Here is a 108958-nt window from a genome sequence, read left to right on the forward strand (position 1 = left end):
CGGGCTGAAAGCCGCCTCCCGCCCAGGTGAAGCCCAGCCCACACGGAGACGGAGACGCAGCCTCTGGGAAAGGGCAGAGGACTGGCCCCAGCTGTGCCGGACCCCAGGCCTCACCTGTCAGGGGGGCAGGGGGAGCGAGGGCCCATGAGCAGGGCGCGCAGGGGTGAGGTGGGCAGGGGGAGCGAGGGCCCGTGAGCAGGGCGCGCAGGGGTGAGGTGGGCAGGGGGAGCGAGGGCCCGTGAGCAGGGCGCGCAGGGGTGAGGAGGGACCTGCCAGTCTGGGGGTGACCACGGACCAGCCCACCCTGAGATCCCACTGTGCTGGCCTCTGCTGACTCCAGGATAGTGAGAGTCCCTGGTGAGGTGCCCTCCCCCTGAACAGGGGGGCAGGGGGGACACCCCAGCGCCCTCCACAGGCCCCACAGGGGCGAGGGGGAGGCCTCCCACGGCAGGGCGTGGGGGGGGCACCCCAGACTTAGGTGACATGAGGCACCAAAACCTCAGGTGAGTGGACCCACACATGGAACATTCCCGTCCATAGAAGGACACACTCCAGACACAAGGGTACCCACACAGGGTTCCACGGACGTGAGGGTCCGGGGCCATTTGAACCCCCACACGGAAAGTAGCCGGTCCCCCAGGGAGGGGCACGGGGCCTCTGTGGGGTGAGGAGTCAGAGGCTGTGGTTGTAAACAAATTCTGAAAGCAGCCATTTGCCCGGCTGGAGCGCTCAGTGGTTAGAGCACGGGCAGGTTGCCGATTGGATTCCTGGTCAGGGCGTGAATGGGAGGCAACGATGGGTGTTTCTCTCTCACATCAACGTTTCTCTCTCTTCCTGCCCCTCCCCCAAGCGTGGCCTTGGGTGAAGGTTAATAAATAAAAATGCAATTCTAACCACCACCACCGAGGGCCCCCCTAGAACGTGAGCTTTACGGTGTGAGCTACACCCCAGGAAGCTGCCACAGGCCATCTGGGGGCCAAGGCCCTTTCCATACCACGAGTTCCACTTCAGTGCAGCACCTTCGGCCTGAGTTCCTGGGGAGCAGCCTTTGTGGGAGCAGTGGCACCCGGCTCCTCGGGGCCTCTGTGGGGGACCAGCCGTCGGCTTTAGGGCCGCCGTCACGCAATCCGGTTTGGCCTCATTTTAACTTGGTCCCGTCAGCAAAGCAAGGCCCATCCCAGGACGGCGGGAACAGGGACACGGACATACATGACTTTTGGGGTCACCAGTCACCCCACTCCAACGGTGACGGACACAGGGGCAGGCCGTGGGGAGGGGAGCAGCACCATCTGAAACCTCCTATAACCCCAGGTCCAGCCCACACACCCACATACCGGGCACCCCAGTGGGCGTCATGGGGCCCAGGGTCACCCCTGCTGGCCAGGACTCGCCCCCCAGGTGCCCTGTGAGGCACACTGCCCCCCCATGTGTGTGGGGGGTGGGGTGCTGGAAGGGGAAGGCAGCCCCTCCCGGACAAGCCGGCCACTGCAGCTGTGCCCCGCAGGGTGGGGGTCAGGGGGCCACCCACACTTGCCAAGGAGACCTCAGAAGGCCGGGTAGAGCCACCCCAGGAGAGGGAAGGTGTTGGGGTGCCAAGCTGGCCTGGCCAGGGCCCCCTATTCCCCAGGGGACACGCATCACCTGGGGGGGGGGTGGAGGGTGGCCTGGAAGAGCTTCGTCCTTGAGTGGAAATGGCTGTGGGAAGAGAAAAGCAAGTTTCGTCCGTGTCTGTCTCGGGCCGGGCACGACTGGGCTGCCCCTACAGGGGTGCCGGCTGAACCGGGGTGGGGGAGGGGGCCAGGAGAGCCACCCCCTGCCGTCTGCCGTCCGCCCAGTGCCCTATCCTGAGGGCCACACCTGAGCCTCCTGGACAGAGGACAGCAGGTCCCCGGGCTCTGGGTGGTCCATGGCCCCCAGGCCGGCTCAGCCCAGCGCAGGGGCCAGTGGCCGGGGCCAGGGCTGCGGGCGAGGAGGGGCTGCCCGACTGTGGACAGAGATGAAACGCAAGGAGCAGCCCAGGGACCGGCCATCTGTCATCTCGGGGCAGGTGCTGCTCCAGGCGCCTGCGCGCTCGCCCCTCCCCCCGTCCCTGGGCTGGAGGCCAGGACAGCCTCCCTCCCTCCCTCCCCCTGCAGACCCTCCGTGCCGCTGCCTCATTATGATCGTGTTTAATTCACACTTTATTAAAAGCACCATTTCTCACTCTGCCCATTTATATTTTTGTAACGTCACGTGAGAAACCACGGTTCGCGGAGAGCCCGGTGGCATTTCACGCGTTCGGTGCAGCCGCGCGGCCGTCTCCTCCGGTGTCTCTGTCGCCCCAGATCAAGCCTGCTCCGCGCCCTCAAAACCCAGCGCCCCGTGGCCCCTGCTCCCGCCCCGGCGGCACCAGCCGTCGCCTCTCCTGGACGCCGATGCGGAGGAGCGGGGCACGCGGTGCGGAGGGGCCTTTGTAACTGGTGTCCTCCACGCGGCACGAGGGCGGCACGCACACGCCGAGAACAGCACCCCCCCCCCCCCGGGCACACACGTGGGCGTCCGTGCTGCCAGGACGAGGCCGCAGTGTGAGGGCTGGGGCACGGCTGGGCTGGGAGCTTTGGGGTGACCCTCCGGGAGAAGGTGCAGGCACGTGGACTCTTCTGATGCTCAGCCTGGTCACCCCACTCTTGGGAGACATGGTGCCCTGGACAGAGACACCAGAACGCCCTCTGCAGTGACAGAAACACAGGACCTGCTGGGGGAGAGAGGCCGGCCCTGCGGGTCACAGCCCTGCTCCCCGTGCCCGCGGAGCCCTCCTGGCCCGGCCCCCCGGCCCCCCGCCCCCCAGTGACCCTGGTGGGCCCAGCCACCACCTCGGGGACCACGAGCCCCTCACCCTGTGAGGCCACAGGCAGGTGGACCTCTTGTGACAGCAGAAACCCTGTCTGCTCTCTCCACCCCCACCCTGGGCTCCGGGAGGCCAGGCACTGCCAATGCCCAGCCTGCCCAGCCGGTTGGGTGTGCAAGTGCCAGCGAGCCCCTGGGGGGCACCCAGTGCCAGGCTGGAGTGCCAGGGAGGGCTGGGGGACAGCTGCAGCCCCAAGCTGTCAACAGGCCGGGCGGCCGCAGGTATAAAGGCCCCCAGCCTGACACGCCTCCCAGAGCCTCGAGGGAAGCAGGCGGAGGTGAGCCCTGCGGGAAGGGGTGGCTGGGCCCCACGCGGCTCACCCTGATCTTGGGGTGCCGTCCTCACCCACAGGACAAGGGGAGGCCCTGGGGTCTGCGGGGGCCCCAGGGAGTCCAGAGAAGGCGGGAAAAGGAGGAGGGGGGCAGCCCCGCGGGAACCAGCCTGGAGGCAGCTGCGTGGCCGACCCGCGAGGGGTGGGCACGAGGCCTGTGCGGGAGGGAGCGTGGCTGAGTCGGGGTCAGAGGGGGACCCCAGGTGCTGAGTGCAGGGCGAGGACCAGCCAAGCCCAGGCCCCTCCGACCCGCAGGCCACAGGGCTGCCGCGGGGCGGGAGCATGTTCCAGAAGGCTCCACACCCGTGAACTTTCCAGAGGGCCAAGGAGCCTCTGAAATAGCTGCTTTCCACGAGCCCAGAACCCAACCCCCCCCCCTGGGGACAGCAACCCGAGAGCCCAGCAGCGCATGAGGCTCCGCCGTGAGGGGCACAGGACAGCCTGGTCCCGGCTGCTGGCCCTGCCTGTGCCCAGACCCCCACCCGCCCGGCTGGGATTCCTGCCAGTCTCGGGGCCTGCCTGGGGGGCTGCTTGGGGGGAGGGCCTGCCTCGGTGACCCCGCATGAAGTGGGACAGGGACACGCACACCTCGCCAGAGGCTGTGGGCAGATGCACCTCAGCCGGCCCTTCTGAGGCCGGGACAGGGGGTGGGTCACCCTGCTAGATGGGGTCTCTGGGCCTCCCTCAGTCCAGCTCCAGATGGGCCCGGGCCCAGCACACCCCAGAGTCAGCATCCAGCCAGGACGACCGGGACCCCCTGGCCTGGGGTCCGGGAGTGTGAGGCCAAGCCTGGGCCTGAGCTTGGCCGGAGGAGGTGGGGCTTCAGGTCACCAGGGAGGCTTCCCGGAGGAGGCAGCTTGATGGGCCTTGAAGGACAGCCCGGGAGCACGGAGGGAGCAGATGCTGCCACGGCCACCCCTGCTGAGCGGAGAGGACTGTGTGCGTCACCTGCCACTCGGACACTCGTCTCCTCTGTGACATGGGGGAGCCCCTCACTGGCCAGCAGGAGGCGGGACTCAGACTTGTCCTCCTCGGGGCCTGGCACAGGGCCTCTGCAAGGCCAGGGCCCCGAGGGCAGCTGGGGGTCTGGTCAGGGGGCAGGGTCCCCGCGGAGCGCCCTCCGGCTGTGCCCGCGCTGAGCTGGCTCCTCCCCGCAGGGCCAGCATGGACGACGATTTCTCCTCGCAGATGAAGAAGGTGGCCTTGGCCATGGGCACGTCCCTGTCGGACAAGGACATAGGCCTGCTCCCCACGGACGTGAGGCACCACGGTACAGCCCGCCCCACGCACCCCGCCCCCCCGCCAGGTCTCCCTTGGCCCGGCCAGGGCGGTGACCCCTGACCTCGCCTGCTCCCCCAGGCGCCTTCAACTACCTCAAGTTCTTTGAGCACATGCAGAAGTTCCAGGCCTCGGGGCAGCTGGAGGGCGCCATCCGCAAGGCCTTCCAGACGCTGGACAAGGACAAGAGCGGCTTCATCGAGTGGAACGAGATCAAGTAACAGCTGCACGCGGGGGGGGGGGGGGTGCCGAGGGCCCCACACCCGCCCAGCAGACCCCGCACCCTCCGTGGGCGCCACTGACCTCTCGGGAGGCGGGGCCCCAGGGACAGCATCAGACCCGGCTGGCTGGGCCGTTTCCCCTGTAAAATGGGCCCTTTGTACACTGTCGGGCATGGCGGACGCCCCGGCTCTGACCGGAGCCCGCCCGGCCCAGGTACGTCCTGTCCACCATCCCCAGCAGTGGGCCCGCCGCCCCGCTGACGGACGAGGAGGCCGAGGCCATGATCCAGGCAGCCGACACCGACGGCGACGGGAGGATTGACTTCGAAGGTGGGCGGCGCGGGCGGGTGTCTCAGGTCCCTCGGTCCACCGTCCCCGAGGCAGAGCGGAGTGGCTCCCCGCTGCCAGGCGCTGACCCGTCCCCCCAAGCGCACAGCCATCTGTGATGGGCACCCCCCCACCTGTCAGCCGCCTCTTGCTGGTCTAAGCCCCCAAGTCACAGACAGGGAAACTGAGTCTCAGAGATGCTGGATGTGAGGGGCCCACGGGGCTGGCTCTGGGGAAGGTCACCTGGGCAGCCTCAGGCCGAGGGTCAGGGGAGATTATGGGGGTGGGGGTGGGGGGGACACCAGAGGTGGACGCAGGTGGGAGGTGGGCTGGGGAGGGCTGCGGCCTAGGCAATGGGCGTGGGTGGGGGCTGCCGTGGGAGAAGTGGCATTCGTGGGGCAGCAGGCCTTCCTGGAGACTCGGGTCACCCAGCTGCCGGCCGCGGGCCTGGAGGGCAGGCAGCCAAGTGGCCCTGGGAAGGGGGAGCACAGCCCAGAGCCCAGACACCCTGCCAGCTGTGGGCCCCCCTCACCCCCAGGCCTCCACATCCCCAAACCCTGACCTGTGGGGTGACTGCAAGGCTCCACAGGCTGAGAGGTTTGCTCAGGACTTAGCCCCCAGCCCCTCCCTGCCTCAGTTTCCCCACTGAAGCGGATGGAGGCTCTCAGGGAATGTGCAGGGTCCCCACAGAGACCCTCCATCGTGAGTCCCGGGCGGGTGGGCGCAGGCCCCCAGGACTGTGGGGTCCCTACTCAGAAAGGGGGCACACCTCCTATCGGTCGGGCCTGCAGGGCTCTGGGGAGCACAAGGCAGGGGTCACCTATGGAAACCTGTCTCCTGCTCCAGAATTCTCTGAGCTGGTCAAGAAGGAGAAAATCCCGAAGAAGAAGTAGCCCCACGCCCACCCGGCCAGCGAGGGGCCGCCGAGGCCGAGGGTGGAATAAACCAGCATGAGATGAACGACCGGGCGTGGCCTGTGTGTGGGGAGCTGCGTGCTGGGGGCAGGCGGTGAGCGGGCCCAGCCCTTCGTCTGCCTCCTGGTCCCCACGTCCCTGCAGCGGCCACAGAGGGTGCCCGCCCCCCTCCCTGCCCCCGGCTCCACCACAGCTGGGCTCTGCTCAGGATTCGTGCCAGGCCGGTCCCTGGGCCACCACGGGCCACAGAGCAGCCGCGTGAGCACCACTCGGGACCCTGCAGCCCCAGGGGTGGCCGAGGGGGACCCCGGCGTGTGCTGGACACGTCGAGGGTCGGTTCCCTGCACCTCCGCCTGCTCCCCCTTCTCCCCAAGCTCTTCCTCAGGAAGAGCCCCCGCCCCCGCCTGCCTCGGCCTCTGCCCGCCCCACTCCCACCTGTCAGCCGCCTCTCCTGGCCTAAGCCCCTGAGGCCACAGCCCTCCCGGCCCCTCCTGTGCTGGGGGCCCTTCGGCCTTCTGTCTCCCTGACCCCTGAACGGCTGAGCCCAAGGCCCAGCCCGGCCTCCCCGAGCCCCACAGCCCCGCCTGCCCATCACTGGACCCGTCCGGCCAGGAGGACAAGCCCTCTGTGCAGAGGAAACGGAGGCCCCGGGACCCCGGGGGCGGCCCCCAAGGAGCCCGCCTCTGCCCCATGTCCCGGCGGCAGCAGGCCTGAGGGCGACGTCTTACAGACGTTCTTACTGGTTTCAGAGATGAAGGGAGAGAGACAGAAACATCACGGCCCCACAGGGGACGCCCGCAATCCGGGCGTGTGCCCTGACCGGGGCTGAACTGTGACTTACAGGTTCACAGTTCAATACTCAGCCACTGAGCCCGCCGGCCGGGCCTGAGGGTGACTGTTACTGGGACTCACACCAGCAAGAGCCGAGACCCCAGGGCCCTGGACAGTGAGGGAGCGGCTCCGCCTCCATGGCAGCTGCAGCAACCCCACAGCAGTGGGCCCCCCACCGTGCGAACAGGAGCGAGCTCCTGGCCAGCGGCCGAGGCCCCACACCTGCGGCCGGGGCAGCGCGTCCAGACGGCCAGCAGGAGGGATGCGGGAGCCTCCGGGAGCCCCGTCGGCTGTCGCCCCCCCCCCCGGCTCCCCCTCCTCGTGGCTGGGCACCTGGCGGGTGGGGAGGAGGCTCGGGGCTCCTTCCAGGGGGTGGGGGTGGGTGCCGGTGCCGAGCCAGAGCCAGGCTGAGACGGCGGATCTGAGCCAGGGTGGCAGGGCAGGCAGGGAACTTGGGGTCCCCCTCCTCGCCAGACCGCTCTGCGGAGGGGCCTTGGGGGGCCTGCAGCCCCAGGACCCAGGAGAGAGGAGGCAGGGAACACGGAGAATTAAGAAACAGCTCTTTACTGTCACACGCGGCCACAGCGCTCTCGCCGCAGGGCCCCGGGGCAGAGGGAAGGAGGGCAGGTCCACCTCCCGCCGGACCCCGCCAGCTGCTGCCCGTCCTGTCCCGGTCTCGGGAGGTGGTGTCACTTGGCACTGGGCAGTGGCCGCCTGCGCTGCTCCAGCAGCTCCTCCAGGTGGTCGGCCCGCTTCACCGCGGCCTGCGACATGCACGGGGTCAGGCTGGGCTGACCCCCGTTTCCCAGCCCCCCCTGCCCCCCCGCCTGCCGTGGACCCACCTGGTGCTGCTTCCGGAGGCTGCTCACAGCCTCCTCCTTCTTGGCCAGGGCCGCCTTCACCCTGTGGACGCACAGCAGGTTCTGGGGGCTGCAGCCGAGTGCAGCTAGGGGGCTGGTGGGGGCCTCCCCCCCGCCCCCCGACAGCAGGAGGGCAGCTGTCCTGCCCAACGCCCGCCCCCCGGGCCTGCTGACTGCGGGCACTGGCTGTCCGTAGGGGTTGGGACAGGAGCTGTGACCCCCGAGAACCAGCCCCTGCGGGTCAGAACCCACAGCAGGGGCCTGGCTGTGCCATGTCGCCTCTCGGGGCCCGTGGTGGGCAGACAGGTGGGCAGGTGAGCCGGGGGGATGCTGGGCCCGGGCGGTGGGGGCCTCCAGACCTCCCGCACAGCCCCCACTTCACCCAGGCGGGGCCGGAGATCCCCCCTGGAGACACACGGGGGCGCCTGCCCAGCCCGGCCCCCACGGGCACCTAGCTTCTTCCCCCTGAAGAAGCTGCGCCCCCCCTGCCGCCCCGCCCCCCATCCCCGGCCCTCAGGCCAGCACCCACCTGGCATGCACGTCCTCCAGCTCCGCCTGCTTCTCCCGCCGGAGCTGCTCCAGCTCCAGCCGCTGCTGCGCCCGCAGCTCGGCCAGCTCGGCCCTGACCTGCCGGTTTTCCTCCTCGGAGGCAGCCAGCCGGTCGGCGAACTCCTGGCGGAGCACCTGGGCCAGGCCGCTCCGCTCGCCCACCAGCTGCTCGTTCACCTGGTGGCGGGGACGGCGGGTGCGTGTGAGCCCGTGGCCGTGCCCGTGCCCGTGGACAGAGCCTGAGGTGGACAGGAGTCTGCCGCCCGCCCACCCGCCCGGCCGCTCACCGCCTTCGCTTCGGCCAGGGCCCTGTCCTTCTGGCGCACCAGGCCCTGCAGGCGCACGCCCTCGCCCTCGGCCTCCGCCAGCCGCCCCCTCAGCTCGGCGCACTGGTCCTGCAGCCTCCGTTCCGCCTGCTCCAGCTCCGCCAGCTCCGCTTCGTGCTGGTCTCGGAGGCGCTTGACGCTGCAGGAGGCGTGGGTCAGTCAGGCCCCCACAGCCCCGGCGGCCGGCACGGTGCCCGTCTCCGCCGGGCCAGGCTCACCGGCTCTCGGCGGCCCTCTCGCTCTCCTCCCTGGCCTGTGTCATGTCGGCCTCCAGCCGGCGGATGACCAGCTCGATGTCCTTGTCGCGGCCTCTCCGGATCTCCTCCTTCAGCTCCCGCTCCCGGTTCAGCAGCCACGCTTCCTGGGGGCGGGGGGAGGCTCAGGGCCGGATTCGTAGGGGCAGAGGGGGCCTCCCCCCACCCCAGGCCCCATCCGTCCACAGGGGAGGGGCCAGGTCCTGTCACTGGGACCCAATGGGGACCGAGGGGTGCGGTGGGCGCCGGCAGAGGGCCGGACACATAACAGGGCTTCATCTGGGGCTGAGGGTGGCCGGGCGCCCCATGACTGGGGTGAGGGCATCAGGGGGGCGGCCTCTCAGACGAGGGCGGGCACTGGACATCTGGGCACTCCGTCAAGTTTCACACGTGCCCTTTGACCCTGCTAGCTCACAGGCTCGAGCCCGCAGTGCGGCTGTGGGAGCAGGATCGTGCTTGGCCACGTTGAGGGCGTCACCAGGGCTGTGGGCAGTTGCACCCGCAGGTGTCTGAGTGGCAGTTAACCTGGAGAGGAGGGCGAGGGACGCTCCCCTCGGGGTCACCTGGACCTGCCCCAGCCCCGCTGGTGCCCCGGGCACTTGGGGGAAGGGCTGGGGCAGCGCTGGGCATCGCTCAGAGTGAACCGCCAGGCGAGAACCCAGGAGCGGGCCCAGGGGAGGCCCCAGAGGCAGACCCACCCTGACGCCGGGTGCTGGGGGGAAGGGGCCGGCCAGCCGCCACCTCCACCACCGCCTGCAGTGCCCACCTCCTTCTTGGCACAGTTGGCCTCCCACAGCTGCCGCTCCACCTCCAGCTGGTCCTTCAGGGCCTGCAGCTCCATCTGCGGGCGGGCGACCATGAGAGCAGCCCCCAGCTGCTGCGCCCCCGTGCCCGGCAGGGTCTCCCCTTCGCCCCCGAGCAGGGCTCCCCCACGGGGCTGGCATGACCGGGGCGACAGACCTGGTGCCGTTGCTCCAGCTCCTCCCGCCCCTTGTCCAGCTCAGCCCGCAGGGCTCGGGCCCTGGACGCGCTGCTCTCCTCCAGCTGCTGCCGCAGGTCCTCCAGCTCCGCCCGCTGCCTGCAGGCCCGCGGAGGTCAGTGTGCGGGCGGGGTGGGGGGCTACCGGGGGGCGGGGGGCAGGTGGACAGCGGGGACCCCCCAGCACCTGGCAGCCTGCTGGCCCAGCCGCTCCTTCTCCTCGGCCACCTCGCTGTAGAGCCGCCGGCGCAGCTGCTGCAGGTCCCGCTGCTCCTGCTCCAGTTGCTGCTCGAAGCTGCAGAGGAAGGAACTGCTGGGCCCGCGGCCGGGACAGGGGAACCCTGCCCGGCACCCACTGGTCCCGGCCACCCAGCCGCCGCCCAGGGCACGGTCCCTCAGCACCGGCTGGTGTGGCTGCCGCCCTCCTGGCACGCGTGCGGGGCTGCAGCTCGGCTCTGGGTCCCCGTTTTCATTCTGGGGGTCCCAAACTCCCTCTGGGCTCCAGGCACACCCCAGCTCTGCTCGGACCGTGGCCCCTCTGTCCTGTGGGGTGCCGGGAGGGGGACACCCACCGCTGCTGGGTGCGCGCGCGCTCCTGCTGCGCCAGCGCCTCCTTCTCCTGCTCCAGCTGCTCCCGCAGTGCCTCCGCCTGGCGCCCGTAGCGCTGGGCCGCCCGCTCGTCCGCCTGCAGCAGCTCGGCCGCGTGCAGGCTGCGCAGCTTCTTCACCTCCTGCTTGTGCTTGGCGATCAGCTTCTGGATCTCGGGCTCCAGGCCTGGGGGCAGGAGCCCAGCGCTGCAGGGACCCCGTCCTCACCCTGGCAGCGGGGGGCCCTGGCAGTATCCCGGCTCCTGGGAGGAGGGAGCCCAGGGGACAGGGTGCACCGGTGCAGGAGGGCCAGGCCCCATCCATCTGGGACCCGCTCTCTGAGGGGAGGAGCCACGGGATAAGTGGCAGGAGCCCTGACCCCACCTGAGCGCCCGCAGCGCCTCCTGGGCCGGCACCGCCCGAGCCCGTGGCCCCCAGCCGTGAGCTGACCCCACGCCCTCACCTCTGACCGTGATCTCCTTGATCTTCCGGGTCTTCTCGTTCATCCACTTCTCCCTGCGCACCTTCTCCGTCGCGCTCATCAGCTCTTTGAGCTTCTTGATCTCCTACCGGCAAGAAGACGGGCGTCGGCAGGAGCTGCGGGAGCGGGACAGCTGGCACCCGCCCCGCCCAGGCTGTGGCGCCGGCACCGCACCCAGCACAGCCCCGTGACGGGCTCTGAGGCCGGGCAGAGGCTCGGCGGCCTGGTCTGCAGGCGGGCGCCGCGGCCGCTCACCAGCGCGTGCTGCTCCCGCATCTGGGCCTCCCTCTCCTGGCGCCTCTGCTCGCCCTGCTTCAGCTCGGCCACCACGGCCGCGCACTTCTCCCCCAGGGCCTTCTTGTCCTCGATCAGCTGCATCGGGTGGGAGGGGCGCCCCGGTGAGGCCCCGCCCGTGTGACCGCCGACACCTGCACGGTGCCTCCCCCCGCCTGGGGGCCAGCACGTCAGCTGGGGCTGGGCCACCCCCCACCCCCCGAGCCCATGTGGGCAAGGGGCCACGGCTGTCACCCCCTCCACGCCCCCGCACCATGGCCCCTGGCAGAGCTGAGTGGAGTGTCCCTCTGGGCTCCCTCCTCTCCTCACAGACCTGGCATTTTGCCCGGAACAGGACCCGGCAGGGGCGGGCTGAGCGGGTGAGCTCGAGCTCGCAGCCCTCACCGAGGCCTCCAGCTTCCACTGGGGCAGCCACCCAGGACTCAACGGCCAGAACGCAACGGAGCAGCTCAGGGGGTGGGTCCTGGACACCTCCCATTCGTGGGTCCTGAGCCGCCAGCCAGGTGTGCCCTGCCCGCCTGACCCTGCTGCCGCCCGCCATGCTGGGCCCGGAGGCAGGGCTATGAGCCTTGGACTAGCCCAGTGGTCGGCAAACTCATCAGTCAACAGAGCTAAATATCAACAGTACTTCAAAATAGACTCGCCCAGGCCGAAAACCGACTTCTGCACATGGGCCACGAAGTTTCAATCGCACCGTACGCGCGCCTGCACGTGGAATTTTGTGGAAGAGTCATACTCAAGGGGCCAAAGAGCCACAAGTGGCTCGCAAGCTGCAGTTTGCCAACCACGGGACTAGCCCATCGAGCAGTGGACACCTTCCCCCCACAGGGGACACACTGCCCGCTTCCAGAGAGGGCGACACACCCGCCGGAAGGCCGTGGGCCTAGAAGCTCCCCGAGGCCCTGTCTTTGACCCTGACCCTGTCCCTAACCCTGTCCCTGTCCCTAACCCTGTCCCTGTCCCTGACCATGTCCCTGACCCTGTCCCTGTCCCTAACCCTGTCCCTGACCCTGTTGCTGACCCTGTCCCTAACCCTGTCCCTGTCCCTAACCCTGTCCCTGTCCCTGACCATGTCCCTGACCCTGTCCCTGTCCCTAACCCTGTCCCTGACCCTGTCGCTGACCCTGTCCCTAACCCTGTCCCTAACCCTGTCCCTGACCCTGTCCCTAACTCTGTCCCTGTCCCTGTCCCTAACCCTGTCCCTGTCCCTGACCCTGTCCTTGTCCCTGACCCTAACCCTGTCCCTGACCCTGTCCCTAACTCTGTCCCTATCCCTGACCATGTCCCTGACCCTGTCCCTGTCCCTGACCCTGTCCCTGTCCCTGACCCTGTCCCTAACCCTTACCCTGTCCCTGACCCTGTCCCTGACCCTGTCCCTAATCCTTACCCTGTCCCTGACCCTGTCCCTAACTCTGTCCCTATCCCTGACCATGTCCCTGTCCCTGACCCTAACCCTGTCCCTGACCCTGTCCCTAACTCTGTCCCTATCCCTGACCATGTCCCTGTCCCTGACCCTGTCCCTGTCCCTGACCCTGTCCCTAACCCTTACCCTGTCCCTGACCCTGACCCTGTCCCTGACCCTTACCCTGTCCCTGACCCAAACACTGACCCTGACCCTGTCCTTAACCCTTACCCTGTCCCTGACCCTGACCCTGTCCCTGACCCTGACCCTGTCCCTAACCCTTACCCTGTCCCTGTCCCTAACCCTGACCCTGTCCCTGACCCTTACCCTGTCCCTGACCCTGTCCCTGACCCTGTCCCTAACCCTGACCCTGTCCCTGACCCTGACCCTGTCCCTGACCCTTACCCTGTCCCTGTCCCTGACCCTGTCCCTGACCCTGACCCTGTCCCTAACCCTTACCCTGTCCCTGACCCTGTCCCTGTCCCTGACCCTGTCCCTGACCCTGACCCTGTCCCTGACCCTGTCCCTGACCCTGTCCTTGTCCCTGACCCTGACCCTGTCCCTTACCCTGTCCCTGACCCTTACCCTGTCCCTGACCCTTACCCTGTCCCTGACCCTGACCCTGTCCCTGACCCCAGGGGCCCTGACCACCCCCTGCGCCCAGCTCCCGGGCGGCCTCACCTGGTCGATGAAGGACAGGTGCCGCTGGATGGTGGCCTCGTAGTGCTCCCTCTGCTGCCGCAGCTGCCGGCCCAGCTCCTTCTCCGTCTCCTTGACCCGCCGGATGGTGAGGTCCCGCTGCTGCGCCTGGGGGTGTGGGGAGGGGGACGCAGAAGATAAGGGCCACTCAGGGGGCGGCACTCAGACCACACGCAGAGGGCAGCCTGGGACAGAGGCGGTGACGGCCCATGGCAGGACGCGCCAGCGGGGACTGGTGGTGACAAGTAAGGGACGGTCAGTGAGTGAGGGCGGTGGGGGCGTGAGGGCGCTGGGGGCATGGAGGGGTGATGAGGTGCTCACCAGCGCCCGCTGTAGCAGCGCCATCGCCTGCTTCTTCTCCTCCACCTCCAGCTTCAGCCGCATCACAGACACGCTCACCTCGGATGCAGACTCCAGGCGCCGCGGCCCCCCCTCCTCCATTGCGAGCCCCTGAGGACGGCTGTGTCAGGAGGTGCGGTCCCGGGGGGAGACCTGCCGCCCCTCCTGCCTGGGGACCCGCGCACCTGGGGGGACCCACACACCTGGGGGGACCCGCGCACCTGGGGGGACCCAGACATCTGGAGGGACCCGCGGACCTGGGGGGACCCGGACACCTGGGGGGACCCGGACACCTGGGGGGACCCGGACATCTGGGGGGACACAGACACCTGGGGGGACCCGCGTGCCTGGGGGGACCCGGACACCTGGGGGGACCTGTGGACCTGGGGGGACCCAGACACCTGGGGGGACCCGGACACCTGGGGGGACCCGTGCGCATGGGGGGACCCGTGCGCATGGGGGGACCCGTGCGCATGGGGGGACCCGCGCACCTGGGGGGCCGCGGCCGGCCGCTCCCGCCCCGACTGCTCCATCTCGTCCAGGAAGCACATGATGCTCTGCAGCTTGGCCTCCGACAGCAGCGTCCCGTCCTCGGGGGGCCCGGCGGGCGCACTCAGCTTCCCGAACTTCTCCAGGTTGTCGGCCGTCAGGGAGCTGGCGTCGTCCTCCTGCGGAGGGACTCGGGCTGCCTTCCAGGAGCTCCTGGGGCCCCGGGGCAGGAGCGGGGAGGCAGCGCAGGGGAGGCGGGGAGCGGGTGGGGTAAAGGAAGGGGAGAGCAGGGGGAAGGGGGCAGCTGGGCCTGGGTGGGAAGGAAGGGCCCTCGGGCGGCTCGGACCCTCGCGGGGCACGGCTGGCGGAGACAGCGCCCCCCTCCCCGGGGCCCTACGCCTCAGCTGCCCTCGGTGCCGGGGGTCGCCAAGGCCCCGCCTGGTCCTCATTAGGGACCAGGGAGAGCAGGAGGGCCCAGTGGGCTTCCCTGCTTCCAGGGGGGCGGGCGCCAGGGGCAGGGCCCGGTCACCTCGTCGCTCCAGGCGTATCTGTCCTTGTGGTAGGCCCCGGGGCGGGGCAACGGCTCGGGCGCCTCCTCCAGCAGCCTCAGCGTGTCCAGCAGCTCGTCCAGGGTCGCCCTGCACTGGGCCCTGCTCCCAGGGCCGCCCGTCTCCAGGGCCTCACCAGCCGCGTCCTGGGCGCTGGTGTCCTGAGGCAGACGGGTGGGCGGGAGAAGCTGGCACGGCCCTAAGAGGCCGACACCACTCGAGAACCGTGGGGGTGAGGCCAGGCACCCACTCAACCAAGGACCCGGCGTGCCCAGACCCATCGCCAGGGAGACAGACGGGCGGCCGAGTGAGGTGTGTGGGGGCCTGGCCACCACCTGACCTCTGAGCTTCCAGCTGAGAGGGGCAGGGGAGGGGCAGGGGAGGGGCAGGGGCAGGGGAGGGGCAGGGGCAGGGGAGGGCAGGGCAGGCTGGGTGGGAAGGGCTGTGACCACACCTGTGGCTTGTCATCCGGGAGCCGCTGGGCCTCTGGGGCGGCGTCGGGGAGAGGCTGGCAGGGGTCCTCGGGGCCCGGGGTCCGGGAGCTGGCCCCTGTGAAGCAGAACAGGGCGTCGTCACCTCGCCCGGGGGAGCCCTGGGAGGAGGCCTCGCGGAGCAGAGGGGGGCGCAGGCCGGGTGCCGTCCAGCGAGGCCTCCTCCACGGGGGTGGGCGCCCACAGCTCACTCCAGCGACCAGAGCCCCAGAGACAGAGCGCGAGGCGGGGGCAGGGGCAGGGCTGCGGGCTCTCCCGCTCACCCGTGTTGTTGGCCTTGGGGGGCTGCTGAGCGCTGTCTCCTGGCCGCAGGGGCGGCTCCTGGGCCGGCTGGGGCTTCCCCGGCTCCTGGGTCCCGTGGCCAGACTTCTGGGCTCGCTTCTGCTGCAGCTCCTGCGGGGCGGCCATGAGCAGGCTCGCCCACCAGACAGCGGCCCTCGCCCTCCGCGGCCGGCTGCCCGAGGCGTGTCCCAGGCCCCCCCGCCCCGGGTGCGGCCGCTCTCTGGCCCTCGGTCCCACCCTCGCACCGGGCTCGTGAGGCCCAGCCCCTCGCCCCGCACCTGGATGGCCGCCCGTCTGGCCTGGCGCGCCTTCTCCTCGCGGGCCTTCTTCCGGGCTGCCTCCCTCTGCCGGTGCAGGTCCAGCAGGTCGCCCTCTGCCTGCCGCTTCTGCTGGCCCTGGGAAAGGGGTGGCTGGCCTGGGTGTGGGCTCCCACGGCACCCCAGACCCCCGCAGACCCCCACCTGGATCTCTGCACCCACAGAAGACAAGCTACCCTCTCGGTGGCTCTTCCGGGCGAGGGGACGGCTCTGCATCACAGAGCAGGGGCCCCAAAACCAGAAACAGATTTGGACCCCTCAGCCGGGATGGACCCGGCCGGCATTTCCCGACACCCAGGCCCCGCCGACGGAGGGAGCGAGGCAGCGGCTCAGGGCAAGGAGGAGGCTGGGCCCCCGACAGGTGTGGGCCAACAGGTGGGGGCCACGGCCCGTCTAGTTCCAATCCCGCAGCCCCAGGTTCCCGCCCGCCCCCGGCGCGGCTCACACCCACACCGACCTCAAGCTTGGATGCTAGCAGGTGCCCCAGGCTGGCGGCTTGGGCTCGGTGCCGCCGGGCCTGGTACCGGTACCAGCGCTGGATGGTGATGGCGGCCTGGTTCACCTGGTGGATAAACCTGGCAGAGAGCGGACTCAGGAGTGGGGCAGACGCGGGGCCTGTGCACAGTGGCCGAGGGCCCCGCCCGCACAGACTCCACCAGTCGCCAGGTCTACACGGTGTAGGAATCACACTCAATGGTGCTGCTTAAACAAGAAGCCTCAGCCTCGGCCAGGGTGCAAACGAAGCGCCCAGGATGTGACGGCCACCTGCTGGGGACATGCACACAGGGCCCCCCGCTCAGGGGCCTCACCGAGGGGCAGGCAGGTGGGGGGTGCAGAGCTCCGACCTCCCCCAGTGCCTCTCCTGCCCCTGCTTCCAGGGCCCGGTCCCCACGCTCTAAGGTGGGGGGAGGGGGAGGGACCCTCTTTCTGCCCAGGGCCGTTTGGGTGTTTGTAACACGTGAGTCACTCGGGTAGGTTTATGCTGTGAGAACAGCTCCAGGACTGAGTTTCGACTCCCGCCTGGGGCTGCCTTGGCAGGGCCAGACCGAGGGGACAGCAGGCGGTGACCGCCCGGCCAGGGAGGTCCTGTCACTGAGCGGCTCCTCACCCAGAGGGACACACGGCCGGGCCCCAGCGGGAGCCCCCCCCCCAGCCCAGCACTCGCCACACGGCCCTGGGCCGCCCACGGCTCTCTCTGGGTTTAGTTCTACGTCTTATTCCCACTCGACGTTTAACTGCCTTCCCGAAGTTCCTTCACAAGCTACAAAGGCGGTGCATTCTGAGCACGTGACTCGATGGTTTTCATTAAAGCCGCAGAGGGGGCTGCGGGCGGGGGGGGGGATTGCTGCTAGAATGTCTCCGCCCCCAGAGCCCCTCCGCTGCCTACAGTTCTGCCTTTTCCAGATGTTCCCAAGAACAGGATCGGACAGAGTGTGTATTTTAAACAACCGTGACATGGGAAGTCCCATCACTGGAGCCTGAGCCCCCCGCCCCGGCCCCAGCCCGGGTCACCTCTCGGCCTCCTCTTCCGTCACCTCCCGCCGCCTGAGCAGGCCCCCGGCGGCCCCTGCGTTGTTCCGGGCCCCGTGGTTGCTGCTGGCCGAGTTCTTCTGTGGCTTCCCGCCGCCGCTGCCCTCGCCCTCGCGGGTGGCCGCCTTGACGAGGTTGCTGACAGGAGGCAGAGAGAGAGGCTCACGGCGCTGACCCGGCCCTCCCACCGCCGGGGCCTCTGTCCGCCTCGGCCTGGGGCCTGCAAGGAGGCGCCACCGCCCAAGAGGAGCCGGCTGCTCCGTCCCACAGCCACCTGCCCTCCCGAGTGCCCGGCTGGCGGCACACAGATCACCGTGGCCGTCCCTGACGGAGCACACGGGGCCACGCACTCCGGCCGCTCCGCCGAGACCCGCCTGGGCTCTGTTCTCGGCCAGGGGGCCCGGGACACGGGGTGGCTGTGGCTTCCTCAGAGGGACCCCACCCAGAGCCGTGAGCCCATCAGTCCCAGCCCGTGCCCCCGCCCCCTCCCAGCGCTCTGGGGTGACGGTGGCAGCAGGGCCCACGCAGCCCGGGGCCAGGCCTCACTTGAGGGAGGGCGCCGCGCGGTTGGAGCTCTTGGGCGCCGCGTCTGCGGGGCCGTGGTTGTTGTGCACCATGGTGGTGACAAAGTTGCCCACGGCCGCCTTGTTGCTCCTGCAGGAGACAGAGGTGGGTCAGGTCCCCGAGTCCCTACGCCCGCGTGTGCCCTCTCCCTCCCCAGGCCTGGCCTCCCCAGGAGGAAAGCCCCCCAGCCGCGTGTCCGTCTGGGCTCGGGGCCAGCGCAGAGCCTGCCTGTGTGAGACACGCCCTTGCAGCCCCTCCTGGGGGCCCTCGGGGAGAGAGCCAATCACTCCCTCACTGACTCATTCATTCACTGCCCCCTTCCCTCACTCCTGCGCTCACTCCCTCCTTCACGCGCTTGGCCGTGAACAAGACGAAGCACCTGCCCCACATGGGCACCTGCGGAGGGCGCACCTGTTGTTGGCAGTGAAGTTGGGCGCCAGGGAGACGGTGCCCTCTCTCCTCCGTGGGCCCGCCGGTGTGTCCAGGGCACAGGGACTCCGGGCGGCGGGCGGCGAGGGGAGGGCCCTGGGCTGGTCGTCCTGGTGGTGAACGCAGACGCCTTCAGCCCCAGCCCTTCCCTGCCCCCGCGGCCTCACTCAAACCCGGCCAGGGTGGCCGGGAGGAAGCTCCTGCCCCTCTCCAGATGGGAAGCTGTGCTCAGGGATGCACACCCCCGCCCCCCGCAGGGGCAGCAGAACAAGGCGGGAGCCAGGCGCGCTCCCGGCCCCTCAGCTGCCCGGCTCTCACCAGGACGTTCCACGTGGCCCCCTTCTCGCTGGAGGCCCTGCTCACACCGGCCGGCCTCTGGTTCCCACCGGAGCTGCTCTCAAACAGCGTCAGGAAGTCGGGGGGCTCCGCCGGCCTGGGTCAGAGGGCAGCAAGCAGGGCAGTCAGAAACGCAGCGGGGACGGCCAGTCACCAGCAGGGACTTCTGTCCCCGAGCCTGGGGCTCAGGCGGCATGTCTGGGTCCTGATCTGACGGCCGAGCCTGGAAGTGGCGAGGCTCTGCCCGTGGCCACGACCCCCGGGAAAAGCGCCGCCAGGAAGCGGGGCGTGGAAGGCAGGGCACGGCGGCCCCGAGTCCACACTCCACACGCAGGGACGACAGGTCCGGACACGACCTGCCTGCCCCCAGGACTGGCCCCGAGTGAAGGGCACCTCCGGCCCCACTGTCCGGCCAGTGCCCACACTGGTGAGGCCGGAAGAAGGGCTGACAGAGGCCGGACAGGAACAAGTGGGGGTTACCAGAGGGGGTCAGAGGTTACCTGAGGGGGCTGGCCCACGCCTGCTTGGCTTGAGGCTGGTGGACCTGCGTGGTGCTGCTGGACCTGCGAAGGTTGTTGATGGCCCTGGAGCTCCCGGGCCCCGTGGCCTCCTGCAACAAGGGGAAACCACCAACCTCGTGGCCATGGTGTCGCCTGTTCACGCCATGCGGGCCGTGCAGAACAGGTTTAGAGGGAGAGGTGAGGGGGGCGAGGGGGCGGCAGGAGCCGCGGGGCCTCCATCAGGCTCCCTCTGGATAGAAGGGGGAGCCCCCCCGCCACCCCCCCACCTGGCGGAGGCCCCGGAGCAGGTGCGTGAGGCCTGGAGCATGCCCACCGGCTCCCCCGAGGCCTCCAGGAGCCTGTCCCCTGCCCCGCAGGCCAGCCCGCTGCTGGCGGATTTAAACAAACCCGTGTCGATGCAGGGAGAGAACTTGGCACGAGCTTGGCCCCGGCAGACCTAGGGCCTGGCCTCGCCCCCTGGTCCTCCCTGCTCCCCAGGAGGCCACAGGGCTGGATGGGCAACGGGCTGGGGTGTGGGGCTCACCCGGAGTCAGATGCCACCCCAACGGCCACTCCCCGGGACCCGACGCCCCAGCTCCAACACTCACCAGCGCCTTCCTCTTCGGCTCGCTGCCTGTGGCCACGGAGATGGAGCGGGCGACAGGCTTGGCGGCAGAGGCGCTGTTGGGGCGTCGGGACATGGGTGGAGGGAGCCCTGTCAGACTCAGGTCCAAGCCTTCCAGGCTGCCCTCGGGGGGTCCGGGGGGGCTGCTGGTGGCCTGGGAGCCTTTCATGGTGGACGAGAGGGCCCTGGGCGGGTGAGGAGAAGTGCAATGAAGCCCCCGCAGAACCGGTCCGTGCACGCGGCCGCTGGCCAGGCCTCGGGGGGACCGGGGCACCAAGCTCCCTGGGAAGGCGGGGGTCCCCTCCTCCCCAAAACCAGGCACAGAGCAGGACTGCGAGCGATGAGCAGCACAGACAAGGCCTCCGGGACACGGCAGCCTCTGGGTGCGGCCGGCTCTCCGAGCCCACCCTTCCCAGGCTCACCCTGTCTGAGCCTCACTGTCTTCGTCTGTGAAATGGACATTTAAGAGCCTCTTCACGGGGTCAGACAAGACAGCTGGAGACTGGCGCACGGTGTGACCCACCGGGATCTGGACCGACTCCCAGCCTCATGTGGCCACGGGACCCCTACGTCTCCTCGGAACCCGCAGGACAGCCATGAGCTCCCAGGTCCGGCGTCCGCTCTCCCCTCCCCGCGAGGCCGCCCTGCGGGGTTTCCCTTCTGGCCCTCCCTTCTCTGGACCCTGAAGTCTGGGTTCCCCCCACCCCGACTCTGCCCCGGCCTCTCCTCCACCCACCCTCTCACCTGGGAGACAGCCTCTGCCTCAAGGGCTGGCGGGTCCCACACGCCCCTGTCCCCAACTCCCCACGCAGACGACCGCCCCGTCCCTCCCACACAGCGGCCAGAGCTGGCCTTTCTGAACGGCGTCTCGGGTCACCTTCTATCCCAGCTTAAACCCGCTGGGCCTGGCCGGTGTGGCTCCGTGGTTGAGTGTCAGCCTAGGAACCAGGAGGTCGCCGTTCGATTTCCTGGTCAGGGCACAGGCCTGGGTTGCGGGCTCCATCCCCAGTGCGGGGCGGGCAGGAGGCAGCCGGTCCATGATTCTCTCTCATCATGGATGTTTCTCTCTCTCGCTCCCTCTCCCTTCCTCACTGAAATCAATAAAAAAACATTTTTGGCTCAGTGGATAGAGCGTCGGCTTGCGGACTGAAAGGTCCCGGGTTCGATTCCGGTCAAGGGCATGTACCTGGGTTGCGGGCACATCCCCAGTAGGAGATGTGCAGGAGGCAGCTGATTGATGTTTCTCTCTCATCGATGTTTCTAACTCTCTATCTCTCTCCCTTCCTCTCTGTAAAAAATCAATAAAATATATTAAAAAAAAAAAAAAAAGCCTCTGCTGGCCCCAGGCACAGAGACCAGAGTCCAGACGCCTCCCCCATCAGATCTGATGCCAATGATCGTGGCCCCTCACGGCCCCTCTGCCCCTCCCTCTGCTTCAGCCACCAGCCTCCCTGCCGCCGAGGACGGGGACCCAGGGACCTCGGCCAGCGGCCCTCTGCCCGGCCCCTCCCTGGGGTGTCACAGGCCCCACTCTCCGCTCCCTCTCCGGCTCTAGCTTGCTCCACCTGGCCACGGCCACAGCCACCTGGCCACGGCCACAGTCGCTTGGTCACAGCCATAGCCACCTGGCCGCGGCCACAGCCACCTGGCCACAGTCGCCTGGCCACAGCCACCTGGCCACAGTCGCCTAGTCACAGCCATAGCCACCTGGCCGCGGCCACAGCCACATGGCCACAGTCGCCTGGCCACAGCCACAGCCCCGTGGCCGCGGCCACAGCCACCTGGCCGCGCCACAGCCACCTGGCCGCGGCCACCTGGCCACCCAGGCTGGTCTGTGCGCTGTCTGAGCCCTCGGAAGAGCAGAAGCCCCGTGAGGACAGGCCTGTGGCCCCGGCTGCTGGCACGGACCGGCCCTGGGTAAGGAGCGGGCAGCGGGGAGGCCGCAGGGGAGTGAGCCCAGCCGTCGGGGCCACCGAGGGCTCTGGCGGGCACACAGCCACGGTCCCCGCGGCCTCCGAGCTGAGCGCAGAGGCCGGCCCCGCCATCACCAGGCCCGCGGCCCCAGGCCTGCGTGTCCGGTTGTGCGGGTGAAGCACCCCCTCTCCCCGAGGCCGGACCCGCCTCGCCCGCTGGACGCAGGCTGCCCCTGCCCGGCCACGGCGGTGGCGGGCGGGCTCCGGACGGAACCGCAGCCTCCCCGCGGGGACCCCGGGCCGAACCTCACCTGCTCCCGAGGCGGCCCTCGCCTGGGCCGGGGGCCGGGGTCGGGGACCCGGGCCTCCGCCTGCCGCGGGCCGAGCTGACCGAGGGCCCCGCCAGCCTCTCACTCCGCAGCTCCCGGCTCCCGGGGTCGGGCTCACGGGGCGGGAGCCGAGCCTGTGGACCGGGAAGCCGAGAGCGGCCCCGGTGCGCCCCTCGCTGTGCAGGGGCCTCTCACCTGCACATTCCTCACCTGCGCGAGCCGGCCGGGCGCGGGGCCTGCGGGGCCCGAGGCGAGGGGTGCGCGGGTCCGCCTGGCTGGGACCCGGGACCCGCGCTTTGGACCGACGACCTCGCGCCCCCGCCCCGGCGCCGGCACCGGCACCGAGGCCCGAGGTGACAATGAAGCAGCCGAGCGGCGGCAGCTAGCAACCAGCAAACAGCCCGGCTCCTCCTCCTGGGCCTCACCAAGTCCCGCCTTTCCTGCCCGCGCCGCTTCCGGATTGGCTCCCCAGTCGGCCGCTCCGGCCGTCGTGAGAGTTCATTGGGCCGCTCGGCTGTCTTTCGGGAAGTTCAAGCCTGGGAGGAGCCGCAGAGACCTGGGGGGGGAACTCCACCGTGGCAGCGGGCTGCCGATTGGACGCGGCTGGCGTGGGCGGGGCCTCGAGTGGCGTGGGCGGGGCCTGGGCAGGAACGAGGGGCGGGCGTGGAGTCAGGTCCCGCCAGCCCGCGGGACCCACGCGGTCTCCGGGCTCCCCCGGCTCCCCCGCAACCCCGGCAAGCTCTGTATTTCTAGTTTTGCGGAGTTTCTGCTCATGAATGGATGTGGATTTTGTCTCCTGCTCTCTGCGTATTTTTCATTCGTGTGTGAATATGGCGAATGACACTGATTTTCAGGTGTTAAGCCAGCCTTCCACACCCCCAATAAATCCCACTTACCGTGATGGATTACCCACTTACACTCTTTTTACATATTGCTGCGTTCTTTTTGCTAATTTTTTTTTGCTTTTTCATAGTATCTTGTTAAGGGTTTTTTCATCTATGTTCTAGATCAGGGGTCCTCAAACTGTTTAAACAGGGGGCCAGTTCACTGTCCCTCAGACCGTCGGAGGGCCGGACTATAGTTTAAAAAAAAACTATGAACAAATTCCTATGCACACTGCACATATCTTATTTTGAAGTAAAAAAACAAAACGGGAACAAATACAATATTTGTATTTGCATGTGGCCCGCGGGCCATAGTTCAAGGACCCCTGTTCTAGATCAAGTGCACGTGGACCATTCCCCAACACAGACCATAGTCTGGGCCATAAAACACACTTTAGCAAAAATCTTAAATTTTTGACAATAAAATTTAAGTCATAGAAAATGCTAAATTACTGTATTGATTAATAGCAGGAAAGCATACCTTTAAATAACCCTTTGGACAAAAAGGAGATCTCCAGGTGAGCTAGAAATTATTCTGAACTGAATAAAAATAAGTCAGAGCTCCTGGGATGCAGGCAAAGCAGCAGAGAAGAAAGTTACACATTAAAGTGCTCTTTATTAGGACACAAAATCATCTAAACTTCCACCTGGAGCTGGAAAAACATAAACACCACTGAGGTAGTACGAGCAGAAATCAATGAAGCAGAAACACAAAAGCTGCAGAAGAATAAAAGCCGAAGTTAGTCCCTTGAAAAGTTCAGTATTAATAAACTTCTAATCAGACTAAGAGAGGAACACATTGTCAATATCAGAAATGAAGGATGGAACATAAATTAAAAGGACAATTTGACAACTTTCATGAAACTGATTCCTTAAAAGACACAACTGGAATTCACAAAGAAATATATGCCCCCAATAGTGCTATACCTACTTAAGAAACTGAATTTCAAAGTTAAAAACCTTGCAATTACGAAAATTACAGGATCAGACAGTTCTGGGGAGTTCTTCAGAACATTTAAGGAAGAAATAACGCCAGTCCCTAACTTGGGAAGTCCTCCGAGCGCACCCCTTAGTAAGGCTATTCCATTAGAACACACGCGTGCACAAACACACATACACACGCATACACACACACGTGCGCACACACGCACGAGCGAGCACACACACACAAGAAAGAAAAGCACTTGGTAAGGTGACCGGTTTATTTAGGAAGGTCCTGGAGTTGCCCGAGAAGCCGCCCCGCAGCCTGCAGGAAGCAGCCCCTGCAGAGGGTGCCCACAGGGGTCACACAGGGAGCCGGTCCGGGCAGGGCCGGTGTGTGGCTGCCCGTGGCCTCCTGCAGAGGGAGGGCTCTGAGCCCAAATACAGAGATCCAAGCAGGTTCCAAATCCACACAACCCGTTTCCGAGAGCGAGGCAGGTGGGGTTCCCTGCGGCCACAGGAGTTCAAGGCCAGAGAGCCAGTCTCTGGGAGGAGGGGGAGAACCGAGGCAGCCCAGGTCCCCCTCTCCTAGTCGGGCTGTCTGCACCTGGCCCCCTCCTGACACGTGCCCCCATGAGACAGCTCGAGGGGGCTCTGAGCTCAATCACCAGCGTCCCCTCCTTCCCCGCCCTCCAGGGAGACTGCGGGACCCTCTGCCCCGAGGGGCCCCACGGCATCTGCAGATGGGACCGCGCAGCCGGACAGTGTGCTCAGGGGGCGCCGAGGCAGGAGGCCCAGCAGCCCAGGGCCCGCCGGCTGCCAACCTTCACCAGAGCTCAGCCCCTGGGCCTGCAGACATCGAGGGGCTCTGTGCGCCCGCCACCCTGCAAGTCCTGCCAGCTGCTTCCCCCGCCTCCACGCGGTTCTGGCTAGCTCGTGGCTCCTGCTCTCATTCCTGGAGGCTCGTCCATGCTGCGCTCACCTGGCTGGGCTGCTCCCCGCACCAAGGCCTCAGGGTGAGAGGGAGAGGCCGACACAGACACCAGGGCTGAGGGCGGAGGGGACCGTGTGCAGTCACTGTCCAGGTCATGAGTTCAAGAAGGCAAAAGCTGATGGCTCTGAGCCAGGAGGCTCTGGGGCTGCCACGCTGTGTGACAACGTCCAAGGGGGCTGCGGGGGTTCCTGGGTACCAGTCCCAGCCTCCACCAGGCGGGGGCAGGCCACCAGCTGCATGCCAGCAAACAAGGACTTGTGGCCGCTGCTGGCCCCCGGGCCCCTCAGGCAGCCGCTGGGGTATGGGCCCGATTCAGGTCCTCCATTGGGAGCGTTCGAGCCCAACTGGCCCTGCTCGGGTCTGGGCTCCTGATCTCTGGAACCTGCCAGTCTGGGCTCGGCCTTCCTGGCGTCCCCGAGGCCTGGGAGGGGGCACCCACCCAGGGCGGGAGGGGCTGCAGGGCCCCTGGGGGAGAGCAGGGTGGAACTCAGAGGCTGGAGAGACGCAGGGCCCCCGGCGAAAGGCACAGCGTCTGTCAGCAGGTCAGACGCGCCCACACGCGTGGCTGCAGGGTTGGGCTCGGCCTGTGGCCTCCGGGCAGCGGCGTGCTGTCGGCAGGAGGCTTCTAAATGCCTCAGGATCTGGACGGCGGGAGAAAGGGAACTGGTGAGGGCCCAGTCGTCCTGGGGTCCCTGGAGGGCACATGGCCCTGCCCGGGGCCTTCCCCAGGCCGCTCCAGGGCAGGGCCCGCTGGGGCAGAGTGGTCTACGGGCCGGTCCTCTACGAGCCGTCTCCACGCTGCCCTCTCACCCCCGGAGGGCTCCGGGCCTCGAGCTGCTTACACACCGGGCACACCAGGTGCCCCCAGACGCCTGCAACCTCCCCTCTGCTGCCTCGTGAACGGCTTCCCTGCCATCGGACCCTCCGCGTGACCCGTGGCACAGGCAGAGGGGGCCCCTGGGGGAACAGTGTGCCTTCAGCCCCACAGCCTCGCCGATGCTTTGATGATGGACAATTCGGGGACTGGAGACAAAGGATCTGAACTTCCAATGGCCACAGAGAAAGCGAGAGGAGGCGAGGGGGATGCCAACAGGCAGGGGAGGTGCGGGCCGGCTGCGGGGTGCGGGGGGCCAGCGAGAGCCCAGGCGGCCTCCCACAATCCCGGCGCTAGCAGGGAGGGGCTCGATGGTCGAACAGTTTCTGCCCTCCAGGAGCTGCCCATCTGGGAGCTAAGCACAGACCTGAGAGCTGTGACACGAGGTGGAGAAAGTGGAATAGATCCACCCGAGCAATCAAGGAGGGCTCCCTACAGGAGGCGGCACATGAGCTGAACCACGGGGGAGAGGAAGCCACCCACCGGGGAGAGCTGCTGGGCAGTAAGGCGGCTGAGCACGGGCAGGGGAGGCCCTGAGCTGTTCTAGGGCACGGCCTGTCCAGGGCAGCAAGCGGCAGGGGAGCGAGGGGCCTGTCTGGAAAAGCCCGGAGAGATGGGGGGTCCCTGCACCCACTCCGCAGGGCCCAGCGCTGCCCACCTTGGTGGCCTTGCTGGTCACGGGCCCGGGGCTGCCGGTGCTGAGCTCCCGCAGGCACGGCCGGGCGAGGAGCAGCATGTGCTCCTGGGCGAGCAGGTCCGTGCACCCCAGGGCGGCGATGGCGCCCAGGGCTCTCTGCGGGGACGGCAGGGGGGTCAGCAGGCTCCACCCGGAAGGCCGAGTCCCCGGGGCCTCCTGGCAGCCCCGATGGCCCCCTGTGCTCACCCCCGACCCCTCCCGGGGCAGACCCAGGGAGGGGTCACCGTGCCCGCCCGCCACCTCCTCACCATCTGTGCGCACTCGCCAGGCCTGCCCAGGCGGCGGGTCAGCAGCTCCACCACCGCCTCGCAGTTGAGCAGCCCGCACCTGTGGGAAGGGCACCGGGCAGGACAGGTGGGCAGGGCAGGCGGCCAGGCCCTTCCCTCGGGGGGTGAGAGCGGGAAGGGGGGGTGGGGGTGGGGGCTTTGTCAGGGGCTCACTCTTTGACAAAGCGTTGAGCCTCCTCTTGGCTCAGGAAGGGACGTGGCCCCTGTGTCACCATCTGGACCAGGCTCAGCTCCTGCTGGCAGTCGCTCAGGGTCACGGCCTCCACCCTGCAGGGGGCACAGCGGGTGGGCGAAGGGCCAGGCTCTTCCAGATCACACCCCGCTGGGCGGGACCCTGATAGTGAACAGGTGGAGGGGCCGAGGGCTGGCTCACCTCTCAGCCAGGTCGCCGGGCACCCCGCTGGCCCCCGAGGGGCTGTCACTGCCCGACCAAGTGCCGGAGCCTGAGGCCCTGCTCTGGCCGTGGTCCTGGCAAGAACCCTGGGAGCCGGGGCTGCTGTCCTGCTCGTCCCAGCCCCCGCCCGCCTGCCCCGGCTGGTGTCTTGTAGCTGGAAGAAAGGTGATCACGGTGAGACCCAGGGGCCTCAGACAGCCTCACACCCACTCCTGGGGACCCCAAGACTGGGGGACCTAGAGGACCAGGGAGGGCGCCCCAAGATGTGGACAGGGTGTACCCTCACAGAAGTCGGGTGGACACACTGGCGTGGGGCTCATGTCCGGGAGATGCAGCAGCGCTGAGCACCACAGCTCTCGTCACTCGGGGACACCTGCCCCCCCTCCTGTCTCCCAGCACCTTGCTCTTCAGTCAACCTGTGCCACTGCCCCAGGCCCCCAGGGCGCATGAGTTAGAGGCCAGCCCTTGCTGAGGGCCGTCGGGCAGAGCCATGCAGACGGGCACAGGACAACCCGCCGCCCGGGTGCGGGGATGAAAGGGCTCCTGGCCCAGCCCATGTCTGGCCCTGCACTAGGAGCTGGGGCCTGGGCCTCAGCGAGCCCCGCCCACCCAGGGCCGATCCACACGGAGCTAACGCCGGGCAGCACCGCCTGCGTGAAGCCACCAGAGGCCACAGGGCACGCGGAGCCCCTGGCAGTGTGTCAGGCGGGGCAGGCTGCCCTCCTCTCGCCTGCCCTCAGCTGGAACCCGGCTCCGCTCAGCCCAGCAGGAGCAGGAAGGAGCCAGGGACGGGGAAAGTCAGACCCTGATACCTCGGGCCCCCGGCAGGGCTCCAGGGGGTGGGTTCGCCGGGGCGAGGTGGCCGTGGCTGGCAGGAGGCGTCACAGCAGGCTGGTAGGCGTCCCCCTGCAGCAGAGGCCCCTGGGAGCCGGGGCCCTCGGGCCCAGGGCACACGGCGCTGGCCACGACCTCTGCGGCCTTCTGGAGGGTGGCGAGGAAGGCTTCCCCCGTGGAGCCTGCACAGAGCGACAGGGAGATGGCGCGGCCCCAGCGGCCCCCCCACTCCAGGAGCCGAGCCTCAGAGGGCCGAGCCGCGACCAGCGGTCAGCACAGCGGCTGGACTCAGCCCAAGCCCACGCGCCCCTGTGGCCCGACTGCAGGCCTCCCGCCCGCTCCCGCGTCTACACTGGGCTGGCCGGGCCCTTTGTCAGCACCAGCCCTCCCTGCCCTAAGTCCCCGTCCCCACGCCCAGCGCCCAGGCAGCACTCACCCGTGGGACCGTGCTCCTTGCTGTAGCCGAAGCCCTGGAGGGCGCCCTGGGGCCGGGACTGGGAGCCCATGCCTGCGGGGGGACCAGAGTCACCCTGATCCTTGGGGAGGAGCCCCGGGCCCCATCCCAGGGGAACCCCGTGATGGGGCTGGACAAAACTGCGTACCTGCGGGAGGCAGGGCCCTGGGAGGCTGGGACGGGGGAGGAGGGGACAAGGTGTCCGAGAACAAGGTGCTCCCCAAGTCCTAGACAGGAGGTGAGGGCGCTCAGTGTGGCCACACATCCGACTGTGCCCCCACCCCCACCTTGAGGGCCACACGCAGCAGGAAGCCGCTGGGGTCCCCGGGGGAGCTGGTCCTGGGCTCACCTGGGCGGCCGCCCGCACTTGCTGGTACAAGCTGTTCCCGTGGAGAGGGTCCGGGGGCCCCGTGAACCCTGCAGGGCGGGGAGCGGGCTGAGCGGGCGCTGCCCCCGATGCTGGGCTGGACGCCCCTGTCCCCCCCTCCCCCCTGCGGGTGAGCTCGCCCCCCACCAGCGGAGTTTCTGAAACAACAGGTCTGACCTCCAGTCCCGTGTGACTTCACCTCCAGGTCAAAGTCCCTCCTGCACCCTCGAGCCTGGCGAAGGCCCACTGCCCACGCGGTTCACAGCCGCCACCGCAGCCCCTCGGCCCCTCACCACCCACAGCAGCGAGGCCTCGGTCACCCCGACGACTCTCTGCCCCCCGCCTCTCACCTGCCACCTAACCGCCTCCCTCAACCCGCTCTCCATCCCGAGGGGACAGGAACGGGCTCTTGTCCAATTCATAACCCCTCAGCGGTTCCCAGGGGCTTTAGGGAAAACCCAGAGGCTCCCGGGAAGGCTCCCGGGCTAAGGCGCTCGGCCGGGCCGGTACCTGCCGCTTCCTGGATGAAGGCTGGGTTGCGCTTGAGGATGAGCAGGAAGGAGGAGGAGCCGTGGGCACACAGGTGCAGCATGATCTTCAGCACCTGGGGGGATGGGCACGTGGGGCGGGGCCAGGCCCAGAGGGCACCCCGGCTGCCTCCCGCCTCCCCACCTACAGTGTGAGCTCAGGCCTGACCTGACCCCAGGGTCTGCGGCCGCTGGGGCCTCACCTTGAGCTTCACGCGGCCGGAGCCGCTGTGCAGCCGGTTCAGGAGGTACTCCAGTAGGCACTGGCTGCTGCCCAGCGACTCGTGCGAGATTTCTGGAAGGCGCTCGGTTAGGGAAGGAGCGAGCTGACCGGGGCCTCACTGTCTCCGAACCGCGTAGGGTCCCTCCCTGCAGGCACCCACCCAGGCCCGCGTTTCGGGAGCATCGGGCACCCGGGCCTCCTGGGCTCCTGAGAGGGCCCCGGCCGCCGAGGACAGCAGCCCAGGGCCCTGCGTGGGGACACGGGGAGGATACTGGCGATCTCCTCGAACAGGTAGCCGGGACACGGCGCGTCGTCGTCCGACGTTCCCTTCAGGAGAACCGGGAGCTGAAAGACAGTGAGAGCGCCGCCATGAGTGGGTGGTGCACAGGGGTGAGCCCACGGCCACCACAGGGGCCAGCCATCCCCGGGGGGCTCCTGGGGGCGCCGGTGTCCACGCATCTCGGGGTTGGCACGCTGCCGGGTGAGGGAGCGAGGGGACAGCAATGGTCGCACCGGCTGCAGGCAGCTGGCCGGAGTCATGGAGAGGAGCCGTTCTGCTCCGTCCCCCAGGCGCCTCGCTAACAGCCGGGCAGGACGACTTAAGGCAAAGCCCAAAGCCGAGATGAGCCTTTCCCACGCGGGGCAGGTGGGCAGCGTGAAGTGGCCCCTAAGCCTGACCCACCCACGGCGGCTCTTCAGGGAACGGACCTTAGAAATAAGCCGCCAGGAGACAGCCGAGCACGTGCGTGTGTTTACTTGTCAGCAGCCAAACAGGTGCCCGTGACGCGCTGACTCACCGGGGCGGGCGGGAGCCGGAAACCCGCTCCCCACGCGCCCCGCCGGCGGACAGCACAGCCTCAGGGACATCGGGACAGTGCGGGCCGCACACCACAGCGTGAAGGCAGCTGCCCGGTGTCACACGTGCCCGACTGTCACGCCAGGCTGCGCGCACCCACCACCGACACCAGGGGGCGAGGGAGGAGGGGCCGGCGGGGGGCGGGAGCCCGGGAGGGGCCGGGCGCGGGGAACCCGGCCGGGAGGCGGATGGCTCTGGCCCGGGGCGAGGCGGCGGGGGGCGCGCAGCGGGGTCGGGTTACCCGCACTCACCCGGTGCAGGAAGCTCAGCCGGTCCCGCAGCAGCGGCGTGGCGGCCATGATGCAGGTCACCTTCCGGCCCTGCCCCGGTCCCAGCCCCTCCAATCACCGCGCGGGTCTGGCCCGTTGGCCAATCGCTTGCGTGGGGCGGGCCTTAGGGCGGAGTTAGGTCAACAAGTTGAGCCTCAACCAATCCGAAGTCCTAGGTCAATGACAGACGGTCTACCAGCCAATTAGCGGGCTCCTGGGGAACGCGGTTCCGGAGAGACAGAGGCGAGGGCTGAAACCTAGCCTATTAGAAAGCGAAAGAGAGGTGATGGACGGAAGCATCAGCCTATCAAAGGGTGCTTCGCCGGAAAGGGACGGACCCAAGATGGCGGCGCCCACGGGTACCAGGAAGAGGTGCTCATGTCGGGGAATGGAGCGGTGTGGGGGCGCGTGCGAAGCCGCCTCCGCGCCTTCCCCGAGCTCCTGGCGGCCTGTGGGGCTGAGGTGAGGAGCCTTGGGTCGAGGCAGCACCCGCGGGACGGGGCGGGGGTCGGGGCGCTGGGGGCGGGGGCTGCCGGGCCCCGAGGCCGCCACGACCCTGTCCTGCGCCGCCCGTCCCCAGGCCGCCGCCTACGGCCGCTGCGTGCAGGCGTCCACGGCCCCGGGCGGCCGCCTGAGGAAGGATCTCTGCGCGCAGGAGTTCGAGGCCCTGCGGCGCTGCTTCGCCGCCGCGGTAAGTGGACGCGCCCCTACCGGCCCCACTCCCAGCCCCGCCTCGGGGGCGGGTCCCGTTGGCCCCCTCCCTTCTCCCGCGGGCGGTGTCGGGCGACCCCGCCGCCACGAGCCCGTGTGCCCGGCAGGTGGGGAGCGTGGGGGGCGCCAGCCCCTGGCGAGGGGGTGCCGGGGTGTAGAAAGCGCCTGGTGAACCCCCTGGTGCCGTCGTCAGAGTGAGGGGTGCGGGGGGGCTGCCCACCCAGAACCCCACACCCCGCGTCCCAGCCCCGCTGCGCCCTAGCGGGGCCCCTCCTCTGAGGCGCTCGCAGGGAGATGGGGGCCCCTCCTCTGAGGCGCTCGCAGGGAGATGGGGGCCCCTCCTCTGAGGCGCTCGCAGGGAGATGGGGGGCCCTCCTCTGAGGCGCTCGCAGGGAGATGGGGGCCCCTCCTCTGAGGCGCTCGCAGGGAGATGGGGGGCCCTCCTCTGAGGCGCTCGCAGGGAGATGGGGGCCCCTCCTCTGAGGCGCTCGCAGGGAGATGGGGGGCCCTCCTCTGAGGCGCTCGCAGGGAGATGGGGGGCCCTCCTCTGAGGCGCTCGCAGGGAGATGGGGGGCCCTCCTCTGAGGCGCTCGCAGGGAGATGGGGGTCCCGGCGGTTTTCCTCTGGAGCCACGTCTGCCTCGGAAACAGCGCGTTCAGACAACGCCTTCACCTCCAGGCCCAGCAGACCCGGAAGGGCGGACCCTAGGCCGGACGGGCGCCTGGCCCCGAAGAGGAGGAGGAGCCGTGGGCGGAGGGCCTGGCCCGCGGCGCGCACACGGGGAGGGGGGACGGGCCGGGGAACCGGCAGGAGGCCCGCCGGTCTCGCCAGGTGTTGGTGCTGCGCAGGGTGCGCGGGGCCTGGCCTCGCCCCAGAAACCCGGCGGCCGTGGGCTGCGGGACGCGCTGCCTCCGGGCCTCACCAATAAAATGTCCCCGCACCTCAGACGCCTCCGGACATTGCCTGTGGGTTTGCGGGAGGCACCGAACCTGCGAGACAGACTGAGCGGGAGGGCGAGCCCCGCAGGCCGGACACGGCGCCGGCCTGGCCCTGGAGGGCGCGGGAGCCGCGCTGGGGGCCTCCGGGGCGGGCGGTGGAGGCCGGGCCCCGGGGCGGGTGGAGGAGCCCCGCAGCTTCTAGAGCAGCGAGCCTGCAGGCCCCTCCCGTGTGGGGCCGCCCCGCGCCCTCTGCAGTCTCCCCGGGAGCGAACCAAGCCCTGTCCTGAGAAACACACACACACCCCCACCCCCGGGCCTCAGCCCCAGCTCCTGGGCACCGCCCGCTGGGAGCTGGGCTGCTCCGAGAGCCCCCTCCAGGGGCACAGAGGTCACACGGTCCCTGACTTCTGTCTTAAAACTCGGGAATTAGCCCGGCTCTCCCCAAGTGGTGAACCCCGGGTCTCAGATGTGGGTGTCATCTCAGCGAGAGTCCCTGCTGGGCTGCTGGGCAGCCACGTTTCGCTGCCACAAAAACCAGTGGCCCCTCTGCCCCCGCCGGGTGAGGGAGGCAGATTCCTGCTGGGAGGGTGGGCCTGTCTGATCCTGCCCCGACCTCAGCTTGTGCCCAGCGGGGGGCGGGGGGGGTGTCCAGCGGGGGCATGGACTTCTCCCTGACCCTCCTCCCTCCACTGACCTCTGACAGCTTCTGGCATCTCCACTGGGCACACCTGTCCCACCTGGTGCTCCCTCCTGCCAGCTCCCCTCCAGGTGGCGATGAGCTACCGACACCCTGCCTCCTCCCCAGGCCGCTGCGGGCTTGCTCTGCTGACCGGCCAGGTGCACCCCAGGCACCAACCTCAGCTCTCACGGCCTCACAAGGTGTCCAGAGCCGCTTCCCTGGGCACGAGCACCAGGACTCTCCCATACCCAGGGTTCAGGAGTCAGCTCGGCCGTGGGAAATTCCATTCCTCTTATTCATTTGTAGTCAAGCTGCCCAGTGCATAGAAATAATAAAAATTTAAAAATGGCCCTGGCTGGTGTTGCTCTATGGTTAGAGCGTCTGCCCGTGCACCGAAGGGTCAAGGGTTCGATTCCTGGTCGAGGGCATGTATCTGGGTGGCAGTTCATTCCCTGCCCCTGTCGGGGCACCAACCACTGTGTCTTCGATGTCTCTCCTCCCAGCCCCCCTTTCCATGTTCCCTGAAAAGCAATGGAAAAAATGTCCTCACGTGAGGACAGAACAAAGTGAAAGCATTCCCGTGGCCCCGGCAGCCGGGTCCCTCTCAGGCTCGAGCTGGAGCACCCCCGCCCCAGAGGGGGAGCCGGATGCCCACACCCCACAAAGCAGTGAGGGGCCTGGGCTCATGGGACAGCCGTCCACCTGCCGGCGGCTCCAGGGGCTTTCCTGCTCCTTGAAAACCAAACACCGTGAAAGCCTGACAGGTGAGCAGGCTCCAGCCGGGACGGCCGAGCCTGGCAGCCCCAGGAGAAGCGGCGCCCCAAGTCGCTGCCGTTGGTACAGAGGCCCCATCCTGGTCAGTACGTTCGGCCGCACGCCTGGCGCTGGACCCACGGGCTCCGGCAGCAGCCACAGGGGCCCGGATGCAGGTCAGGTCAGTCTCCCTTCACGACCCCATGAGGGCTGTGTACAGTCCTGCACACCTTCCCCCAGGTAACTCAACCCCACTTCGCCAACCAGACTGGAATGGTTTTATTTAACGCCCACGGCTACTTGGGGAACAAGGAGCGCGGGAGCAGAGCCACGTGGTGGGCGAGGTACACTCGGCTGCTCTCCGGCCCGAGGACGGAGCCGCCGTCCCACCCGGGCCCTCAGCCGGCAACAGCGCTCGTGGTCAAGGCAGAACATTCATTAAGATTTTCTACGACTCAGGACGTGAGACCAAATTCTGAGTCGCGATCTGCGGCCAGGGCTGGTCCAGCCGCCGTGCCTGGGATGGGTCAGCACCGGACGGCACCAGCCCTCACTCAGACCCACAGCTGCACGGGCCCCGTCTCAGAGCACGGAGCGGTGGCCACAGGGAGCTCGGTCACCTGACAAGCTCAGGCTGCGCTGTGATGGCAGAGGCCACTCCGGGAGAGGACGCAGGTCGGGTGGAGCCTTCAGACCGCGCTCAAGCATGGCCTCCGGAACTGGCCCCGGCTGGAGAGGCCAACAGACCGGGAGCAGGGCAGCCACTGCGAGCCTCAGGCCTCCTCCGGGGCCCCGGGCAGCTCTCTGAGCTGGCGGCTGTGGCCCACCCGCAGGGCGCCCCCCGCGGCCTGGCGGAGCTGGGCGTCCAGGGCGCTGTGGAGGTCGCTGACCTGCACAGCGTGCAGGGAGTCAAAGCTGATGATGACCCCCTCGTTGGGGACCGGTCCCTCATCGTCTACAGGAGCCACATCCCGCCGTCTCCTCCTGAGGTCAGCGCCGACCTGAACCTTCAGGTCCCGGTTCGGTTTGACATTGTCCAGCTTCTGAGCCCCGGGCACGGCCTGTTGGGGCCCGAGCTCAGGATCTGGCTTCTGCTCGGGCTCCTGGGCAGCGGCGTCCTGCCTGGGGGCGGGCACATGGTCCCCGCCCAGGGCCTCCTTTTTTGCCTCTGGGTCTCCTCCCGGGGCCCTGGCGGAGACAGCTCGGTGTTCTGGCTGCTGTAACGCAGCCTGGGCCACGGGGGCTGCTCCTTCCAACCGGCTGGGCTGGCCTGCGGGTCTCCGGTCTTGGCGCACTTGCTGGGGCTGCACTGGAGGGTCCCCAGCCCCTGCCCTGGCTCCCCGGGCACCTGCCGCTTCCGGAACGTGGGCACCAGCGGCTGCTGCCTCCTTATGGGATTTGTTCCTCTCCTGAGAGCCTCCACCAAGAAGGTCTGGACCCTGTGCAGGGGCGTCCCCAGCGTCAGGCTTCTCTGGGCTCCTGGGGGCCCCAGCGAGATCGGGCTCTGGGGCCCCGTCCTGCACACCTGCCGCGTGGGGCTCAGCGTCCGGCTGGTCTTCCCTCGGCTTTGTGTCCACACCGCCTGGAGGACTGGCGGGGGCTCTGCCTGCAGCCCCCTTGGGCTCCTGCAGGGAGCGCTGGCTGTGGCCCTGGGGCGGAGCGGGGGGCTGCCCAGGAGCCCTGAGCTCAGGTTCCAAAGGCTGCAGGGGGGCGTGCACCACCATCTCCCCGTCATGGGCCTCCTGCTCCTTACTCCTGGGTGCGGCCACCCCAGGCTCGGCCGGTGCGTCCACTGTAAGCGAAGGGATCCGTTTAGCCAAGAAATGAACAGAAGCCACTGATGCCGGGATTGAAAGGAACAGAACTCGCCACAGACACGTGCCCCACGAAGCAGAAGACGCAGCCCCTCCCCAGCAGCCTTCCTTCAGCCCCCCTGCCCCCCCCTCCTCCCCCCCGCACTTGCCATCCTCGCCGTCCGGCCGCTGCTGGTGCATCTCCTTGTGCTGCTCCTCGATCACGGCCAGCAGCTTCTCCTGCTGGTCCAGGAGGCGCTTCTGCTGCTCCTGCTGCTCCCTGATCACCTGCAGCAGGACCTCGTGGTCCAGCCGCTCCACGCGGCCGGCATCTGGGGAAACACCGTCCGAGCCTGTGCCGCCGAGGCCAGGATGCCAGGCGCGGCAGGACCCTCCCAGGATGCCCTCGGGTGTGCCGTCCCCTGCTGGTCTAGGAGGCAGAGGGGCTGCCAGGGCTGTTCCCGGGCACGGCCTGGGGGTCGGACACCCCGGCAGAGACCAGGCACCCCAACTCGCCCACGGGGCCCCAGCCAGGCAGCACCGTGTCCCCTGGGCTGTGGTTAAGCTGGAAACTTTGGGAAAGAATGCCGGCGCCTGCAGGACAGTTCCTCCAGGTGAGGGTTTTGAAAACAAACAGAATTGCCTGCTTTCGGGGGACAGGCCACCACACAGAGTCCCCAGCACAGGCTGCAGGCGCCACCAGGTGTGCCCAGGTGAGGCCCGAGGCTGGGCACCTGCAACTGGAGCCTCCATGGGGAAGGGAGCCCCTCCCTCCGCGCTCCAGCACGGCGAGCTGCTTCCTGAGCGGCATGCAGACGTGTGACTGGGCAGAGGTGCCGGTGGGCACGCTCACACGAAGGAAGGAGCATGTCTGCAGGGGGAGGGCCAACAGCCCAGCCATGCCCGCCTGGCAGTGGGGGGTCGGCCTTCCCCCAGGGACTGCAGGGGTCTCCCGCTGGAGGGGGCGCAGGATGTGCAGGCAGTGTCCTGAGGGAACAGGCTAAGGCTGCCCACGGGGAGGATGGGGCCACGGGAGGAAGGGAGGTTGGGAGGACAGACCCTCAGCAGGGGCCCACCCAGATACCCCGGGCACCGGGACACCTGCCTAGGCCAAGCCACAGCCGTGGACGAGGTCTGGACCCGCACTCCCCTTGGGTGAGGGAAGCACACGGACCAACCAGCCACCGTGGCCACGGGCCACCTGTCACTCGGCACCCGTGGCTCATGACCGTGTGCTGCTTGGTGGTACAAGGCTGGCCCCATGGGGTCCCAGGCGGGTTCTGGAGGTGCCAGCCCCACTGCCCCACTGGCTCCCAGAGGACCAGCCCTGCACCCACGCTGGGAGGGGCCGCACAGGACAGACATGAAGCAGAGGGAGGTGGCATGCTGTGCCCCAGCCCGAGCCCACGGGGACCACCTGCAGACGGGTGGGAGCTGCCGAGGCTCACACACATGCAGAACGTATGAACACAGGCCATGCACACGGCACAGGTGACACCACCCCTCCCCCTGAGGCAGGGCCTCTAAGGACTGCGGAGCCATCTCAGGGCATCTGTACGAGAAGGGGGTAAGTTGGGGCGTCGGGGACCCCAACTGGGGCTGGAGGCTGGTTGTATGTGCACCTTCCGGGCTCTGCCCACATGCTCCGTGCCTGGCCGTCACGGGACCGCGTGCCCGCGCAGCCCTGTGCTCGCACCCCTGACCCTCGCGCCTTCACTGGGACATGCCCCTGCGTCCGTACCTGCTACTAGCTTTTTGATCTCAGCTGCGCATCCCGTTGGAGGCATAGAGAGAGGCAGAGAGGAGCGTGAGAAGTCTCTCCTCGGAGGGAAAGTCAGAACCACAGCGAGGTGGGTGCTCAGGCACCAGGACGCAGGGAGACTGAACCCAGAAGCCAAGCAACGCGGGGCCGGGAAGGTCACCCCAGGGAGCCAGGCCCTGGGCCCGATGCCACACCTGCTGGCTGCCAGGCCACGCGTGTAGACCCATGAGCACACCTGCTCTGAGGGTCCCGGCAGGGGTCCCGGAGAGCCACACGACAGGCGGCGGCTCTGTAAGGGGGGGAAGGGGACCAGGGTCCCCGGGCAGTGGCGGCGGCAGGGAGAGCGGGCGGGCGGCTGGCTCAGCCTTCGGTCGGCGGGACACTGGAAGCACTGAGGCCAGCACCTGCAACGCCCCCGACAGCCCCGGCCTCCCCCTCGGGGTCAGCGCGCGAGAGGCGGGGTCCCCTGGGCCCGCGGGGGTGTGGTGAGCAAGTCCGCCCTTACCCTCCAGCTTGCTGCCGGCGGGGTCCCCGGCCGGGCCCTCCGAGCTCCTCTGCCCTCGAGGCTCCGCCGGCTGCCCGGCCCTGGGGGCCGGCTTCCCACCTGCACACACAGTGACACACGCTCGCCGGCCGCTCGGAAGGGGGACACCGAAGGTGGAGGAGGGGCCGAAGGTGGCCGATGGTCCCTAAAAGGACCTGCACTCCGCCCCTCCCTCCCGTCAGCAGTTTACGGGAAGTCCTAACACACATTTACCCACTTCCCGGCCCTGGCTGCGAGCCGGCGCTGACCTGGCCGACTAACACGTGCGAGCCGTCAGGCTGCTCTGAGCTGGTGCGGGACAACCTGGCAGCTGGCACCCGCCGAGCGCTCGCGCACCGTGCACAGGACACAGGAGCAGCCGGGCCTGACGCTGGTGGCCTGGCGAACACGTGTGACTGTTCCAGCGGCTGCCAGGCCGCAAGCTCCCCGCACACCTGCCTCACGAGGAGGGAAACCCGACAGGCCAGGCTGGGCCCTTCCAGGCAGGCCCACTCCCCCCGGGCTGGCTCTCCGGCTTACCTGCGGCGTGGTCCGGCTCAGGGACGCCGTCTGCTCTGTCCGCGGCCCCTGCCCCCAGGGCGTCCTGCCCCTCGGGGGGCACTGCCTGGGGCCCTGGGTGCAGATCCCCGACCACCGGCTCCTGGTCCTCCTTCACGGGCTCCACAGCCCGCGGACCATTTCCTTCTGGAACCTTCTGGGGACCTTTAGGAAGATCCCCCTCGGGCTCCACGACCGGGGCCTGTGCCCCTCGCTCTCTTCCTGAATCCGGCAGAGGTGGTGCCACCTGGCCCTTGCCCCCAGGAGCCTCGTCGTCCACGTGCTGGGACACATGTTCCTTCTCCGCCGCTCCTTCTGGGTCTTGACCTTCGTCCACCACCACCTTGTCATGCGGGACAGGGGGCTCGTGGCGATGGGCCTCCCCCATGGGCACCGCCACGCCTGGGAAGACACGGAGGGCATGTTGGAGGAGGAGGGGGAGGGCGTGGAGGGGGAGGGGAGGGTGTGGAGGGGGAGGGGGACCCTGGAGGAGGGCTGGTGCCCAGGGCAGGCCAGGCCAGCGAGGCCGCCTCAGCGCTGGCTGCTGTGGGGACTGAGGCTGTTTCCAGAAAATGACAGACGGGTAGTGGCCAACCAGCTGCTCTGGGCGGGCAGAGCAGGCATCTGACCCAGAGGAGGAAGGGGCTGAGGGGAAGACCCGAGGCCCTGGGAGTCCCTCCCCCGGCAGCCTGCGCCCGCCTGCCCGCCAGGCCCACCTTGCCCGGGCCGGTCCAGCTGCGCCTCCTCCTGCTTCTCCTTGGCGCCCGCCCTTGGGGGCATGTCCACGGGGCCCTTGATCTGGGCCTGCTCCAGCTCGTCCTTCTCCCCCCGCGGCGGCTTCGGCTTGTCCCGGGTGTCCGCGGCCACGGCCACAGCCGGGTCCTGGCCTGCGGGCACAGAGTGGCTGGCTGAGTGGCCAGAGCCTGCGGGCTTCCCTGGGTGGAGCCACAGGTCCCAGCCCAGTGGCGGCCTGAGCAGCTGTGTGCTCCTGCCCCATCATTAGCCCGGAAGCAGCACGGAGAACTGTCACTTTCCATGTGTCTCCAGAACAAAAACAGTCAGAGTGAAGTTCACACCTGACTCCATGGAGCACTGGCCGTGACCACCAGGTGGCAGCACAGACCCGCCGTCTGAGGGGCTGGGGGCTGGGCTGTCACAGAACAAGGGGGGCTTCTACCCTGGGGAGGTGACTTGTAGCCCTGCCGGCTCTGACTACTGACGGTGCAAGGCAGAGAGGAAGACGAGCAAGGCCCACAGCGTGTCCTGCAGCCGCCCCAACTCTCCGCACCCCACCCACGCACCCCGTTACCCAGGGTCCCCGTCACCCAGGGTCCCCGTCACCCAGGGTCCCACAGAGCTGGGCCAGAGGGAGCCTATTGGGAAACCATCTCCATTTCAAACGAACAAACACTTCCTATGTGTCAGGCAGTCGTGGGGGGAGGGGGGGTTCAGGGACATTTCACCCCGAGCCAGCAGCCGCCTCAGCTCCCTCTGGAAGGGGAACCCAAGGTCCGAGGCCCGGGCGGGGCTGCCGGGGAGCACCCTGCTCAGACGGTCCTGCCTCCCAGAGGCGACGGGCGTGCCAGCGGGAGGCCCCATCCTGTGGCGGAGGGAGCCCTGCGGGCTGGGCTGGGTTCAGCCAGTGGCTGGTTCGCAGGAGCACGGGGCGTCACCCGCAGGTGCAGCGTCTGAGGCCGCCACGTGATCGCCCCCTGCAGACGCCCACGTGCCCACGAGAAGCCCGTAAATCGGGGTCACCCAGCGACGGCAAGTCAGGAAACGGGGGAACCACCCCCCAGGAGCAGCCTCCACTCGGTCACGGCCGCATCGCCACTGGGCGGTGGCTCCTCAGAGGGAACAAAGCCGGCCCTTCGGGACGGAGGCAGCTCCGCGGGCTGCCCCGCGGCGGTGACAGGCAGCGAGGATGGCCCAGGAGCCTGCGGCGACCTCCGCGGGCCTGGACTCCACGCTCCACGCTGTCCTTGGCCACGGTCACCGTCTTGAACGCAGAACCGGCTCCTCGCTGGGGACCGTGCCAGCAGCGCCCGTGGCCACGGAAAACTGACATACAATTCAGACAAGGAGCTGAACAGCCTGGCTCCCCGGGCCTGGCTCCGACTAAGACACAGGAAGTGCCCCTGTGGGGCTGGCGGCTGCTCCGGGAACAGGGACAACCGTCTGGACGGGGCTGCAGGGAGGGGCTCTGCCCCACTTGCTCCTGCAAGGCTGGCAGCCCGCAGGGCTCAAGAGCAGCCAGCAGGGGGTGCCCTGCTCTTGCACAAAACCCGGCCTCGCAAACATCAGCGCCTCAAGGTCACTGCCCAGGTCACTATCCTCAAGGTCATGACTTCCAAGTACCAAACAAGGCTCGCCAGCAACCACTGGCCAGCGCAGCCGGTCCTCGGGAATTCCGAGCTGACGCCTCGCTGGGCCAGGCCGTGGGGTCAACCTGCCTGGGGCACCCGGGGGGCCGGCGGCCTCCGGCACACTGAGGAGGGGCTCCAGGCCGGAGTTCCCGAGACGGCAGGCCGGTGGCTGGTGCCACAGACGCTTCCCGGCGAGCAGTGTAGCTCTGGAGGGGAGCAGGCCTGTCTCCCACCCCACCCCACCCCCCGCTGCAGGAAGGGGACAGATGTACAGGGCTGTGGGCCAAGGCTGCTCCCAACACTGTGTTCGGGTGCAGGCGCTGGGCAAAGAGAGGGGCACACCGTACTGCAAAGCCTGCGCCTGCCTGCAGCCCCCAGGTGCTCCCAACATCAAGTGAAGGGCCCAGTGAGCCCTTTCCAAATGGGTGGGGCCTCAGGAGCCTCGCAGGCTGGGCCCCTCCCCCCCACCCCACCCCTTCCCACCCTCGGGCGGCCGTGCTCCCCCAGCGCTGGGCCCGGTGCAGGTCACTGATGCCAAGGGCAGGCCCCTCTCGCCACCTCAGGGCCAGCGAGGGCTCTCAAGGAAGTGGGGACCGTCTGGCCTCCGAGACGTCAGGACCAGTGAGCGGGGCACAGCCCCCCACGGCGCAGCCCCACTGGCCCGCTGGCTCGGGCGAGGCAGCCCATCAATTACGGGGAGGACAGGCGAGAAAACGGAGAACTCGCTCAACACCGGCATGTGGTTCGAGGGCCATGTGTTTCGCTACGGCCTCGAGGAGTAAATGGGAACCAGATGTGGCACTGGCTCCAGGTGAGGCAGCGCCCGCCACGACCGGACGCAGCTGCTCACGGCCGCCCTGCTGACTCGCGCCCAGAAACCCGCCGGGGCACGCGCACAGCTCAGGAACCAGTGCCCACGGCCAGGTCTACCGGGGCGGCCCCAGCAGTCAGGGAGACACGCCCCGGGGCAGGGGACTCCGAGGGCGCCACAGGGTGGGCCTGACACCCCTCCCTCCTCAAACCACTGACTCCGTGCAGCGGCCACGGGCGCCTCGCAGCTCCTGCACGCGGCTGTTTCTGCCGTGAGCCTCATCCCCAGGTCGTCTCTGCAGGAAACCCACCGAGGGGATCCTCTGGCGGAAGGGTGCTCGCCACCCGTCGGGGCCCAGAGCCCACCCGCAGGGGCCTTTCCAAGCCCAGGCAGGTCCCCAACAGAGGCAGCAACAAGTCCGAGCCACCTTCTCATCTGTCAATCAGGGCGGGCAGGAGGCCTTGAAGGTCAGAACTGCCCTCCTGCACCCCCACGGTGCCGGGCCTGCAAGGTGGCCTTCGCGGAGGGAGGCGTGAGGCCATCGCCCCACCAGCAGGCAGGATGACCAGGACAGCTGGGGAACAGGACACGAGCACGGGGGCTCCCGCCACTGGCTGACCCGGTGAAACCTGGCTGAAACTTACAGCCTCAGAACCAGCAAACGTGAGCGACACCCACGAACCATCACCTGTGAGCCCTAGTGGAGCCTGGAGGTCACGGCCCTGCTGTCCCACCTGCCACCTGCCCCTGCACACAGGGCTGCTGCCCACTCCAGCACCCAACAGGGTGAAGCAGCTGGCAGACCAGCCAGCCCGGGACGGGCACCCACATTCTCACGGCGCCACGGTGTCCGCAGGGGCACCTCCCCGGGGCTGGAGGGCTGGGGGCTGGGCCCGTGGAGGACCCGAGGGACGCGTACCTGGGAGCTGGGCCGCCTCCGCCTTCACCGCACCCTCAGCCTCCGCAAGCCGACCGCCCGGGGCCTCCTTCGCCAGGTCCACGTCCACAGGGGCCTCCTCGCTCACGGACAAGGTGGTGAGAGTGCTGACCACCAGGATGCCCAGGCCGACCCAGAGCACCACCTGGAGGAGAAGAGGCCTGGAGCGAGAGCGGTTGGAACAGGGGCGCCCGGGGGAGCCGAGGAGAGAGGGGCCTGCACGCAGACGCCCGCTGGCCGCCGGGACCTTGGTCTGCGCACGAAGCTGCGGCCACATTTCCCAGCGCGTTTCACAGAAACGGGTGTTCCTCATGCGCTAAGGCTGGGAACCAGGCCCCGCCCCGGTGGAGCCCCGCCCCGGTGGAGCCCCGCCCCGGTGGAGCCCCGCCCCCTCCAGCAGGGGCCTCCGGTGGAGCCCCGCCCCCGGTGGAGCCCCGCCCCCGGTGGAGCCCCGCCCCCTCCAGCAGGGGCCTCCGGCTCTGCTCTGATGGCATAGGGAGGTCAGAGCCGGAAGCTGGCGTCAGGCTCAACGGCAAACCCTAGACACTGTCCCTCCGCGTCAGGAGGAAGAGGCTCGCCCCACGGGCCAGGGATGGACCCGAGAGGAGGTAACACTGGAAAGGCAGAGCCTCCCGGCTACAAACCACCACCAGGTCCGGCCGGCCCGAGTCACAGCCGCCGCGGGCGCACTCGGACAGGAGCCTGCGAGGCGGAGGCACCCGGGCGTCCCGAGGCCACGCGGGTCGGGGAGGGTTTACAGACATTGACTCCAACTCCAGACCCAGCGGCACCAAAGCACCCGCGGCGCCTCCTGTCCGCGTGGGAGAGACCCCCCCAACCCCGCGGTTCTTAGGGCCACGTCCACACACCGCCAGGCCCGGGAGGCAGGCCCGAGGAGGGGAAACCAGGAAACCGCAAGGATCGCGAGTAAATATTGACGACCTGGAACCATAACGTCTGGAGGAGCTTACAGTCTGTGTAAAACTAAAACACACAACAGCAGCACCCAAGGCCAGAGGCAGGAACTTGGAGTCAAGACGGCCCCAGGGCCCGGCCTCGTCCGGGGAGAGTAAACAACTCACCTGCCATCAACTCTGATGGGCCAAGGCTTCCCATCAAACAGCCTCGCAGACGGGAGAGCGGCGGACACACCAGCCAGCAGGCGAGGAAGGGAGACACTGGGGCCCTGGCCAGTGTGGTTCAGGGGGTAGAGCATCAGCCCGTGGACGGAAGGGTCCCGGGTTCAACTCCGGTCAAGGGCACGTACCTTGGTTGCAGGCTCATCCCCGGCCCCAGGTTGGGGTACATGTGGGAGGCAATCAATCGATGTGTCTCTCTCACATCGATGTTTCTCTCTCTCTCTGTCTCTCCCCCTCCCTTCCACTCGCTCTAAAAAATCAATGGAAAAATATCCTCAGGTGAGGATTAAAAAAACACAAATACTTAAAATGCTTGATTTACCCAGAAGACAGCAAAGAGAAAAAAACAAGTAAGAACAGATGGGACAAATGAAAAGCAAAGAGTAAGACGGAAGCTTTGATGCCCCCGAATCCGTGGTGACGTCCACTGTGAGCAGTTGAAACCCGCCACTAACAGACCGGACAAAACACAGCAAGACAAAGCCAACCATCCGCTGTCCTAAGAGGCGCACCTGATAGGGAGAGACAGACCAAGAGGAACAGGCCGAGAAAGGCACGCTGTGCCAGGAAGACCAAGCCGGGCAAGGCCCCGCCCCCACGAGAAGCGTTTCCACAGAAAGGCACCCCGAGCAAAAGGGTTCCTTTAACAAGATATGACACCTTCCTGTACGGCCCTCAATACACAGCTGCAGAGAAGAGGCAGGACTGGGAGAAGCCGTTCCTCCCCAGGAGGATAAACAAGGGGGGAAGTCAGCTCGAACAGGGAAGCCCGACCCAACCCGCGTGCAGCAGGTGCAGACACTCAGCAAGGAGCACCCGGGACCTCGCTGGCCACAGAGTCGCTGCCGACGACCAAGGGCTGAGCCTGTGTGCCCCCCACACCTGCCGTGCTCGGGGTGCCCCCACCCTGGCACCCAGGCCGCGGAGCCCCTCCTCCCCGCCCGCGGCGGCTCAGGGCGCTCACCTGGGAGAAGAGCGAGTTCCTGTGCACCTTCCTGTAGATGAGCGCCGGGCAGATGAAGCAGATGAGGCTCCCCATGGTGGCGCCCGTGAGGCCCAGGATCGTCTCCACTGGGGACAGAGGGACAGGACGGGACGGGGTGACGACGGGCTCCTGGAGGGACGGGACAGGAGCTTCCAGCCCGCACGGCGCCCCCGACAGCCTGGCATGGGGGCCTCGCCAGGCCTCGCCCTTGGTGCTCACAGGCCACTCGGGCATGCGGGCAGTGTGGCCGCTCTGCCCACAGTCACGTCTCAGGCGGGCTCCCTGCTCTGCGCCCCGTTTCCTCGCTAACACACTCCGTCCCTCGGGTTCTGGTGACACTCGCTTGCCCGTCCACAGGGGGCGGGCGCCTGACGCAGAGGCCCCGCTCAGGGCCTCCCTCCCCCTGGGGAGGCACCACCTGAATCGGGGCGACAGGGAGGAGCTGCTTTCGAGACACAAGTGGGGGACCCCGACATGGGGCAGAAGACCCTGAGACGCGGTGGCCACTGAGTGCCCGTGGGTAACGGCAGGATGAGGACAGGACAGGATCGTGTGGGTGGAGGGGGGGCCAGAGCGGCCCTCCACTTACCGTTGGGGATCATGATCCCACCAACCATGGTCCCAAACACGACAGAGAGGGTGAGCGCCTTGAACCGTAGGGGCGGCATGTAGCCTCCGGCGGCGAAGGTCCCGTCTTTTTGCTGCGAGGGAGGAAACACAGGAAAAGGTTTGGGGTGCGGTTTTCCCACCGCCACCCTGGGGGCCTGCCGGCACAGGGCCCCACCGCTGCGGCCGAGCAGCTGTGACGTGAACCGCAGCCCGGCCCGGAGGCACGGGCAGCCGCGGCCAGGCGTGGACGCCAGAGCTACAGCTGCGGCTTGAAAGGCCAGTGGCAAGGCCTGGCTTCCCTTTAGGGCAGCCGCGGCGGCTGGACAGGCCCCGCTGCACGGGAAGAAGACACGGAGGCGGCTCCGTGACACCCTGCAGGCTCAGCTCAGGACCGCCCCTCGCGCCCGGCAGCAGCGCCACTCGCAGGAAGGAAGGAGGCGGCGTCACCCACCCCGGCGCCCCTGCACCCCGTGCCGCGGTCTCCTCGTGTGTGAGCACAGGGTCCGACGGTGACGGCTCAGGCGTCTTTTGTCCAACTGTTACCGTGCTCAGTCCCCAAGCGTGCAGAGGCCGCGACGGACCCAGTGCCGCCCGGCCCTCCCCCGGGTGCGAGAACCAAGCCCACCCCCCACTGCGGCTCGGGGCGCAGCGGAGCTGGAGTGCGGCGACAGGCGGGACGGCCCGACTCCACGTGCGTCCGTCCCTGTTGGTGTGGCGCTGTCTCTTTTCCCCAGAGTTGGTCTCAAGTCCCCGCTGAAACGTCTCACTTTAACGGAAGCTCCTCGGGTTCAGCCGGGAGAGTAGCCAGCGAGCGCCGCCGCCAGGACAGACGCAGGTGGGCAGGCCCGTTCCCAGCGCTGCCGGCGGCGGCTCACCTGCTGCTCGAACAGCAGCGTATTCAGGGCCTGTCTGCAGGGCAGGATCATCATGGGGAAGCCCACGGCCACCGACATCATGAAGCCGACGCGGACCATCTGGGTCACCAGGTTGGAGGGGAAGTGCATCAGCACGTTGCCCGCGATGGCCTCGGCGAAGCTCACGTAGCCGAAGAAGCCCACCTGCGGGGACAGAGAGGGAGCTGGCCGCCTCCCCGAGGGCCGTGGGCGCCTCGCAGCGAGTCCCACCCGCCAGCCGCGTGGGCGGAGGGCCCCCTGAACAGGGGCAGACCCCAGCTTGTGTGCCCCTTGCGCTTCGGCCTGAGGACAGCGGGTGCCAAGGAAAGGGAGCTCTTGGTGGAAGGCAGGAGCCAGGGCCCACGCCCCTGCGCGGAAGCAGATCTTCACGGGGTTGGAAACCCAGCCAGGCACCGTGGGGTAAGGCATGGCCCCAAGCGGAGACGCTCGGTGGAGACGCTCGGTGGGCGGCGCCTGCACGGACCATTTGTAAACACAAGAATGCCGAAACCACGAAGTTCAGGGCAACAAGCCAGAGCTCAGTGCGTTTACAACTCTCTGCGATGTAACGGAACCACAGGGCATCGCGGGGGCTGGTCACTGACTGTGGGGCCGCTCCTACTGGCCACACCCCCCTTCTGTGGGGACAGTGAGCCCGGCAGCGCCATCCACACCCCTGGGGCGGGAGCACCAGGGCTGGCGGGAGCACCAGGGCTGCCAGGAGGCGGCTCTCAGGGTGGCCAGGTGGAGCTGAGGAGCAGGTCTGCCTGCGGCCACTGGGCTCTGGGACCTACACGGGGTCCAGAGCCGTCCCTGCCAGGGGCCTGGAGGAGCTGGAGGGAGGGGCGTCCCTCCTGGGACACGGGCAAGGGTGGGCGTGCAGACCCTACCATGACGTAGAAGGCGGTGACCACGTTGAGGGAGGAGGCGAAGATGGAGCTCATGGTCTTCACCGAGGGCTCGTCCAGGCTGTCGTAGGTGGGCAGGACCTGGCTGCGGGGAGACAGGCAGCTCCACACGCAGGTCCCGGGTCCCAGCCGTCTCCAGCTCCGCCCCTCCCACCCCTCACCACCAGGGAACTCGGAGCCGAGAGGCTGCAGCCCAGGGAGGGGCCTGGGCACGTGCTCAGGGTGCCGCACTCACTCGGGGGACAGGCTAAGTGCCCCGAGTGAAAGGCCGAGTGTGCCTGCGCGGGAGGCGCGGGAGCGGGAGGCCCGGGAGCGGGTGGCCCGGGAGCGGGAGGCCTGGGCAGGGCCGCGTGTTTACAGGGGAAGCAGGAAGCGGGTCAGAGCGCTGCTGTCAAGAGACTGGGAAGTTAAACAAACACGAGCCGCCTGGTCGCCGCCATCTCCGCGCCTCGGCCGCACTCGGAGCCGCGGGCGGGAGGCGGGAGGCGGGAGGAGGGAGCGGTGTCTGCCCCAGGCCGCCTGCAGTGCCGCTGGGTGGGGAGGGCGCATCCACCTGGCTCTCCTGCGAGAGTCGGAGGGGGGCGAGGAGAAGGTCTGGGGGCTGCCCCGGAGGAGGAGCTGCGCTGGGGGCGTCCGGACGAGAAAGCAAGAGGGATGCGGTGCTGAGGGCCGGCGGCTCCAGTCCGGCTGCTGTGGTCCCCGTGGGGCTCACGCGTCAGGACAATGTCACTGGCGATAAGTGGACAAGCACAGCAGCCAGTGGAGCTGGACGCCAGCTCCTTTAAAAGTGAGAGAACGCAGGGCTCAGGGGTTGAGCACCGACCTCTGACCAGGAGGTCACGGTTCAATGCCTGGTCAGGGCCCGAGCCGGGGTGCAGGCTCCATCCCCAGCTCCGTCAGGGCACGTGCCGGAGGCAGCCGACCCATGTGTCTCTCACATCGATGCTTTTCTCTCTCTGTCCACTCCCTTTTCACTCTTTCTAAAAAAAAATCAACGGAAAAAACATCCCGGGTGAGGATTAACAAAACTAAAAAGAAAGCGAGGTAGCCAGGCACCAGCGCGAGCCTCGCGTCGCCGTGAGGGCTGGGCCGCAGGGGGGGGGGGGTGCTGTGGGAACAGCTGCCGGGAGAGGCGGGAGGCGGGCCGGCGCTCGCGTGGGTGTGAGCACACAGGAGCGCGTGTCACACAGGTTTGCGATGGGCACAGCCGCGCCCACGAGAGCGATGGGGGGCGCTCTGCCAGCGCGGCGCACCGACGGCCTTTTCCCGTCCGCGCCGCATTCACGCCTCTGAGTGGGTGACTGGCTCTCACCATCGCTGGCAAAGGCAGTGCTGCTGGGGTTCGGGAACAGCCTGGTCTGCACTCAGAGCTCCGCGCCAGGGAGGGCACACGCTGGCGCCAACACACGCACACATGCCCACACGTGCACGCACACACGCATGCATACACACATACACGTGCTCACACACACACACACACATGCGCGTGCACACAAACCCACAGGCCTCTGACAGCAGAGCGGCCCAGAGCAGCCTGCAGGCAATGTTTGTGCAACTTCCTTTTAAATATTCTCACGCAAACAGCTAACTTCTGGCAAATGCTGGGAACTGCGGATCAGACGGGCTGGCAGCTCCGCGTCCCCACCGCCAGCTCTCCTCGGGGACTTGGCAAACCGGTGCTCTCACCAGCCGTGCTGGCAGCATGAGGACAAGCCAGCTTCCTCACGTTCGAGACGCAGAACAATGCAGCCACTCCCTCAGGCAGAGGGCAAAGGTCACCACGGACCAGGACTGGACGCGGAGCCTGATCCAGGCACTTCAAGAAACGGAGGAGGCCCGCGCCCGGCACCGACCCCCCACCCGACACAGGACGCAGCCGGGCCGGGGCAGCCGGCACTTACGACTGGCAGGCAAAGGACATGCCAAAGATGGGGATGCAGCGGAAGACACCCTCCCAGCGCACGTAGCTGACCCGCCGCAGCCACTGCCCGCCGAAGAGGCCGTGCTTGAGTGAGGACAGCAGGATCTGCAGGAGCAGGAGCGAGAGGCGCGGGGATGAATCAGTCCCGCTCCGATCTCCGCCCGCGGGTGCCTGTGCCAGCCTGGGGCCCCGAGGCCGGGGAGCACCCGCTGCAGGGCCTGAGCCCGGCAGTGAGCAGTGAGGCGTGAGGCTCCCGCGTGCCCCCTCCACGGCCTCAGAGGCAGGATGCCCCAGACGGGGCAGGCCCTCCCCAGCCCCGGGGGGAGCAGTGGGTGCCGTCACGAGCGGGCGCTCATGGCTAAGGCCCACAGAGAACGTGCACCAGGGCTCAGCCCTCTAAGGACACTGGCCACAGAGACCTCCGGGTCCTGCTCCCCAGAAAGCCACCCTGACCCTGACTCTGACCTTGCCGGTGGATGGGCAAGAACCGGATGCCCTGCGTTCCCAATGCACAGGGGTTCTGCCATCCAATCACCAGAAATGCCCACTGGGAACCCATCCCTGTGGCCGGTACTGGGCCCCTGGCCACACCCACCTGAAACCGCCCCTCCCAGGACCCACTGGGCCACGGGGTTAACCCTCTCCTCCCCTCCCAGCTCCCAGCTCCCTCCCGCCATGCGGAGGCAGCGGGCGCCAGGCACTCACCACGAACATGAAGGCGGCGTAGAAGAGGAGCGCCATGGCGCTGAAGGACTGGATGGAGGCCAGCATGTTGCGCTGCAGGCTCAGCGGCAGCACGATGCACAGCGACACCGCGAAGAGCAGCAGCGCGCGGAAGGAGCCGGTCACCTGCGGGCGAGCACGATGCTGGGCAGGCGCCACCTGGGAAGCCCGTGCTGCCCGCCCGCCCGGGCGCCAGGACCTGCGCCCTCCCGTTCCCGCAGGTCAGGAACCGGGGACGGGACTCCTGGGGGAGAGGCCCTACCTGGAACCCGAACAGCCGGGCAAAGAAGGTGGAGCCCAGGTCGCCGATGACGACGTAGAAAGCGATGCAGGTCCCCAGCATCAGCCCGATCATGCTGCAAGAGGGGGGCTGGTTCTCAGGCAGTCTCGGGGTCTGCTCCCCACGAGGCCGCCCCAGCCACGGGCCGATGCGCCACCTGAAGGCCGGGCTGCGTGGAGGATGCGGTTTCGCAGGTGCGGGCCCTGGCCCGTCTGTGCAGCCCGCTGTTCCCTAGACACACAGGCGCCAGCGCCGGCTCCTCTCTGCGGGCATCGGCTCTCGCGGGCGCTGAGGCTCAGGGCCACAGAACGCCCGCAGCCGGGCGAGCAGGGACCCAGCGGCTCTCGGCACGGCTGTCCCGGCTGCGAGCTGTTCCCGTCTCAGACGGTTGTGCTCCAAAAGGAGAAAACAGGACATTTCCAACTACTGCCACTCGGTGCAGCCGGCTCAGGCCCGGACCACAGCGCCGGGAACAGCCGGAGGCGTGACCCAGCCCGGGAGCGGCCCTGCACTCTGTCCCGTTTTCCATTTTTAAATTTCCCTTTGTAAATAAGGCCTTCAACCTGACGCGGCCCACTCTCAGGTCCGATAAGCTGAACCTCCAACTCCTCAGCCAGTCGCAGCTCAGAAACAGTCTGCGTCCCCGGGCACCGGCCTGAGCGTCAGCCGCAGGGAGGGGCACGGGGCAGCCCCGAAGGGGCGCCTACCTGGTCTCCACCAGCGTCTTCCCGGCCTTCCCGTAGGCGTGAAACGCTGCAGGAGAGAGAATCGCGCTCAGCCCCGCAGCCTGAGGGGCAGGTTGGAAACGACAGTCCAGGTAGCAGGCGGGAAAGGCAATGGGGCCATGCCCGCTGGCCAGGCCTTTCCCGGGCGTGTGTACGGGGGACACGTTTCTATGTTGGTCCCACACTTTTGGCAGCTCTGTGATCGACACACAGAAACCACGTAAAACAAGAACAGAGCCAGGGAAGCGAAGCAGGTTGGCTTTTCATTCAAAAAAGAATGAGCAGCCCTGCACCGTGACCGCCCCGGCCGGCAGGAGGGAGGCCTGCCTGGAGTGGACGCTGCGGGCAGAGTGGGAGGTGCCGTGGGCCGGTCCCCCTAGACCAGCACACCCAGTTTTCACAGCTCAGACCACAGGGCCGGCTCCGGGCTTGGGGTTCCCTGTCTGGCTCCTCCATTTCTGAGCTGGGGCCACGCCTGAGCCAGCACCACCGGCAGGGACGCCGCAGGAGCCCTCCTGCTCGGCACCCAAGACCTAACGGGAGGCCGCTGGCGGGTCCCACCTTCTCACTCCTGCGGGCACTGGGCTGTGGCTCCCAGGCAGGAGCCCGCAGGCAACCGTGCCCTCCTCAGGCTTCACGTCTCGCCACACCGGCCGCCTTCTGGGGCTTTCTAAGAACCATCAGGCGGCCGCCAAAGCGCACGGCCGGCCCCATCCAGGGCCACCTGCCTCTTTTAGGCACAGCCAGGCACTTCCTGGGCACCGGCCACAGGAACCCGCCACCCAGAGGCCCTCAGGGCGAGAAGAGGGTCACACACAGGGCCAGGCTGGGCCGCCCGGAGCAAGTTCATCCCAGGCTAAACTAGGTCTCCCCGCGGGTCCCGGGGAGCCAGTGAAGTTCACTAACTCAGTGACCCCAACAGCGAGGCTGACAGCTCCAGCCTCATCAGAAAGGAAGAGGAAGGGCCTTCAGGCCTGAGGCCCAAACAAACCAGCCTCCGGTGCCCGTGCTCAGCGCACAGACGGGAAGGAAAGCAGGGGCTGGCCCGGGCATGGAGACAGCTGGGAGCCGAGGGCCAGGGCGGCCTGGGAGGGCCCAGCATCCCGGTCACGCTGGGCCGAGAGGAGGGGGGGGGGGACCTAGGGCTTTCATCCGGAGGCCAGGAGGTTCCCAGGCACACACAGGGCCAGCTCCCCCCTGGGTTTCCCAGGCACAGGACGCAGAGCCTCAACTTGGTCCCCGAGCCGAACTACCAGCCAACATTCCAAGCGGAAAGGAGGCAGAAAGGAAGGAAGCAGAAGTGCAGCTGGACCCAGGGAGGGAGGGAAGAACAAGGAAAGGAAGCTGCAGCGACAGCATCCGGGAGCAGAGGGGCCGTGGCCCGGGACAGGCCCGCGGGGAGCATGTCCCGGGCACTGGTGGAGGGGCAGGAGCGGGCGCTGTCGGGAGCTCCGAGGACCCTCTGGACCAGGGGCCGGCAGTGAGCAAGTCCGCAGGGGGGGGGGGCTGCGCTCTGCCTGAACCTGGTGCTTAGAGGGGAGTCAGGAAAACCAGACCCTTTCATGGCACCTCAACTCCGAAGCATGTGACTATAATAACAGTTTTTTTTAAACTGCAATCAATTAAAAAATAATTGCCGTTGAAGGCACGCTTTAACAATCAAGTGGAAAGGCCCTGGCCAGTTTGGCCCCGTGGCTAGAGCGTCGGCCTGCAGACTGAGGGGTCCTGGGTTCGATTCTGGTCAAGGGCACAGGCCCGGGTTGCAGGGTCGATCCCCAGTGCTGCGCCTCACCCAGGCCCGCGTAGGTCCTCCGCTTGCTCAGGCTGGCGGCTTTCACCAGGAACATGCAGGACTGGTGCGTCATCCAGGCGCAGAATGCCAGGAGCAGGGCCCCCAGGACGATGCCGCACTAGAGGGGAGAGAGACGCTGACGGAAGGGAGCTGCCGCAGGCCTCGCCGCACACGCTGCACACCGGTCTCGGCGCCCGGAAGCCCCTCGGCGGGCGGCCCAGTCGTGCCTGTGGGCGCAGGGCCTGCTCCGTTCCCTGCCCGGCCAGCGCTGAGAGGGCCAGTCCCTGGTGTGGGCGCCACACCCTGTGTCCAGGGACATCAGTTCTGTCTGTGATCCTGAAAGAGCAGCAGGGGCCACCCCCCTCCCGGCCCCCCGAGTCTGAATGCACGCCCCACGCGTCTCTCAGCCCTCCGCACACCCCACTGTGGGCCCCTTCCAGCCGCCTGGACCAGCCGCTGCGCGGCACACACCCCGGAAGGAAGAGACCAGAGGTGACAGTCACGCCTTTCTTGTGAGTCAGACACCGACCATCTGGCCCAGCATCTGCGCCCCTAGGGCTGACCCGGGAGGAATGGAAACACGTGTTCCCGCGGACACCTGCGTGCCCACGTTTACAGCAGGGTCATGTGAGACCCAAAGACCGGGAAGAAGCCGCGTGTCCTCCTGGTGTCTCCCGAGCTGAGCGCACACGTAACGACGCTCCGGCCCTTTACTGGGAGGTAGACGCCCCGTGAACGCAGACAGTCCGGGGCTCTGTGTGTGAGCACGGAGCTCCCGACGGGAAACGCCAGGGGTGCCCAGCAGAGGCCAAGGGATAAACAGACGCTGGTACATCCATACAGTGGGATGCTAGCCAGACGGCAAAACCAACACGGGACACAACTCTACTTCCATGGACTCCGAAACAGGCGACCCTGACCTCTGGGGCCAGCAGGGGGCGGGGGGTGGGGGGAGGACCCTTCACAGGGAGACAGTGGTTGGAGGGAGGGGTGCTGGCAAGACCGTGCTCCCTAACTTGGGAGCCAGGGACATGTGCTTGTTCAATTTATGAAAATTCATCAAGACTGTGCATCGAAGCCCTGGCCGTTTTGGCTCAGTGGACAGAGCGCTGGCCTGAAGACTGAGGCGTCCCAGGTTCAATTCCAATCAGGGCACAGGCCCGGGTTGTGGGCTCGACTCCTAGTAGGGGGCGTGCAGGAGGCAGCTGATCAATGACTCTCTCATTGATGTTTCTCTTTTTCCTTTTCCCTTCCTCTCTGAAATCAATAAAAATGTATTTTTTTTAAAAAAAGACTGCATCTAAAATTGTGCACTTTTTTGTTTGCACAGTATCTATATATATAAAAGCCTAAGCAACCGTTTGACCGTTCAACCGGTAGCTATGATGCGCACTGACCACCAGGGGGCAGATGCTCAATGCACAGGCATGGAAACGGAACAGACTGATGAACCTCAGAGGAAAGTGTGGAGGGAGGAGGGTGGGAAGAGATTAACCAAAGATCGTATACGGATACTAGAGGCCCATTCATGCACTGGTGGGGTCCCTCGGCCTGGCCTGCACCCTCTCGCAATCCAGGACCCCTTGGGGGATGTCGGAGAGTCAGTTTCAGCTCAATCCCCACAGGCCAGGCTGAGGGACCCCACCGGTGCACAAATTCTCTAGTATCTCAATAAAATGTTAATTTTTTAAAAAGTACCAAAATTCCTAAAATCAACCAAACCAAGAAATAAACTTTTTAAAAATGACATGGCTGTCACACACTAAAATTACACCCCCCCCCAAAATGCCCACTTGCCTCCCACTATGCTCCAGCCAGGGGCTCCCCTGGGAGGAGACGCTATTCACTCGACCAGGCCCTTGGGACAGGTGACCGGTCCGTCCATGGCGCCCAGGTAACCTCCATTGAGCTTTGGGCTCTTGCTGAGCAAGCCAGCCTCACTGTGTGGAAATGCTCTGCCAGGGGCCTTGTGCCCCCCCACGGCCCACACGCAAGTCCGTGGGCAGCCATGGTGGCATAAAGGCTGGCAGCACGAGACCGGCACATCCCCGCCAGCCAACTACACCACCCAGGATGCAGTTCTGTGCCAGGCAAGTCGCAATGCACCCTGGGACACGTAGTCCTCCCAGAAACACCCAGGCTGGCCAGCCACCAGGGATGCAATACCCAGATACAGATGTTGCCCCGGGGGTGCGAGGAGCCGCCAGCAGGGCCTCCCACGACTGCCTGGCCTGCACACCACCAGCTCCTGCCAACATGCCCGCCAGCCTCATCAGCCGGGCTCTCGCCCAGACAGGCTGGAGAGCTGGAGGCGGGGGATCCAAAATCGCCAGATTAAAACTTCTCTTTTCATCTACAGGGACACTAAGTATGAAAAATGCAACGTGTCTGTTACTCTAAAATTAAACAGCTGGGGCCGTTTCACCTCCCAGAGGCCCATCTTATTTAAGTTTTCTACCTATGTGTCGGTATCACGTAGGACGCCCCACCCCACCCCAGGCTGTCTCCAGTGGGCAGGGGGCAGCGACCCCCCTCGGCCCGTTTATTTGCCAGCAACAGCTCAATGGAGCCACAGATCAGGAGTGGTGGCTTGCCCTCATGGGGTGTTTCCTATTGGCATGATCCTGATGTTTTAATATTTCAGATTTTTTATCTGCCGCTGGTGAGCTGACGTGTTCAACCTGGCGAACTCTGTAACCACCTGCAGCCGGCGCCCCGCCTCGTTCCACGGCCTCGGGGCGGGACGTGCCCGCTTCTGGATGCAAGTGCAAGAGGCTCGGAGTTTTGAAAAATAGCAACAGAAGCAGCGCGAGTGACCCCTCGGTCACGGTCCGGTCTGGACGATCACTTTGCTCGGCTACACCTTGCGCTCGGCCGGAGCTACTGAGTGCGCGGACCTCGCTGCCGACGCCTAGCCCGCGAGCTCCCCGCGGGGGGAATCCCGGGGTCCCGCCCGCAGGCCCGCCCGCCGACTCACCTGCTTGAAGCAGAAGGGCATGGTGAGGACGCTGACCCCCACGATGCTGTTCACTATGTTCATGATAAGCCCCCAGTTGGAGGCGGCGGCCGCGGTCATAGCGCGGGCCCTGGGGCCCGGGAGCCCGGGTGTGCGGCGCCGGGACCACCGCGGGGCGCGAGGCCCTGACAGGCGCGGGCGGCTGCCTGGAGGAGGCGGCCTCGCGGGAAGGCGGCGGGGCCGTCAGCCTGCAGACGCCGCCAGGCCCCGCGGCCGCCCCATGGCAGCGTCTCTGGCTCACTCACTGCCGCCGGCCGCCTCCGCGCCCCCGCGCCAAACCCGGAAGAGCCGCCAGCTGCCAACTCGGCACAGCTCAGCCCGGCTTCGGGGCTGCCCGCGGGCGCGCACTTCCGCCTTCCGCCGACTACGCCTCCCGGAAGTGACGACACGGAGCGAGCCCAAGAAGAGCAGGAATGGGCGGGGCCTGCAAGGAATAGCGGGCTCGGCGGGGCGGGGCCTTCAAGGGCGGGGCTAGGGAATTAGGAGCCAATGAGGGTCAGGCACTGTCACGGGGGCGGGTCTGGAGGCGTGGCCAGGCGGCTTCCGAGCTGAGCGCCTTTGCAGGAGCCACGCTGGCCTCCTGCGGAGTCCGGCTGCTGAACCCCGCCCGGCAGCGGCTGGGGCCCTGGGGCCTCGCACGGAGAGCCCCGGTCGGGAAGGAAAGCGGAGGGCAAGAGGAAAATGGCCGCGCCGCGCCTCCCGGGGAAGAGCCGGGTTCCAAGCGTTCAATTGAGCGATTACAGCTAGGGCAGCAGTCGGGGGTGTGCTTGGTGTCCTCTGGGCGCGCGGGCAGGGCCTTCACTCTTGGTCCTTCGTGCACGCGCCGCTTTCTGGACGGATTAGCTGCTGATTTTTGTTGGTTTAAATGTTTTTAATTGATTTCAGAGAGGAAGGGAGAGGGAGGGAGATAGAAGCATCCATGATGAGAGAGTCACGGATCCACCGCCTCCTGCACACCCCGCACTGGGGATGGAGCCTGCAACCTAGGCCTGTGCCCTGACCGGGAATCCAACCGCGGCCCCCTGGTTCATAGGTGGACGCTCAACCACTGAGCCATGTGGCGGGGCAGTCCTGTTTGGTGACATGCGTGTTCACACTTGCCCGTGTTCCTAATTAGCAGTTTGTCTCTGCTCTTATGCATTCCATGTGCGTGATAACCAATGCGGTGTCCCTCGGTCTGGGTTTGCCAGATGTCTCCCCCCAAGACTGTTCTTCATTCTGTCCTAACAAATCACTGCAAACTTAGCAGCTTCGCCAACACCCATCCATCGTCATGCTGGCAGACCTTGGTCCCTTCGGGCAGCGTTTTCTTGCCAGTTGTAAACTGTGGTCCCTTCAGGGCTTCTAGGGGCTGAGGTGTTCCCTGGCTCATGGCCCCCTTCTTGCAACTTCAAAGCCAGCAGCAGGGATGGAGGATGGGGCTGGGGGGGAGGGGCGCAAGGAGGGGGACCCAGCCAGGGAAACTTTTCCAGTTTTCAGGATTCATGTGCTTAGACTGAGCCCATCGGGATAATCCCCATCAAGGTCTGTGCCGTAATCACATCTGCAAAGTCCCTTTTGCCGTGTAAGGTAACATGCTCACAGGTTCCAGGAGTTGAGGGGACACCCCTTTGGGGCGGTGGCATTATTCTGCCAACCACACTCGTACTGAGATTCAAATTATGTTCCTTTAGCAGAAACACCACGGAGGTGTGTGTGACCCATGTGTCCACGGATGCTGGCACATGCTTCTCGGCCTCAGCTCGTCCCGCAACCCACGCCGTGCTCCTGGTCACTCGGCGAGACGGGCTTCCCCGCCGGAAAGTTACATCTTTGTGGCGAATGACTGGTTCGCGGGGAGGTACTTTGAAATGAAACAGCCTAGGCCTGCACGGCCGGGTGCTCAGTGCTTGAGCGTTGACCTATGAACCAGGAGGTCACGGTTCGATTCCCGGTCAGGGCACAGGCCTGGGTTGCAGACTTGGTCCCCAGTGTGGGGCGTGCAGGAGGCAGCGGATCAATGATTCTCTCTCATCATGGATGTTTCCCCCTCTCTCTTTCTCCCTCCCTCTCTGACATCAGTAAAAAGGTATTTAAAAATAAACAAAGACAGCAAGTTTTCATTAGGTCTGGAGGCCACAGCCGTGGCACCGCCGGGGAGAGAACGGCCTGGACCCAACGATCACTCTTACGCCACTCGGACCCAACCCCCAGCGGCCTGTGTGTGAGCGCAGGGGGGCCTGGTGTGGCCTCTGCAGACCTGGTCCCCCCCCCCCCCAGGGCATCCCCTCTCCCTGCGCTGAGTGGGAGCCAGCAGCCAGGCCCTGCCCAGCAGCCACATGGGAAGAGTGTCCCCAGGCCCATCCGAGAGGACCCTGGACAAGCTGCAGGGACGGTGTGACCTTCCGACGTCCCTGAGCTCAGACAGGAGCTGCCAGGGACCATCGTGGCCACGGGAGGGAACGGCCCTGAGCCTCATTATCCTCCCGCGACCAGGAGGGGGCTGAGCACTCATGCAGATGAAAACCAGCTCTCACCTACGTCGTCCTCTCCTTTTCTACAAATCCCAGCAGGAGGGAGCTGCACGGCCACAGAGCCGCCCACGCAGACACGGGGCCACGAGCACAGGCCTGGCTCCTTCCCGCAGCCTCAGCGCAGGCTCCCGGGGCCTCGGAGGGCGTGGGTCCCCACGGTGGGACCCTGACATTCCCAGGTGGGACGGGGCGCAGGTGCAGTGCGGCCATTGCTGAGCACCGCCCCTTCTGGCTTCATCCTCCTGATGCACCAAGCAGGCCAAGCACAGGCCCTGGACCCCCCGCACCCGACCCCCAGCCATCAGGCCACACGGCTCCTGGCCTCCTCAGCCAGGACACTAGGCCCGGGGCAGCCAGGCAGTCCCAGGGCTGCCTCTGTCCAGCTCAGCCTGGCGGTTTGGGGTGAAGCTGGGCTGAGACCCTGGCCCGCACAGCCCGCCCCGCTCCCCGCCCCAACGGCCGGCCGGGAGACCCCCCAGGACACAGAGGTGGCACTTGTCTCCCCTAAGAGCTGTGCCCCAAACGGGGCTGGACCTGACACCACGATCACCATGGGCCCTGCCCAGGCTCCCCTGAGAGCTGTGACCCGCAGGGGACACGGCGACCCTGGAGGTCAGAGGGTCCCACCTCCGGAAGCCGTGCCCCTCCCTCACTGTCAGAGCACCAGAGCCCCTGCAAGCGGCCCTAGCAGACCCTGAGGGAGCCTGTCACTGACTCCTGTTTGCCAGGTTTGAGGCCAGGGCTATGCAGGGGGTGGAGGGGGGCAGACACAGCTGGGAGTCCCGGGGCACAGCTGGGCGGGATCCAGGCTCCCCATCCAGCAGCTGCAGCCCTCGGGCCCCTGCGCCCTGGCCGCCCCGCCCCGTGGGGGGCAGCAGCCAGCCTGGGGGAGGAATGCAGGAATGCGGCGGGGCAGGGCTGCGGCGGGGCGGGCATGCCTGGGCCCCGCCCGCAGGCCGAGAGCGTCCCCAGCTGTGCAGAGGCCAGAGGCCCGGCAGAGGGAGCCCAGCAATTAGGGTCCGACAGCCACGTGGGGATGGAGCCGGGAGCACAGGTGGGAGTGGGGGGCGGGGAGACGGCTCTCCCTGGGGCCTGTGTCCTGGGAGGGGCTGGGGCTGGCCCTGGAGGAGGGCAGCCCCCATGGACACAAGGGCCTGCCCAGCAGGAAGGCTGCAAGGGGCCAGGGGCAGGGGTGGCAGCCCCAGCCTCCATCTCCTGATCCGAGGAGGAGCCTGTGAGAGACACCCCACCCCCAACCCGAGGACCGCACAGGCGTCTGCATCTGAGCTCGGTTGCCTCACCCCGTCACAGCCCCAGAAGGAAACCAGTGAGTCCCACAGAGGGCCTGGTGCACAGCAGGGGCTGGCCCCCGGGGCCCCCTTCCCGACCAGCACTGCCCACCTCTCCCCCGCAGGCCAGGCACTGGGACCTGGGGTGGAGGAGCAGTCACAGTCCCTGCGGAGAGGCGGGCGGAGGGGAAGAGGCCGCGTGGGGAGCAGCAGGTGTGCAGGCGTGGGCTGGTGTTATTGTTGCTGTGGTTTGGGGGCTGAGACACAGGCGAAGTTTTCAGACAGCGCGGGAGGGGGCGTGGAATGCCGGGCCACAGGAATGCTGAGCCCCAGGCCCGGCCCCCATCGGGGCTACCCACACTTGGACTCCCAGCCCAGGCTCCCCCAGCTGTTGCCACCCTCCTGGGGTAGAGGGAGGGGCCCCCCCACTGCCTGCACCTGACCCGGCTGTCGGCTGTCGGCAGGGGCCGCCTCGGAGAGGACAGGCTGAGGCTCCAGGGTCAGCCGTGCTGGAGAGCAGGGTCACCAGGCAGGGCGGCCAGGCCAGCCCAACTCCCGGCTCAGGGCTCCGTCCAGACTGCCACACAGCCCCGTGGTCCTGCCCATGCCCGATGCCGCCAGCTGGGGGACGTGGCCAGGAGAAGAAGACCCCTCCGCCTCCCTCCACGCCGGCAGGAGGGGGCGGCCACTGGCCTGGTACAGCGGGCAGAGGGTTCAGGTTGCACGGCAGTCCGGCGGCGTGGCTCAGGGGTTGAGCGCCCACCTATGAACCAGGAGGTCACGGTTCAATTCCCGGTCAGGGCACAGGCCTGGTTGCGGGCTCCATCCCCAGGGTGGGGCGTACAAGAGGCAGCCGATCCATGATGCTCTCATCATTGGTGTTTCTCTCCCTCCCTCTCCTTCCTCTCTGAAATCAATAAAAATATATTTTAAAAACAAACAAAAAAAGTGCACAGCCGCTGCTCCACACCCTCCTCAGGCCTCAGTCTCGGCCCAAGCCCCAAACACAGGCTTTCGTGGCTCTCCCTCCCTCTCCCTCCCTCTGCAGCCCGGCCTCAGAGCCCCGCCTTGAAGAAGCCAGGCCTTTCCCCATCACACGCGGCTCCCACAGAACCTGGGGGCACAGAGGAAGGCACCCTGGTCCCAGGCTCCCAGAACGCTCCTTGGGAGGGTGGGGGACAGCGCCTGGCAGAGGTGGGGACCGGGTGACCTTGAGCTGAACTCCCGTCCACTAAGTTTTCTAAACACGCTCTAGACCACGGCAGAACAGCGAGCTGGCCGGCTGCACGCAAACGTTTTCATTATTTCAGGAGGCGCCGCTAAGGCCCCACCTGCCCCTCCCCCAGAGATGGCGAGAAAGGCCCCCACCTGTCCCCAGGTGTGCTGGGAGGGCTCCGCTGGAACCTCAGGGAAGAATTCAAAACAAAAGCAGAGGGAACGCACAAAGAAACACTTATTGCAGCAGCCCCTCCTCCGGCCACACCCTCCCCAGGTGCCGCTCCCCCCACCTGTGCAGGTGCCAGGGGGGCTGTGGCCAGGGGGCCCCTCTGCCGGGAAGTTGAAATTACCCCTAGACTAGCCTTCCCCGTGTCAGAGGCAGAGGCAAGCCTGGTCCCTGCCTGGAGGGGGCAGAGTGGGGGCCTGGACACTGGGGCCGTGCCTGGAGGGGACAGAGTGGGGACCCTGGAATGTCCTCCGAGAGGCCTGGACCCTGGAGCAGGAGGCGCAGCCCTGCAGAGGCGGGTGGAGAGGCGGCTCAGGAACAAAGGCCAGGTGAAGACATCAATCAGCCAGCAGATCACATTTCCTGCTCTGAAAGGTCCTGTAAAACCAGGAGAAAATGGGCCTGTCAGGGGGATGGATGGGCAGTGATAGTGGCCGCCCGCGGGGCCAGGCTCCCCGCCCCCTCGGGGTCCTAGCTGCGAAGGGTGCCCCCCACCACCACCCCCCGCCGCCAGGGGCTGGGCTGGGCGCTCACAACCTGTACAGTCCTGAGTGAGCAGAAGCCAGGCAGGGGGAGGGCTGGGGGTCCAGGAGGCTGCCCTGGGGACTGGCTCTCGCGCCCCAACACACCCGCGCCCCCACACCCCCGTACCCCAGACCCCCGTGCCCTGCAGGATGAAGCCCAGCTGCCGAGCCCTCGTCAGGCTGTAAAACGGACGGAGACCAGAGATGGTGTCAGCAGGCAGCTCGAGTACCTTTTAAAATTGTAATCTCCTTTTATTTCCCTTCACCCTCCACATGTAACCTCCTGCTCACCCCTCTCCCTTCCTGCAGCGAGGGCTGGCGGTGACCTTGGGCTTGGACCTCAGTGTCTGGCGGCCGGAACCCTCAAGGAGGCCCTCCTGGCCGCAGGGAGCTGGTGCAGGGGTGAGTCAGCCGCGGGCCGAGGTGCAGGGTGGCAGCAAGGCCCACACCCGCCACAGTGACCCCACCGCCTGCAGATCCTGCAGCCCTGGGCTGGGACAGGGTGACCTGCACACCCCTCTTGGCTGCGGCCCGAGGAGAAGGGCAGGGCCCTGTGGCCGCTCCTCAGGAAGACGGGGGCACCGGCTGCCTGGCCATCTCCCCGCCTCTGGAAACCCTCTCCTGGCTCCTGGGGACTCCCAGCCTTGGGCCTTCCATCTGGCCCCCCCTCCGGCCCCTGGGCCATGACAGCAGAGCCCCCGCCGCCTGAGGGAACCCAGCTCCCACCCTTTGGGGGCCAGGCCTCTGCTCTCCAGGGGGAGCCCCGAGAAACGGAGGAGGGGCTGGTCCTGAGGCCCTGAGCGCCTCTTGGGACAGGAAGGGGAGGAGACACCGGAGAACCGCACGTGTCCGTGTGGGCCCGACTGGCACAGGTGCGAGCAGCCCGGGCCCCTCGGAGCCAGGTGCCCACAGAGCCGTGGGAGGGACAGGTGCCTGGAACCGGGGGCCTGGGCATTGAGGAGACTGAGAAGGCAGCAGGCCGGGCGCTACTCAGGGCCCCAGGATCCGGGCTGCCACACGGGTGGCCCCAGGGACACAATCAACAGGGCCTGGGCCTCCGGGCAGTCTCTCCCTCCAGCAGACGGACCACCGTGGAGGATAGGCTGGGGGGCAGGAGAGAAGGGGTGCAGAGATGGGAGATACCCACAGGCAGAGCAGAAGGCGAGGGCAGAGGCCGATGCTGTGCGCAGAGCAGGGCTGGAGGGCTGGGTCCTGGAGGGACAGCTCCCGGTGCCTGTCACCTGCACCCCAGCCAGTCCCCGCCACTCCCAGGTGCAGAGGCTGTGCTGTCCAGGCCCCTGGCCAGGTGCTCACCGCCCTGCAGGTGACAGAGAGCGGCTGCGAGCAGGGCCCCAGGGACACCGGGCCCCAGGCTCCTCCCCAGGGGCCGCAGGAGGCAAGAGGCCGCCCTGGACCAGCGCCTGAGGGGCAATGCCCCGCAGCCAATTCTGGGGACAAAGGCAGCTGCACTTCCTTCCTGCATCCCTCAGGCCTAGCGGGCTGAGGGGCTGAGAAAGGGGAGGTGGCCCTGAATTCAGGCCTCCCGCCAGGCCCTGCCCGGGCCCGCTGGCTGCCCGCACCGCTGGCCCTGGGGAGCCGCCCTTGGGCCTGACCCTGAGCGACTGGCTGGCCTGGGGATGGGTGTCCGTGCCTCCTGCTCCGTGGAACAAAGCCTCTGTCAGCCACGGGCGAGAGGCCACTTGCTGGCAGGGCAGCCGGTGAGCCGACAGCGGGCAGGCAGGTGACCGATACGCTGCTGTCCCGGGGAGGCGGTCCCTCCTTGCCCAGATCCCCGGGACCGTGGGCACCTAGGGGTGCAGGGCAGGAAGGGAGGGCGGGGCTCAGCCTCATCCACAGGGTTTGGAGGCAGGAGGGACCCCTGAGGGTGGGGAGGGGTGGGAGCCCAAGGGTCTGGTGTGGGTGGCAGGTGAGGCAGGGCTGGGCCAGCCTGGGCAGGGCAGGGCGGGGCAGGCTGGGTGCTCTCACAGTACCACGGGGCTCTCTTTGCAATCGGGCAGTCCGTCACCCCCTTGCTCCCCCCAGCTGAGGCCTCTGGACCCTGCAGTGCCCAGCTGCCCTCGGCCTGCTGCCCTCAGCCCCCAGCTGCCTTTCCAAACCCCCTCCCCCAAGCTGTCTCCTTCTCCCAGGATTCCAGGCCTTGCTGGGCCCAAGCACTTGCACCCACTCCCCTGCCCTGGGATTGCCCCCCCCATTGCCAAAGCCCCACGACCTCACCCTAAAGTGGGGAAGCGATGGGTTTGCAAGTAGCCCCCCCCCCACACCTGTTCGCTCACACTTCCGGGTCAGGCAGAGGGAGTTGGGGTACACTGTCTCTCACGTGCACACACATGGTCCCCCCACCCTCCCCTCAGGGCCACCCGCACTGCTCAGCCTGAGCCTCTCCCACCCATCTGTCCACCACCGGCTGGGTTTCGATTCTCCCGCCGGCGACCTGGCCACCTGCCCAGCGACACCCTGTCTGACTGCCCCCGATGCCCAGCCTTCCTCCTCCTCCTCTTCTCCACCTCAAATCCTCGACATTCACGGCCTCCCGGGAGGCCGGGGTGGACTGGTTATGTAGGGCAGCCAGGCTCCCTGGGCGCCCGCGGAGGAGGAAAAGCAGGTTACAGCCCGGGGGCCTCGGCTGCCGGTCTGCGCACCAGCAGGAAGCGCAGGCACCAGCAGGCGCGTGTGTGCAAACCCAACGCGGCCCAGGCTGAACGCCCGGCCTGGCACCCCCACTTAGTCCTCAGGCTGAACGCCCGGCCTGGCACCCCCACTTAGTCCCTGAGCTGAACGCCCGGCCTGGCACCCCCACTTAGTCCCTGAGCTGAACGCCCGGCCTGGCACCCCCACTTAGTCCCCAGGCTGAACGCCCGGCCTGCACCCCCACTTAGTCCCCGGGCTGAACGCCCGGCCTGCACCCCCACTTAGTCCCCGAGCTGAACGCCCGGCCTGCACCCCCACTTAGTCCCCGAGCTGAACGCCCGGCCTGCACCCCCACTTAGTCCCCGGGCTGAACGCCCGGCCTGGCACCCCCACTTAGTCCCCGGGCTGAACGCCCGGCCTGGCACCCCCACTTAGTCCCCGGGCTGAACGCCCGGCCTGGCACCCCCACTTAGTCCCCGGGCTGAACGCCCGGCCTGCACCCCCACTTAATCCCCGAGCTGAACGCCCGGCCTGCACCCCCACTTAGTCCCCAGGCTGAACGCCCGGCCTGGCACCCCCACTTAGTCCCCAGGCTGAACGCCCGGCCTGGCACCCCCACTTAGTCCTCAGGCTGAACGCCCGGCCTGGCACCCCCACTTAGTCCCCGGGCTGAACGCCCGGCCTGGCACCCCCACTTAGTCCTCAGGCTGAACGCCCGGCCTGGCACCCCCACTTAGTCCCCGGGCTGAACGCCCGGCCTGGCACCCCCACTTAGTCCCCGGGCTGAACGCCCGGCCTGGCACCCCCACTTAGTCCCCGGGCTGAACGCCCGGCCTGGCACCCCCACTTAGTCCCCGGGCTGAACGCCCGGCCTGGCACCCCCACTTAGTCCTCAGGCTGAACGCCCGGCCTGGCACCCCCACTTAGTCCCCGGGCTGAACGCCCGGCCTGGCACCCCCACTTAGTCCCCGGGCTGAACGCCCGGCCTGGCACCCCCACTTAGTCCCCGGGCTGAACGCCCGGCCTGGCACCCCCACTTAGTCCTCAGGCTGAACGCCCGGCCTGGCACCCCCACTTAGTCCCCGGGCTGAACGCCCGGCCTGCACCCCCACTTAGTCCCCGGGCTGAACGCCCGGCCTGGCACCCCCACTTAGTCCCCGAGCTGAACGCCCGGCCTGCACCCCCACTTAGTCCCCGAGCTGAACGCCCGGCCTGCACCCCCACTTAATCCCCGAGCTGAACGCCCGGCCTGCACCCCCACTTAGTCCCTGAGCTGAACGCCCGGCCTGCACCCCCACTTAGTCCCCAATGTTGCTGGTGGTATTTTTTTTAAAACATGTTTTTATTGATGTCAGAGAGGAAGGGAAAGAGATTGAAACATCAATGATGAGAGAGAATCATGGATCAGCTGCCTCCCGCCTGCCCCCCACCGAGGGATGGAGCCCACAACCCAGGCCTGTGCCCTGACTGGGAATCGAACCGTGACCTCCTGGTTCATAGTTCGACGCTCAACCACTGAGCCCCGCTGGCCGGGAGGTGGTGGTATTTTCAATACAACTTAATTTTCCCACTTCCCCAGAAGATTAACTGTTTAACTCTAACAAGACAAAGAGAAAACTCAGGAAGCCAGCAAGGTTGGGTGCCCACCTGGGGACTGGCAGGGGCAAGGCCGCCCACTGGGCGCAGAGCAGGGAGCCATCTGGGAATAGAAGTGCAGGGCACCGGGCACCTGGGACCTGGGACAACCGGGCCAAGGGCTTGCAGACCTGGGGGCTTTGGGGGCAGCCACATGGGGAGGGGTCCCCCTCCCGGGCCCCCCCTCAGCCCGGGCTCCCCAGTGGGCCCGGACAGGACCAAGGCCCCCTCTTTCCAAACACACCTCTCTCTCCCACAAAATAATTTAATGCAACTAAATGGCTTGAAGTTGATGTAAAAATTACAGGCATGTGGGGTGGGGGGCATGGAAGAAATCCTTTTGAAAATATAATTGAGTTAATGGAGCCATAACTGTGTCTCATTTTGGGGGTAATTGGCCTGCTTTTTGTCACTCTGTCCATTTACATACTCCTGTTTTCTTTTCGCTATTGATTTTTCCTTTATAAAGTGGGCCACTTTACTGCAATTTTAAAAGCCCCAGTGATGAATAAAAACCTCATCTTCCCACTCATTAAGACTCAGGAATTAGCCTTCGAGGGCCCCACTCATCAATTTGCGTAACAATCCCGGGCTGTTCGGTTTTTAGGTTGCCGCAGGAAAGGGGGGCTGCCTGCTCATGGCGAGGGGCGAGGGGGCAGCCAGAGGAGCCGGGGCAGGTTCCAGGAGGCGGGTCCTGGGCGAGAGGCATCTTCGGAAAGGTCCACCTCCAGGGAAGGAGGACTGACGGCCACTCAGGGGTCCACAGACGCACCTGCCCGGATCCACCCGGGTCCCCTGGACCTGAGACGCCCTCCAGGTCCGGTCCTCCCGCCCTGCCCTGGGCCCCTCTACCAGCACCCGCCTCCTTGTGACCATAACGCAGGGCCCCGCTCACCTGCCTCTGGCTGCAGACCTAGGTCACATTTCCTTTATAAAACATCCTATCTAATAAAAGAGAAACATGGTAATTGGCGTACGACCGCTACCCTTCCCATTGGCTAATCCGGGTGATATGCAAATTAACTGCCAGCCAAGATGGCGGCCGGCAGCCAGGCAGCTTAAACTGAACATGAGGCTTGCTTGCTTCAGTGACGGAAGACTGCAACGTTCCCCACCTGCCTTGCCGACCTCTGAGCCTGCAGTTTGAAACATAGTTACAAATATAGAAGCTAAACAAAACCCCAGAAACCAGCTTTCAGCAAGCTGGGATCTCAGAGCTGGAGTTGATACAGAGTTTCGATTATAGAACCTAAACAAACCAGATACCTTCTTTCAGCAGCAGAGACCTCAGAGCTGGAGCCAGGCTAAAGCTGGCCCAGAATTAAAAAAAAAAGAAAAAAAGGAGCAGTTGGGAGCTTCAGTCACCCGTCAGCCTGAAAACAGCCCTCAGCCCCTCACCCAGACTGGCCAGGCACCCCAGTGGGGACCCCCACCCTGAAGGGTGTGTGACCAGCTGCAAACAGCCATCATCCCCTCATCCAGGCTGGCCAGGCACCCCAGTGGGGACCCCCACCCTGATCCAGGACACCCTTCAGGGCAAACCAGCCAGCCCCACCCATGCACCAGGCCTCTATCCTATATAGTAAAAGGGTAATATGCCTCCCAGCACCGGGATCAGCAGAGCCGAGAGGCCTCCCGGCACCGGGATCAGCGTGACAGGGGGCAGCTTCCAAACCCCCTGATCGCCCTGCGGCTCTGTGTGTGACAGGGGGCAGGGCCACAACCTCCCTATCGGCCCTGCTCTGTTCCTGACAGGGGAAGGCGCCCCAACCCCCTGATTGGCCCTGCTCTGTGCCTGATAGGGAGGAGCTCCCCAACCCCCTGATTGCCCTGTGGCTCTGTGTGTGACAGGGTGCAGCGCCCCAACTCCCCCACCCCACGGGCCCTGCTCTGTGTGTGACAGGGTAGAGCCATAACCTCCCCATCGGCCCTGTCCTGAGTGTGAGTGGCGGCACCCCAACCCCCTGATCGGCCCTGCTCTGTGTGTGACAGGGGGTGGTGCCCCAACTCCCCTATTGGCCCTACTCTGTGTGTGACGGGGGGAGCTCCCCAACCCCCTGATTGGCCCTGCTCTGTGCGTGACAGGGGGCAGCGCCCCAACCCCCTGATTGGCCCTGCTCTGTGCGTGACGGGGGTGGCGCCGCAACCTCCCCATCGACCCTGCCTTGAGTGTGACAGGGGGCGGTGCCCCAACCTCCCCAATCGGCCCTACCCTGAGAGTGACTGAGAGTGGCATCGCAACCTCCCAATCCGCCCTGCTCTGTGCATGACAGGGGGCGGCGCCCCAACTCCCCAATCGGCCCTGCTCTGAGCCCGACCAGGGGCTGTACCTAGGGATTAGGCCTGCCCTCTGCCACCCGGGAGCAGGCCTAAGCCAGCAGGTCGTTATCTTCCGATGGGTCCCAGACTGCGAGAGGGCACAGGCCGGGCTGAGGGACCCCTCGCTCCCCCCCGAGTGCACAAATTTTTGTGCACCGGGCCTCTAGTATACATATATTCTAAAACATTTTTTTATTGATTTCAGAAAGGAAGGAAGAAGGAGAGATAGAAACATTAGTGATGATGGGCCCTAGCTGGTTTGGCTCAGTGGATAGAGCGTCGGCCTGCGGACCAAAGGGTCCCGGGTTCGATTCTGGTCAAGGACATGGGCAGGAAACTAAGATGGCGGCATAGGGAAACACCGAAATTGCTGCCTCCTACAACAACTTCAAAACACAATAAAAAGACAAAACAGACATCATCCAGAACTTACAGGAAGGCTGGCGGAGTGGAAATTCTACAACTAGAAGGAAAGAGAAAAGCACATTGAGGGTCAGGAGCTGCGGAAGTAAAGTGCAAAGGTACGGAGGCTCGAGAGTGCGCAGAAAGGGGCTGGTACCTGAGGACGTGGCTGTCTTTTTGAATCGGGAGGGAGTCACAAGCTCCCAACTGCTCTGAACTCCGGTTCCGGGAATTCTCTGGGGACCCAGGACTCATACGGGGAGAAACTGGACTGTCTGGCAGCGGGCAGAACTCGGAACTCGAGGGTGGCTTTCCCTTAGAGGTGCTTGCAGCAATTAAATTATCAGGACACTGAGACGCAGGGCCCCTTAGGACAGGGCTGAGAATCTGCCATAGTTCCTTGCTCCACCCTTTGATTCTCTGAGACCCCGCCCCACCCAGGCTGAGGCAGAGGCTTTTGCATATGAATGCCCTGGCCCTTTGCAACCTGAAAATTACCTAACAAACTGCAGCTGGGCCACAGACCCAGAACTTCCAAGAGAAGGCCCAAGGCCCCACAGCAGTTTGCATTGCTTCAGAGCTGGGCCTCATCAGGGCACCTCCAAACTCCAAAAAAGGAAGGGGAATCTGCAGTTCTCTTCATAGCTCCTGCTGGGTAACCTCCAAGAGCCAGTGTACCCAGTGGTCAGAGGGGGACCATCCAGATTACAACTCCTCAGATCCATAAGGGACACACCCAGGGGGCAGACTCAGTGAGCACCAAAGCCCCACTGAAGCAAGTCTTGCCCCAGAAGGGTGTCTTCAGCACAGAAGTTCTCCCACTGTAGACACAGCTGATTCTCACAGCCAATTGGCCTGAAGGTCAACTCCTCCCACTGCTCCTACAACAATCAAGGCTTAACTACAACAAGACTGTGCACAAAGCCCACAAGGGGGTGCACCAAGAGTGTCCACCTCAGGTAACGGGGGAGGCTGAGCCACTGGGCCCTACAGGACACCTAACACACAAAACCACTCTACCAACACAGGGAAGCATAAAAAATGCGGAGACAAAGAAACAGGTCACAAATGACAGAAATGGAGGAAAGCAAACGACTGGATATAGAGTTCAAAACCACGTTTATAAGGTTTTTCAAGAATTTTATGGAAACCGCCAACAAATTTAGTGAGACCCTCAAGAAATCTAGTGAGACCCTCGAGGATATGAAAAAGGACCAACTAGAAATTAAGCATACACTGACTGAAATAAAGAATAATATACAGAGATCCAACAGCAGACAAGAGGATCCCAAGAATCAAGTCAAAGATTTGAAATACGCCGAAACCGGTTTGGCTCAGTGGATAGAGCATCAGCCTGCAGACTGAGAGGTCCCGGGTTCAATTCCAGTCAAGGGCATGTACCTGGGTTGCGGGCACATCCCCAGTGGGGGATGTGCAAGAGGCAGCTGATCAATGTTTCTCTCTCATCGATATTTCTAACTCTCTCTATCTCTCTCCCTTCCTCTCTGTGAAAAATCAATAAAATATATTAAAAAAAAATATTTTAAATACAAAGAAACAAAAAATACCCAACCGAAAAAGAAAAAAGAAAAAAGATTCCAAAAATATGAAGATAGTGTAAGGAGCCTCTGGGACAGCTTCAAGCGTACCAACATCAGAATTATAGGGGTACCAGAAGAAGAGAGAGGCAAGATATTGAAAACCTATTTGAAGAAATAATGACAGAAAACTTCCCCTACCTGGTGAAAGAAATAGACTTACAAGTCCAGGAAGCGCAGAGAACCCCAAACAAAAGGAACCCAAAGAGGACCACACCAAGACACATCATAATTAAAATGCCAAGAGCAAAAGATAAAGAGAGAATCTTAAAAGCAGCAAGAGAAAGACAGTCAGTTACCTACAAGGGAGTACCCATATGACTGTCAGCTGATTTCTCAACAGAAACTTTGCAGGCCAGAAAGGAGTGGCAAGAAATATTCAAAGTGATGAATAGCAAGAACCTACAACCAAGATTACTTTATCCAGCAAAGCTATCATTCAGAATAGAAGGTCAGATAAAGAGCTTCACGGATAAGAAAAAGCTAAAGGAGTTCATCTCCACCAAACCAGCATTACATGAAATGCTGAAAGGTATTCTTTAAGAAGAGGAAGAAGAAAAAGGAACTCTTACCATTTGCCACAGCATGGATGGAACTGGAGAGCGGATAAATACCACAGGATCTCACTTATTTGTGGAATATAATGAACAACATAAACTGATGAACAAGGACTGATCCAGAGACGGAGAGGCATTGATTGGACTGTCGGGCTTTGGAGGGAGGGTAGGGGAGGGTGGGGGCAAGGGGGAAAGATCAACCAAAGGACTTACATGCAGGCATATAGGCCTAACCAATGGACACGGACAAAGGGGAGGGTGAGGGCATGAGCGGGGGGGGGGGGGGAGGGGGTAACGTGGGGATAAGGACACATATGTAATATCTTAATCAATAAAAAATATATTTAAAAAAAAAAAAAAGGGCATGTACCACGGTGGCAGGCTCCTGCCCGGCCCGGGCCCTGGTTGGGGCTCATGCAGGAGGCCGCCCATCGATGTGTTTCTCTCACATCCATGTTTCTATATGTTTTCTCCTCTCTTCCACTCTCTCCAAAAAGATCAATGGAAAAATATCCTTGAGTGAGGATTAACAACAACAGAAAGAAACATCAGTGATGAGAATCATGGATCAGCCGCCTCCTGCACGCCCCCTACTGGGGACGGAGTCTGCAACCCGGGCCTGTGCCCTGAGGAGGAATTGAACCTTGACCTCCTGGTTCAGAGGTCGACACTCAACCCCTGAGCCACACCGGCCAGGCTAGAAAACATTTCTTTAATTCTAAAATCCATGCACACACACAGTAAAAGAATCCAACACCCAGACGGACAGAGTGACGGACAGAGTGACAGTAGTGCCCCTCCCCTGCCCCCGCCTCCACAGGCAACAGCTGCAAATGGCTCCCTGCCACCTGCCCCTGGTTGTGTGGTCTCCCTCCCTCCCTGGGGGACGCCCTCCGTGTCTGCCACTTCTCACGTCTCCCTCCCCCCCGGCATGTCTGTGCCGTGTGCCTGGGCTGCCCAAGACCCACCCGATCTCCAGTGCTGATCCCGGGACCGTCCTGGCTGACGGGGGCGGTTGGCCGGTTCCCACGCCTCTAGCCAGGGTCCGGCCGGCCGTGGGACAGTGAGGCTCGTCCGGCTTCTCGCTCTCGGCGCCCTCGCAAGCGTGTCTGGAAGAGACAGTTCCTACAAGAGGAGCTGCCAGGTGGCCCCTACATGTCGGATGGTGATTGCTACGGCCAACCCGCCTGGCTAAAGGTGCCAACCCCCCCGCCCCCCCCCGCCCCCCTCCCTCCCCCGCCCCCCCCGCCCCCCTCCCTCCCCCGCCCCCCCCCGCCCCCCTCCCTCCCCCGCCCAGCAGCGTCCCAGGCTGGAGGCCGCCGCTCATTCTGGCCTCTGTCACCTGGTCAGTGCCAGTGTCGCGGGGGATTTTGTTCCATCGGCTTTCAGACTGAGAGCCCTGGCCGGGCGGCTCTGCCAGTTAGAGTGTCGCCCTGAGGGGACGACTGTGGGTTCAGGCCCCATCAGGGCACGTCCAAGAAGCACCCAGTGAGGCAGGAGCGCCTGGAACCCCAAATCCATGTCTGTCTCTGAAATCAAGAAACATAAGGTGATAAAAGATGTTTCAAAGCTATGCTTCAGCTGCAATAAAGCACCTTTCTGAGCGCGCAGTCCGATGAGTTTCGGCATCGCCCCGGCAACTGAGACACGAACTCCCGGCACCGGAGGCTCCCGTGGGCCCTCTCCTCCGCCTCCCGCCCGACCTCGGCCCCGGCAGCCAGACCCGCTGTCCGTCCCTGCAGACGAGTTTGCCTTTTCTAGCAGCTTCCAGAAACCGAGTCACACAGGGTTCTGGCTTCCTCGCTCAGCACAGGACCTGGAGACTCACCAGGGGGCTGTTTCCTCGTGATGGCCGGTGGCGTCTGCCGTCGGGGCGCCCCATTACTGGGCCCCGGACTGGGACATGCGGGCCGCCCCAGTCTGGGGCTGTTAATGAACGAAGCTGCAATGAGCCTTCAGTGTAAGGCTGTGTGAGCCGTGCCCAGGGTGGCGCAGCTGGGTCCGGCGTGTGTCTCTGCCGCTAACGCTGCCACACTGCTCAGCGGCTAACACCCCCCACCCCCCGGGGGCGCGCCCGGACCACCGGGCACCGCCGGCCGCTCACCCAGTGGCACCGGAAGCTGTGCAGCCGTCACTCTGTGGTTGTAACTTGCATTTCCCTCATCAGGCCGCTGCCTTTTGACATTTGTTAATAATGATGTTTTTATCGTGAAAAAAATGTCTGTTTATGGTTTTGAGGTTTTGTCACAGTTTCCTTTTATACTGACCGTGATGGCTCTGGTCCCAGAAACCGCCCTCGGTGGGCACCACTTACTTCTTAGGTGTTTCTAAAGCGACGGAGCCACAGGGGGCTCACCCGCCCCCGCCCCATGGGAAAGTGGTGTAGAGACCAACTTCTCTGCCCGCCTGGGACACCAGCGCCCGCCTCCGGTCCTGGCCTGCCGCCTGGGCACCTCTGCCTGTCTCTGACCACAGGGCTCACGCCAGGCCCAGGAGCCTGGAAGTTACAAGGTAACCTGAGGGCACCCACAGGTGAGCCTGTGGGCAGGTGGCTGGGGCCCAGAGAGAGGGAGCTGGAGGGAGGCCCCCACGGTGTCAGCCTGACCAGCGAGCCCCAAATCCACTCCCGCATCTCCCCACACTCCCTGTTTCCCAACACCCTGTGGCCATGGTCACCTCCAGCCGATCTCATGGGCGAGGGATGTGAGTGGCAGCGGAGGGGGTGTGACAACGGGAGCCCCTGGAGGGGGGGTGCCCAAGCCGCCAGGCAGCTGGCTGAGGCGCTGGGCCCCGAGCTGGGGTGGGGGTGGGTGGTAGGCCCAGAAGCCCTGCAGTGACTCCAGCTGAAAGGGCACCCAGACCGCACCTTCCATGCGAAGAAGAGGCCTCCCGCCCGCCGGCGTGGCTCAGTGGTTGAGCGTGGACCTGTGAACCAGGAGGTCAGGGTTCAATTCAGGGCACAGGCCCGTGTTGCAGGCTCGATCCCCAGGAGGGGGCGTGCAGGAGGCAGCTGATCCATGATTCTCTCTCATCATTGATGCTTCTCTCTCTCTTTTTTTCCCCTGTCTTTTTTTAAAATATATTTTTATTGATTTCAGAGAGAAATTAATAAAAACATATCTATCTATAGAATAATAAAAGCATAATATGCTAAACAGACCGGACGTCCTTCCGGACGAAGCCGGGGCTGCAAGGGCCAAGTCCCTTGCCCGAATTTCGTGGACCGGCCTCTAGTATTTTCTAAAAAAGGGTGGTGGGTGGGAAGAGATCAACCAAAGAACTTTTATGCACAAATGGACGCAGATGACAGGTGGGGGGGCCGGGGGCTGGGCGGGCCGCGTCAGTGGACACTCATACTCCAACGATAGAGATTAAAAAGCAAGAGGCCTCCAGGGCGATGCAGGGAAGGCGGCAGAGGGCGGGGTGAGGGGCAGGACGGGAGAAGGGCTGGCAGAGGAGGTTGGGGGCCCGGCTGGCAGATGCGGAAACTGAGGCACGGAGGGGTCCCCTGGCCTCACTCACGCAGGGCGCCCAGGCAGCGGGGAGCCAGCACCCGGCCCCCAGGGGATGCGGGCGGCCCCACACCCTGCGGGGCGCATCCCCGCCCGCACCCCTGCGACCCAGGGCGGTGGGGCCGCCGTCCTCGCGGTCCTTCCTCTGCCAGCTCCTTGCGCTTCCATTTCCCAGCCCGGTGCTTGTTTTCACCAAAACGACACTTTTCGGGGGAGGGGGGCACGGGAGCCTTCGGGGTCCCCCGGATCCTGGGAAGGACTTCCTTTGCAGGTGGCAGCTCTCCCACCCGAGCGTGGACCCGCCCCCCGGAGCTTCCCTTAGCAGGTGGGAGCCCCGGGGAGCCCCCCGCCTTCCTCACCGGCGTCCCACGCCCTCTCGTGCTGTCCGCAGCCGGCGCACCTCCTCTCTCCTGCGCGACCCCCCGAAACCCGCTGCGCAGCAGGGAGCCCGCGCCGGGCGACGGGTCCAGGTGGAGCAGGTCGGGCCCGGGCGGAGGGGAGTCCCCGCCCCGCCCCGCCCCGCCCCGCCCCGCCCCGCCGCGCCCTCTGCTGGGGGCCCGCGTCCCTCCGGGAAGACCCCGTCACGTGGTCAAACGTAGCCTGCTCTGATTGGCCGGCCTGCACTCCGCGCCCGCCCTGATTGGAGCCCGCGCTGTGATTGACAGCCGGGCCGCGAGGGGGCTGGGGAGGCTGCCTTTCCTTCCAGCCCGTGGCCTCGCCGGCCGCCCTCCCTCTGCCCCGCGCGACGGGGTTCTGGGTGGTGGATGGGGGGGGAGGGCGCCCCGTGCTATGGGCTGTGAGCAGGCTGCTGCCCCCACCCCGAGGGCTGCCCCAGGGGCTTGGAGCCAGGGCTGTGGCCTGAAGTGTGACCCCAGCTCCTCTGCAAAGCCCCTCAGGCTGCTACCCCGGGAGGCACCACCCCTGCACCCCGTTTTCCCGTCCCCCCACGAGCCCCAGGCTCTCCATGACGGTCATGACCATCCCAGTGCCTTCCCAGGCTGCTGCTGGCTGTTCCTAGGGCGGGGGCGGGTCTTGGGTGCCATTGTGCACCCCGTTGCGCTCGGGCCTTGTCCACGACCCCCTTCTTGACCTGGGCCTGGACCCAGGGCCCCCTCTCAGCCCCCGCCCTTTGCAGGATGGAGCAGGGAGGGATCGTGGACCCTCACTTCGGGATGACCTGCATCTGGTCCCCTCTGCCGTGAGGGGGTGGGGTGGGGTGTAGGGGGGTGGGGGTAGGGGTGGGCAGGACCAGACCCTCCCACCCAGCAGCCAGGCGACTGACCTTGGCTGTTTCCTCCCATCAGGGGTCACAGGTCAGGCCCCCCTCCAGGAGCGTGCAGCCTGGGGGTGCTGTGGGCTGGGGCAGGATGGGGTGCTTAGTGGACTCCTCTGCTGGGTAGGGACAGGGAGGTGCAGAGACCGTGTTGGGGGGAAGGGATGGCCCTCCAGCCTGGCTCTCCCTCTCGGGGCCCCAAACCCCCCCCACACACCTGCCCGGGAAAGGCTCCCAGCAGCTGTTTCTGGAAACAGCTGGAGGCTGAGGTCAGCGGGAGGCCAGCAGGGAGCCTGAGTGGGGGTGAGGCTGGGAGGCCCCCCTGCAAAAGGGGCCCCAGCCCCTTGCCTTTCAGGCCTGGCCGAGGAGGTGGGGTGGCCGGCCAGCCGGGAGCCGCAGGGGCACGCGGAGTGCAGCACTGCGGCGAGCCGCCAGCAGCCTCAAACAATGTGGTTTCAATCTAATTGTCCCAAAATATTGTTACAACACAAACCACGTGCCATCCACTCACCTGCAACTAATCAGCGGCAAAGCTACCGAATAAATCGGTTCCACACCCGTGGGGCCGACGGGCCGGGAGCCCGGAGCTCGAACCCGGGTGCCCAGGCCGAGGCCGCCACCGCCAGACCTGTTTCCTGTTGGGGGTGAGAACCGTCAGGGCAAGTGGGGGACACGGTGGGGACGCCTCCTCTCTCTGTGGCCCCACCCCACTCAGGGGGGCAGAGCTGGGAGGCACCAGCCCCTTGTGAGAGTGCACCCAGGCCCCAGAGGGCCAGCCAGGGCACTGGGGCCAGAGCCGGGTCAGCAGCGGTCAGCCCAGGCTGGGGGGCCCAGGGGGTCCCCATCCTCCCTCCGCCCTGACCATCCATCCCATGGCCCTGGGCCTTTGCTCCTTCAGGAAACGTTTGCCCGCAGGAATAATGACAACACAACAGCCTTCGGAGCCACCCAGGCCCTTGGTAAATGAGCTGAGTGATTCCGCCCACCCTCAAGGGCACTAAGGGTGTCCCCATGTAGTTCACAGAGTCCCCCAGACGTGCCAGGGCCCATTGCTAAGGGCCTGGGACATCCAACCCCTGGCTCCGCCCGAGGTCCCCGCCGGCACCATGCACACTGTGGCGGTCGGACGGACACAGCCCTCGGAGGAAGCCGCAGCTCGGGGGGAGGGGACAAAGCCAGCGCCAAGTGTGAGTTCTAGGCGTCGGCAGCTCTGACCTTCCGGAGACTGGAAGGCCCGGGTGGCCGTTGAGTGAGGCCTTGAGGGCAATGGTGTGTCCATGGCAGGAAAGATAGGTGACCATGGGCTCCTTTTTCCAAACCAGGTCATGCTCACAGCTTCATACCTTTTTGGGGGGGGGGGGTGAGGCACCATTCAACCCACTACATAGAGACACCTCACCTGTAACCACCCTTTTTTAAAAAATGATTTTTTTTTAAAATCAGTTTTGAGAGAGAGAGGAAGGAAGAGGGAGAGAAACATCGATGTGAGAGTGAATCATCGATGGGCTGCCTCCAGGGGCTGAGCCTGAAACCTGGGCGTGTGCCCTGACGAGGAATGGAGCCAGCGGCCTTGCAGTGCAGGGCACGACACCCCGACACCCACACAGCTGACCGCACCGGCTGGGGACGCCTGTGGCCCCGTGAGAGCTTATAGGGTGTTAGGCGCCACGCTAACAGGGCTCCCCCACACTCGCTCACAGCCCTTCTGGGACGTGAGGGTCACGTCCTGCCTTAGAGAGAAGGACAGCGAGGCTCAGAGACCTCAGGCAGCCGCCCCGAGGGGGTCAGCTTGGAAAAGGTGGGGAAGGTTCCAGCCAGGCTGTGCTCTGCCTCCAGGACCCAGCGTCGGGCTCTGTGACAGAACCACGCCTGCCGAGGGACACAGGGGCTCCCACTGACCGACAGGCATCGGGAGGGCCCTGCGGGAGCCGCGGTCGATTCAGCGGCCCCGAGAGCTGGCGTGCGTTCCCAGCCGCTCACACACACTGCAGGGCCGAGGCCATGGTCACCCGACAGGTTCCCCGTGGGGGGAACGAGAGAAGCCATCAGGCCGAGAGCGGAGAGCACGGCACAGCCCGGGACTCGGCAGGGGACACGGCCACCCCACGGCCACCTGGCAGCGACCCCCCAGAGGACCCCAAACCTCAGCTGTGCCCAGGGCCTCCCCTCCGCCTGCTCCGTCTTCGAATAAGAAGAAGGTGGACGGAGTCGCTTTTTGTCTCCAGTTGGGCTGGGCCTGCCGAGCCGGGGAGCCGCCAAGGAGGTGGGGCGGGGACACCCTCAGGGGGCCTGCACGGTGAGGGGCCACCCCAGGGGGCCCCTACGCACAGCCCCTTCCATTTGTCAAGCCATTTATTAGAGTAAAATACACATAACAGAAAACCAGCTGTGTAGCCACGTGTAAGTATAAAATGCAGTGGCTTCAGGACTTTCATTGTTGTGCAACCACCACCACCACCACCATTTCCAACATTTCTGTGCCCGGAACAGAAACTGTCCCCGTTGGGCAATCACTCCACGCCCGCCCCCACCCCCACCACCCGGGCTCTGACCTCTCGGCTACTTTCTGGCTCCGCGATCTGCCTTCTGCGTGTTTCATGAAACGGAGGAATCACACGCTCTCTCTGGTTGGATTCTTTCACTGAGCACAGCAGCCGCCAGTTCATCCATGTCCTTCCAGACGTGGTGGCAGGATTCCCTGCCCTTTTTTTTTGGTCCATCCTCACCCCAGGGCCGTGACTCCATGGCCTGCGGCCTGCTGCTCAGGGCGCCCATGGGAGAGCCCCTCCCAGGCGGCCCTCCCGGTCCGCGTGTCCAAGGAGGGGCTGCCGGTTCCTCGGTGCTGGGCTTGGCAGGAGCCACAGGGGGCCCAACAGGCTTTGCAAAATTTCTTTCTTTTACACTGATTTCTTTCTCTCTCTTTTTTAAAATATATTTTATTGATTTTTTACAGAGAGGAAGGGAGAGGGATAGAGAGTTAGAAACATCGATCAGCTGCCTCCTGCACACTCCCCACTGGGGATGTGCCGGCAACCAAGGTACATGCCCTTGACCGGAATTGAACCTGGGACCCTTCAGTCCGCAGGCCGACGCTCTATCCACTGAGCCACACTGGCCACGGCATGCGCTGATTTCTTTCAGCGTAAACGCTACACTGAGCCCCGCGCAGTGGCTCAGGGGTTGAGCACCAACCTATGAACCAGGAGGTCACGGTTCAATTCCCGGTCGGGGCACATGCCCGGGCTGCGGGCTCCATCCTCAGTGTGGGGCATGCAGGAGGCAGCCGATCGATGATTCTCTCTCATCATGGATGTTTCTATCTCTCTTCCCCTTCCTCTCTGAAATCAATACAAATATTTTTTTAAAACGAAAGAAAAGCTAAATGGACATGTGGCACCTGCGATGTTGCAGACGTTAACGCTCCGACAGGATCAGGGAAGCAGCCGGGGGGCTGACGGGACGGGCTCTGGGGCCGGTCAGGCCCCCGACAGCTCAGGTTTGGAAAGTGCCCCACCCCCATCTGCTTTCCCACCGCACAGGGGCCGGAGGGCCTGGGCCACTGGACCTGCACGAGGCGGAGGAAGGTGCTGAGTGGGTGGGCGCTGCCCCTGCCTCCAGCACAGCCAGGGTGCTCCCGGCCCGGTCCCTTCCCACCCGTCAGGAGCCTGCAGGCCAGGGGTGATCCACGCTGGCCGGGGCCCATTCGCCCTGCCTCCTGCCCCATGAGGTGAGGAAGCTGACCCACGAGAAACCCCACCCCAGGGCCCAGGGCCCAGGGCGGGTCAGGTGTGCGGGGCCCACACAGGCCTCAGGCCAGGGCATCGGATCCGGCCTGTCTCTGTCCCAGGTTGGCGGCAGCTGGCTCACCCAGGCCTGGTGCCCGGATCCCGGGTCCTCCACCGCGCTGGGCAGGGAGCACCTGCTTTGAGGGCGGGGCTGAGGCCTTGGGGTTCCCACAGACGCTGCCTCATGAGCTGGGGCCTCACGCCAGTCGCTTCGGCCTCCCCAGGGCACCCGGTGGGTGCAAGCAGTGAAACCTTTCCTGGTGATGCCCTCAGGCGGAGCTTCCCCACCCTCTGCCGGGCCGACCCAGCCAGCCGAGCCTGGGAAGCAGGGCCAGCTGCCCGGCTCAGACCACGGGGGCGGGGCCTGTCCTGTGACCTGAGGGAAGGACTAGGTCAGCCATGGGCAAACTACGGCCCGTTCGGCTGTCCTATCCGGCCCGCGGAGCCGAAAGAGCGGAGGGTTCTCTTCTCTCCCCTCCGCTCCTTCACCAGCAGCCGTGTTAACGTGTATTAGTTCACACAAACGCTCCATCCATGCTTTTGTTCCGGCCCTCCGGTCCAGTTTAAGAACCCACTGTGGCCCTCGAGTCAGAAAGTTTGCCCGCCCCTGGACTAGGTCCTGTCGACAGAGACAGGCTTCCCCATCAGCAGACCTGGTGCGAGTCCTGCTGTGTGGCCTTGGGCGAGTTACTCAACCTCTCTGTGCCTCCGTCTCACTGTGGGGGCCCAACGTGCTAACGCGGGACAGGAGCCGCCAGAGCCAGGGCTTTCTCTTCCTCCTCCTCTCCCTCCTGCCCCACGTCCCCGCAGCCTGGGGACAAAGCATTCGGCAGGCCCTGCGGGGTGCCCACCGAGCCAAGGAGCGGTCTGGGTGGACAGAGGATGGCCAAGGTGCCGGGTGTGCAGAGGCCTTGTCCAATGCTGGCCACCATCTGGGAGCCTAACCCCAGGATGCGGGCCTGCCCTCCTCCCACAGCCCCATCACCTGCCACCCCCCCCCCCAGTCAGACCCAGCCCCAGCTTCATTCTGGTCACATTTGACCTCTGGAGATGCAGAGCCGGCTGGATTGGGGGGGGCTGCATCCCGGGGCCCCCGACATGTCCCTGCCCTCGTTGGGGGAGGGGTCTTTCTCGTGTCCCTTGTGAGCTTGGTCACTGCAGGAGGCCAGGGAGCCCGCTCTCCCCTCCCCAGGCCTGGTCTGTCCCCCTTGGGCGGGCTCTGCCCAGCGCTGGGCCTCCGCCAGCCCAACGGGGGCCCCAGACCCCAAGACCTTGTTCACGCTGACGGTGCAGGGGTCCTCCTGCCCCAGACCCCCTCCCAGCTGGCAGGAGCAGTCACGAGTGCAAGGCCGGGGAAATTATTCATTTCCATCCAAGCTGACTTCTGGGAAAGTTTGCCAATTAACTCAGCAAGCGGAGGCACCAGAAGGGAGAGGGAGGCGGAGGCTGGGCCCATTTTTGCTGGGAGGGGGCAGGGAGACCCCACGGTGCTCAGGAGCCTGGAGGGGAGGACAGAGGAATGAGGATGCCCCCCCCACCCCTGGCAGCGGGCGAGAGGCAGGAGGGGCAATGCTCCATCAGCCCTGTCCTGGCACCACAGCATCTTCTACGTGTGTGTGTGTGTGTGTGTGTGTGTGAGAGTGTGTGTGTGTGATTGTGTGTGTACGCGTGTGTGAGTGCATGTATGTGTGTATGTGAGTGTGTGTAACTGTGTGTATGTGTGTGAGCATATGTGTGGTGAGTGTGTGTGTGTAAGTGTATGATTGTGTGTGTACGTGTATGTGTGAGTGCATGTATGTGTGTATGTGAGTGTATGTAATTGTGTGTATGTTTTTGAGCGTATGTGTGGTGAGTGTGTGTAATTGTGTGTGTGTGGGGGGGAGGGGTGACAGGCTGACGCCCCGGTTCTGAGAGCCGAGGGTGGGCTTCTGAGCGGAGTGTGTGGCTCAGGCGCTGGGTGTCGGGAGCTGGTGGTGGAGGCCCAGGGCCACCTCGGGGAGGATGGTCAGGTGTCTGCCTCAGGGCCCCCAGCCCCACCCCTTCCAGGCTGGGTTCCAGGCCGCCGTGACCCTGGGTTCAGCTCTACCCTCATCTGCCAGGGCCCGGCCCTTCGGCCTTGGTCCTGGTTAGGTCACAGCCTCTGTTCAGGACAAGTGACCCTCCCATGCAGGCAGGCAGGAGAGTGGCGAGCCAGCAGGGCTCCTGGCACGGGGGTCCCAGAGGCAGCAGGCAGGCTGCGCATGGGCCTGAGGAACCGCCCCGCTGACCTGGGAGGGGGCGGGGAGAGCCCCCCGTGCCCGAGGTCCCCGCGCCCCGGGGGACAGACGGCTGGCTCAGGCCCCAGGCCACTCTGCCGCACCAGGGCCGGAGGGCCGGATGGGAGCGACTTTTCACCCTTTTAGAGGGCAGCCGGGATAGCCCTCCCCCGCCAGCGGCGGCCACGGCCTGCTCCCCGCGTCCCCGGCTGTCCTGGTCCGGTTTCAGGTTGGCCACCCCGCTCCCTCCCTGCCAGGGCTGCCCGGCTGCCCCCCACCCAGCCCCACAAGCACTCAGCAACATAAATTAAAATAAATTGCATTTTCAAATCGCAAATAGGGGCCATTTTATCGTTTTTATTGCATAACAACCATTAATGAAGTACAGTCCCAGCCGCCTTAATTGCCCGGGGACTAAAGTTCAATTCCTGTCATCCGTGCAGGCCGGCCGGGTGTCCGTCACTTCCACGCACCTGGCACAGCTTAAATGCAAATAACTCAGGGGCACGACAGGAGCTGCGGGAGGGGAGGGTCCCGGGCTGCCCGGAGGCCCGCCTCCAGAGAGATGGATGGGCCAGGTCCTTCTCCTGCCGGCCCCCCCCTCCTGCCCGCTGAGGGGGCTCAGAGAGGGCTGGGGCCCACACCAGCCCAGGCTGCTTTCCCCGGGCACTGGGACCCCTGGACAAGGGCCAGGGGCCAGAGTCCTCTCTCATCTGCGGGGTCTGCAGGAGGCCTGGTCCCGGCTGCCGGGCAACCACAGCTCCCCACCTCCTCTCTGGCCCACAGGTGAGCCCGCAGCTGCTGTCCCTGGAGCCCACGTTCAGCCCTGTGGGTGGGGCAGACGGGACAAAGGACCCAACCAAGACCGTGCAGAGGCCGCGGGGGTTCCGGCTGCCCGGGAGGGACCCAAAACTGAAAAACTAGCAGACACCACTTGGGCCCAGCGCCCTCCCAGCCCCCAGGGCCAGCTCCAGCCCCATTAATCTTTAACTGCCTCTGGGCTAGCGCTGACCCCAAAAGCAAACAGGGATCGAATTCCTGGGGAAGGGACACTGCGGTGACGGCACCAGGTGGGCTGGGGGTGCAGGGAAGGAAGGCCCCGGCCCCCAGGACGCGGGAGCGAACTACTGACCTCCCCCGGGTTCCGACGCTGCGCCCCTCCCAGAAGTGACTGGGGCAAGGCCCCAGGCGGAGGTGGACTTGGGGGAACGCCCCCCCCCCACGCACCTCCCCGCAGCAGCCTGGGGGCAGAGGCGCCCCTGGAGGAGCAGGGGAGGGCGCTGCCTGCAGGAACCCGCCGCGCCATTGTTACCCGCTCCAAGGCCAGAGGGTTTTTCCAGGAGGTTGTGACAACGACAAAAATAATAACCCCTCCCCCAGCAGCGGGAATTCTGGAAAAAACAGCCGCCGCCGCCTTTGGGGCCGGAGGAAAACACAAGGTCCGGCGTTGCGAGGATTTAATTTAGGGCCCAGCCCGCGGCCCCGCACCGGCACGCGCGCCTTCTCCCAGCGCCCGCTCGGGGTGCGCGGCCGGCGGGCGCCATGTGGAGCGCCCGGGGTCAGTCCCCTCACCCCGGCTCCCGCGTCTCCGCCAAGCCCTGCCCCGCCACCTCGTCCCAACCGACGGGGAAGGGGTGGACCAAGCGGGGGGTTGCCTTCGGCCCCAGGGTCCTCTGGGAGGGGGTGGGGCGACATCCGGCTTCAGCAAACCACCTCGCAATTGGGGGGAGCGGGAGGACGCCCCGCCGCCTGGAGAAAGGAGGCGCCCTAATGAGAAGTGACAGAATGGGCCCGGGCAGCAGCACGAGGTCAGCGTTGGGCCATCAAGGCCTCCATCCTCCGAGGGTAGGACCGGCCTCTCTCGCCGGGAGGGAGGCGCAGGGGCTGCTCAGAGGCCGGGTCTGGAAAGTTCTGCGCCCCCACGCCCACTCCCCCGGGCAGCGAGCCCTCGTCCGAGCGGCGCTGCGGTCAGCCCTTCCGATGCCGGTGCCGCGCGGTGGGCCAGGGGCCTTGGCTGCGCCCGTCTCCAGCCGCGCGCGGCCAGGGGAGGCTGACGGGCGCCGCGGGCAGGGAGTCGCCAGCCCCTCTGGGTGCCCGTGCTGGGAGGAACTTGGACGTTGGGAGGATCTGGGGGAGCAGGGAGCGGCCCCAAGCCTTCGGGGGTAAAAGGCCCGCATGCAGGCGGTCTGCGCGGCTTGGGGAGGGTGGGTACCTGGCGATGAAGGGCAGGACCCGGGAGGTGGGGGGGCCGCCGCTCCAGGTGCCCAGCCCCTGGCCGCTCCCCTCCTGGGCGTGAGTTCCTGTCTCTCCAACAGAAATCAACAAATAATTCTCGGTCTTTCCCCAAACTGAGCAACCGGGGTGTGGAGGAGGGATGGAGAGAGGAGGGTGGGGGTCGAACCCGCTGGTTTTTTACTTTAAAAATTATATATTTTATGTCACAATCGCTTTTCGTTAAGACCACAAACATCCAATTTGGCTTGGCGTAATAAAATCAGCCGGAGCGCCCTTAAACGGAGCCATTCCGGTGAATTAAGTTGTGAAATCTAATCTATTATATCCATAAAGGAGAATGCTTTCATTGTAAATTCGGGTTATAAAGAAACTATACCTGGGCCGCCAGCCTCCCCTCCGGAGCTGCTACTTGGAGGCGATCAGGTTACTGCCCGGAGCCGGCGACCCTCTCCCGCGCTCCCGCCGACAGAAGTTCCATGTGGCCCCGTCCCCTTCCCTCGTCGGAGGCCAGACGCCGCCACGACCAGGGGCTTTAATTAAAAAGCCCCCCCCCCACCTCTTCTGTGTTCAAGAGCGCGGTTACTATTTTCTCTATTAATTCGAGTTTTTGAAACAACCCACACGGGCAGGACTTCCTTCCCCTTCCGTCTGTCCCCCCGCTGCGGGGGGCTGGGCGCAGCTCCCGGGGACATGGCACGTGGGCGCCGGTGTTCCCAGCGCGCGCGCCTCCGGTCCGGAGCGCGGGGCAGCGGGGCTCAGCCCCATCCGGTCCGAGGTCCCGACCCGCGGCCTGCGCACCGGGGCGGGGAACGGTGCCTGGAAGCGCGGGGTCTCCTCCGGCCTCAGGGCCGGGCTCCCAGGCCCAGGCGCGCTGGCTGGGCCAGACAAAGGAGTCGCCCGCGTAGGGGTTCACCCGCGCCCCACCCTCCCTCCTGGGCCCTCCCATCACTCCCTCCTGAGGCAGCCTGAAACGGGAAATACTGCACCCTGATATTTATTTGGTTCACAAGGGGGTGGCGGGCTTCCCTTCCTCCGACAGGGGTCTTGAGCCCCCCTCACTCACTGTCCAGATCCCCCCCACACCCCACGACAATATCTACTTCTGAGAGTTAACCGATTCCAGGTTTGGACCTGGGGCATCGTGCGCTGGGCAGAAGTGGGGGGGTACCCCAAGAACACTCTGCCCTCGCTCCGAAGAGGGGTGCTGGGGAGACAGCGAGGTCACCCAGTAGCTCCGAAATCCCCGGTACCTTGGGGCCATGGCCTTTGTCAGGCCCCGGAGATTTACGAGGCGCCGGTGGAGTGGCGGCCAGGCCTGGCCTAGGCGGCCAGCGCACCCCGTTTTATCTTTGATTTCCATCTAATTATTTTTTTCCTGCCACTTTCAACTCCAAGTCTGGAGAGAGGAACAAAGGGAGGAGGGTGGGGGATGGGGCCGCCAGGCAGACGCGGGGGGGGATCGGTGGGGGGTTCCCCCAGTGCGGCGGGGGGCCCTCGGCGCCCCAGGCCGGGGTGAGGCCCTTTCCACACTCGCTCTCCAGCTCGGCACCCCACAGCGGGGCTCGGAGAGCGGCGGCGACCCCCAGTGGGTTTAGCCCCGCATGGTCCGCACGGAACCCGGCGCGCCGCGGGCAAGCCTTCCGTCCACGCCCTTGGGCGGCGGGAGAAGGGAAACTTTCTTTCCCCGAAATTGCCGCGAAGGGGGCCGTGGAGGCGCTGGCCAGGCCGGGTGCGCCCCGCAGCGCAGGCGGAGGCGGAGGGCGGACGATTCCTTGCTCGCCGCTCGAAAGGGGTCCTCCGGGCGTGAGACAGGAGCGGGGCTGGCATTCTCCGTGCGCGTTTTTAAATCCAAAATGGAAAATCATCTTAGTGGCCGCCACCCACAAGTCCCCTAGAAACAAGGGAGCAGTTAGAATGCGGCTCCGGAGTCGGGAAACCGTCAATCTCCGGCGCCTTTCCCACCGGAACCCGGAGCCTTGGTGGCGGGAGCTTATTTCGGGAGAAGTGGGGTCCGCACCTTCGGTGGATGCGGGTCTGCGCCCGAGCGCCCCGCAGAGTGAGCGGGAGGCGCGCATCCGGGGCCCCGCGCACCCCTCGCCCTGTCCCGGGACAATGGAAACCGGAACTGCGCGCTGTGCCCGGGAAGGGCCCTTCTCCCCCGGCCGGTTAACCTCGGGGCGAGTGGACAGCGTCCCAGAGGCTGGGCGCCGGGACAGCGCCCACTCGGGCGGCCTTCTTCCCTTTCCAGCCCAAACTCCACGGGGCTTTGGGGGCTGCGCGGGAACCGGGGCGAGGCCCTTTCACAGCGCGCTCCGCTCCAGCCGCTCCCCAGTCAGCTCTTTCCTCTCGGCTCTTTGTTCCAAGTTATTGGGGCCGCGGGGGGGGGGGGGGCGGACACGGAATTACTTTCCCCTCTGACTCTCAGACCCTTCATTTCAACCTTCCCCGCGGCAGGTAAATTCACTCCAGGGGGGTCGTTCTCCCCCCGCAACCTGGAGGCCAGGCCTCCAACTTCCCACTCCGGAGGCTCTCCTCTTCCTGAGTCTCCAAACACGACCCCCCCAGTCCGAGCGTACGGTTACCTCCGGCCCCTTAATCAGGGAGAAAGCCAAAGTGCATCCGCTCTCCTAAAGCCCCCCCCCCCCCGCCCCCCAGTAAAAGCGCGCCCTTGCCTCCGACCCTCTCCAATCTTCCCCTTTGTTGTAAAGATTCAATCCCGTCTTAGGGCGGGGGAAGGGGGAACCCTACAGGTTCACATGCCGATTTCTCCCCCAAAAAGACTCCCCAAGGACTTCTTTTGTTTGAAGTGGGCATGGGGGAGGGGAAGGAGGCCCCCTAACCCCTCAAAAAGCAAACCCCTGGGCGTCCCCTAATCTTCAAGTCCCCAGTTCCCGGGGCTGGGAGGGGTGGCTACTGGACAAGGGGAGCTGCGAGTCAGCAGGAGACCAAGGTGGGGTCTCCCCATTCTGAGCTCCCTCCACCCCCCCCTCCGCCCCCCGAACCGGTTGGGGTGGGAGAGGCGGAGAGGAACAAAGCCCCACCGCCCGGCTGCGGGCCCAGGCAGAGAAGCCAACGAACCTGGGGGAAGGGACGACCTTTTCCACGGGCGCCCTCCTCCCGCGCCCAGCCCCGACCTCCCGCCGGGACTGCGGGCGCACCGGGCGCTGTCTCCCCCCCGCCCAGCGGCCCTCCCGGAGCCCCGCAGGCAGACGCGTTGGCAGGAAAAGGCTCGGACACACCAGCCGGGTTTTTATTTGTTCCCTGAGCCGAGTGCGCCCCGGGCGCGCGGGAAACAAGGAAAACACACGTACCTGGCGGCGCTCCGAGGGCGGCCTGGGGGGCCCACCGCTGGCGGGGGACCCCCAGAAGCCACTCCCGCCCGGCCGGTCGCCCCACGCTGCGTCCCTCCCTCCCTGGCGATGCAACCCGCCGAGCCAACCCTGCCGGGAGCGCCAGCAGCTTCCAGTCCCGGCGCCGCGACCTTCCTCCGGCGCCAAGGCCCTCGCCTCCTCCCCGGGCGAGGGAGCGCGGAGCCTCCCCGCGGCGGCAGACCCGGCTGGGGCCTCCGACGCTGGAGAGCGGCGCGTCCCGATGCCGGGCTGCGGTACGGCTGCAGGTTCGGGCCCAGGAGCGTTCTTCTTGGGCCGGGCTCCCACCTTCCCACGTTCCCGCCGAGATGCGGAGACGGACGGACGCGGAGCCCTCGGGGAAAACGAGGCGGCGGCCGCGGTACGGGCAGGAGCCCCCGGGCGGGAGGGGTGCCGGGCGGAGGGGCTGGCGGGCTCCCCGCGCCCGGCGGCCACCGCCCTCCAGGGGCGCCGTGCTCACCCCCGCGGAGGCGCTCCGCCCCGGCTCCGCCCCGCGCCCAAGTCTTTCCGCAGCTCACGCCGCGCCGCTCCCTCCCGCCCCCGCCCCCACCGACCCCGCGCCCCGGGGTTCTCCCGCCTGCGCCCCTGCCGGGGGTGCTGCGCTCCTCCTTCCCCGCGCCGCGCCCGCCTCCCTCCGCCCCGCCCAATCACCGCCCGCCGCCACCGCTCCCTTTGTCTGGGCCGCGGGAGCGGGCCAATGGGGTTGCGCGGAGACGCGGGCGGTGCGCGTCTTGGCCAATGGGCGGGCCGCGCGGGCGGCGAGGGGCGGCGCCTCGCCCTGGGTGTCCGCGATCCCGCCTCGCATCCTCCCGAGTGCGCACCGCCGGGACTGCTGCTCGCGCGGGACGCCGGCGTGTTTGTTATGCGGCATCGCTGGGCAACAGCTGACTCAGCCCCCGACACACGGAATGGGCGCCAGGGAGCCGGTGACAAAGCCCGGGACGTGCCGCCTGCGGAGGGCGGGCGGCGGACACGGTGAGCTGGGGAGAGCCTGCCTCCCTGGTTCCGTCGGGGCGCAACATGGAGGTGACGGCGCCGGAATGCGAGGCTGGCGGCCCATCCCCGCGCGTGGGGCCCATCCCCGCCGCGTTCCCGCGCGTCCCGGAAGCGAGGGCCTGTCTGCAGAGAAAGCCAGGCATTTGGGGTCGCAGCTGGGCCTCGCCTTGCTCCTTAGGAGTTTATGTAGCCTACACATTTTCACAAGGATATGTTATTTATATATTCAGGGGGCAAAACAACAAAAATTACATTTAAAAACTGTCCAAAAGCCCTAGTCGGTTTGGTTCCGTGGATAGAGCCTCCGCCTGTGGACTGAAGGGTCCTGGGTTCGATTCCCCATCAGGGCACAGGCCCGGGTTGGGGCGTGCAGGAGGCCCCGTGATGAGATTCTCTGTCATCACTGATGTTTCTCTCTCTCTCCCCCAATCTCTTCCTCTCTGAAGTCAATAAAAATATATTGGGGGTGGGGGGGACTTTCCAAAAGTCAGCTAGATATTCTGGGATATAAAACATTTGGACAGCCGAAACCGGTTTGGCTCATTGGATACAGTGTCGGCCTGCGGACTGAGGGGTCCCAGGTTCGATTCCGGTCAAGGGCATGTACCTGGCTTGCGGGCACATTCCCAGTAGGAGATGTGCAGGAGGCAGCTGATCGGTGTTTCTCTCTCATCGATGTTTCTGACTCTCTGTCTCTCTCCCTTCCTCTCTGTAAAAAATCAATAAAATATATTTAAAAAAAAAACACATTTGGACACTGAAATAAAAATGGTCCACAGGCGGGCCGTGCAGTATGACAGACACGGCCAGGCCTGGAGGGAGGGAGCTGGTGGTCACCCGGGAGAACTGTCTGAAACACGGGGTAAACCGTGCAAGGCGTCACCACGCAGGGAGGAAAAGTGAAGCAGCAACATGGGAAATAAGCCCATAGTTTCCTGAGCCGCGTTACTTAAAAGGAACCCAAGGTCAGAGGCCGCAAGGCAAAGGCAGTAGGAAAACCACCTAGAAGTCCCATGACATCGCATTATTTTTGTAATAAGTTTTTAAATGTTTTAATTGATTTTAGAGAGAAGGAGAGAGAGAGAGAGAAACATTGATGTGAACAAACCCACACCCTGGGCCGGGAGTCGAACCGGCGACCTTTTGGTGCCCAGGAATGTCACTCAACCAACAGCAGCACCCGCCGGGGCCGAGACGACGGTTTAGAACAGAAAAGGCTCCAACACAACCTCCAGGGAGAAAACACAGGTGACGGCCAAGGACAGACCAGGAAGGAACGGCACGGCCTGGACGGCTGGGCTCCCAGCTGTGGGGCAGCTTCGGGGTCTGGAGGAGGGTGAGGGTGCCCGTGCGTCTCTGCCAGGCCAGCCGCTCCGTGGGAGGAAAACCGAACCCTTCCTCGGTCACGCCGGGTGCCGGGAGCCTGTCTTTCCAACAAGCACATCTGAGGTGACGGCCACATTGGACACTCGCACGAGACCGGCGTGGACGCCAGAGGAGGCCCGGGACACAGGAGCCAAAACGCTTTCTACCAGGGACAGGCCGGAACCGCTCTCGCAGTCGGGAAGCCCGTGACCTCACCCTGGTGCTGTGTGTGTGTGTGTGTGTGTGTGTGTGTGTGTGTTTGGGGAGGGGGGTGTCAGTGCGGGGGGCTCGAGGGAAGTAGAACTGGGAAGCCCTGTGTCTTCTTCCTGATGGCACAGTTTGGGTGCTGATTGCTGTTGTTAATCCTCACTCTCCGATACTTGGATATTTTTCCATTGATTTTTAGAGAGAGTGGAAGGGAGGGGGAGAGACAGATAGGAACATGGATGTGAGAGAGACACGCCGATTGGTTGTATCCCACACGTGCCCAGACCAGCGCCGGGGATCTAGCCTGCAACCGAGGTACATGCCCTTGCCAGGAATCAAACCCGGGACCCTCAGGCCGCGGAACCACGCTCTATCCACTGAGCCACACTGGCCAGGGCTCGATACGGAGTCCTTCTGGACCGGGGTGGGGAGAGATGCGCTCAGATATGCACATCAGAAGGTTAGTCAGCCCTCGGCGAATAGAGAGACCATGGAAAACCTCCCAACGGTGAGCGGAAACAGAATCGGGACAGACAGCTGCCGTGTCTCACGGGGCAGGAAACAGGGCGGAGGGCGCCGGGAGCACAGGACACGCGAGGAAACAGATGGCAGCCGGGCCCCAGGCGCGGTGTGAGTGCGCGTCATCACCACACACGCTGTGGGCCCAGTGCACACTCACGGACAGAGCCGGCGCTCAGGACAGACGGACACAGATTCCACTCCAGGCCCTGCACCCCCCAGGCTGCCCCAGGGCTGGGCGGGGCCCCAGGACCGCCCCGGGACAAAGCTGTGGACAGTCAGGCCAGGCCAGGAGCTGGGGTGGGACAGGACCCACCTTGCTGCCCGCTGACCTCTGAGCACAGGTTCACGGCCTTCGGTTCTGCATCTGCGACTCTGCTGAAATGACGGCTATTTCCGAATCAGGCTGCGTCCTCGCGGACTCTCCGAGAACCGTTTCTGGTCGCCGGGCCGGCAAAGTGGGGCTCCTGGAATGAAGAGGCACAAATGCCACCATGTCTGCGATGTTTATATACACGTGCGTACAACATGTGAGCCATGTATGACGTTCATGGTGCATTTCCCTATAACTGGCTTCCTTTCTAACACGATAAGGTTTATGTATTTAAAAACTTCACTCCGGGCTGGCCGGCGTGGCTCTGCGGTTGGACCAGGAGGTGGAGGTTCGATACTGGTCCGGGCAAATGTCCGAGTTGTGGGCTCGATCCCCACTGGGTGGGGGGTGGGTGCGCAGGAAGCAGCCCATCCATGATCCTCTCTCGTCACTGATGTTTCTGTCTCTCTCTCCCTCTCCCTTCCTCCCTGAAATCAATCAATAAATATACATTTTTAAAAACTTTATTCTGAGGAGGGGCCCACAGCCTTCGCCAGGGAGGTCCAGGCCCATTATGGGGATTCCGCAGCTGAGGCCGGATGGGCTGGCTGGTCCTGGGCCAGCTCTGCCCATTGGTCATCGCACCAAGACACCCTCCAGTTGTCCGCCCTGATCCGTGCTCCCCCCCCCCCCCCCCCCCCGCACCAAGTGGAAGGAAGGACCCTGGTCTGGGAAACAGTTCGGCTTCCGAGCTGCCAGTTCCGCACTTGCCCACCTCTGTCCCCGACATCACATCACATCGTCGGTGCCCGTTCGAGGCAGCGTTCCCGCCACCTGCACCCCCACCGCAGCCGCACGGAAGTGAAGGAAGGAAGGGACGACACCAGCCAGACACCAGCCAGCGGCCTGTCCCCCAGCCGGGCCTGGCGCACGGGCGAGCAGGAGGCGAGAGCCGGCTGAGCCCTGGAGAAATGCGGATGGAGCTGAGGGCAGGTCCCCTTGCACAGGGAGGGAGGCTTTGCGACAAAGTTTCCAGATGCGTCCGTGGTGATGGCTGCGCAGCATTGGGAATGTTCTTTTCTCTTTTTTAAAATATATTTTTATTGGTTTTAGAAGAAGGGAGAGGATGAGAAACATGGATGTGAAATCAGAGCATCCATCCAGCTTCCTCCTGGCGCCCCCCCTCCCCGGGGACCAAACCCAAAACCTGGCCCTGTACCCTGACCGCAACCTTGTGGTGCATGGGACCAACAGCCAAGCCCCCCGCACCCCCGCTCCCGCCGGGGCGTGAGTGTTGTTAATTGGACGCTTAAAAGCGGTCAGAACGGCCCTGGCCATTTTGGCTCAATGTGAGAGCGTCGGCACTTGGACCAAAGGGTCTCGGGTTCGACTCCCAGTCAAGGGCACATACCTGGGCTGCAGGTTTGATCCCTGGCCCTGTTGGGGCACATGCAGGAGGCAACCAATCGATGCGTCTCTCTCACATCGATGTTTCTCTCTCTCTCTTCCCCTCCCCCTCCCTTACACTTTCTCTAAAAATCAATGGGAACAATATCTCGGTGAGGATTAACCCGAAACGTCAGGGATAACACAGATTTGAGCACGTAACCCACCAGATCTACGCGATGGACCTTGGGGACCAGTGAGCAGAGACCGCGGTTTCCACCGAGGCCGGGGCCTTTACTGGGCGCCGAAGACATCGGGTGAACTCACAGCAGAGACCACACGTCCCCTGTCTCCGAGGCAATGGAATCGCTGGGAAGGGAAGAGGAAGGCGACAGAATAGAGATGCAGCCCCCCCCCCGGCCCCCCAGGCTCCAGGACAGCCTCCTGAGGGACTCGGCTGCAGAAGGAAATCAAAATAGAAATCGCAAACTATTTATAAACAAAGAAACAATGGGAACACTGTCTCAGCCCACACGTCCCGGAGGAGAGGCGGACACTGTCGCCGCAAGAAAAGCTATTGGGCAACAGAAAGCGTGGACAGAAACAGACAGGTTTTAACTGGAGGCATTTAATAAAACAAGGAAATCCCAGCACTGGTGAGGGTTCTGCATCGGCCTCTGCAGAGGCAGCCGGGCGGCCGGCTCTTCGCTTCGTCCACTCTGGGCTCTTAGGAGCCTCCTGGGCCTCGGGCGCGCACACATCTGGTCTGATCCCTGGACATTTTGGTCAAACCTGCGGTCGGACCATCGGGCCTGTGACTTTTTTTTTTTTAATCCTCACCCGAGGATTTTGTTTTTTTCATTGATTTTCAGAGAGAGGGAAAGTCAGAGAGAAACACATCGATTGGTTGCCTCTTGCAGGAGCCCTGACCAGGGTGGGGCCGGGGAGGAGCCTGCAACCTAGGTATGTGCCCTGAGCCAGAATCAAACGTGGACCCTTCGGTCTGCAGGCCGATGCTCTATCCACTGAGCCACACCTGCTAGGGCTGGTGACATCGTTATGGGTAGAGTCCTGACCCCTTCCCGCCTTCCGATGGTTATTTCTACTTCTTCCTGAGTCCATCTCAGTGTTTGCTTTTTTTCTAGAGAATAATCTAGATTTCTTTTTATTTTGTTGGTGCAAAGATGTAGCTAGCATCCTCATGTTGTTTTTTAAAAAATATTTTTACAGAGAGGAAGGGAGAGGGAGAGGAATAGAGAGTTAGAAACATCGATCAGCTGCCTCCTGCACATTCCCCACTGGGGATGCGCCCGCAACCAAGGTACATGCCCTTCACCGGAATCGAACCTGGGACCCCTCAGTCCACAAACCGACGCTCCATCCACTGAGCCACACTGGTCAGGGCCTCATGGTTTTTTTTTTAAATATCTTTTTATTATTATGGATTTCAGAGAGGAAGGGAGAGGGAGATAGAAACATTAATGAGGAGAGAGAGTCATGGATCGGCTGCCTTCTGCACGCCCCACACTGGGGATCCAGCCCACAACCCGGGCCTATGCCCTGACTGGGAATCAAACCATGGCCTCCTGATTCAGAGGTCAATGCTCAACCGCTGAGCCACACTCACCGGGCCAAAGGGCTTTTCTGAAAGAGCCAAACCAGTCCTGGGGCCAGCCCTGGTCCGGGGGGCGGGGACACAGACCTCCCCTCTAACGGGCCGAGGAGCGAACAGTCTGTGGACATGATTCCCCCCCCAAACCACTGCACTGCCGCCACCCTGCTCAGGCCCGGACTCGAGGGAGCAGGAGTCTCGCTGCGGAGACTTGTGTCCACTCACAGAACAGTCCCAGGACGCTGGCCGGAGTTTCGGGTTCCTGGCCAGGAAATCGGGTTTCTTAACTGGGGGCGGGGTCCAGGAGGTCCCCTAAATGGCTCCCTGAGTAATTCCGATACAGGTTCCCGAGGGAACCCCACTTTGAGAGACATCTCCAGTGTCTTCGTGAGGATTTATTTTTGGTTAAGCTTTTCATTTTGAAATAATTACAGATCCACATGCCGTTGCTGGGGAAAAGCCAAACACAGAGTCCCACAGACCCTTTCCCCAGTTTCCGCCCAGGGCAGCATCTTGCAAAATTCTGCTGCAATGTCCCAACCAGGGTCCCGGCACCACTGGCCACAAGGATACAGGACATTCCGGGGCCACAGATCTCTCACCTGGGCTTGTCACAGCCACGCCCTGTCCACCAGCCCCGCCTTGCCCCCCCCCCCCATTCTGTTCTCCGCACGTCTATTCTGCCATTTCCAGACGCTGTGTGCCTGGCCCTACAGGCTGTGGCCTCCGGACGGGCTTCTTCCCTCGGGGGGCGGGGGTGCCTGGGGACACACCCAGGCTGCTGTGCGTAGCAACAGCGACTCCTCTCTCTCTCTCTCTCTCTCTCTCTCTCTCTCTCTAATATATTTTTATTGATTTCAGGAAGGGAGAGGGAGAGATAGAAACATCAATGATGAGAATCACTGATTGGCTGCCTCATGCACGCCCGATACTGGGGTTCAAGCCTGCAACCCGGGCATGTGCCCTTGACTGGGAATCGAACCGTGACCTCCTGGTTCGTAGGTCGATGCTCAACCCCTGAGCCACACTGGCTGGGCAATGATTTTTTTTAATCCTCATCTGAGGATATTGATTTAAGAGAGAGAGGGAGGGAGGGAGAGAAGAACATTGATGTGAGGAAGAAACATCTATTGGTTGCCTCCTGTTCCCACCCTGACCGGGATCGAACCCGCAACCGTCGGGTGCAGGGGACAGTGCTCCAAGCCCTGAGCTGCCAGCCGGCGTGGCTGATGTGTTGAAGGGCACTTGTCAGATCTACAATAATAATCTGCTTCGTGTTGATATTTACTGCTGTGTTGCTGACAATTACCTGGAAGAGAAGTTGGGGTGCTTCACTGGGCTGGAAAAAGTTTAGCTACATCAGAAAGCAGGTCTAATTAAGCAAGTTTGTTCTATATCTATAAAAGGCTAAGTTGACTCGCGCATGCGCGATACATACAAAGCTCTCACTGGCACCAATCGCACGCGTGTGTTTCCATCTGTCATTGTCGATCATGAATTTGGTTGACACTTCTAATATAGAGAAAGGGCGAAGAGCAATATTAAAATATTTCTTCTGGGGGGGGGGAGAAAAAATATTTCTTCTAATTAATTTCCTTTCAATGTGCACAAATCCATGCACCAGGCCACTAGTTTCTATATAAAAAGTAGGAGTTGCCCAAGCCAGCATGGCTCAGTGGCTGAGCATCCACCTATGAACCAGGAGGTTACGGTTTGATTCCTGGTCAGGGCACATGTTCGATCTTCAGTGGGGGGCGTGCAGGAGGCAGCTGATCCATGATTCTCTCTCATAACTGATGTTTCTCTCTCTCTCTCTCCCTCTCTCTCCCCTTCCTCTCTGAAATCAATAAAAACACTTTTTTTAAAAAGCTCATCCTGGGCCTGGAACTTAAATGCTAGCCCGGCCCAGTGAGCACAGCCCCGCGGGCACAGGTGTCGGGCCGCTGGGGACCAGAGGCCGTGTGACGGAGGCCAGGCGGGCGCTCCCAGGGGCCCCGCTGAGCAGAACCTGCCCTCACACGCAGGGGCAGGGCGGCGGGTCCTGCTCAGGTGTTCGGAGCTTCGGGCCAAGTCTGGCACCTGGAGCGCCAGAGGGGGGGTCAGAAGATGGGGAGCCGCTCAGAGCGGGGGCCTCGCACCAGGGAGACGGGGAAACTGAGGCCCAGAGAGATCACACCCCTGCCAGGACGGGCGCGGGGCCAGGCTCTGCCCGACGCGGTCTGTGGGGCGGGAGGGAGGGGCTGGAAAGGCCTGGAAGGCGCCTGGGCCCCTGAGTGGAGCTGTCTCCCAACTGGAGGCCGGGGCAGCCGGGGTGCTGCTCTCTGCGCTGCAGGCTCATCTGTCTGATGAATTTGTCTTAACTTGAAAGGCCCTGGTTTATACGCTCACTTCCTGTTCCCGTCCAGTTGCCAGCAAAACCGCAGGCAGGTTAATTGCACGTCTATCACCTGGGGACACACCTGAGCGGAGCCCTCCCTCCTGGTCCCAGCCTCAGCGTCGGGGGCCGGGCCAGCACCCCCTTTCCGCACACACACGCACACACACCCCTGCCAACATGTGTCCCCCCCCCCCCCCCCCCGGTGTTAGCTCCTCCGGCCACACCTGCTCCCCAAAGAGTCCTCTCCAAACTTCCCTGCGCAGCGGCCGGGGGTGGGGGGGCCCTTGGAGTTTCCTAGAGTGAGAATGAGGTGCCTCTCCAGCCTCCAAAGCCGCGTGAGCCGCCTCCTTACAATGCGTTTCGTTACCTCGTCACGCGGAACAGAGGATGCACAATGTAAGCAAACAAGGGCTCGCTCACCAAAGGCAGGAACGGGACGTGCATAACGCTTTCCTCAGAGCCGGCGAGGTTCAAAACAACTCCGATTCACACCCTCAGCCTGGAGGCCGAGGCTGAAATCGTGGCTCCGCCCGGAGGCCCGGAGGGAGACTGCCGTCCGTGATCCTCCCGGTTCCGTGGCCCAGACAGTCCTCACCATCCGGTGGCTGGTGGCCACGTCACTCCAGCCTCTGCCGTCGGCACGTGGCCTCTCCCCGTGTGCCTGTCTGATCTCCTGTGTGCGCAGCCGGGCATGTGCCCCGACTCAGAATCGAACCAGCCACCTCTTGGTGATGGGCTGACACTCAACCACAGAGCCACGCCGGCCAGCCGGGCAGGGGGAAATCGGAGAAATACAGAAAATTATAAAGACGAGAAAAATACCCAGGAGCACTTGCGGACAGGCCTGGGCGGGATCGGAGCCACTGCCGCAGGGGCCGGGATCCCCACTGTCCTCCTGGCTGCCCCTTGTCACCCCACCTTCCCTAAGAGGGAGCACCGCTCACCCCCAGGAGGGCCCCTCTTCTACTTTGGGGGCCAGACCCACGGCAAACCCAGCCAACAGGCCGGCAAATAACCCTCCTGATCGCCCGCCTCCCTCGCACTCTGGCCGCCAGGAAGCCCTGCCTGATGCCCGCCCACTTCCTCCGGGTCTGCAGGCTCTCCTTCTGCAGCTTCTGCAGCGGGACCTCCTGGCTCTCCCCTTCGCCGAGACCCTGGCTGGCTGATGGGTGCCCAGTGTGGGGCCCCCTTCTCTGTGTGACCAAGAACTCCTCATGGGGTGTGTACAGAGGCAACTGACTCATGTTCCTCTCTCTCTCAAAATTAATAATAAAAAAAATATCCTCAAAAAGTCTGGCCGGTGTGGCTCAGTGGTTGAAGGTCATCCACCTATGAACCGAGAGGTCAGGGTTTGATTCCCCGTCAGGGCATAGGCCCAGGTTGCAGGTTCGATCCCCAGTGTGGGGCGTGCAGGGGGCAGCTGATCCATGACTCTCTCTCACCGCTGATGTTTCTCTCTCTCCCTCTCCCTTCCTCTCTGAAACCAATAAAAATAAAATTAAAAAAAGAACTCCCCACAAATCAGGCGCATGCCCTGGAGCCAGCCTGGACGGGGGCCCATCACCTTGGGCTTCTGTTCCCAGCTGGGCCTGGTGGGCAGGATGTCTCGGTACCGCCCACGGGTCACCTCCCCCAGTGGCTCAGCCATGGAAACCCGAAGGAAGCCTGTTGGACGAACGCTGCTTCGAACCTCGAACCTCGGACCTCGGGGTTGACGCTGCTGTCCCCGTTCTGCTGCACGCCCCCCGCCCAGGCGCAGAGCCGGGGAGTACCGGGCCTCCCACACCCACTCAAGGGTTAACCGAGGCCTAAAAGCAGCCCCCTTGTTGGGAAGCCCCAGGCGCTGATGCCGGCTGGTCCCGTGGTCACCACGGGAGTGTGGGGCAGACAAAGCCGTGTTCATCGGCCCGGGGTCGCTGATAGCAGCACAAGGACCCCATTCTCCGCCGTCCCCAGCTGCGTCCCCTCCCCCAGGAGCCTGCCGCCCGGGAGGCCCGGAGGGCGCGGGCTCAGCTGCTGGGGCCAGGGCCTGGCGAGGGGCCTCCCGGAGCCGGTTCTGCCTGAGCGGTGCCGACAGCTGCACGTCAGCCAGCTCATCACGCGGTGGCCGGAAGCCGCCTGCATCTCTACAGCCGGTTTCTGACCCTGAAAGTGGAGGTTCAGCCCCTTGGTGTCCTCTTGTTGGTGTCAGCCCACAGGGCCGTTGGGGACCTGGCCTTCAGGTCCTGCTGGCCGAGCAGCCCTCCCGGCGGCAGGGACGTGGCCGGCCTGGCGCAGCCCTCACCGTGGGCTCCCACCTCAGGGCCGGGCCCCGGGCCAGGGCGGCCGCTTCCCCGGGAGAACGGGCCGGTGGGTCCTCCGTGGGTGCTGTGGCCCCAAGTGCCCATCTGCGTCCTGAGGCCCACGCTCTCCTGCCCCGTCCGTGAGCGTGGGGCTGCCCGGGACCCAAAGGCCGGCCGGCCCGTGGCCTGGCTTAGAGATCTGGCCCGGGCTCCCGCCCCTCTGAGACGGCAGCGAGTTACCTGTCTCGCCCGTTTGCTCATCTCTGCACTGGCATGGCCCTCGCCCGGGTCCCAGGCTGCCCGGAGGGCCCCGTGCGTGTCTAGGCTCCGGCAGCCAGGAGGCCGGGAGGGTGCGCTCTCCCTGAGCACCTGGCCTCCCCTCCTGTTCTCTCGGGAGCACCGCCACCCCCACTTGTTGGGAGCCGGCTCCCAGCGGCGTCCCGCTACGGTGTCTCTTGCCCAAGCCCGGGTCTGGGGAGCGCTGTGCACCGGGCAGGAGGAAGCCGGCGATTTAGTCCCAGGGGTGGAGGGGGGGTGCGCTCTGCGACGGGGTCTGGCCGCTGCCCTTGCGCCCCCGGGAATGACCTTCCAGCGGCCGGACAAAGGCCGGCGGGGCGGGCGGCGCCTTTAAGGATGCGGCGCGGCGGGGTCGGTGCCAGGAGGCGCCGAGCGCGCCCCGGGGGACCCCGCACGGCGGAGGAGAGAGCGGCCAGGCAGCGCCCGCAGCCCCCGGCCGCCGCCTGCTCACAGGCTCTCCAGCGGGCCGGGAGTGGGGGCTGGGCCCGGCCCTCCCCTGCGCTCCCCACGCGGGCTCCACGCGGTGGGGACCGGGACTCCGCGCCGATGCAGACCCCGGAGTTGGGGAGACGAGCAAGCGCCGGGGGCACGTAGGAGCCCCAGTCGGGCCCGGGCCCTCCAGAGGGTGGGACTGGGGTGCGGAGCTCCCGGCCCCCAGGGCCGGCCGGGGCGCGCGGAGAGCGGCCTCGCTGCTGCCCGGGATGCGGCGGGGAGTTGGCGGGTCGCGGAGGGCGGGACCCGGGCGAGGGTCGCGTCCCTCCCCAGCCCGCGGCCCGGAGCCCGAATCCGGGGGGAAGCATCCGCGTGGGGCTCGGAGCGCACGGCTCGCGGCAACCACACCTCCGTCCCCCGGCCGCTGGGTCCCGGGCCGCCCCGCAGACGCGTGGGGCCGGCGTGGAGCGCAGATGAGAGTTCGCTCCGCTCCCATCCATTTTGTTTCGTGTCACCGGGCCCGCGTGGACAGGGAAGCGCCTCGCCCAGGCCATAAATTTGCGATTGTGGCGCCTCCGGCCGCCTCCCTGTTCTAGGGCGCAGGGCGGACCCGGCGCGGGTCGGGCGGCCGCTGGGGAACCCGCCGCCGGAACGGAGGGAGCCGCCGCGAAGCCGCCCCGGTAGGTGCTGCGCGCTTCTCCCAACGCGGGTTTGGGGGCGCGCCCGCCGCCCACCGCGTGGCTCCGTCTCCCAAAGGCCTTTGTTTCTGGCCTGGACGCAGGGGCTTTGATCCCCCTCCTCCCGCCCTCGGAGGCCGTTTGCATGGCAAACGCCTGCCATTAAAATTACAAATCAAACCCAACACAGTCAGGTCTGGAGAAAGGACAGCCCCTGGCTTGCGCGGCGCCCCTGCTCTTGGAGATGGGGTGGGGATGGGGTGGAGATGGGGTGGCGAGTGGGGCAGCGGCAAGCTGGGCCGGCGATCTCATGTGAGAGGGGCCCGGCCCAGTGCGGCCAGTGGCCACCCGGCCCAGCCGACCGAGCTCCCGCAGGCCCTGGGCACGCGTCCTCGGAACTGGGCCCCCACAGGCTCCTGCCGTCCTGCTGGGGCCGTGGGAAGCGGGAGTTTCTGGGGAGTGTCTTTGGGACACTTCCCTGGACCCCGCCCCCCTCCTTAGGGGGTTATGGCTGCAGCCTGGGGGGGGGGGATGGAGGTGGAAGGTGTGTGTCTGCGGACCTGCTGAGTGGTTTTAATTAGACCATTGACTGTCCTATTAACAAAGGACGCGGTGGCCAGGCCAAGGGTGGTCCCCTGGCTGCGCCCGCCTCTGCCTGGCCTCGGTGGAGGGCTTTGCTGCTCCGGGGGCATTTGGATGGGAATCATTAGAGTCTCTGTGCCGCAGGGCACCAGGCCACGGATTCACCACCCCAAACAGCAGGGAGGTGAGCAAGGCCGGCCTGGAGCCCACCCAGCCACGGTGAGGCCTGGCTCTCCCTCCCGCAGGCCAGGCCGGCTGGGTGGCTGCCACAGGAGGAAAGTTCTCGGGGCTGCAGGCGGGGCAGTGGGGAGAGGCCTGGGAGGTTGCAGGGGGGTGGGGGGTGAGCTGGGTCTGTGACGTGCTCAGGGAGCTGGGCCAGCGACTCCCCAGGCAGGAGGGGAGGCCAGGTGTGTGCCACCCAGGCCTCCTGCTTTGTGTCAGGAGCAAGTCTGAATGGGCAGCGCCCTGCCCTCTGGGGCCCTCTGCTGGGGCCGCGGCGGGAGGGGCAGCCGGCAGCTGGGGCTTTGCCAAGTCTGGGAACACGAGGAAATCCACGGGAAGCTGGCCACCAGGTTCCTCCCCGCCCCAGGCGGGAGCAAGGGCAGGTGCAGCCCCCCCCCCGCCCCACCCCCGTCCTGCACCTCCAGAGCTCTGGACCTGGTGCTCAGGGGACCCTGTTGGGCTTGTGTGGTGGTGATGGGGCGGTGGGGGGGGTCTGCCAGGTCCCAGTCCTGTCCCTTAGCGCCTCCTGGCTTGGACCGCCTGGGTTTCCTTGGAGGAGACCCTGCCGTCCAGCCTTCACTCTCCCAGCTGCCCCTCAGTGTGAGACCAGGCCCGACTGTCGGCCCCCCAGAGGCCGCGTCCAGACGCACCCTGACAGTGACACGTGTAAACACACCCAAACACAGCCCTGGAGCGCCGCAGCCACTGCTTACTCGGCACTTTCCCGGCGGCTGGGCTGCACGGGCTGCGGGGGGCAGGTGTCCTTGGGGGAACGGGAGCCAGGCTCAGGGCGGGCGGTGCCTGGAAGCACCGGGCAACCAGCCCCTTGTGAGGCCCCACTGGAGCTTTTGTTGCCAAGCGGGGCCATTCCAGCCACCAAGCCACCTGCCCCGTCCTACAGGCAGGCCCTGGGGTCCTTCCTCGGGCAGGACGACGAGGCCCAGTATGGGTCGCCCTCTGCCAGGGGACCCCGCCCCCCGTGTCTGCCTCAGAGGGTGGGCATAGCCCCCCAGAGAGCAGGCTTCCTTGCCTCCTCCACCCAGACTGGGCAGGCCGCACCCCCCCCCCATTCCTTCCAGATGTCCCTGGGGGTCCCTGGCCTTCCTCCAGCCAAGATGGGATGAGGGCCTGGAGACTTCCCTCACCCCCGGGGGCTCCAGGCATCTCCCCACCCCCATATCCCTTTCACAATAATAACAATCACACCGTGGCTGATAGAGAGGGAGAAGCTGGCCTGGGACACTCCTGCCCGTTTACGAAAATCTCATCCATCGAACCCCAAAGGGCCTCTGGTTTGATAACCTCACACAGCCGGCACCTGAATCCTCCTTCCCCTGTGAGCAGCCGCCTTGCATTTAGCCTCAAATCACTGCTCCGTGTTTAACAGGCACCTTCCCCGGCCGTGGGGGCGGGGCAGCCTCCTGACCTGGTTGGACAAACCAGCAACCAGGGAATGAAAGCTCCTTAGGACGGAGGGGACCCCACTGTTCATCTGACTTCAAAGTGTCCCTCCCCCAGCGGGTCTGGTTGCCTTTTAAAACTCACAGCCACATCCCCAAGTCTCCTCAAGCCGCCACGGCCTGCAGCGAGGGGAGCAGCTGCGCCAGCCTGCAGGCCCCTGGCTCAGGCCTGAGCCAGGCTGTGGAGGAGGGACTCAGCCCAGTGCCCAGGGCCCGGCCATGCTGGGGGGATGTGGCCTGGCCGGCTCCTGACCACGCGGCTTCCTCCAATCCTGGGCCTGGGAGCTGCCCGCCCCTCCCGGACACCTGAGCCCTCGGTGGACCTGCTAATGGTGGAGGGGCTAGGACTGCAGGCTGGTTTGGTGGGGGTGGTCCCCTGCCCCTCGGGGGGTGTGGGGGGTGGGGTCCGAGAGATCGTCCTCTCCCCTCCAAAATAGGCCTCCTCCCAGCAAAGCTCAAGCCCCCCGAGACAGAGACGTGGTCAAGAGAAGGCTACCCGCCAGGCTAGCCAGGTCCCAGGCAGCACCTGGGGGGTGGGGGTGGGGGAGGGGGGAGGCTGGGACTGGCGATTCTGACCTCCCTCCTCCCCAACCCAGTTCCTCGGGGGCACTAGGGAAGACCCAGATGAAAGAAGCCCCCCCCCCATCTGGGGCAGAAGGACCTCATTCAGAGAGTGGGGGGCGGGGGCGGCCCTGCCTCCTGGAGGCTGCAGTGGCTGAGGCCGGCCTCCCCGGGTGGTTCTGGGGACATTTGGTTCTTTTTTCCACCTTCTTACTCCAGAGGAAGGATGCAAACCCCAACTCGTGTGCTGGCCGTGGGGACGGAGCTGGCCGTGGGCAGCCACATGCCTGGTGGTGGTGGGGAAGGCTGAGGGCGGGTGGGGGTGCTTTGAACCCTCCAGCCCCTCCTGGGCCTCAGGCCACCCTTTCCCCATCCCACACATTCCCTACCTGCTGGGCAAGTAAACACCACGTGTAGAGCCTCAGCCAGCGCACCTGGCCCTGGCCTCTGGGTCCCGGCCCCCGAGCTCTGATGGGAGGAATTAAGAGTCGATTTTTGTCAAGAAATTGTTTCTAATTTGCCCATTGACTAATGGCCCAGGGAACAATGGAGACAGCGCACATCGTCTGGGCCCAGCTCCGGGCTGCTCTGGGCCCAGGCAGGGCGTGTAGTTGGAGCGGTGACTAATTCACGATTTTATGTAACCCGCCTGACACCCCCTCCTCGTGTGAAACACTGATTATTTCAGGGTTCCAGGTGGCAGGAGCAGAGGCACCTCGATCTGCCGCCACTTTCAGGGCACAGGGTGTGGGCTCCAGGGCTGGGGAGAGGTCCAGGGGGGACAAGGGCCCCCAGGCTGTGCACGGAAAGGCAGGTTCTCTGGAGAGCTGGTGTGTGGTCGGGTGTGCATGTATGTGTTGTGCACGTGTTTGAGCATGTGCATGCATGTTTGATGTGTGCTCACAAATGAGACTGCACGCGAGTATCATACGTGTGCGTACCCGGGTGTCGGCACAGTTGGCTGCACGGGCATCTGTTGTCTTCTCCTCAGACCAGGGGCGGGTGTGCGGGCCGTGGGGGTGGGAGAGCGCCCCTGGCTGCATTCCAGGCCGGCCCTGCGCCGGGCTGGCCTGAGGGGAGCCCATCCACTTGTGCAACCCCAGGCGATGGGATTGCAGAGCCCTGGACAGCCCCGCTCGGTCAGCCCCTGTCTCCTTGGCCTCTCCCTTCCCCGTGGAGGGAGAGCCTGCAGCTCCCCACACCGTGTTTCTCAGAAATTAAAAACGTTTGTCCGCTCAGGACAGCAGGGAGAGTAAGAGGCGGCCGGAGGTTTCCTGGGGCGGGTGGTGCGCTCAGCCAGACATGCCCGCGGCCGCCTGCTTCCCGTCTTCGCGGGGAACACGGGAGCTTATTTTGGTACCACGGGAGCTGCTGAGCGCCGCCCGCCTGGGCAGCTGCCAGCCCCGGCGCATCCAGCAGGCCCGTCGGCAGCTATTGCTGTAACAACTGTTTTGAAACAGCACTTAAAAAAAAAAAAAAAGGCCCGCTAGATCTGCTGTGAGTGACGCTGGGGGAGAAGGGAGAGGAGGCCGCAGGCAGGGAGCTGTGGCCTGGCCAGGCCCATGCACCCCCGGCCGCCAGGCCCACCCCTCGCAGCAGCTTCTCTCTGATGCCAGGCAGGAGGTCAGGGGACAGGACCCAGGGTTTCTGGGAGCCAGTTCTCACCCCTAAATCAGGAATCAGGTGAGGGATGCCAGCAGCAGAGCTGGTGGGGGGGGGAAGGACGGCCTGACCCCTGATGTCCTCTGCAGCCCCATCTCCCAAGGAGGCTGGGGTGGGCCATCAGCCAGGCTCCAGGACCCTCAAGCAACCTTCTGGGGGGGGTGGGTGTTGTGGCAGGATTTGGGGTCCTGGGGTGGGGCTTACCAGAACGGCGCCACACCCCACACACTGGTAGAGTGGGGGCTGGAGGGCCCCGCCCCTCCCCCACGGCCCTGCCGAGGCTGGAGCTCCCGGCCCCGCTGCAGGGCTGCCAGGTCGCTGCGGGGCTGCCAGGTCGCTGCGGGGTGCACCTGCAGGACCCCGCAGGTCGCTAGGGTGTTCTCTCTCTGGGATGGAGAACGTTTCTCTTTTCTTATATTAAAAAAAAAATTGCAAATGGAATTTGAAAACAAAAAATAAGGTTCCTAGGCCGGAAAACAAGCTCATTGGAGAACTCGCTTCCAAAGAAGAGTAGGAAGCGCCATCGGCGAGAGGCAGCCTGCGGGGCCGGGCCTGCGGGGACTGCGGGAAGCTGGCGGGGCCCGGGGCGCGCGGACCAGGCAGCCTCGCCGCCCAGGCCCCGGAGCCGGGAGGCAGCGGGAGGCCGCGGCGCGCGGCGCGATTTCTCCGGAGCCGGGCCGGGCTGCTGCCTCGGGGTGCGCGGGAAGCGGGCCAGCTCCTCCGTAGCCGCGGGGTCGGGACCCGGGAGATCCGTCTCCGCACACTCACCCGCCCGGCCGCTTCACCCTCTGGAGGTCCCGGCCGAGCCCGGCGGCCGCGCCCAGCCCCCGCACCCACCCCGGCCGGCCCGGCCCGCACCCGGACCTAATCCAATCGCCCGCCTAATGAATAGCCGCGCTAATCGCATCCCCGGCGCTTCAGGGGTGGATGCGCCGCCTCTCCTCCCGCGGCCGCCGGGGTCGCCGCGGAAGGCGCAGCGCTCGGGACAGGCCAGCGGCTCCCGCCACGCGGGGCACGGTCCCCGCCGCCAGGTCGGGACGTCGCCGGAGCCGGGACTGCAGTCCGCGCTGCTGGTCCTGCGCCCAGGCCTGGCCCGCGGAGCCCTGGCGCTTACCTGCCAGCCCCGGGCTCTCCGGAGCCCCCCCCGCGGCCCAAGCCCCCCGCCCCCCAAGTCAGAAACGCCCGCGGGCGAAGGCCGGCCGGGCCGAGCGCCCGCTTCCCCCTCTCCTCCGGGTCCCTTTGATCCGAGGGCTCTCCCCGCACCTTGGCTCCCGGGCCGCCGGGTCGGCCCGCGGGGGTCCTGGAAACGGTCCCCAGCTTATCTCCTTTCATCCAGCGGCCTTGGGCCGCCTTGAAACCGCGGAGCCAGTAATTGCTTTTTTCAGGAGGCCTTGTGCCGACTGGACAACAGCCAATCAGCGCCTTGTTTACACTCGGTGATTGACAGCCTGCTGGCGGAGTGCCAACCAATCCCCGCGATCCCCCGGGAGCGGGCGGGGGAGCCGGGATAGGAAGGAGACAACAGAAGGCCTCGGCTTAACCCCTTCGTGTCCTCACCGGAGTGAGTCGGTGGAGAATTTCTAACGCGTGTGCCTATGTTGGCTGGCATCTAGGTTAAATATGCTTTTTTTTTTGGTCCTCCAGAGGGGGAGGCAGAGATTCACATGTAGAAAGAGGAGTAAAAATAATGTATCCATCGCCACTCAGACATCACCTTGACTCCCAAGAATAAATAGCATTTCGTTGGAGAATATTTTTATTTTTTGTGGGTTTTTTTTTTTGTTGTTGTTGGAGAATTTTTTAAAAGTGGGTTGCATGTGATTACCATGAAGATAACGGGTCAGTGGCTCTTTTTTAACTGGCGCGATCATTTAGCAGAATTTCAGGAGAGTGGCAGAGAGAATACTATGCAGGGCTCTCACTCCGCGCATATCAAGGTGGACATATTTTTCTAAATCTAGTTGCAGATGAAAAAAGGGCAATCTTTGTCTTGGCCATAAATCCTCGATTTACATTTGGATCGGTGCTCAGTTGCACAGTGAAGTCGAGAGAGAGAAAAACGGAGGGTCCGCAGATAGAAGACGGGACTCTCCGCGTGGGGCCTGCTTCCCGAGGCGGGGGAGGAGTAGAGCAGGTAGGCGACTGTGGCGGTCGCGCTCCCCAGGCCGCAGGGCTGCGGGTGTGTGTGTCCGAGCAGGCGGAGGTCTCAGAGTGGTGGGAGGGCCGGGCATCCCGAGGAATCCTCTGTGCTTGGAGTTGGGGCCTACCCGTGCCTTGATCAGCCACCTGCCAAACGGATCCCAGGTATAAAAAAAGCATCTGCTTTAAAGGGTGTTGCTCTTTCTTCTCCTGGACTCTGTGCACCAGAAGCCAAACATTAGACCTACTGATTACATTAACACACACACACACACACACACACACACACACACCACAAAAAAAACACAAAACCCTCTTCTTCCCCCCCGCCCCCCCCCCCGCGCGGACACGCGCTCCCACTCGCCCCTGCTCGCTCTCCCGCCCGCGCCACCACATTCCCATTCAGCAGCAACGATCTGCGCAGAGGGAGCTGCGCAGTCGCCCGGCTTGAATTAAGCGCCAACGGGCTCGGTAGTAGCCCTGCTGCTCCCTGATTGGCAGCTCCCTGGCCTGGCGCCAGCCTATTGGGAGGCCTGTTTACGCGGAATGAGTGGCACGAGCTCCCGGCCGCGGAGGGCCGCGCGGCCAATCAGCGCGCCGGCTGCTCGGGGCTGAGTGGCACGAGCTTATTAGTATGCAGGGCCTGTGGCTGGCCGCGCCGGGCTGCGGGGTTGAGAGCCGCTCTGGATGGGCTCGCTAGAGTCGTGGTGGAAGCGCTGCATTTACAGTGCAAGTCAGCACATTGAAAATACCAATAGGAATACAAAACAAAGTCACATTTACTGGGTTCATTGTATTGCATTCAATTGTATCCAGGACACAGCCTCCAGTAAGTAACTGAAATTGCTTTCATTTTTTTGGTATTTTTGTTATTGTTTTATTTTTTTTTTATTTTGGCTTTGGGGATTTACATTTTTAAGCAAGAGAGAATCAGGGTTGCGCTGTTAAGAAATATATTATCTCCTCCCTTTTAAAAAACCCGTTAGAATGTCGAGCAGGTTTTTTTTTTTTAAGATGGACAATCTATAAGAGCGATTTTTTTTCCTCTGAAAAATTTTATCGATCGGTTTTAACCCCCCACCCCCACCCCGTAACGCGTCCTTGCTTTGCTCTGAGCGCTTGTTGTCTCGATCGACACCCAGCATTAAAAATAAATAATCGCGACAGGACAGGGACCGTCAGGCTGGCTGCGTCCCACGCGAACCGCGCGGGCGGCTGCGGGCTGACCGTCGCCGAGGTCCCGGACGCCGCCAACGCGCGCCGGCTCCGGTGGCACCACCAGCGAACCCCGATTGCTTGCCCCCCCCCCGTTCCCCTCCCCAGAGCAGACCCGGTCGGCCCCGCCCGGTCGCTCCGTGGTTCAGGGAACCGGCCGGCTGGTGGTGGCCCAGGCCGCTGACCAGAGGGGCTTTGCGGCTCGGTGCGGGGCGAGGATGGATAATGGCGAGATTTCCGGGTTTCGGTTTCCAGAGCCTAATTCATGGGGGGGGGGGGTCGGTGAGGATGGAGGAGGGAGCTGAGCAAGGCCAGCGCTGCGGGATCATTTTCACCGCGCGCGATCCGGGCAGCAAGAGGGGCTCGGGCCACGGCCTGCGAGGAGGGGTCTGCCGGCCGCTGCGCCCTGGAGCGCGGCGGTGCAGCGCGGACCGTCTCCCGGAAAACCGGCGGGGGGCGGCCGTTTCGCAGGGAGCGGGTTCTTCGGCGGCGCCCGGCCTCCCGTGCGCGCCCGGCCGCAGCCCAGCCTGCAGGCCCCGCGGATGGCGCCGGGGGAGCCAGACCGAAAGGGGTCCTGGTCCTCGCGGAGGCTGAAGCGAGGGCGGGTTTTGAGGGGCGCAAGTTAAAAGCAAAGCAAACCTAAGGGATCCCACATCCTGGGCCGCGCGAGCCGCGAGAAGAAGGGACGGTCGGCTCTGGAGACCTCGCCTCGCCACCGGGTTCCGAGATTCGGTTCTTACAAAATGCCCTCGTCAGCGGACCTCGGGCGGCGGGGCCCTGCCGGTGCTCCGTTTAGATGGGCCCGCGTCTCCGTCCTGTGCGGCGGCCTCCTGGGGTGGGGGGTGGGGGTGGGGGACTCGGACCCTGGGACCCGCGGGTGGCTGCTCCGGGGTTCCGGGCCCAGGCCTCCGCGGCCGCGCGCCCCGCCCGCTCCCTGCCCCGCTCGGGTTCCGCAGGCCTCGGGAGCCGCGCGCTGGCGGGCGGGGAGGCGCGGCGCAGCGTCTCCCCGGGAGCAAAGGACACAAAGAAAAGCCCGCTGCAGCCGGGCCGGCCTCGCCGCGACAGGAGGGGCCGCAGGAACTCACCCCCGTTTGCGTGGGACTCCGGCGGGCTGGCGAGGAAGGGCCGCGCCGCCGCGATCCGCCCGCGGGACGTGGGTGTTAAAATTGCCGCTGGCAGCGGAGCCCGCGTCCCGAGAATCGGAGCAGCTCGCGCGCTCCGGACAATTTTGAAAATTTTTTATTGGAAACGGAGAAATCTCACAAAACAAAAGCGTGGCGCGCGCTCGGCCCCGGGCACGCCGCCCCTCCGGCCCGCGGCGCCTTTGAAGCCGTCGGTTCCCGACCTCCCTCCCCTCTTTCTTTCCCTTTGTCCCGCCCGCGCCCCCCGCTCCCGCCTCGCGGAGGCCCTGGCGGCCTGGCGCGCGCGGCGCAGGCCCGAGAGACGGCGCGCCGAGTGATTTGTTAGACCCGGGGACAGAGCCGGCGATCCCGGAGGAGAGGGCGCCCCAAACCCCTTTGTATGAACTTGAGGGACAAGGAGGACTCTGTGTGTGGGGCAGAGGCTCCCCGAATAAATATTAAAGAAGCTTATCAGCTGAGCAAATATGTATTCACTTAATACATTATGTTTTCGGTTATAGATTAAATCAGGCACAATAGTAGCCAGCAAATAAGACGTGGTCGCTCCCGCAGCATTCCATGTTGCGATTTAAAATGGCATTCGCGACCCAGGGAACGTCTTCATCGCTCTGTTGTGGCGCTGGGACAGCAACAGACAGCACAGGTTTTCTGCGGAGTTCACCACGCAGACCACTGCCCGCCGCCTCCCCTTTGTTGGCGGTGATAGGAAACGGGAAACAGCGCGGACTCGGACGGGGAGCCGCGCCCGCTTTGAGAAGCCCACGTGGGCGCAGCGTCGGCCGGTTTGCTCCGCGCTCCGCGTCTGAAACTGTCCCCCGTGTAGCCTCGGCGTGGACTCTC

The 108958-nt window shown here is 65.3% G+C and overlaps 6 protein-coding genes across 13 annotated transcripts; 2 read left to right on the plus strand and 4 right to left on the minus strand.

Moving 5' to 3' along the window:
• Nucleotides 1-4382: 4382 nt before the first annotated feature.
• Nucleotides 4383-5994, plus strand: PVALEF (parvalbumin like EF-hand containing; the record flags this gene model as incomplete). The annotated part of the gene is made up of 4 exons (XM_081109311.1): nt 4383-4488; nt 4578-4713; nt 4932-5047; nt 5891-5994. 4 exons carry the CDS (start codon nt 4383-4385, stop codon nt 5935-5937), a joined length of 405 nt encoding a protein of 134 aa, XP_080965437.1. The 3' UTR covers nt 5938-5994.
• Nucleotides 5995-7336: 1342 nt separating this feature from the next.
• On the minus strand, nt 7337-22298 carry CEP131 (centrosomal protein 131). 4 transcript variants are annotated; one of them, XM_081110681.1, is made up of 26 exons: nt 22107-22298; nt 19653-19854; nt 19045-19154; nt 18527-18641; nt 18191-18318; nt 17762-17869; nt 17198-17353; nt 16143-16260; nt 15647-15763; nt 15350-15479; nt 15050-15144; nt 14577-14756; nt 14050-14226; nt 13541-13669; nt 13202-13327; nt 11080-11196; nt 10807-10909; nt 10329-10530; nt 9944-10051; nt 9739-9856; nt 9545-9619; nt 8743-8885; nt 8486-8663; nt 8179-8375; nt 7632-7692; nt 7337-7553 (listed from the first exon to the last, which is right to left on the minus strand). In XM_081110681.1, exons 1-26 carry the CDS (start codon nt 22112-22114, stop codon nt 7479-7481), a joined length of 3276 nt encoding a protein of 1091 aa, XP_080966807.1. In that variant the 5' UTR covers nt 22115-22298; the 3' UTR covers nt 7337-7478. The 4 variants fall into 4 exon arrangements, with proteins under 4 accessions (XP_080966807.1, XP_080966808.1, XP_080966810.1 ...); XM_081110682.1 differs by having other exon boundaries at nt 15647-15754; nt 22107-22129; XM_081110684.1 differs by lacking the exon at nt 11080-11196 and having other exon boundaries at nt 15647-15754; nt 22107-22208.
• A 1096-nt stretch (nt 22299-23394) lies between these two features.
• On the minus strand, nt 23395-30544 carry TEPSIN (TEPSIN adaptor related protein complex 4 accessory protein). Its single transcript, XM_081110085.1, has 13 exons — nt 30475-30544; nt 29640-29712; nt 29348-29439; nt 29128-29221; nt 28600-28667; nt 28399-28477; nt 28233-28304; nt 27775-27978; nt 26942-27116; nt 26722-26835; nt 26530-26608; nt 26243-26377; nt 23395-25351 (listed from the first exon to the last, which is right to left on the minus strand). Exons 1-13 carry the CDS (start codon nt 30520-30522, stop codon nt 24803-24805), a joined length of 1782 nt encoding a protein of 593 aa, XP_080966211.1. The 5' UTR covers nt 30523-30544; the 3' UTR covers nt 23395-24802.
• Nucleotides 30545-30835: 291 nt separating this feature from the next.
• NDUFAF8 (NADH:ubiquinone oxidoreductase complex assembly factor 8) lies at nt 30836-33123 on the plus strand. 3 transcript variants are annotated; one of them, XM_081110214.1, is made up of 3 exons: nt 30836-30954; nt 31073-31183; nt 32947-33123. In XM_081110214.1, the coding sequence occupies exons 1-3, from the start codon at nt 30871-30873 to the stop codon at nt 32968-32970; spliced, it is 219 nt and encodes a 72-aa protein (XP_080966340.1). In that variant the 5' UTR covers nt 30836-30870; the 3' UTR covers nt 32971-33123. The 3 variants fall into 3 exon arrangements, with proteins under 3 accessions (XP_080966340.1, XP_080966338.1, XP_080966339.1); XM_081110212.1 differs by having other exon boundaries at nt 32845-32981; XM_081110213.1 differs by lacking the exon at nt 32947-33123 and adding an exon at nt 31882-32148.
• A 713-nt stretch (nt 33124-33836) lies between these two features.
• On the minus strand, nt 33837-55374 carry SLC38A10 (solute carrier family 38 member 10; the record flags this gene model as incomplete). 3 transcript variants are annotated; one of them, XM_081109471.1, is made up of 17 exons in its annotated part: nt 33837-35365; nt 35537-35698; nt 37108-37131; nt 37634-37732; nt 38192-38611; nt 38926-39096; nt 42306-42468; nt 44427-44533; nt 45037-45148; nt 45932-46114; nt 46840-46942; nt 48759-48883; nt 49484-49627; nt 49764-49857; nt 50489-50534; nt 52299-52416; nt 55276-55374. In XM_081109471.1, 17 exons carry the CDS (start codon nt 55372-55374, stop codon nt 34347-34349), a joined length of 3189 nt encoding a protein of 1062 aa, XP_080965597.1. In that variant the 3' UTR covers nt 33837-34346. The 3 variants fall into 3 exon arrangements, with proteins under 3 accessions (XP_080965597.1, XP_080965595.1, XP_080965596.1); XM_081109469.1 differs by lacking the exons at nt 50489-50534; nt 52299-52416; nt 55276-55374 and adding an exon at nt 49939-50049; XM_081109470.1 differs by lacking the exons at nt 37108-37131; nt 50489-50534; nt 52299-52416; nt 55276-55374 and adding an exon at nt 49939-50049.
• A 5177-nt stretch (nt 55375-60551) lies between these two features.
• LOC308532824 (uncharacterized protein) lies at nt 60552-74166 on the minus strand. Its single transcript, XM_081110451.1, has 6 exons — nt 74116-74166; nt 71587-71773; nt 71213-71395; nt 68121-68150; nt 62232-62402; nt 60552-60938 (listed from the first exon to the last, which is right to left on the minus strand). The coding sequence occupies exons 2-6, from the start codon at nt 71763-71765 to the stop codon at nt 60899-60901; spliced, it is 603 nt and encodes a 200-aa protein (XP_080966577.1). The 5' UTR covers nt 71766-71773; nt 74116-74166; the 3' UTR covers nt 60552-60898.
• Between the last annotated feature and the right edge of the window lie 34792 nt (nt 74167-108958).

Source organism: Myotis nattereri (genome assembly GCF_964212035.1).
Source record: "Myotis nattereri genome assembly, chromosome: 16".
Lineage (NCBI taxonomy): Eukaryota > Metazoa > Chordata > Mammalia > Chiroptera > Vespertilionidae > Myotis > Myotis nattereri.

What these genes read in the sequence shown, in the direction of transcription:
- TEPSIN (XM_081110085.1), bottom strand. Translation starts at nt 30,522, where the DNA reads ATGGCCGCCACGCCGCTGCTGCGGGACCGGCTGAGCTTCCTGCACCGG. An exon ending in GGCTGAGCTTCCTGCACCGG is followed by an intron (nt 29,713 to 30,474) that starts GTGAGTGCGGGT and finishes ACTGTCTTTCAG; the next exon opens with CTCCCGGTTCTCCTGAAGGG. An exon ending in CTGGCGAGTGCGCACAGATG is followed by an intron (nt 26,378 to 26,529) that starts GTGAGGAGGTGG and finishes CCGTCCCCGCAG; the next exon opens with AGAGCCCTGGGCGCCATCGC.
- LOC308532824 (XM_081110451.1), bottom strand. Translation starts at nt 71,765, where the DNA reads ATGGATTTGGGGTTCCAGGCGCTCCTGCCTCACTGGGTGCTTCTTGGA. An exon ending in GGATCAGCACTGGAGATCGG is followed by an intron (nt 68,151 to 71,212) that starts GTGGGTCTTGGG and finishes CTTTCCTTCTAG; the next exon opens with TTGTAGAATTTCCACTCCGC. An exon ending in TCCACTCCGCCAGCCTTCCT is followed by an intron (nt 62,403 to 68,120) that starts GTAAGTTCTGGA and finishes TGTCACCTGCAG; the next exon opens with GGCGGTGAGCACCTGGCCAG.
- NDUFAF8 (XM_081110212.1), top strand. Translation starts at nt 30,871, where the DNA reads ATGTCGGGGAATGGAGCGGTGTGGGGGCGCGTGCGAAGCCGCCTCCGC. An exon ending in TGGCGGCCTGTGGGGCTGAG is followed by an intron (nt 30,955 to 31,072) that starts GTGAGGAGCCTT and finishes GCCCGTCCCCAG; the next exon opens with GCCGCCGCCTACGGCCGCTG. An exon ending in GGCGCTGCTTCGCCGCCGCG is followed by an intron (nt 31,184 to 32,844) that starts GTAAGTGGACGC and finishes GACCTCTGACAG; the next exon opens with CTTCTGGCATCTCCACTGGG.
- CEP131 (XM_081110681.1), bottom strand. An exon ending in CGCGCGCGCACCCAGCAGCG is followed by an intron (nt 10,052 to 10,328) that starts GTGGGTGTCCCC and finishes CTTCCTCTGCAG; the next exon opens with CTTCGAGCAGCAACTGGAGC. An exon ending in GAGAGGGCCGCCGAGAGCCG is followed by an intron (nt 8,664 to 8,742) that starts GTGAGCCTGGCC and finishes CGCCTCCTGCAG; the next exon opens with CGTCAAGCGCCTCCGAGACC.